The following is a 144179-nucleotide window of genomic DNA, read 5'->3' as shown; positions in this document are numbered from 1 at the left end:
CCAGGCGTGGTAGTGGCTGCCTGTAATCCCAGTTACTGGAGAGGCTGAGGCAGGAGAATTGCCTGAGGCGGAGATTGCAGTGAGCCGAGATCATGCCACTGAACTTCAGCCTGGGTGACAGAGTGAGACACCATTTCAAAAAAAAAAAAAAAAGTGACCAAATTATAAAATAGGATCACCAGTCAGCAAAAAGCTGTAGCAATAGTTTTGTGGAAGGTGTTTGGATTCTAAATCCTCTGCAGGCTCTCTTGCTATGTCAGTGTTTTCACACACCTGGAAAACTTTCAAAGTTAGAACTCCAGTAGATACCATTGTTGGGAATTTGAGCATCTCTTTCCTTTCTGTAAAACAAGGGTTAATTAGGATAACTGTCAACAGAATTGTTATGAGAAGCAAATGTAAATAGCAACACACTCTATCAGCAGCTATAGTTCCTCAAAGCACAGGACTAACAGCTGGTCATAGCTAATTATAAAGGAATTAAAGTCTGTTTTCCTTTTTCTTCCCATCATTTCCACTTTAAAAAACCTCATATAAAATACATATAACATAAAATTTGCCTTCTTAACTTATAAATGTACAGTTTAGTGGCATTAAGTACATTCACATTGTTGTGCAACCGCTGCCACAAGCCATCTTCAAAACTTTGTTCATCTTGCAAAAATGAAACTCTGTACTCACTAAGCAATAACTTCCCATTTCCTCCTACCCACCGCACCTAACAACCACCATTCTACTTTCTTTCTCTATGAATTCGACTATTCTAGGCATGCTGTGTAAGTGGAATCAGACTGTATTTATTCTAGGGATGCTGTAAAAGTGGAATCATACTGTATTTGACTATTCTAGGCACTGTTTATAAGTGGAATCAGACCGTATTAGACTATTTAGGCATTCTGTATAAGTGGAATCAGACTGTATTAGACTATTTAGGCATTCTGTATAAGTGGAATCAGACTGTATTTGACTATGCTAGGCACTCTGTCTTTATAAGTGGAATCAGACTGTATTTGTCCTTCAATGACTGGCTTATTTCACTTAGCATAATGTCCTCAATGTTTCTTCATGTTATAGCATGTGTCAGAATTTCCTTCCTTTTTAAACCTGAAATATATTCCATTGTATGCATATGCCATGTTCTGTTTATCCATTCATCTGTCTCTGCACACTTGCGTTGTTGCGTTGTTTCTATCTTTTGGTTGTTGTAAATAATGCTGCTATGAAAATGAGTGAACCGGGCCGGGCGCGGTGGCTCAAGCCTGTAATCCCAGCACTTTGGGAGGCCGAGACGGGCGGATCACGAGGTCAGGAGATCGAGACCCTCCTGGCTAATACAGTGAAACCCCGTCTCTACTAAAAATACAAAAACTAGCCGGGCGAGGTGGCGGGCGCCTGTAGTCCCAGCTACTCGGAGGCTGAGGCAGGAGAATGGCGTAAACCCGGGAGGCGGAGCTTGCAGTGAGCTGAGATCCGGCCACTGCACTCCAGCCTGGGCGACAGAGCGAGACTCCGCCTCAAAAAAAAGAAAAAAAAAAAAAAAAAAAGAAAATGAGTGAACCAATATCTCTTTGAGACCCTGCTTTCAATTTTGAGGGATATATACCCAGAAGTGAAACTGTCAGATCCTATGGTGCTTGGATCATTCTATTATTAGTTTTTTGAGGAACTGCCATAATGTTTCTGTAGTGGCTGCACACATCTTACATTCTCACCAGCAATGCACAAAGGTTCATTTCTCCACATCTTCACCCACACTTGTTATTTTCTGTTTTTTTTTTTCTTTTATTGTAGCCTTTCTAATGGGTATGAGGTAGTATCTATTCCCACTTTTTAAAGAACAATTTCCTCCCTCTTCTGGTTTGCTCTGTTTTTTTTTGTTTTCCTCCTTTTTCTCAAAACCAAATTTAAGAAGAGATCTGTCTCTGATCACATTCTTCATATGAACATAAATCAGAAGTCTTGTCTAGATATAATGAAAACCAACCTCCACCCCACCACCCCCAAAAAGAGAATACAGAGAAAAAGAAACCGAAGGAATAGGGAAAAAAGAAAACACAAATGATAGTTGAAAGAAATAGAAACTTATCAGTAATTACGATAAATACATATGGACAAAATGCTTAGTTAGCTAAGAAATAGTCATATTGCATTTAAAAAATCTAAATATATGCTATTTATGAAAGACACATGTAAACAAAAAGATATGGGAAGGTTGAAAGCAAAAGTGTATAAAAATGTGTATCAGGCATGTAACAACCAAAATAAAATTAATCAACTATATTAATATTATGCAAAATACTTTAATGCAAGAAAAGCATCAGTAGTGGTAAAGAGAGTCACTAAATAATGCTAAAAATTTCATTCATCAGGTACTTGTAATAATTCTAAATGTATATGTTCCTAAGAACACAGCATCAAAATAGAAAAACAAAAATTGACAGAAGCAAAAATCTGTAAGGACAAATAGACAAATCCATAACTAAAGAGAGTATTTTAAACATATCTCTTGGTATTTGGTAGATCAACCAGACAAAAATTTGGTAAGAGAGCTGCTAAAAGTGCTGAAATGTAAATTTGGGTAAGTCACTGTGAAGAATAGAAATATGTAAATTACTTGGGATATGGCTATAAAAATTAACAGGATTATTTTTCCTCAATTACCCAAGGGTAATTTTGTCCATGAAATAATCAACCAGACAAAAGCTTAGAAATTGTACTCTATTGGTGGGAAGTGAATTAGATGAGTAATGCTTCCCCTTGTTTTAAATAAAAAGGCTAGGCCGGGCGCGGTGGCTCAAGCCTGTAATCCCAGCACTTTGGGAGGCCGAGGTGGGTGGATCACGAGGTCAGGAGATCGAGACCATCCTGGCTAACACGGTGAAACCTCGTCTCTACTAAAAATACAAAAAACTAGCCGGGCGAGGTGGCGGGTGCCTGTAGTCCCAGCTACTCGGAGGCTGAGGCGGGAGAATGGCGGGAACCCGGGAGGCGAAGCTTGCAGTGAGCCGAGATCACGCCACTGCACTCCAGCCTGGGCGACAGAGCGAGACTCCTCCTCAAAAAAAAAATAAATAAAAATAAATAAATAAATAAATAAATAAAAAGGCTTTATACTGTTAAAAATAATGACTATCTAATTATGAGCAAACATTAGACAAACCCACCTTGAAGGACATTCTACAATATGTTGACCAGGACTCTTCAAAACTGTCAAGGTAAGGATTTGGGGAGACTAAGGAAAAATGAAAACTAAATGGATTCTGGACTAGAAAAAAGGACATTAGTGAAAAAACAAACTGATTATATTGGAATAAGGTCTATTCCTTAGTTAATAGTATTGTAACAATGTCAATTTCTTGGTTTTAATAGATTTACCTCAGTTGTATAAGTCGTTACTATTAGAGGAAGTTGGTTAGAGGGCATATAGAAACTCTGTTTTGTTTTGTAACTTTTTTGGAATTCTAAAATTATTTCAGAATAAAAAAGTCTCAAAAAATAAACGATAACCAGTTAATCCGTTTATACATATCCAACTTCATTTTGACTTTAACATTTAGTTTCTCTTGGTATTGTCTACTCTTTGACCACCTGGCTTTAGAGATGAGATAAAATCTTCAAAGAACAGGTAGGAGAGAGCTTTTTGAATGCCAGAGTCACTTTTTCTTTGCATATTTTAAAGAGACTGCCTGTGTATTTACTTACTGTTACCAGATATAATGTGTAGTGTATTTCAAACAATAGTGAATACTCCTTGGTTTGTACTTGAATTAAGTTGACTAATAATTATAAAGACTTTTTTCCATGTTCAAGGACAACTTGATTTTTTTTTTAATTGAAAAAGGGAGTAACATTTGCTGAGCCAGGAATTATTTATGCTATGCTCTTTTACCCAAGGTTTCCTTATTTCTTTGTTTTGCTTCCAACTTTCTTTCCTTTGAAATTGGTGCTTTGGTGGCTTTGATCTAAGGCAGAGAAGTTCAAAGGCATTGCTGAGGCAGACCAGTAGCACCTCATTCTTTCTCTTATTGATACCAGCACAGCTATTGCTGATAGCTTATATATCTACATGTTCAGATATTGCTTATAAAAATAACTGTCTAAACCAGGCATGGTGGCCCATACCTGTAATCCCAGCAACTCAAGATATTGAGGCTGGAGGATCGCTTGAGCCCAAGAGTTTTGAGATTGCAGTGAGCCATGATCGCTCCACTGCACTCCAGGCTGTGTGCAGAGCAAGACTTTGACTCTAAAAATAATAATGACAATAATAATTAGTAAATAATAAATCAATAAATATCTGAGTTCCCTCATTAGTGCCATAAGGAGTGGGTCAATCTCATAAAAATAAATATCTGGGCCGGGCGCGGTGGCTCAAGCCTGTAATCCCAGCACTTTGGGAGGCCGAGACGGGCGGATCACGAGGTCAGGAGAGCGAGACCATCCTGGCTAACACGGTGAAACCCCTTCTCTACTAAAAAATACAAAAAACTAGCCGGGCGAGGTGGCGGGCGCCTGTAGTCCCAGCTACTTGGGAGGCTGAGGCAGGAGAATGGCGTGAACCCGGGAGGCAGAGCTTGCAGTGAGCTGAGATCCGGCCATTGCACTCCAGCCTGGGTGACAGAGCGAGACTCTGTCTCAAAAATAAAATAAAATAAAATAAAATAAATATCTGAATTATATTTCTGAGTAACTGAAATGACTTCCTTTTCATTGACTGAATTTCCCTTATGCTTTTCCTCTTGAATCTTCCTTATTAGTGTCATATAAAAAATGCATTTTTCAGCATATTAAGGCCATCGTAGTCTAACCTCAATGTCTGTGCAAGAAGGAACAATTTTAAGACATGACTATAATTGTCACATTTCCCTAAGTCTTTTCTACTTCAGACTAAAAGAAATGGATAGTTGAACACTGAAAAGGAACTCTTGTTGAAATCTTATGAATGTTTGGAGTAAGCAAACATGAAAACTCAGGAGGAAATGGGAACCATAAATATTCTGCTTAGTGAATCATACATTATATTAGTCACCCATTTGACAAACACTTGTTGAGTCTTAGGCACTCTGTTAGGCACTGAAGATAAAGAACTTTTTCCCTGATCAACAATAAAATAAGTCCCATTTTCAAGCGGATGCTCTTTTAGATACGGTACCCCTCTCATAAAAGTTATATCCGCAGCCGGATGCGGTGGCTCATGCCTGTCATCCCAGCACTTTGGGAGGCCAAGGTGGGAGAATCATGAGGTCAGGAGATGGAGACCATTCTGGCCAACATGCTGAAATTCGGTCTCTACTAAAAATACAAAGAATTAGCGGCCGGGCGCTGTGGCTCAAGCCTGTAATCCCAGCACTTTGGGAGGCCGAGACGGGCGGATCACGAGGTCAGGAGATCGAGACCATCCTGGCTAACACGGTGAAACTCCGTCTCTACTAAAAAATACAAAAAAACTAGCCGGGCGAGGTGGCGGGCGCCTATAGTCCCAGCGACTCAGGAGGCTGAGGCAGGAGAATGGCGTGAACCCGGGAGGCGGAGCTTGCAGTGAGCTGAGATCCGGCCACTGAACTCCAGCCTGGGCGACAGAGCAAGACTCTGTCTTAAAAAAAAAAAAAAAAAAAAGGATTAGCTGGACGTGGTGGTGCGCGCCTGTAGTCCCAGCTACTCGGAAAGCTGAGGCAGGAGAATCGCTGGAACCCGGGAGGCGGAGGTTGCAGTGAGCTGAGATCACGCCGCTGCACTCTGGCCTAGCGACAGGGCAAGACTCCATCTCAAAAAAAAAAAAAAAAAAAGTTATATCCTAGTGAAATAAATAGATTTTTTAAAAGTAAACAAATAGGCCGGGTGTGGAGGCTCATGCCTGTAATCCCAGCACTTTGGAAGGCCGAGGTAGGCGGATCACGAGGTCAGGAGATCGAGACATCCTGGCTAACACGGTGAAACCCCGTCTCTACTAAAAATACAAAAAAAATTAGCCAGGCGTGGTGGCGGGCGCCTGTAGTCCCAGCTACTCGGGAGGCTGAGGCAGGAGAATGGCGTGAACCCGGGATGCGGAGCTTGCAGTGAGCTGAGATCGCGCCACTGCACTCCAGCCTGGGAGACAGAGCCAGACTCTGTCTTAAAAAAAAAAAAAAAGTAAACAAATAGATAAACAAGGTAATTTTAGAGAGTGTTAAGTCTTTTGAAAAGAAACCAGAATAACAGAATGGAGATGGAATGAGGTGAAGGGTGAGGTCTAGTCTGGGTAGGGTGGGGAGGGTTGGCTCTCTAAGGAGATAACATGCTGAATTGGAATATTCTTAGAAACAGCAAGAGTGGTACCAGGCCCTTGGGTGGGAATGAGCTTGATGTGTTTATTTTATTTTTATTATTTTTTTATTTTATTTTATTTTACTTTTTTTTTTTTTTTGAGACGGAGTCTTGCTCTGTCCCTGGGGCTGGAGTGCAGTGGCCGGATCTCAGCTCACTGCAAGCTCCGCCTCCCGGGTTCACGCCATTCTCCTGCCTCAGCCTCCCGAGTAGCTGGGACTACAGGCGCCCGCCACCTCGCCCGGCTAGTTTTTTGTATTTTTTAGTAGAGACGGGGTTTCACCGTGTTAGCCAGGATGGTCTCGATCTCCTGACCTCGTGATCTGCCTGTCTCGGCCTCCCAAAGTGCTGGGATTACAGGCTTGAGCCACCGTGCCCGGCCTATTTTTATTATATTTTTGAGAGGGAGGCTTGCTCTTGTCACTCAAGCTGCTGTGCAGTGGTGCAATCTCAGCTCACTGCAACCTCCGCCTTCCACATTCAAGTGATTCTCCTGCCTCAGCCTCCCGAGTAGCTGGGGTTACAGGTGTGCACCACCACACCCAGCAAATTTTTGTATTGTTACTAGAAATGGGGTTTCACCATGTCGTCCAGGCTGGTCTTGAACTCCCGACCTCAGGTGATCCACCTGCGCAGTCTCCCAAAGTGCTGGGATTACAAGGGTGAGCCACTGCGCCCAGTGATGTGTTTAGAAAGAGAGCAGTTTGTGGAATGTTCCTCGATTTGGGTATATCTAATGTTTCCTCATGATTAGATTCAAGTTAATCATTTGGGGCATTTTTGGCAATTGGATAAGAGGTGTTGTGTTGTTCTCAGTGCATTGCAGATGGAACCTCATGCCAGAAGACAAAAAAAGGCTGCAAAACTCTTCCAGATTCAATAGACTAAAGATACTTGGCACATGTATCTTTACATGTGGCACATGCAATGCATTTATTGTTTCTCTAAGGAACATTATTGAGATAATTGGTGAATAATACAGTGTCATTGTTAAATTTCTTGAATTTGACAATTGTATGAAGAGGAATGTCCTTGTTCTTAGAAAATACAAGCGGAAGTGTTTAGAGGTAAAGGGCCATAGTGTCTGCAAATCACTCACAAATGATTCAGCAATCGTACTGTAATATACACATAGAGAAAGGAATAAATCATATGTAGCACAATGTTCTCATAATTGGTTAATCCAAGTGAAACATACTTGAGTTCATTGGATTATTCTTGCAACTTTTCTGTAGGATTGAAATAAAAATTTTTAAAAATTACGTGCCAGGCAACAAATGGAGTTACAAAGTAGAAGTCAATGTTCCCCTTTTTCTAACTGTGGAGCTTACAGTTGAGTCAGGTAAATAATAATTGGTAATAAATAAAAATTTTAAAAAGGAAGAAGGCAAGCATGGCTGGAGTAAATATATGGTCTTAGAGAAGGACCTAGAGGTAGAGACACAGTGAACAAACAATTACACAGGGTGCTCTAGTAGACCAGGGAGGGACGAGGGAAAGGAGGTTTTGCTGAGGTTACTGGGGCAACGGTGGTGGTGGTCAGGGGGTGATGCTGACCTTGACGTGCCATCAGGACATGTAAATGATGGTCACTAGATGGCTGGAAATGTCAATCTCTAGTTAGAGATGCAGATTTGGGAGCCATTAGATACTGGAAGTGGCTGAGATCGCAGAAGGGCATGAAGTAACCCAGTGAGAATGTCCCACTCTCATGAGGAGAGAGCGTCGAGGACAGAACACAGCAAATATCAAGTTGTGAGTGGGTGAAGGAAGTGAGCTACAGTAGTGACTGAGTGGAGGGCCAGAGAAGTGGGAAAAAGGAGAGACGCTTGGAAGAGAGTGGGGGCGTGAGAGTAAGGAGGATTCCCCAGCAGTAAGTGATTTGTGTGTCAAAGGCCAAAAAGGAGGTCAAGTCAGGTAGGGAGTTAAAAGTGTCACCTGGACTTGGAGGCCTGCGGAGCTGCCTTCTGGTCCCCTCGGCACTTCTCTTAGTCTTTGTCATTTATTCTACTCCCAGGAGCTGTACTGCCTGCAGACCTTCTCTGAGAGGCTCCCGTCTTAGTGGCCTGCATACTAGGAAGCCAGGAACCAGCTGGAGTGTTTATGCCCACCATGCATCCAGGTCCCAAGAGGGCAGCCAGCATCTCAGCACTGGTCCTGCCTCCCCTTTCCCCCTGTGTTGGTGGCACACATTCCCTTTCAGGTGGGAAAATGGGTCTCCGTATGGATTGTTCTCCACTCCAGGATTAAAAGCAAGGATTCTTGTGCTGTGACTCCTCAAGGCTTTGCTATTGATATGCAAAGTCATGCTTTTGAAAATTTAAATCATTCTTCTGTTCCAGAAAGTCCACTTCTTAAAAATCAAGAACTCTAGGCTGGTCATGGTGGCTCATGCTTTTAATCCTAGCAGTTTGGGAGGCCAAGGCAGGAGGCTCTCTTGAAGCCAGGAGTTTGAGACCAGCCTGAGCAACATAGTGAGACCCCATCTCTACAGAAAAATTAAACAAACAGCAGGCATGGTGGCATGTGCCTGTAGTTCCAGCTACTCAGGAGGGTGGGGCAGGAGGATACCTTGAGTGCAGGAGTTCAAGGCTGGGTGATGGAGTGAGATGTCTCTAAAAAATAAATAGAGAAATAAAAGAATTCTGTAGTTCTGAAAAACTTCTCCAGTGTTGGCCTAAGCTATATCCTCATGGACCCACCAGCAATATCTACCCACAAAATATACCTCCAAGTAATAGAATGAGTTGACTTATCACGTGGACTTATTTAGAATTGACAATTAGAATTTTAGAGAATAATTGCCAAAAAATGATTATCGTTTTGACTATATTGGCTGTTAAGTGTTTCTTTCTGATAGTAATTAACCAACTATTTAATGTCTGGTTCACGATTTTAAACCATGCCATTCGAATAGAGATCAATGCCTGTGCTTCTATTCATGAAGGCAAATGGGCAGACTGACATTTACCTAACAGTGAAATTAAAGGCTGGGCGCGGTGGCTCAAGCCTGTAATCCCAGCACTTTGGGAGGCCGAGACGGGCGGATCACAAGGTCAGGAGATCAAGACCACCCTGGCTAATACGGTGAAACCCCGTCTCTACTAAAGAATACAAAAAACTAGCCGGGTGAGGTGGCGGGCGCCTGTAGTCCCAGCTACTCGGGAGGCTGAGGCAGGAGAATGGCGTAAACCCGGGAGGCAGAGCTTATAGTGAGCTGAGATCCGGCCACCGCACTCCAGCCTGGGCGACAGAGCCAGACTCCGTCTCAAAAAAAAAAAAAAAAAAGAGAAATTAAAATATGCAGATTTATTCAAGCTTACAAAGATAGATTTATTCAAGATGCAGGTGATACAGATTCATTTCACATCATTTTGACCTGGAGACAGTTTATTCCTTCTCCAATCCTGGCAGGGATATTTGCATGAAGATTTTTGTAACCTTGTGTAATGGTCTGGTGTCAACCTTAAGACCACACTCTTTTGGAAACACAAGATGTGATGTCATTTTACGTATTGCTGGGAAGTGTTTTTGGTTTTGTTTGTTTGTTTTTAGATGAGATTAACATTTAAATCAATAGACTGAAACTAAAGTAGATGGTCCTCTGTAATGTGGGTGAGCCTCATCCAAGCTGTTGAAGGCCTGAAGAGAAAAGACTAAGATTTCCCAAGGAATAGGGAATTCTGCCTCCAGACTCCCTTTGGACTTGAGCTGCAACATCAGTTCTTTCCTGGGTCTCCAGGCTGCTGGCCTGTCCTTCAGATTTCCAACTTGCCATTGCCCACAATTTTTGTAAACTAGTTCCTTAAAATGAATCTTGCTCTATGTACATACACGTCCTACTGGTTCTGTTTCTCTGGAGAATCCTGACTAATATACAGGGGAACTTCACCGTGAGTCCTTTCTTGCTTGACGGGTTTGTTGAAATGAGGGGATTTGGAGCCCACACAGAGGGCAAGGTATAGCTAGGCCAACAGGTACTTGACACACAGACCCAAAGGTGAATAATGGACAGCAGGTTGCTGGGAAGAGCCTGTTGCAGCCCCTGCCCAATTTCCTACAGAGACAGGGCTAACCAGTCCAGCAGTGCTCACGGTAGCCTACCATTCTTTTAAGGATCCATGAGAATGTTCTATTTTTTTTTAATCAGTAGAGAAAAAAAAATGAGCTTTGAAGTTGAAAAAATTACATATGGTCCCCAACCTATGATGGTTCAACTTAGGATTTTTTCAACTTTACCGTGGGTTTATGAGGATGCAACCCCATTGTAAGTTCAGGAGGATCTGTGTTTTGATACATAGTATTTTGATATATTCATCTTTATACTAATGTAGTCACAAAAAATTATTTTTAATATCTTCTATGGAAGCAGGGACCCATGAAGGCAAAAGTGTACAGGGCCCACAAAAATTATAAGGCAGCCCTGTAGGGAGATGAAACTGTGTGTAGAAACATTGTATAGAAAACATTGATAAATACTGGCCGGGTGCAGTGGCTCATGCCTGTAATCCCAGCACTTTGGGAGGCCGAGGTGGATAGATCATGAGGTCAAGAGATCAAGACCATCCTGGCCAACATGGTGAAACCCCGTCTCTACTAAAAATACAAAAATTAGCTAGGTGTGGTGGTGCGTGCCTGTAATCCCAGCTACTCGGGAGGCTGAGGCAGGAGAATTGCTCGAACCAGGGAGGTGAAGGTTGCAGTGAGCTGAGATCACGTCACTGTGCTCCAGCCTGATGACAGAGCGAGACTCCATCTCAAAATTAAAAAAAAAAGAAAGAAAAAGAAAATAAAACATTGATAAATATTAATAATAGAAGAGTTACTACTAGGTGATAGATAATGGAAAATTCAGTCTTAAAAGTTGTTTGCTCCTTCTCCTATAGGTTGATATGAAACTGATGAGTATTGAAATGACATCCAACAGTCTTCAGTCTCCCTAGTTACACAATTTTGTGGCACTAGAGTATTGCTCTTTTGGAAGATGGGATTAACTATATTTCAAGTCTATTTAAGGGAAATATTCCTGAGGAGACAATTTAAATCAATAGCTTATTAACGTTTGAAGCACACCACTCAACATCTGAGATAAAACATTACATATGCCGGGCCCAGTGGCTCACGCCTATAATCCCAGCACTTTGGGAGGCTGAGGCAGATGGATCACCTGAGGTCAGGAGTTCGAGACTAGGCTGGCCAACATGGTGAAACCCTGCCTCTCCTAAAAATACAAAATTAGCCAGGCGTAGTGGGGGATGCCTGTCGTCCCAGCTACTGGGGAGGCTGAGGCAGGAGGATTGCTTGAACCCAGGAGGTGGAGGTTGCAGTGAGCAGAGATCATGCCATTGTGCTACAGCCTAGGTGACAAGAGTGAAACTCCATCTCAAAAAAACCAAAAACCGGCCGGGCGCGGTGGCTCAAGCCTATAATCCCAGCACTTTGGGAGGCCGAGACGGGCGGATCACGAGGTCAGGAGATCGAGACCATCCTGGCTAACACGGTGAAACCCCGTCTCTACTACAAAATACAAAAAACTAGCCGGGCGACGAGGCGGGCGCCTGTAGTCCCAGCTACTCGGGAGGCTGAGACAGGAGAATGGCGTGAACCCGGGAGGCGGAGCTTGCAGTGAGCTGAGAGCCGGCCACTGCACTCCAGCCTGGGCGGCAGAGCAAGACTCCGTCTCAAAAAAAAAAAAAAAAAAAAAAAAAAAACCAAAAAACAAAAAACAAAAATTAGGCGGGAGTGGTAGAATGCGCTTGTAATCCCAGCTACTCAGGAGGCTGAGGCATGAGAATTGCTTGAACCCAGGAGTTAGAGGTTGCAGTGAGCTGAGATCGCACCACTGCACTCCAGCCTGGGTGACAGAGTGAGACTCTGTCTCAAATAAATAAATAAGTAAATAAATAGGCTGGGCATGGTGGCTCATGCCTACAATCCCAGCAATTTGGAAGGGTGAAGCGAGTAGATCACCTGAGGTCAGGAGTTCGAGACCAGCCTGACCAACATGGAGAAATCCCATCTCTACTAAAAATACAAAATTAGCCGGGCGTGGTGGTGCATGCCTATAATCCCAGCTACTCGGGAGGCTGAGGCAAGAGAATCACTTGAACCCGGGAGGTGGAGGTTGTAGTGAGCCAGATCATGCCATTTCACTCCAGCCTGTGCAACAAGAGTGAAACTCCGTCTCAAAGAAAAAAAAAATTAATTAAAAAAAAAATTACATCTTAGAAAATTTTTCACTTTAAAATAAAAAGTATCAAGTATCTTATAATACGTGAAGTGAAAAAAATCCCATTTGGGAAGAGTTCTAAAATCTTTAACATGTGGGAAGATCTCTCTCTCCCTCTCCCCCTCTTTCTCTCTCTGTCTTTATCTATCTATCTATCTATCTATCTATCTATGAATGACAACGATGAATAAAGAGTGTCTCATCTGGTTGTCAACAGGGATTTTTGGTTCCACCATTCCTTTCTCAGGGGCTATTCCATATGTGACACTGTTCCCAAATTTGCATTCATTATTCTTGACAGTTATACCCAATACCTCCTATGGAGATAGATCCCATGTAAATGCTAAAAAACGGCTAGTTGCTTAAAATAGGACCTGAAGTTAATTAATTTGCCTGTGACTTTCTTTGAGTTCAGCCTAAGAAATTATCTTACTAACTTGAACAGATATTTTTAAGCTTCATAGAACTTTATATTAAACTAAATTATAAGCTCCGAAATCGACAAGACCCAATCTGTACATTTATGAATGTGTACAGTTATGAACATGGAAGAATGCATCTTCCAAAAAGTGGTTAGAAAGAGATTTATGAATTAATTAAAATTAAATTAATTTTTTTTTTTTTTTTTGAGAGGGAGTCTGGCTCTGTCGCCCAGGCTGGAGGTCAGTGGCCGGATCTCAGCTCACTGCAAGCTCCGCCTCCCGGTTTATGCCATTCTCCTGCCTCAGCCTCCCAAGTAGCTGGGACTACAGGCGCCAGCCACCTCGCCCGGCTAGCTTTTTGTATTTTTTAGTAGAGACGGGGTTTCACCGTGTTAGCCAGGATGGTCTCGAACTCCTGACCTTGTGATCCGCCCGTCTCGGCCTCCCAAAGTGCTGGGATTACAGGCTTGAGCCACCGCGCCCGGCCAAAATTAAATTAATTATTTGAGCTTAACGTGACTTATGGAAATGCAAGTCATCGTTACAACAGTCTTGGAGACAGCAATATCAAGTGTCAAAAAATCATTCAATTTAGGGAAAGGTGATCATTTCAACTTTTAGCCAGGCATATATGGGACAATAACATTGTGAGTAAGAAGCCGGGCATGGTGGTTCACGCCTGTAACCCCAGCACTTTGGGAGGCCGAGGCAGCCGGATCACGAGGTCAGGAGTTCGAGACCAGCCTGGCCAACATAGTGAAACCCCGTCTCTCCTAAAAATACAAAAATTAGCCAGGCATGGTGGTGCACACCTGTAATCTCAGCTACTTGGGAGGCTGAGGTAGGAGAATCGCTTGAACCTGTCAGGTGGAGGTTGTGGTAAGCAGAGATCGCACCACTGCACTCCAGCCTGGGCAACAGAACGAGATTCCATCTCAAAAACAAACAAACCAACCAACCCATAAAACAAACAACAACAACAAAAAACATTGTGAGTAAGAGCATGGGCTTTGGAGTCAGAAAGTCTTGGTTTGAATTCTCACTGCGTCATTTTGTTCATTCATGCTTCAAATATTTACTGATACTCAGTCAATGAGGCTACAGTGATGAACCAGATGAACCAGACAGCCATTCTTCTATCTCTGTGGTAGAAAAAGAGTTTCAGAGAAAAATTTCACATTTATGCTAATTCTAGAAATGAATTATTTATTACAGTAAAAACTGAAGAAAAGGGCCAAACAAAGCATTTTAGTGTTTTCTGACTAACAAGTAAATTTAAATGTCATATATCAGTGAGGTTACAGAATAAAGATACTGAAGTCAGAAGGGTGTGTTAATATAATTTCCCATAATGTGCATCTGGCATGCAAAAAAAAAAAAAAAACCTTGAGATTAAGATTAGATATTGCAAAGGAGGAGATAATGAGCTTTTTTTTTTTTTTTGAGACGGAGTCTCGCTCTGTGGCCCAGGCTGGAGTGCAGTGGCCGAATCTCAGCTCACTGCAAGCTCTGCCTCCCAGGTTTACACCATTCTCCTGCCTCAGCCTCCGGAGTATCTGGGACTACAGGCGCCCGCCACCTCGCCCGGCTAGTTTTTTGTATTTTTTAGTAGAGATGGGGTTTCACCGTGTTAGCCAGGATGGTCTCGATCTCCTGACCTCGTGATTCGCCCGTCTGGGCCTCCCAAAGTGCTGGGATTACAGGCTTGAGCCACCGCGCCCGGCCGATAATGAGCTTTTAAAGATAGAATGAGTTAAAGAAATAATTGCAAATAATTGCAAACTTATTAGTCAAATATTAAGGTTTATAATTTTATAAGTGTTTTTTTTTTTTTTTTTTTAATAGAGTCTTGCTTTGTCACCCAGGCTGGAGTGCAGTGGCACAACCTCAGCTCACTGCAACCTCCATCTCCTGGGTTTAAGCAATTCTCCTGCCTCAACCTCCTGAGTAGCTGGGATTACAGGTGCCTGCCACCATGCCTGGTTAATTTTTGCATTTTTAGTAGAGATGGGGTTTCACTATATTGGCCAGGCTGGACTTGAACTCCTGATCTCAGGTGATCCACCTGCCTTGGCCTCACAAAGTGCTGGCATTTCAGGCTTGAGCCACCGCACCCAGCCTCAAGGTAAGTATTATATAGATGTTTTATATTTTTGTCCTTAGCTAATAAGATGTGGATGAATAATTCATGGCTTTGCCTCTCCAGTGTATCTTGGTCAACTGTCTACTACAGTTTCCAGTTCTTCTAAAACTCACTATCTTTGCTTCTAAGGTTTTGTCTAGCCAGGGCTAATTTTTAAAATAGGGGGTTTATAATATCCTAGTTTTACAAGACATAGTGAAATTCCATCTATACTTGTTCTAGGGGGCTATTGTTTGCAATAGTAAGGTGTTATTATAATTAAGTTCAGCCAGGTATTTTTATTTTTGACATGCTAACCCTGGAAAGTGACCAGAAGGAAGAAGCCTTTCTATGTTTGTCTATTTATCTTCCTATCCATGTGCTCATTCATTTATCCATCCATTAATTTATTTAACAAGCATTAAATGTATATTCATTCACCAGACATTTATGGGGTGTTCATTATGTGCTAGGAAATGTGCTTGGTGCTAAGGATAAAAATATAATTGATTTCTAGGTTCTGCCTTCAAATATACAACGTTGTAGCTGAACCATTCATTCATTTATTAATGTCCAACATACATTTCATGAGTGCATACTATCTGCCAGGCACTGTTGCAGACACAGTACTGGAAAGCAGAGAGCCTGCTCTCATGGAGCTTACATTCTAGTAGGTAGACATAAAACACAAGATGATTTATGAGAGGTCCAAGAAAATAAGATTTGAATTTTTGTTTATCTTAATCTTAATTTACATTTTTGTGTATGGTAATGTGCATAATATGTACAGTAGTATATGTATATCTTTTTTATTTTTGAGACAGGTCTCAGTCTCTGTCACCCAGACTGTACTGTGGTGGCACAATTAGAGCCCATTGCAGCCTCGATTTCCTGGGCTTGAGCAATCTCCCACCTCAGCCTCCTGAGTAGCTGGGACCATAGGCACACTACCATGTGCTAATTTTTTAATTTTTGTAGAGACAGGGGTCTCACCATGTTGCTCAGGCTAGTCTCAGACTCCTGAGCATAAGCAGTCCTCTTATCTCAATCTTCCAATTACTGGGTAAGCCACTGTGCCTAGAGTATACCTTTTTTTTTTTTTTTTTTTTTTGAGACAGAGTCTAGCTCTGTTGCCCAGGCTGGAGTATAGCGGCATAATTTAGGCTCACTGCAGCCTCTGCCTCCTGGGTTCAAGTCATTCTTCTGCCTCAGTCTCCGAGTAGCTGGGACTATAGATGTGTGCCACCACACCTGGCTAATTTTAGTATTTTTGGTAGAGACGAGGTTTCGCCATGTTGGCCAGCCTAGTCTCGATCTCCTGACTTCTAGCGATCTATGGGCCTTGGCCTCCCAAACTGGTGGGATTACATACCTGAGCCACTGTGCCCGGTCCCAGTAGTATATCATTTTAAAACAAACAAATATTTAAATTTGTTCCATAAACTCATACCGATAGCTTGTAGACAAAAACATTTACAAACCCCAGGGTAAAAGCATGGGTGTTAAGATTAGAGACTTGTGGTTTGAATCCAGGTTCTGCTTTACTCATTGCCTGTGGGTCCTTGGGTAAGCCCGAGTTCCTCATCCTTTCTAAGAACTGTTGTAAGGGTTGAGTGCAATAATGTTAGTAAAGTGCTTATGTTGCATCTGTATATACCAAGTCCTTAAAAAAAGGATGAGTAATGTTACTACTATTATTATTCTTCGTGTGATAAACATGATAATATAGGCACCTCTTAAAAGGGATATAGAAATATTGAGAAGGAACTGATTAAGCAGTGACCCTTAAAGTCATGAACCTTATGTACATAATTGGTGGGAGTGTAAATAGGTGCTATTTTATATGCAATATTTATCAAAACAATTTTTATTCCCTTTGACTCAGTTGTTTCTTTTCCAGAGAAACAACTTTCCTCATCCTAAGGAAACAGAATTGTAACAGATTTATAATAGTGACAAATTAGAAAGAGAACAAAAAGTCCAATTGTGGGAGAGTAGTCAACTGAAAATACAGCTTTATAATAGAATATTGTGCAGCTGTTAACATTTTAAAAGAACACTTGGAGAAATATTAATATTAAATATAGAAAACAGGTTGTAAAATTGTACTTACAGTATAACCCCAATTATATTTTTAAAAAGCACATGATATATTTGTATTAGAAAAACACTATAAAGAAATGCATTGGCCAGGCATGGTGGCTCACGCCTGTAATCCCAGCACTTTGGGATGCCAAGGCGGGCAGATCACTTGAGGTCAGGAGTTCGAGACCAGCCTGGCCAACATGGTGAAACCCTGTCTCTAGTGAAAATATAAAAATTAGCTGGGCATGGTGGTACACACCTGTAGTTACAGCTACTGGGGAGGGGGAGGCAGGAAAATTGCTTGAGCCCGGGAGGCAGAGGTTGCCATGAGCTGAGATTCTGCCACTGCACTCCAGCCTGGACAATAGAGTGAGAGAGGCTCCATCTAAAAAAAAAAAAAAAAAAAAAGCGGGGCACCATGGCTCGTGCCTGTAATCCCAGCACTTTGGGAGGCTGAGGCAGGTGAATCATGTGAGGTCAGGAGTTCAAGACCAGCCTGGCCAAGATGGTGAAAACCCTGTCTCTACTAAAAATACAAAAATTAGTTGGGCAGTAGTGGTGTGCGCCTGTAATCCCACCTACTCCGGAGGCTGAGGTAGGAGAATCCCTTGAGCCTGGTGGGTGGAGATTGAGGTGAGCCAAAATCATGCCACTGCACTCCAGTCTGGGTGACAGAATGAGACCCTGTCTCAGAAAAAAAAAAAAAAAAAAAAAAAGAAATGAATCAAAATACAATAGAGTTATCTCTGACAGGACTGTGTGTGGCATTCATTTTTTTCATCGATTAGACAATCACAGAAATATTAACCAATATAAATAAAGCAAGATGAGCATGTGGGTAGTAGTGGTAACTAGGATAAAAAGAAATTTTGACCAGCCTGGACAATATGGTGAAACTCTGTCTCTAAAAAATTACAAAAATTAGCTGGGTGTGGTGGCACGTGCTTGTAGTCCCAGCTACCTGGGAGGCGGAGGTAAGACGATTGTTGAGACTGGGAGGTCAAGGTTGCAGTGAGCCATGATCATGCCACTGCACTCCAGCCTGGATGACAGAGTGAAATCCTGGAAGGAAGGAAGGAAGGGATGGAGGTAGGGAGGGAGGGAGGAAGGAAGGGAGGGAGCGAGGGAGGGAGGGAAATTATACCTGGGGATCCTAGGAAGCCTTCACAAACACACGTGTTCCAACTCTTGAATGGGGCCCAGACTTTTGCCCAGTGGAGAAGCAGCTTGTGAAGGAAGAGGAAGAACCCAGAAGGTGAAACAGCTATGAAAGCTCTGTGGCATGCCGAAACAAATTTAATTTTTCCATGTGACTGGAGGTCAGGCTAGATATTGGGCATTGAGGAAGAAACCCTGGGGATGTAGGTTTTGGCTGCTAGAGAAGAGACTCACATACCTTAAGGAGTTTATTCCTTACCTTGTCTATCGTGGGCAGCTTTGTAGGTGGGGAGAGATGGATCAGGTCTGCATTTCAGAGTGGCTACTTTGTGGCAGCATAAAGGTTAGGTCAGCACAAAGTGAGATGGAAAGGAGAACAGTGAGTAGCCTCTTGCTTCAGTCTCCATTCTTTTTGGATGAAACCTTGGCACAACCATTCATTTCCAGTCTAATATTGAAATGCCTTTGCATTATTACATCAGCTTAGGCTATGTGACCTTTGAAAGCTTAGTAGGCTGGTGTCAGATAAATGAGGCCTTTGCACTCATTCACCTGGTCTCTGCAAGAAACTGGATCAAGGTGATGAGGAATGCACTCTTAATACCTGAACAAGAGGTCTTGGAAATTGTGTTTCTTATATTAACTAAATAAATGTAGTAAAATGCTATTATAAAGGATTGGCTGAAGAATATGTATTTCATTCATTCTATGCTCTACTTCAAAATTATCCTTGAAATGCAAGAACCTGGGAGAGATTGTCTACTTGGACTGCATTGTTTGGACCCTGTTTTAGGGATTGGCATTATACGATTGGATTTGTAAATCAAAAAGTATCTGAAACAAGTCTCCATCAATTTATTTATTTATTTATTGAGATGGAGTCTCACTCTGCCACCCAGACTGGAGCGCAGTGGCGTGATCTCGGCTCGCTGCAACCTCTGCCTCCCAGGTTCAAGCCATTCTTCTGCCTCAGCTTCCCAAGTAGCTGGGACTACACGTGCACACCACCACACCCAGCTAATTTTTGTATTTTTAGTAGAGACAGGGTTTCACCATGTTGGCCAGTCTGGTCTGGAACTCCTAACCTTGGGTGATCTGCCTGCCTTGGCCTCCCAAAGTGCTGGGATTGCAGGCGTGAGCCACTGCGCCAGTAGGAAAGCCCAGGTTCTTGTTATGTAGATGATGCCTCTGGGTAGCAGGCTTCAGAGACAATAGATGGTAAATGTCTTCTTATCAGACCCTAAAAGGTGCTAGACTCTCCTGAAAAGACCTCATAAAGGAAAGAGATGCTTTACAGAATGTACATTTCCTCCGCAAGAGACAGCTTTGCAGGGCCATTTAAAAATATGACAAAGGCCGGGCGCGGTGGCTCAAGCCTGTAATCCCAGCACTTTGGGAGGCCGAGACGGGTGGATCACGAGGTCAGGAGATCGAGACCATCCTGGCTAACACAGTGAAACCCCGTCTCTACTAAAAATACAAAAAAAAAACTAGCCGGGCGAGGTGGCGGGCGCCTGTAGTCCCAGCTACTCGGGAGGCTGAGGCAGGAGAATGGCGTGAACCCGGGAGGCGGAGCTTGCAGTGAGCTGAGATCAGGCCACTGCACTCCAGTCCGGGCGACAGAGCGAGACTCCGCCTCAAAAAAAAAAAAAAAAAAAAAAAAAAAATATGACAAAGAAGGTGAGGCACAGTGGCTTACACCTGTAATCCCAACCCTTTGGGAGTCCGAGGCAGGAGGATCATGAGGTCAAGAGATGGAGACTATCCTGGCCAACATGGTGAAACCCTGTCTCTACTAAAAATAGAAAGATTAGCTGGGCATGGTGGCAATCGCCTGTAGTCCCGGCTACTCGGGAGGCTGAGGCAGGAGAATCACTTGAACCCAGGAGGTGGAGGTTGCAGTGAGCTGAGATGGCACCACTGCACTTCAGTCTGGTGACAGTGAGACTCTGTCTCAAAAAAAAAAAAAAAAAGACAAATGTATTTTCAGGTAAAATACTTTGATTTCTTTCAGGGCTGTTATCTGTCATGTAATGCTATACTAGAGTCAGGTTGGAGTTTGGTATCTTATTGCTACAGGAGTCTGTTCTGTCAGTCTTAAGATCTCCATTTTAATGTTAATGTTGGTGAGTTGTGTCTGAATTCCAAAGGGAGAAGGGTATAATGAGGTATGTCGGGCCTCCATTTTCCATCAAGGCCTGAACTAGTTTCAGGTTTACTTTGGAATGCCCTTGGCCAAGAAGAGGTCTCCATTCAGTCAGTTGGAAGGCTTGGAATGTTATCTTTAGTTTACAGATTGTTTTGTGGGTTTTGAAATTTGTCATGATTTCTCGTCATGAATGGGTGTGTTGTAACTGAGCAGGTTCTTTGCTTTACCATGAGGTCCTAGTAAATCATGTTGAGGTGGTGTTGTTGTCTGGGGTAAATACCTAGGATTTGTCATCTCACACCAAGAAGATTAAGGACACGGACACACATGACCAGTGAGTTTAGGAGCAGAGGTTTAATAGGCAAAAGAAAGAGAAAGAAGAACAGCTCTCTCCCTTGCAAGAGAGAGGGGCTCCCGAAAGGGAAAGACTGGCCAGCTGCAGACTGTACCAGATTTTATAGGCAGGCTTGAGGAGGCAGTGTCTGATTTAGGTAAGACCCAGAGATTGGTTCGACCAGGTGCGATGTTTACATAGTGCGTGGGGAAGGCTGGTGGTCCCACCCTAATCTTATTAGGCAAATAGGGTCTTTGCCTGTCTGGTGCCATATTGTCTTCTCCATACTGTGCACATGGTTTGGCAAAAAGAAGTGAAGATGAACATGCCTAATCCCAGGAAGCCTTTTCCTTTTGGCACAACTGCCGACATCCACCCGTGTAAACTTCCAGGTTGCTTGTCTTTGCCTGCAGCTTGATTTTACAGGCTGCTCTTTGTTAGAAAAGAAAATGATTTTGGGGCTGGGTACGGTGGCTCACGCCTATAATCCCAGCACTTTGGGAGGCCTAGGTAGTTGGATACCTGAGGTTGGGAGTTGGAGACCAGCCTGACCAACGTGGATAAACGCTCTACTAAAAATACAAAATTAGCCGAGCGTGGTGGCACATGCCTGTAATCCCATCTACTTGGAAGGCTGAGGCAGGAGAATTGCTTCAATCCGGGAGGTGGAGGTTGCAGTGAGCCGAGATTGCACCATTGCACTCCAGCCTGGGCAACAAGAGGGAAACTCCGTCTCAAAAAACAAAAAACAAAAGAAAATTATTTTGGGACTGCTTTTCATTAAAACGAAAACCTTACCGAGGACTCTCATACTCTCATACCCTTCTTCTTCTTTTTTTTTTTTTTGAGATGGAGTCTCGCACTGTCGCTCAGGCTGGAGTGCAGTGGCTCCATCTCTGCTCACTGCAACCTTTGCCTCCCGGGTTCAAGCAATTCTCCTGCCTCAGTCTCCTGAGTAGCTGAGATTACTGGCACCCACCACCACACCCGGTTACTTTTTTTTTTTTTTTGTCTTTTTAGAAGAGACGGGGTTTCACCATGTTGGTCAGGCTGGTCTCGAACTCCTGACCTTGTCATCCGCCTGCTTCGTCCTCCCAAACTGCTGGGATTACAGGCATGAGCCACCGCGCCCGGCCACTAATAATTTCTTCTTAACTCCTGTATCAATGTGACTCATGTCTGTCAGCTTGGAAGGGCCAAGTCAAGCTGTGGTCCACCTCTAGTAAGTGTACAATACTCACAGCATGTATATAATACTCTTGTGCTTCCTCTTATTTTTTCCCTCCTTCAATTTTTCTTTACTGCCATTTACTTCTTTTTTTTCTTTCTTTCTTGTTTTCACACTGGATAAGAAATTAGCCCTTAAGCTTTGGATGGAAATTAAAGCAATTCTCTAAAATCCAGGCCTTTTGCAAACAGTAAAGATTATATGAAACACTAGCTAGGTGGGGCCTTGCTTTCAGTTTGTGGTCCTGCCATGGTACAGGAGAAGCATGTCCCAGAACAGCCACAGAGTCCAGAAGAAGGCAACCTTTCTCCTTTGGACTTGTGGTTATGGAACACATCCATGTTTTTTAGTTTGTTAGTGCTTCTGGGTGGACCAGGCTGAGATGGAGTGTTGCAGGCTATCTTTCCTAGTGTGGGAAAATCTGTGCACTTTCTAAGCCAGCCCATCTCTAGGGGATGGGATCTTGGAGAAATCAGCCAGCTCCAGGGGCTGAGGGGATTTGGTTTAGCAGATGAGAATGGGATGAGACTGTCGAGTCAATCACATGGGAGTACTAGGATGTTAGTAAAAAAAGCACCCATTTGTTACCGGAAAGGAGTCCCAATCCAGACCCCAAGAGAGGGTTCTTGGATCTTGTGCAAGAAAGAATTTGGGTGAGTTCACAGAGTAAAGTGAAAGCAAGTTTATTAATAAAGTAAGGGAATAAAAGAGTGGCTACTCCATAGGCAGAGCAGCCTCGAGGGCTGCTGTCTGGCTATTTTTATAGTTATTTCTTGATTATATGCTAAACAAGGGGTGTATTATTCATGAGTTTTCTAAGAAAGGGATATGAAGAATTCCCAGACCAGAGGGTTTCTCTTCTTTTTAGACCATACAGTGTAATATCCTGATGTTGCCATGACGTTTGCAAATCCTTGTGTTGCTGGTGGGAGTGTCTTTTAGCATACCAATGCATTATAATTAGCATATAAGGAGCAGTGAGGATGACCAGAGGTTACTTTCCTTGCCATCTTGGTTTTGGTGGGTTTTGGCCAGCTTCTTTATTGCATCCTGTTTTATCAGCAGGGTCTTTGTGACTATACATTATGATCTCCTATCTCATCCTGTAATAAATAATGCCTAACCTCCGGAGATGCGAGTCTCAGCCTCATTTTACCCAGCCCGTATTCAAGATGGAACCACTCTGGTTCCAATGCCTCTGACACATTCATTTACTTAGTTCTACAAATAAGGATTGCGTGTTTACATTGTGAGGTCCTGAGTAGGGGAGAGAGGAAGACATTGATTACTTATTAAAAATTAAACACACAGCTTATTCCTTCCCCTTATGCTAAGTGCCAGGAGGGAGAAACAGGGGTTGCTGTGAGAGGAGAGCTGAAAGAGAGAAATATGGTCAGAGAAATATGGTCAGTGGGAGCTGTGATCGGCAAAGATGTACAGACACGGGGCCCTGGGCAGACAAATAATGAAACCGCCTTTGCAAAATTATGACTGAGACAGTGAAAGAGATCTAATCTAACCGATTCCATCTTGGTTGTAACCTTTAAGCTGTCCTTGTTCTTTCCTGGGCGTAGGCTGAACTAACTTTGGAAAGAACTTAGTTTATAGTTTAAAACAAAGACGATAACAGCTCTTTCCCAAAACAAACCTCCTTCTTGCCTGGGGACTAGATTGCCTTTGTAGTACTAAGACATTAGCCACAAGATTAGAAATTATGGTTAAGGAGTCATTGCAGCTGGAGGCTACAAGACTCTGACCCTCCCTAAACTGCTCCTAAGATCCATGCTTGAGATATTTTGCAGACCCTGCACTTGATGGATCAGCTGGCATGACCCAGATCAATAAACTGGTTCATCTGATCTTGTGGCCCCCAGTTAGGAACTGACTCAGCACAAGAGGACAACTTCAACTTCCCATGATTTCATCTCCTACTTCACCAGTCAGCACTCCTGGCTCACTGGCTTCCCCCTACCCACCAAGTTATCCTTAAAAACTCTGATCCCCGAAGCTCGAAGCTTGGGGAGACTGATTTGAGTCATAATAAAACTCTGATCTCCCGCACAGCCAGCTCTGCATGAATTAACTCTTTATTGCAGTTCCCCTGTCTGGATAAATCGGCTCTGTCTAGGCAGCAGGAAAGGTGAACCCATTGGGTGGTTACAAAAATGGCTTGAGAAGAGTTTTAAGTTGTAAATATTAGAAAAATGAGAAGATTACTATGAAGGTGTGTATGCTGTTCATTTGCTGATTTTGTTCATTGGCCTCTGATTCCTTCTGATCTTCCCCAGCTGCCTCCTGCTACTCTCTTTATTAAATTGAGGGTGAACTCTGGTTATAAAGGAGACAGTGGGTTCCATCTTTTGAAAGGATTGGATCCTAAACTGGAGTCTACCTATGCTCCAGTGTTGAGGACACTCTTGTCATCCTCATGATAAGTAATGAGGGTTGCTAGGCACTACAGTATAAGATTTGTAATCTATTTTTTGGAAAACAAAATTGTGAAAAAAATTATAAAAATCTAATTGTGGATCTTTGTCTCATTGCAAGTATCAGAGGCATTCAAATCAAAGTAACTCTGTCTTGGATAGGGGCCGGGTAAAATGAGGCTGAGACCTACTGGGCCATATTCCTAGGAGGTTAGGCATTCTTAGTTAACAGGATATTTACAGTTTTTTTTTTTTTTTTTTGAGACGGAGTCTTGCTCTGTCGCCCAGGCTGGAGTGCAGTGGCCGGATCTCAGCTCACTGCAAGCTCCACCTCCCGGGTTTACGCCATTCTCCTGCCTCAGCCTCCCGTGTAGCTGGGACTACAGGCGCCCGCCACCTCACCCAGGTACTTTTTGTATTTTTTAGTAGAGACGGGGTTTCAGCGTGTTCGCCAGGATGGTCTCGATCTCCTGACCTCGTGATCCGCCTGTCTCGGCCTCCCAAAGTGCTGGGATTACAGGCTTGAGCCACCGCGCCCGGCCAGAGGATATTTACAGTTAAGGGAACAAGTTAATAATCTTTTTTGAACAAACCCAGGACTTAACTGACCCAGGAAATAACAGACCAAGGAAATGTCCTGATGACCCACTATCTTAAGAACAAAAGCATTCTTAGTTTAAGAGTAAGTTTCAGGCCGGGTGTGGTGGCTCACACCTGTAATCCCAGAAGTTTGGGAGACTGAGGTGGATGGATCACCTGAGGTCAGGAGTTCGAGACCAGCCTGGCCAACGTGGTGAAACCCTGTCTCTAATAAAAATACAAAAAAAATTTGTTAGGCATGTTAGCATGTGCCTGTAATCCCAGATACTCGAGAGGCTGAGGCAGGAGAATTGCCTGAACCTGGGAGGTGGAGGTTGCAGTGAGCCAAGATTGTGCCATTGCACTCCAGCCTGGGTGAGAAGAGCAAAACTCCATGTCAAAAAAAAGAAGTTTCGCTTTAAAGATAATAATACAGATTCTTGCAGAATACAGTAGTTGCACAAAGATTAACAATCCTTTGTTGCAAGGCCTTGTAGACAACATTTTCCTCATGTTTTTTGCTTTGTTATCTTACATATAAACAAGCATTGTATCCTGTTAGACATGAGTTCTAAATTTCTTTTCAAAGAATTAATATGTCAGTATGTTCAATTCTTTGCCTTCTACTTTTAAACTTAACTTCCTTGTAAAGCAATCTTTTTTGATTACCTCCTCCACCCTGACTCATTCCGATCACCTGCTCAACCCTAACTCCTTTTGATCACCTGCTTCACCCTAACTCATTCCGATTACCTGCTACCTCCTCTGCCCTGACTCCCGCCAAAGCACTCACTCCGTCATTCTTTTTAAATTAGCCAATCTGAATTAGTTTACCCTTTGCGGTCTAACCCTAGCCAATAGGGGAACTACACAGCGGCAGGGGCCACGTGTGTCAGGGATAAGAACCCCTTCCCCTCCCTTGTCCAAGTGTGCGCTCACCATTGCTCCATCTGTAAGGGTGCACCTTTCTATAGAAGTACTTTGCCTTGCTGGGAATTAAAAAGAAAATTTTATATTTGAGTGCTATTCCTTTGCGGCACCGAAACTTTATATATAACAATCTTATATATAAACAAGCATCGTACCTAAGGTGTGCACGTTCCTCCTCTTGCTTTCAAGAGTGCCCTACTCTATCTGCTGTGTCTATAGGGTAGCCATTCTTTTGTTCCTTTACTTTCTTAATAAACTTGCTTTTACCTTACCCTGTGGACTTGCCCTGAATTCTTTCTTGCACAAGATCCAAGAACCCTCTCTTGGGGTCTGAAATGGGACCCCCCCTCCGGTAACAGTAGAATTGTTAAAGGAAGGTTGATTTCTGCTAATGTGAGACATGGGGAGATTACATACTGCTAAAATTTCCCACTTTCTTCTCATGTGTTTACAAAATGGGCCACTGTGGAGGCTCTGTTGCTCTTAGGGGTTTGTACCGTTGGATACTATGGATTCTGTCTAACAGAAGAAATGGGTCCTAGAAATGATGAAGCAGCATTATTTTTATGGAGCCTACTTCAGGCAGAGCTAAGGACACCTTGGAAAATAAAGCAAGGATTTAGTGCGACACAGAAGCTATTTAATTTTCTCTCTCTGGCTTGTCCTTTGCTAATTGGAGATGTTTTTCCAGTTAATAAAAGCATTAAAAAATCATTGAATTCTTGGCAGCCAGGCACGGTGACTCACACCTGTAATCCCTGCATTTGGGAGGCTGAGGTGGGTGGATCACTTGAGGGCAGGAGTTTGAGTCCAGCCTGGCCAATATGGTGAAACCCCATCTCTACTAAAAATACAAAAATTAGCCAGGCGTGGTGGCACATACCTGTAATCCCAGCTACTTGGGACGCTGAGGCAGGAAAATCTCTTGAACCCAGGAGGTGGAGGTTGCAGTGAGCCAAGATTGTGCCATCGCACTACAGCCTGGGTGACAGACTGAGACTCTGTCTAAAAAAAGAAAACAAAAACATCATTGAATTATTGTTTTAATCCTTGAAGACACTTAATATTTTGGCCAGAACACTATTTATATTCCATTTATTTTAACAATGAATTTCCTGTCCCAAATGTAGTCAAAATGTGTGCTTGCACAACAAAAGCATTGCAAACACTGCTGTGTTACAGTCTGGCCAACACACCACAATGCAACGAACTCTTTGTGTGAGTTATTATCTGGAGTACTTTGTCTCAGGACCAAGAGAATTAAAGGGTGAGGTTGGAGTGAAAGTTTAATGAGCGAAAGGAGAAAGCTCTCTGCTGGGGAGAGGGGACCCAGAAGAGGGTTGGTGGTTTTCACAGTTTAATGCAAAGGCTTTTATAAGAAACCGATGAGGGCTGGGCATCTCATTTGCATAAGGTGTAAATTTCTAGTAGCTCCACCCTGACCTCCTAGTACACATGCAGGCCCTTAGCTTAAGTTACTCGATATTGCTTTGTTCTCCTTACTGTGCATGTGTTAGGGGATGGAATTTTCCATTGTGGTCATGGCTGGGCAAGCCCTGCTGTGCAAGTTCCCTTATCTGTGCTTGCAGGCTGCTCTTCAGTTTGCAAGAATTCATCTGAAGACCCACCCGAACTGTCTGCCTGACTCATTTCTTCCTTTCTTCTCTCTCAGCTGGAATTCTGATTCTCCTTTTGACTTCTACTTTGACCATGCTGGGGTCCAAGTTCAGGATTTCCTGTGGCCTCTGTGGCCATTTATTGGCTGTATGTGAATTCTTTATGAATTCACAAGCAGCTTTCAGATTCTTGAAGCCTGCAGTATATGAATATTAGGATGTAAAACTGAAAACCTAATAAATTGGACTTTTAAAACATGCTTTCAGTTGTCTTTTACTTAATTAAGAAGTTGATTTTAATACTAAAATTATAGTCACTTTTTCTTTAAAAATTGGAACATTACAAATGAAGCTACACTTTCCTTTGATAACCACCTCTAATCTTGATCATCTTCTCCCATTGTTCAGAGGTCATTATGATATAAGTTTGGTGAGTGTCCTTCAGATCATTACAAATATTTTTTTTCATTTCATTTCATTGTGCCTATACAAATATTTTGTTTGGTATGTACTTTTAAGACATATATGGTATCAAACTGTTAGTTTTGTTCTCTAATTTACTTTATCTAAAAAACAGTATGTTTTTGTGATCTATTTATCTCCAAATAGATCCAAATGGATTTAGTCTGATTCTTTTAACTGCTTTGGAGTTTCCCATTTATGAATGTACTATGTCTGTCAGGCCTCTGAGCCCAAGCTAAGCCATCATATCCCCTGTGACCTGCACATACACATCCAGATGACCCGAAGCAACTGAAGAACCACAGAAGTGAAAATAGCCAGGTCCCGCCTTAACTGATGACATTCCACCATTGAGATTTGTGCCTGCCCTGCACTAACCAATCAATTGACCTTATGACAATACACCCTCCCCGCCCTTGGGATAATGTACTTTGTGATAATACCCCACCCTTAAGAAGGTCGTCTGTAATATTTCCCCGCCCTTGAGAATGTATTTTGTAAGATCCACCCCCTGCCTGCAAAAATTGCTCCTAACTCCATCGCCTATCCCAAACCTATAAGAACTAATGATAATCCCACCGCCCTTTGCTGACTCCCTTTTGGGACTCAGCCTGCCTGCACCCAGGTGATTAAAAAGCTTTATTGCTCACACAAAGCCTGTTTGGTGGTCTCTTCATATGGACATGTGTGACATTTTGGTCCCGAAGACCCAGGACAGGAAAACTCCTTCGGGAGGCTAGTCCCCTGTCCTCACCCTCACTCCATGAGGAGATCCACATACAACCTCGGGTCCTCAGACCATCAGCCCAAGGAACAACTCACCAATTTCAAATCAGGTAAGCAGTCTTTTCACTCTCTTCTCCAGCCTCTCTTGCTACCTTTCAGTCTCTCTGTCCTTCCAGTTCCAGTTCTTTTTCCTCTCTAGTAGAGACAAAGGAGACACATTTTATCTGTGGACCCAAAACTCTGGCGCCGGTCACGGACTCAGGAAGACAGTCTTCCCTTGGTTTTTAATCACTGCAGGGACACCTGCCTGATTAGTCACCCCCATTCCACTGGTGTCTGATCACCATGGGAAATCCTGACTGATTATTCACCCACATTCCATTGGTGTCTGATCACTGCGGGGACGCCTGCCTTGGTCATTCACCCACATTCCCTTGGTGGCAAGTCAATTGCGGGGACGCCTGCTTTGGATGCTCACCCACATTTACAGCTCAGGGTGGCTCACCACCCCCTTCTCTGTGTCTCCACCTTTCTCTTTAAACTTGCCTCCTTCACTACGGGAAAACTTCCACCCTCCATTCCCCCTTCTCCCTTAGCTTGTTTCTCAAGAACTTAAAATCTCTTCAACTCACACCTGACCTAAAACCTGAACGCCATATTTTCTTCTGCAATACTGCTTGGCCCCAATACAAACTCAACTATAGTTTCAAATAGCCAGAAAACGGCACTTTCGACTTCTCCATCCTACAAAATATAGATAATTTTTGTTGAAAAATGGGCAAATGGTCTGTGGTGCCTGACATCCAGGCATTCTTCACACATTGGTCCCTCCCTTGTCTCTGCTCCCAATGTGACTCTTCCCAAATCTTTCTTCTTTCTCTCTTGTCTGTTCTGTCAGTCTCCACCCGAAACTCTTGAGTCCTTTGAAACCTCCTTTTCTATGGACCCATCTAACTTCTCCCCTCCTCCCCAGGCTGCTCCTCGCCAGGCCAAGCCAGGTCCCAATTTTTCCTCGGCCTCCTCTCCCCAACCCTATAATCCACACCTGGTCCAGCTTACAGTTTTGTTCTGCAACTAGCCCTCCCCAACCTGCCCAACAATTTCTTTTTTAAAAGGTGGCTGGAGCTAAAGGCACAGTCAAGGTTAGTGCTCCTTTTTCTTTATCTGACCTCTCCCAAATCAGTTAGCATTTAGGCTCTTTTTCATCAAATATAAAACCCCAGCCCAGTTCATGGCCTGTTTGGCAACAACCCGTGGACACTTTACTGCCCTAGACCCAGAGGGGCCAGAAGGCGGTCTTATTCTCAATATGCATTTTATTACCCAGCCCATTCCCAACATTAGAAAAAGCTCCAAAAATTAGATTCCAGCCCTCAAACCCCACAACAGGACTTAATTAACCTCACCTTCAAGCTGTACATTAATAGAATAGAGGCAGCCAAGTGGCAACATATTTCTGAGTTGCAATTACTTGCCTCCACTGTGAGAGAAACCCCAGCCACATCTCCAGCACACAAGAACTTCAAAATACCTAAACCGCAGTGGCCAGGTATTTCTCCAGGACCTCCTTCCTCAGGATCTTGCTTCAAGTTCTGGAAATCTGGTCACTGGGGCAAGGAATGCCCACAGCCTTGGATTCCTCCTAAGTCATGTCCCATCTGTGTGGGACACCATTGGAAATTGGACTGTCCAACTCACTTGGCAGCCATTCCCAGAGCCCCTGGAACTCTGGCCCAAGGCTCTCAGACTGACTCCTTCCCAGATCTTCTCGGTTTTCCAGCTGAAGACTGACACTGCCCGATCACCTCAGAAGCCTCCTGGACCATCAAAGACACTTTGGGTAACTCTTACAGTGGAGGGTAAGTCCGTCCCATTCTTTTTTTTTTTTTTTTTTTTTTTCTGAGACAGAGTCTCGCTCTGTCACCCGGGCTGGAGTGCAGTGGCCGGATCTCAGCTCACTGCAAGCTCCGCCTCCCAGGCTTACGTCATTCTCCTGCCTCAGCGTCCTGAGTAGCTGGGACTACAGGCGCCCGCCACCTCGCCCGGCTAGTTTTTTTTGTATTTTTTAGTAGAGATGGGGTTTCACTGTGTTAGCTAGGATGGTCTTGATCTCCTGACCTCGTGATCCGCCCGTTTTGGCCTCCCAAAGTGCTGGGATTACAGGCTTGAGCCACCGCGCCTGGCCTCATTCTTAATCAATAAGGAGGCTACCCACTCCACATTACCTTCTTTTCAAGGGCCTGTTTCCCTTGTCCCCATAACTGCTGTGGGTGTTGACGGCCAGGCTTCTAAACCTCTTAAAACTCCTCAACTCTGGTGCCAACTTAGACGATATTCTTTTATATTCTCCTTTTTTAGTTATCCACATCTGCCCAGCTCCCTTATTAGGTTAAGACATTTTAACTAAATTATCTGCTTCCCTGACTATTCCTAGGCTGCAGCCACACCTCATTGCTGCCCTTTTCCCCAGTTGAAAGCCTCCTTCACATCCTCCCCTTGTGTCTCCCTACCTTAATCCACAGTATAAGATACCTCTACTCCCTCCTTGGTGACGCTCATGCACCCCTTACCATCCCATTAAAGTCTATTCACCCTTACCCGGCTCAATGCCAGTATCCCATCCCACAACAGACTTTAAGGGGACTGAAGCTTGTTATCACTCGCCTGTTACAGCACGGCCTTTTAAAGCCTACAAATTCTCCTTACAACTCCCCCATGCTACCTGTTCAGAAACTAGACAAATGTTACAGGTTGGTTCAGGATCTTCACCTTATCTGCAGCCCCTCTTATGTATCTTCCCAACAGGACACCCTCCTGCTCCTCCAACATCTATTCTCAAAGGGATATCACGTATCCCCCTCCAAAGCCCAAATTTCTTCCTCATCCGTTACCTATCTCAGCATAATTCTTTTTTTTTTTTTTTTTTTGAGACGGAGTCTCGCTGTGTCGCCCAGGCTGGAGTGCAGTGGCCGGATCTCGGCTCACTGCAAGCTCCTCCTCCCAGGTTCCCGCCATTCTCCCGCCTCAGCCTCCGAGTAGCTGGGACTACAGGCGCCTGCAACCGCCCCCGGCTAGTTTTTTGTATTTTTAGTAGAGACGGGGTTTCACCGTGTTAGCCAGGATGGTCTCGACCTCCTGACCTCGTGATCCGCCCGCCTCGGCCTCCCAAAGTGCTGGGATTACAGGCTTGAGCCACCGCGCCCGGCCTCTCAGCATAATTCTTCATAAAAACACATGTGCTCTCCCTGCTGATCATGTCCGGCTAATCTCCCAAACCCTAACCCCTTCTACAAAACAACAACTCCTTTCCTTCCTAGGCAAGGTTAGGTACTTTCTCCTTTGGATACCTGATTTTGCCATCCTGACTAAACCATTATATAAACTCACAAAAGGAAATGTAGCTGACCCCATAGATCCTAAATCCTTTTCCCACTCCTCTTTCCATTCCTTAAAAACAGCCCCAGAAGCTGCTCCCACACTAGCTCTCCCTGACTCATCCCAACCCTTTTCATTACACACAGCCAAAGTACAGGGCTGTGTGGTTGGAATTCTTACACAAAAGCCAGGACTGTGTCCTGTAGCCTTTCTGTCCAAACAACTTGACCTTACTGTTTTAAGCTGGCCTTCATGCCTCCATGCAGTGGCTACCACTGCTTTAAGACTTTTAGAGGCCCTCAAAATCACAAACTATGCTCAACTCAATCTCTACAGTTCTCATAACTTCCAAAATCTATTTTCTCCTTCACACCTGATGCATATACTTTCTACTTCCTGGCTCTTTCAGCTATATTCACCCTTTGTTGAGTCTCCCACAATTACCATTGTTCCTGGTCCAGAATTCAGTCTGGCCTCTCACATTATTCCGGATACCACAACTGACCTCCATGACTGTACCTCTCTGATCCACCTGACATTCACTCCATTTCCCCACATTTCCTTCTTTCCTGTTCCTCACCCTGATCACACTTTGTTTATCAATGGCAGTTCCACCATGCCTAATTGCCACTCACCAGCAAAGGCAGGCTGTGCTATAGTATCTTCCAAATCTATCATTGAGGCTGCCGCTCTGCCCCCCTCCACTACCTCTCAGCAAGCCAAACTCATTGCCTTAACACGGGCCGTCACTCTTGCAAAGGGACTACGTGTCAACATTTATACTGACTCTAAATATGCTTTCCATATCCTGCACCACCATGTTGTTATATGGGCTGGAAGAGATTTCCTCACTATGCAAATGTCTTCCATCATTAATGCCTCTTTAATAAAAACTCTTCTCAAGCCTGCTTTACTTCCAAAGGAAGCTGGAGTCATTCACTGCAAGGGCCATCAAAAGGCATCAGATCCCATTGCTCAGGGCAACGCTTATGCTGATAAGGTAGCTAAAGAAGCAGTTAGCAGTCCAACTTCTGTCCCTCATGGCCAGCTTTTCTCATTCTCATCCGTCATTCCCACCTACTCTCCCACTGAAACTTCCACCTATCAATCTCTTCCCACACAAGGCAAACGGTTCTTGGACCTAGGAAAATATCTCCTTCTAGCCTCACAGGCTCATTCTATTCTGTAGTCATTTCATAACCTCTTCCATGTAAGTTACAAGCTGCTAGCTCGCCTCTTAGAACCTCATTTCCTTTGCATCATGGAAATCTGTCCTCAAGGAAATCACTTCTCAGTGTTCCATCTCCTATTCACCATTCTCAGCTACTGGTAAATGTCCTGCCCTTGTTTACACTGCCAGTTTACACTTTTAGTCCAAACCATCATAACTGATATCTCCTGGTTTTACCTCAAACCACCACCCTTAAGTCTCTCTTGAAGTGGATAGAAGATCTTCAGTGGCAAGGTACACTCCAGTTCTTCCATCCTGATGAAGTCCTTTTTTTTACTTTTCTACTCACTCTTATCCTTGCCCCCATTCTCCAGTCACTCTGTACCTCTCCCTAGTTAACCTCCAGCATAATTTCAATCTCACCCACTCTCTCCTCACTGCCTCCAATCCTTCTCTAGCAAAGAATTGTTGGCTATGCATTTCTGTTTTTCCCTGCTCTTACACAGCCATCCCCTCTCTACAGGCCGACTGGGCTACCTCTCCCATTTCCTTGCACCACCGAACCTCCTTTAATAGCCCTCATCTTTACCCACCTGAGGAACTTCTTTACTTTCTAGACAGATTTGACGAGAACTCCCTAGACATTTCACACCAACAAGCTGCCATACTTCTCTGCATCTACTTATGGCACCTTTCTCCTTATGTCAATTCCACCACCCGCACCCCCATATTTGGACCCCTAACCACAGAAACAACTATCCCTGTTGCCGCTCCTTTATGCATCTCCCAACAACAGCCTACTGGAATCTCTTTAGGCAACCTTCCACCATCCAAATGATCCTTTACTCTTTATCTCCAGAACCCAGCCACACATGTTGCCGAACAGATGGGAGTATTCCAACTTCACATTAGTGATAAGCCCTCTATCATTATTGACAAACTAAAAAACATTAGCAGTCACTATTTTCTTTTGTTTTCCTTATTAATATAAGAAGACAGCAATAGGCCTCGATTTACTCACTGCTGAAAAAGGAGGACTCTGTATATTTTTAAATGAAGAGTGTTGTTTTTACCTAAATCAATCTGGCCTGGTATATGACAACATTAAAAAAACCTCAAGGATAGAGCCCACAGACTTGCCAACCAAGCAAATAATTACACTGAACCCCCTTGGACGCTCTGTAATTGGATGTCCTGGGTCCTCCCAATTCTTAGTCCTTTAATACCTGTTTTTTTCCTTCTTTTATTCGGACCTGTGTCTTCCATTTAGTTTCTCAATTTACACAAAACTGCATCCAGGCCATCACCAATCATTCTTTAGGACAAATGCACCTTCTAACAACGCCACAATATCACCCCTTACCCCAAAATCTTTCTTCAGTTTAATCTCTCCCACTCTAGGTTCCCACACAGCCCCTAATCCCGCTTGAAGCAGCCCTGAGAAACATCCCCCATTATCTCTCCATACCACCCCCAAAAATTTTTGCTGCCCCAATACTTCACCACTATTTTATTTTGTTTTTCTTGTTAATATAAGAAGACAGGAATGTCAGGCCTCTGAGCCCAAGCTAAGCCATCATATCCCAGTGACCTGCACGTGTACATCCAGATGGCCTGAAGCAACTGAAGATCCACAAAAGAAGTGAAAATAGCCAGGTCCTGCCTTAATTGATGACATTCCACCATTGTGATTTGTTCCTGCCCTGCCCTAACTGATCAATTGACCTTTTGACAAATACACCCCCCCACCCCCCACCCTTGGGATAATGTGCTTTGTGATATTCCCCCACCCTTGGGAATGTACTTTGTAAAATCCACCCCCTGCCTGCAAAAATTGCTCCTAACTCCACCGCCTATCCCAAACCTATAAGAACTAATGGTAATCCCACCACCCTTTGCTGACTCTCTTTTCAGACTCAGCCCGCCTGCACCCAGGTGATTAAAAAGCTTTACTGCTCACACAAAGTCTGTTTGGTGGTCCTTCATATGGACACACGTGACACTATAGTTAACTAATTTCTGTATTGATGGACACTTACAGAACATGCACATGCATATAAAATTAGAAGTAGAACTGTGGGTCACAGGGTATGTGCCAAAGTGTCTCCTGCAGTGGCTGGGACATTTTATGTATCTCTTCATTAAGAATACTTTACATTTGTTTCTATTTATTATACAGCAAAGAAAAGTGTCTCCTGCAGTAGCTGGGACATTTTACACATCCCTCCATTAAGCATAGTTTAAATTTTTTTTATTTATTATACAGCAAAGAAAACAATCATTGCTTCCACATCTGGTACTAGTCCTTCCTTCCTTCCTTCCTTCCTTCCTTCCCTGCCTCCTTCCTTCTCTTTCTTTCTCTCCCTCTCGCCCTTCATTCCTTCCTTCCTTCCTTCCCTCCCTCCCTCCCTCCTTCCTTCTCTCTCTTTCTCTCCCTCCCTTCCTCCCTCCCTCCCTCTCCTTCCTCCCTTCCTTCCTTCCTTCCTCCCTTCCTTCCTCCCTCCCTCCCTCCTTCCTTCCTTCCTTCCTTCCTTCCTTCCTTCCTTCCTTCCTTCCTTCCTTTCTTTCTTTCTTTCACCTGTCTTCTACTTGTTTTCTTTTTCTTTCTTTCTCTTTTTTTTGAGATGGAGTCTCTCTCTGTCACCCAGACTAGAGTGCAGTGGCATGATCTCAGCTCACTGCACTTCCACCTCCTAGGTTCAAGTGATTCTCCTGCCTCAGCCTCCCTAGTAGCTGGGACTACAGGCACGGGCCACCACACCCAGCTAACTTTTGTATTTTTTGTAGAGATGGGGTTTCACCGTGTTGGCCAGGAGGGTCTCAATCTCTTGACCTAGTGATCCGCTTGCCTCGGTCTCCCAAAGTACTGGGATTACAGTTGTGAGCCACCCTGCTTGGCCTTTTTTTTTTTTTTTTTTTTGAGATGGAGTTTCACTCTGTCGCCAGACTGGAGTGCAGTGGCAAGATCTTGGCTCACTGCAACTTCCACCTCTTGGGTCCAAGCGACTCTCCTGCCTCAGCCTCCTGAGTAGCTGGGATTACAGGTGTGAGTCACCGCCCCTGGCCTTCTACTTGTTTTCCACCCAGCAATATAATCCCCCTTTTAGGCCTTAATTGCCTGATTTTTAGGTGAGGGAATAACAGGACTGTTTTGTGAAGAGTGAACGTTTTTCTAAGTGCAGCCCCTGCCCACCCAATGAAAAGAAGACTCAGGGGAGCAAGAGTGTTAAGAATATTTTAGAGTACTGCATTCACTTCAACAAGGATGTTGAATTAGAAGAATTTTTTTTTTGAGACACGCTGTCGCACATGCTGGAGTTCGGTGGCGCCATCATTGTCACTACAACCTCCACCTCCCAGGCTCAAGCAATTCTTGTGCCTCAGCCTCCCAAGTAGCTGGGACTACAGGTGTGCACCACCATGCTTAGATAATTTTGTCTGCATTTTCAATAGGGTTTTGCCATGTTGGTCAGGCTGGCTATGAACTCCTGGCCTCAAGTGATCCGCCTGCCTCAGCATCCTAAAGTGTTGGAATTACAGGTGTGAGCTATCGAGCTTAGCCATATTTGAAGGATTTTTAATTGAATAAGAGTAACACCCAAGAGAAAAGAAATGGGAAAATAATGTAAAAACAATATCATCAGCTTTTTCACCATACTTGATTTTATGCAGAAATGTCTTCTTCCAAAACTTTTCCCACAACTGCTAAGTTATAGATGCTCAGATATATTTTCTGGGTCCCACAGCTGCCACACTCTCCCCTGTAGGCTCTAGTGGGTCCCAGAAACCAAGAGCAGATAGAAGAAGGAAGAAAACCAGGAGGGCAAGGAAAGTCCTCCCAAGTGGGGAGAATTTGCAAATAGTCAAAATTTGACAGGTTGAATGATGAGATTGGAGAAATGCAACTTGCAAGACTTAATGTATACACTGTAAATTAGGAAAGAAACTTTATGTAGTAAGAAGAACATGGAGAGTAGAGGAGAGCTTCTTAGAAGGAGTTGCTTACTGGGCACCACTGGAAGCTTGGTGGGGGCATGGGGAGAAAGAGAGGTAGAGAGAAATAGAAAGAGCGGGAGAGGGAGAGAGGAGACAGGCACAAGGAGGCATTCCATAATGGAAGAGCCTACGGTAATATGATTGTGCACTGCAGCATGGGATAATGCTGGGACAAAGAGGAGGCTGGTTATGGGATAGAATGATAAGAATGGAATGGATTTAGGAGCTTTTGTGTGTCAGGGGCAGGCAGTGATTTTCTTCTTATTTTTTCATCCATGGGATAATAAGACAACTAAATACCATAGTAGCAAGACTGGCCCAAGACATTGTCCTCAGGTCAGATAATTGGGCACATTGTGTACTAAATTATGAATAAGCTTATCTTTGCTTTATGCCATTGAGCTTTGAAACCATCCTTTATTCTGAAAAGGCTATGAGCCACCCTGTGAGACAATTTCAATCATTATCATAATAATATCAGTAGCAAAATCAAATCATATGTGGTTGGCTCTCTGAAACTAATCTAAAATTGCTGCATGGGTTAGCTGAGAGGTACCTAATAACTTAGATTGTCCTCAGGTGAGAACAAACGGATGAGTTTTTATTTCATCTTGCCATTTTAAATAGGGTAAAAAAATTTTTTAAGTGAAGATTGTTTGATACAGGAAAAGTTGAAGAATTTTCAGAAAATTTTATGAACTCCAGGAGGACTGAATCAAGAGAGAAAACCCCCAAATGTCAGCTTTCATATCTGTTCAAGTCTGTGTTACCTATGGTTGTTTCTTTGTCATCACCTTCTTCATAAAGACACAGCATAGCAGGGTTGGTGATTTTTGTCTGTCTTTGTCTCCTTTTTTTAAATTTAAGAGGGAATGTTTATTCGAATTGTAAAAGCAATACAGTTATTGTAAAGGATTTGTAAATATAGAAGCATAGGTGGGGTGTAGTGGCTCACGCTTGTAATCCCAGCACTCTGGAGGCTGAAGCGGGTAGATCAGTTGAGTTCCAGATCAGCCTGGACAACATGATGAAACTCTATCTCTACTAAAAATACAAAAATTAGCCAGATGTGGTGGTGCATGCCTGTAGTCCCAGCTACTTGGGAGGCTGAGGCAGGAGAATTGCTTGAATCCAGGAGGTGGAGGTTGCAGTGAGTCGAGATTGTGCCACTGCACTCCAGCCTGGACAACAGAGCGAGACTCTGCCTCAAAAATATATATATATATGTGTGTGTGTGTGTATACATATGTATATAATAAAGAAAATAATAAAGTCTATCCTACAACCAAAAGAAAACCGTAGTTAACACTTCTTCCTAGTGTTTTTCTTTTCTTTATATTATATTTAGTTGTACAATTAATGAGTAAATATATCCTTATAGAAAAAGTCAAATCACTGCCCCTGGCCCCACAACTTCAATTGTCGTGTCACCCTCAGGGATAAATACTGTTATCAGGTGATGGGTATTCTATAAAATTCTTTTTTTTTCTTGTCTCTAAATATATTTATAGACAAAACACAATACTTTTCCTTCTGCATGTGTTTTATGAAAAAAGTAACAAACAATGAATTTATACTTTCTTATTTTTGTTCAGTGATGTCTTAAGGATATTACCATACCCAAGCATAGAGATCTATCTCATATTACCTGTTGCATAGGATTCAATAGTATAGAAATACTTTTATTTGATAATTGCTTTGTCAACAGGAATTTACAATTTCAACATCCTCATCCTTCTTGCTGCCATTACAAATAATGGTATTCCTGGGCATGGTGGCTCACACCTGTAATCACAGCACTTTGGGAGGCTGAGGCAGGAGGATCACGGGGTCAAGAGATTGAGACCAGCCTGACCAACGTGGTGAAACCCAGTGTCTACTAAAAATACAAAAATCAGCTGGGCATGGTGGTGCATGCCTGCAGTCTCAGCTACTGGGGGGCTGAGGCAGGAGAATCACTTGAACCTGGGAGGCGGAGCTTGCAGTGACATCGAGCCACAGCACTCCAGCCTGGTGACAGAGTGAGACTCTGCCTCAAAAACAAAAACCCAAAACAAATAATGGTATAATGAACATCTGTATACATATCTCTATGCACATGGATGAGTATTTTTGTAAGGGAGATAATTGGAGAGTGGAGAGGCAGTGTCTTAGTCCATTTTCTGTTGCTATAACAGAATACCACAGACTGAGTAATTTATGAGGAAAATAAGTTTATTCTGTTCATAGTTCTAGAGACTGGGAAGTCCAAAAGCATGGTGTGGTGTCTTTTGAGGGTCATCCCATGGTGGAAGGGTAGAAGGGGCAGAAAGCATGAGTGAGAGAGAACTTGATTTTATAACAAAGCCACTCTGGTGATACCTAACCTAATCCCAGGATAACAGTATCAACCCATTTATGAGGATTAATATATCAGGACCTAATGACCTTTTTCTCCAAAAATATAATTTTTAATTACTGAATATAATTTCATTGTGTGAATGTATCATTATTGTTTTTTCTTTATGTTAACATTCTTTTATTTTTGAACTCTAGTTGTTGTAAATATTTGCTATTGCAGATTTTTTGAAAATGTTGCTAAAGAGTACCTTTCTGAATATTTTTGTGTTTAATTTTTGGGTATATTTCCATTTATTTTGATAAGATCATGAGAAAGAAATTCACTGGGACAAATCGTATCAACTTTTAAACTTTTAAGTGATACATATTGCCAAATACTTTTCTGGAAATTTTGTACCAGTTTATCTTTATTTGAGCAGTGCATTAGCATGTCTTTCTTATAGAACTATCTTTTAATATGCTTAATTATTATTATGATTATCATTATCATTATTATTACTTTTGAGACAGAGTCTCACTCTGTCACCCAGGCTGGAGTGCAGTGGCATGATCTCGGCTCACTGCAACCTCTGCTTCCTGGGTTCAAGTGATTCTCCTGCCTCAGCCTCCTGAGTAGCTAGGATTACAGGCATGCGCCACCATGCCCAGATAGTTTTTGTATTTTTAGTAGAGATGGGGTTTCACCATGTAGGTCAGGCTGGTCTTGAACTCTTGACCTCATGATCGGCCTGCCTCAGCCTCCCAAAGTGCTAGCATCACAGGTGTGAGCCACTGCACCTGGCCAATATGCTTAATTATTAAATATATTTAAAATGTTGCTAGTTTTAAAGATCAGAAATAATATCTCACTGGTATTATAATTTGTATTTAATTGATGATCAGTGAGGTGGGACATTTCTCATTTTATTAGCCATTTATGGCCCCTCTGATAATTGTTAGTTCTTCTATAGAAGTTTTCTCTTAGGTCATTGGTTTTCTTATTGGTGTGAGTAGGCTCTTTGCATATTAAAGTTTTGACTCTTTGTATTATTTCTGGAAACATTTTTCCAGTTTGCTCTTTCACTTTAAATTCTGCTTACACATTTAAAAATTTTGTTGTCATCTGTGCTCTTTTTCTTGAATGTTCTTGCATTGCTTTTATGCTCAGAAAGTCTGCTATGGCTTTCATGTTTGTGTTGCTCCCCTAATTCATATGCTGAAATCCTTACCTCCAAGAAGATGGTATTAGGAGGTGGGACCTTTGGGAGAAGATGATTATGTTATAAGGGTGGAGGCTTCATGGATGGGATTAGAAAAAGAAAGCTTAGAACTGTACTTACACATTATAAACCAAATAAATTTAAGATAGACTTAAAGCACTGAATATAAAAAATAAAACAAGGCCAGGCATGGTGGCTCACACCTGTAATTCCAGCACTTTGAGAGGCCATGGTGGGCAGATCACTTGAGGCCAGGAGTTCAAGATCAGCATGGCCAACATGGTGAAACCCTGTCTCTACCAAAAATACAAAAAATTAGCCAGATGTGGTGGCACATGCTGTAGTCCTAGCTACTCGAGGGACTGAGGCAGGAGGATCACCTGAACCCAGGATGTCAAGGCTTAAATCTACCATAATGCTTGGGGGAAAACCCAAATACACTCTTATGAAAGTTAGGAACAAGACAACATGTCCATTATTGCTATTAATGTTTAACAATGTGGTATTAGTTCTTATGCTGTTAATAAAATCATACCTGAGACTGGGTAGTTTATAAAGGAAAGAGGTTTATTTGACTCACAGTTCAGCATGGCTGGGGAGGCCCCAGGAAACTTACAATCATGGTAGAAGGGGAAGCAAACACATCCTTCTTCACGTGGCAGCAGCAAGAAGTGCTAAGCAAAAGGATAAGTTCCTTATAAAACCATCAGATCTTGTGGGAACTCACTATCATGAGTACAGGGGTAACTGCCCCCCTCATGATTCAGTTACCTCCTGCTGAATACCTCCCACGACATGTGTGATTATGGGAACAATTCAAGATGAGATTTGAGTGGGGACATGAGATTTGAGTGGGGACACATCCAGACCCCATCAAATGTTCTGGTGTTATTAACCAATGCAATTAGTCAAGAAAAGGAATAGAAGTATAAAAATTGGAAAGAAGGAGGTGAAATTTTCATTATTTACAAATGATTTGCATGTTTACAGTGCAAAACCCAGGAGAATCAATTGAAAACAATTCCAAACAATAAGAAACATAAAAAAGATTTAGGTACATATTTAATATATAGGAATAAGTAGACCCCATTTACAATATGACAAAAATATAATATTTTTAGAGATAAACTACAAAATATAGTAAATCTAAATTGCTAATAAGAATAAGACTTCTTGGCGGGGTGCAGTGGCTCAAGCCTGTAATCATAGCACTTTGGGAGGCCAAGGTGGGTGGATCACTTGAGGTCAGGAGTTCGAGACCAGCCTGGCTAACATGGTGAAACCCTGTCTCTACTAAAAATACAAAAATTAGCCAGATGTCATGGCATATGCCTGTAATCCCAGCTACTCGGGAGGCTGGAACCTGGGAGGCGAAAGTTGCAATGAAGCGAAAGTTGCAGTGAGCCGAGATTGCGTCACTGCACTCCAGCCTGGGTGAGAGGGAGACTTTGTCTCAAAAGAAAAACAAAAAAAGAAAAGAAAAGAAAAAAGAATAAGACTTCTTGAACAAATGAGAAAAATGATTTTAGTTGGAAGACTCAACATTTAAAACATATAAATTCTCCATAGTTTATTTATAAAATTAATGTGACCCCAATAACAATACCAACAGATTTTTTTGGAATTTTCCAAGAAGATTTTGAATTTCATATGGGAAAATGAATATATAAGACAGCCAGGGTTATTCTGAAAAATAAGCCCTACCAAATACAAAATATATTAATGGCCTCAGACATGCCTTTCAAACCCTGCTGCCACTAGTTTTTGTCTGTGTTTGTCTATAGGCATTGCTGCTATCTCTCAGATCCTTGCCTGCATGGGCCAGATCCCTGCCACAGGGCCCTTGCATGGACTTTTTGCTATTTGAATGATGTGGGCAGCTCCTGCCTCAATACCTCTTGACTATTTCAGTTTTTTTTTTTTTTTGAGATGGAGTCTCGTTCTGTCACCCAGGTTGGAGTGCAGTGGTGCGATCTTGGCTCACTGCAAGCTCTGCCTCCTGGGTTCACACCATTCTCCTGCCTCAGCCTCCTGAGTAGCTGGGACTACAGGTGCCCACCACCACACCCAGTTAATTTTTTTTTATTTTTAGTAGAGACAGGATTTCACCATGTTAGCCAGGCTAGTCTCGATCTCCTGACCTTATGATCTGCCTGCCTCGGCCTCCCAAAGTGCTGGGATTACAGGTGTGAGCCGCCGCACCTGGCCAGACTATTTCATTGACTAAATAGTTCTTATTTAATCATCACTTCTGGCAGGGCATGGTGGCTCATGCCTGTAATCCCAGCACTTTGGGAGGCTGAGACAGGCAGATCACCTGAGGTTGGGAGTTCGAGACCAGCCTGACCAACATGGAGAAACCCCATCTCTACTAAAAATACAAAATTAGTAGGGCATGGTGGTGCATGCCTGTAATCTCAGCTATTTGGGAGGCTGAGGCAGGAGAATCGCTTGAACCCGGGAGCTGCAGGTTGCAGTGAGCCGAGATCACGCAATTGCACTCTAGCCTGGGCAACAAGAGTGAAACTCCATCTCAAAAAAAAAAATTCATTACTTCTTTAGGGAACTCTTTCCTTCCACCTCCTTCATCTGAAGTCATTTTCCTTTGTTAGCTGCCTTTTTGCCTTCCTTGCATTTATTTCATTTTGTAATTATACAATTCTAAGTGTGGTTGTTTGATAAATTCTGTTTCCCTTTCTAGACTGTCAGCTCAGTGCCTTATCCAGAGTAGGCTATCAGTAAATATTACTTGGTGGATAATCTCCAGTCTGCTGGACTCTGAGGGTGATTTAGATCCAGTGACTATCTTATAAACTCAGTCATCAAAAGAGGTCTCCAAATGTAGTCCCTACTCCAGTGTCAAGGGAATGATATCTTAATATATAGCTTCTTTTCTTTTCCTTCCCTTTCCCTTTCCCTTTCCCCTTCTCTTCTCTTTTCTTTCTTTCTTTCTCTTCTTTTTCTTTTCTTTCTTTCTTTCTTTCTTTCTCTCTCTCTCTCTCTTTCTTTCTTTCTTTCTTTCTCTTTCTTTCTTTCTTTCTTTTCTTCCTTCCTTCCTTCCTTCCTTTCTTTCTTTGTCTGTCTCTCTCTCTCTCTCTTCCTTTCTTCCTTTCCTCTTTCTTTTTTTTGAGACAGCGTTTTGCTCTGCTGCTTAGGTTGGAGTGCAGTGGTGCGATCACAGCTCACTGCAGCCTGACCTCCTGGGGCTCAAGCACTCCTCCCACCTCAGCTGGGACAACAGGAACATGCCCAGCTAATGTTTTGTAGAGATGGGGTCTCACTGTTACACAGGCTGGTCTGGTACTCCTGGGCTCAAGTAATCCTTCTGCCTCATTCTCCCCAAATACTAGGAATACAGGCATGAGCCACTGCACCTGGCCTGGCTTCTTTTCTTAAAAAAAAAAAAAAAAAAAAAAAAAGTTAGTCATTGAAAGAAATAATCATAGCCATTGGGAAACCTATTTTCCTAATAAATTTTATAAAATGGTATGCCATACAAATCTCTTATAAGTGACCTGTGTCCTCATATGGCCTAGTTTAGAAAATATGGCGTGGTGGTCAGGGTGGAGAAGACCCTCTGACTATTGAATGAGTCTGAACAGGATGTGGTTCTCTAATAAGAGATTCAGTTAAACTTTTTATGCTTTTTCTCCAGAGTACATATCTACCATCTTCTTGGTTGTGCTATGATTGGCAAACACTAGCTGTTACTAAGAGCTCTGAAGGTTTTGTTTGGCATTTTGTGGATTGAATCACACTGGTCATGATGCTTGTTGTAAAGTTATGAGCTTTAAGATGACTTTTGCATTCATGACTATATCAAACAGTAGTTGCTGGCAGTGGAGTAGTCTCTGGCATTCTTAAAAAGATTTTATCACTGAGCCTCCTGAGGCCATTTAGATACTCCAGGAAATCCTCCTTTATGTGACCTCTTTTGTATTCCTTCAAAAACGAATGGCTGTCTTCTGGGTCTTTCACAAAGACCACAGGCCTTGGAAACTCCATAGCGGTGGTGTAGATATCCAACCTCAGTCATAATTCTTGAAGGAAGCAGGCATATGGCATGAGTCGGATGGAAACGGGACCAGAGGGTGCAGTCTGCAGCCCGCAGGCCAAACCCACCAAATCTGCTCTGCAGGTGTGTTTATTTGATTCATATGTGTTTCTTTTTTAAACATTTAAATCAGTTGCCAACCTGCAAAAACCAGGAATTTACACTTCAAAAAGTCTGGATATATGGCTTGTCTTGGAAAACTGGAATGATTTGGAATTGGAAATTCCAAAATTGGAGTGGTTTGGCCAGGCTGGAAATCCTTATTTCTGTATCTGCAACCATCAGTGAAGCTGAGAGCTGTTCCCTTCCAGATGGGCAGGGGCTGTCCATGTGGGACCCTGCCATCTCTCATTTCACATGTTCATTTCAGTTGCCTTCATGATTCATGGGTATGAGATTATGAGATTGAGAATATCATGGTTATGAGGTTATGAGACTGAGTATAAAAGGCATAGTAAATAGTTACAAAGGAGACAGCCTTTTACATTTAGATCACATGATCTCTTTGATCAATAAATGAGACACTTAAATCAACAGACAAGAAATGAGTTGATCATCTTTGTGATCTGGACAAAGAAAAACAACGAAAACTGTCGCTAGTTGCACAGGATGTAGCAATGTTCTCCTCTGATAGTTCTTTGTTGAGTCTATTGATTCTGGGCAGAGGTCAAATACCATTTGAGTTGGGTGGAAGGAAAATCTTTTTTTGTTTTCTCATTTTTAGAGGCAGTCTCTCTCTCTCTCTGTTTGCTGGGCTGGGGTGCAGTGGTGCAATTATAGCTCACTGAAACCTCAGATTCCTGGGCTCAAGTGACCCTCCTGCCTCAGCCTCTCAAGTAGATAGGACTACAGGTGCATGACACTATGCCTGACAAATTAAAAAAAAATTTCTTTTTGTAGAGATAAGGTCTTGTTGTGTTGCCCAGGCTGGTCTGGAACTTCTGGCCTCAAGCAATCCTCCTGCTTTGGCCTCCAAAAGTGCTAGGATTATAGGCGTGAGCCAACATACCCTGCCATAGGCCACTTCTTAAATGACAAATCTCATCACCATCCTGGAGGAGCACATCATTTGTTCCTGAACTTTCTCCTGCCTCCCTTTGAACTTTGAGAATGAGAACCAAATGGTCTGAATATAACATTTCTCTGGGTAGCATGTTTGACACATTTGGAATACAAAGAATGCTTCTGCCTTTAATCTTGCTTTATGCAGCTGCACAGAAAAGATCGTTTAACACTCTTCTTTATATTTTGTATTTTGGGGGAATTCTACCAGGAAACTTACGATCATCTTTTGGAAGTCCCGGTCACGCGGGAGCAGTTAAATCACTGTCGGAATGTGGCTCAAAATGCTCGAAGTGAACTTGCAGCAACTTTGGTCAAATTTGAATGTACTCAGTCTGAGGTAAGAAAATGCATCTCCATCACTCAGAAATGGGCCTTCTTAGTTTCTTATAAAGTGAAACAGATCACTCCTGTAACTCCAGTACTTTGGGGAGGACGAGGCAGGCGGATCACGAGGTCAAGAGATCCAGACCATCCTGGCCAACATAGTGAAACTCTGTCTCTGTTAAAAATATAAAAGTGAGCTGGGCATGACAGTGAGCATCTGTAGTCTCAGCTACTCGGGAGGCTGAGGCAGGAGAATCACTTGAATCTGGGAGGTGGAGGTTGCAGTGAGGCGAGATCATGCCACTGCACTCCAGTCTGGCGACAGAGTGAGACTCCGTCTCAAAAAAAAAAAAAGAAACAGAAAGTAGGAGTGATTAGAAATAGGACAGTGGATATAGATTTAAAGCTTTTGGCAAAGTTGAAACTTGCTCTCTTTGTGCCTATCACCTAGAATTCCTGAAAAGTTACGCATTTGCCAGACTGTAAAGTCAGGTGGCTTGGGCTGAATTCTGAATTCTGGATCTCAGAGGAGCTATACAGCCTTGAGAGATCTGAGGGCACCTGAAGATGTTAAGTAAAGCTCCATAGGTCTCAGAGAACTTTCAGCATCTCTCAGCATATCTTCCTTTAATGTGGGTTGCTTGCAATCTGGAGTTCTTAGGAGGGAATTCTGAATCCCTTTCCTGTGTTAGTTCCAACTGGCTGGGGAAATTCTAGGAAGAAGAGTGGGATCCGTCTACCCCGTAGGCTAGCTCAGATTTAGAGTGGAGTTTCTGAGAGTCTTCCTAAACTCATTCTGCTTATAGCCTGGTGGCCCCAAGGAGTTCTAGACTGGCCTGTGATTTCTCACTAAGGCTGCCAGGACCCCGTAGAAAGATGAGTTGATAATGTGTGTGTGTGAATAAATGTATGTATGCGCACTCACAGCTCCAAAGAAGTACATGCTTTTATAACATTTTCTCATAGGGTAGATCTGACATTTTAACTCAATAAGGCACCTATGTTGTTCAGCATTTTGATATCACAGAACTCATAAAAGTTAAAATGTTTTCTTCATATAAATCTTATAAGGATTTTTCTTTTCTCTTATGTTTTTTTTTTTCCAGAAATTGAAATTTTATTTTTCTTTGTCACTCATGGTTAGAGTCTAGGAGATAAGTGTGACAAATATAGTGACATACTGAGTAGTCTGTGTTTAAGTGGGGAACAGTTACGGCTGTGAAATCACCGATCGTGTGATTTGTAGGTTGCTTGTCTAACTGTTTATCAGCAGCAATAACAGCAATACAGATTTAGAAAATGTGGACCATTGCAAAATATTTTATTGCTTGTGCAATCAACATCATAAACTTCTCTTGAATGAGACTAAACAACATAAGACATTGCTCAATTGGTTTTGGAAAAGATAGATTATAAAGTCAATTATTTAGGCATAATTTCTCATTTGGTAATACAGATACAAATATTAGAAAAGAAAATAAAGTTAGATTAAGTCATGAATAAAAGAGTGAACATTTAAATGGTGGCTTTGGGTTTCTTAAAGATACTTCAAACATAGGTTGTTAAAGTGTTTTTTTTTAATTTCTTTTCCATGTTAGCTTCGAGACCTCCGATCCAAGATGCTTTCTAAAGAAGTCTCCTATCAAGAATTGAAAGCTGAAATGGAGAGCTACAAGGAAAACAATGCCAGAAAATCATCTCTCCTTACCTCTTTGAGAGACAGAGTTCAGGAGCTAGAAGAAGAATCAGCAGCACTTTCCACTTCTAAAATCAGAACAGAAATCACAGCTCACACTGCAATCAAGGAGAACCAGGAATTAAAGAAGAAAGTTGTAGAGTTAAATGAAAAATTACAGTAAGGATACTGCAACATATTTTTTGCTTTAGCTAGAGTTAAAATACTAGCTTCTGAAAGCAAAATATGTCTTTGAATGTACTGGCATTTTGCATTACTTGGCCCTGAAACTCAATTTGAAAAAAAGTTATTGACCTCAAATATCTTTGGAGTCTTGACAAATTTTTCCAAGGCTCATTTCTAAATGTCATCAAGAGTCTTAACAAATACAGCCTTGTCTTAAACATGTTTCTAGGCTATCAATTAGGGCTGCAAATGCTTATTTACACAATTTAGAAGATTCCTCTAAGTAGAGGTTAACCCTGAGGTGGTGGGGTAGTACACAGAGGTAGATGTTTATTTAGAACCCAGTTATAAAAATATCCTAGAAGCTAGACCACTCCAGATCACACTGAACACTCCTCATTAGATTTTATTACTAGTTTATGCAGAGAAGTCATGAAACCTAGGTTTTCCACACTTCATTTTGACAAGAGGTGATTATTGAGACAAAATTGGGAACAAGTTGTTCCTAAAATATATTTTAAAATTCTATGAATGACTTAAATGTCTTTAGTAACGAAATACATTATATTTATTTTACTTATTCCATTAAAAAAAAAAAAAACCCAATACTTCCAGCCCCTGTCCTCTTTCTCTACTTCCACTTACAGCACAAACTCCTTAAACATTGCATGTATGACCAGGCGTGGTGGCTCACACCTATAATCCCAGCACTTTTGGAGGCTGAGGTGGGCAGATCACTTGAGGTCAGGAGTTTGAGACCAGCCTGGCCAACATGGTGAAACCCTGCCTCTACTAAAAATACAAAAATTAGCCAGGTATGGTGCCAGGTGCGGTGCCAGGTGCCTTTAATCCCAGCTACTCGAGAGGCTGAGATATGAGAATTGCTTGAAACTGGGCAGGTGGAGGCTGAAGTGAGCTGAGATCACACCACTGCACTGCAGCCTGGGCAACAAAGTGAGACTCTGTCTCAAAAAAAAAAAAAATGTTGTGTGTATTCATGGTCTGCAATTTCTCTTCTCTCTCTGGAATCTGATCCACTGAAACCATTCATTAAGGTCACCAGTGAGTGCACAGTGCAAGTTAAATGGTCAGTCTTATCTTATTTGAACAATCAGTAGCATCAGTCACAGTTGATCTTTTTCTTTGAACCACCTTCTCCTTCTCTTGGCTTCCAGGACCTTACACATGCCTAGGTTTTTTCTTTTCTTTTTTTAATCTTACCTTTCTAGCTAGTGTCTTTCACTGTTTCTCCTCATCTCTTTTGCTTTCAAATACTGGAGTACCTCAGGGATCAGCCCTTGAATCTCTTCTCATTTGTATCTAAATTTACTACCTTGGTGACATCATTTAGTTTCATGGCTTTAAGTTTCTAAATGCTGGTGACTCCCACACTTCTGTGTCTAGCCTGGATCTCTTCCCAGAGCTCAAGAACCACATATCTTATTAGCTACTGTACATCTCCATGTGGATCTCCAACAGGCATCTCAAACTTAATGTGTCCAAAACAGAGCTCCCAGTGTTCCCACAAAATCCTTCTGCACTTCTCTTCATCTCATGTGATCATAATTCCATTCTTCTAGTTGATCATATCAAAATTCTTGCTATCAAACTTGGTTCTCTTTCTCTTTCACTCTCCATGTCTGATTGTTCAGCAAATCCCCTCATATCTCTTTTCAAAACAAATCTAAATTTTGTCAGCTTTCCATTATCACATTTATTGTCACTAACTTGGTCCAAGCCACCATTAACTCTCACCTGGAGTATTGTAATATGTATCTGTTACAGCAGCATCCCACTCCTGGTACTAATTTCTCTCTTAGTCGGTTTGGGCTAACTAACATATAAACATAAATTAATAACATATACTAGGTGGCTTAAAAGACAGAAATTTAGTCCTTTAGTTGGGGAAGCTGGGAAGTCCAAGGTCAAGATGTTGGCCTATTCAGTTCCTGGTGAGGGTCCTCTTTCTGGTTTGTAGATGAATGCCTTCTTGCTGTATCCTCACATGGCAGAGAGAGAGATCACCTCTCCATGCTCTTTCTCCTTCTCCTTCTCCTTCTTCTTCTTATTCCTCCTCCTCCTCCTCTTCTTCTTCCTCTTTTTTTTTTTTTTTTTTGACAGAGTCTTGCTCTGTTGCCCAGGCTGGAATGCAGTGGTTGCAATCTTAGTTCACTGCAACCTCTGCCTCCCGGGTTCAAGCAATTCATGTGACTCAGCCTCCCAAGTAGCTGGGATTATAGGTGTGCATCACCAGGCCCAGCTAATGTTTTGTATTTTTAGTACAGATTGGGTTTTACCATGTTGGCCAGGGTGGTCTCAAACTCCTGACTTCAAGTGATCTGTCTGCCTCAACCTCCTAAAGGGCTGGGATTACAGGGATAAGCCACCACGCCCAGCCAGTGTCCCTTCTTATAAGGGCACTAGTCTCATTCATGAGGGTGCCACTCTTGTGGCCTAATTACCTCCTAAAGGCCCAACCTCCAAATATTATACCGTCATATTGGGAATTAGGACTTCAACATATGAATTCTTGGAGGACATAAACATTCAGGTCATAGCAGTGGTTTCCCTACCTCTGACTGTGCCCCCTGCAGCCAGAGTGATCCTGTTAAAATGCAAATTAGATCATGTAAATTCCTAGCACAGAGTCCTCCAGTGACTCTCACTCAGGGTAAAGACAGCGTTTCCTATGAACCAAAAGGCTCATCCTGACCTGGTTTTGCTACCATTCTCTCCCTTATTGTTTCCTTTCCAGATCGCTGGCTTCTTTGCTGTCCCTTGAACCTGACAGACCTGATCGTACCTCAGGACCTTTGTAATTGTTAATTTCTCTTCCTGGAAGGCTCTTCCCCAGATATCACATGGCTGACCCCATTTCCTTTAGGTCTTCACTCAGATGGCACTTTCCAAGTGAGATGTTCCATGAATAACATATTTAAAAATGTACTCCTCTAATATCTCTTGCCCCTCTTTCCTTCTTGCTTAATTTTTTCTCTCTAGTCCTATTATACTGTACTATACCTTTTACATATACTTGTATTTTGATTATTGTCCATCTTTCCAAATAGAACATAAGCTCCATGAGGTCAATAATTTTTTTTTCAGAGATGGGAGTCTCACTGCCCAGGCTGGCCTAAAATTCCTGGGTTCAAGTGATTCTCCCACCTCAGCCTCCCTAGTAGCTGGGACTACAGGTGCACACCACTGCACCTGGCTGGATTTGTATCTCTTTTGTTTACTATTGTATCTTTAGCACCTTTAATGAGGCTTGGTGTATGGTAGGTACTCAATAAGTATTTATTAAATAAATGAGTAATAAAAACACTATATGCATATTGTAAAAAATATTTTTTAAATACAGAAAAGTGCCAAGAAGAAATTAATAATTACTTAAAAGCTTTTGATTATAGAAGAGCTATAATTAATATTAATATTTTGTTGTATAGATTTTTCAGAAGATCATATACAAATGACTTTAGGTAGTATACTATTTTTACTGAATCATATGTTGTAAATATATATATAATTTATATATTATATAATTTATATTTTATATAAATTATATATATATATATATATTTTAAAGACAGAGTCTTGCTCTGTCACCCAGGCTGGAGTGCAGAGACATGACCTCGGCTCACTGCAACCTCCACCTCTTAGGTTCAAGCAGTTTTCATGCCTCAGCCTCTTGAGTAGCTGGGATTACAGGCGTGTGCCACCACTCCCAGCTAATTTTTGTATTTTCAATAGAGATGGGGTTTCGCCATGTTGGCCAGACTGGTCTCGAGTTCCTGACCTAGAGTGATCTGCCTGCCTTGGCCTCCCAAAGTGTTAGGATTACAGGAGTGAGCCACTGTGCCTGGCCATATGTTGTAAATATTTAAAAAACTCATTTAGCATATAATTGTATTTATTTACTTCTTTGAGACAGGTTTTCACTCTGCCACGCAGGCTGGAGCGCAGTGGCGCAATCATAGCTCACTGCAGCCTTGACCTCCTAGGCTCAAGCGATCCTCCCACCTTAGCCTCTTTTGTAACTGGGACCACAGGTGCATGCCACTATACCCAACTGATTTTTAATTTTTTTTGTAGAGATGGCATTTTGCCATGTTGCCCAGGTTGGTCTTGAATCCCTGACCTCAAGCAATCCTCCCACTTTGGCCTACCAAAGTGCTGGGATTACAGGTGTGAGCCACTGTGCCAAGCCTGGTACATAATTTTAAATGACTCATTATATTCCATTGCTTGAAATACCATAATTTACTCAATCAATTACTTTTGCTATTTCTACAGGCTCTTAGGTTAGTTCCACTAAAAAAATTACTATAAACCAAGCTGCAATGAATACCTATGTGATTCATATTTTTACATTTCTGTGATTATTTTCTTAGGGTAGATTCTTGAAACTTTGTTGGGTCAAGTGAATTGCAAATAGAAATAGAAGTAATCCAGAGACCTTTGGAATGGAGAAGAAAGATTGAAATCTTGGGGTTAATGCATGGAATCATATATATAAATCGATCAGCACCATACAATTAATTATGCCTTTCCTGGGTCCAAAAGACTGAAGAGTTTTACCTTTCATATGCTAAAATAAGAACTCAGAGATACAGCGATGTTAGTCTTTTATCGTTACACATTTTTCTAAATAGAAATCTGATATGCTTTGAGTATCTGCAATTACATGCTTTGTTACTCTTTGAATAGGTTGAAGGAATTTGCAGTAAACATTCAACATGGTAAAAAGGAAAAGCAATAATCATGTTTATTATCTTGGATATTTAAAAAATGACACTAAATTACTGAAATGATTCTAATTTGCCTTTAAAGTGTGCCTATTTTTGATGATCTCTTAGTTGCTAACATTTAAAGCATTAGAAATAGACCATACTATTTCAACAAACCTATCTGAGATTTCAGATAATATATTCATAATAGACCACAAATTTCCTTTTTCCTTGACTGGCCAATTCTATTACTCTTCCAACGTTTTTTTTTTTTTTCTTTTATTTTTTGTTGACTTGTAATAATTGTACATATTTATGGGATATAGAGTAATATTTTGATACATGTATACAATGTATAATGATCAAACCAGGGAAGTTAGCACATCCATCATCTTGAACAGTTATCATTTTTTTGTGTTGTGAACATTCAAAATCCTCTCTTCTAGCTATTTGAAAACTAAATTCTTGTTAACTGTATTCACCATACTATACTACAGAACACTAGATCTTACTCCTGCCATCTAGCTTTATAACTTTATAACCATCTTTATAAGTTTATAGCCATTGACTAACCTCACTGTGTCCTCCTTCATCCGCTACCCTTTCCAGCCTCTAATAATCAAAATTCTACTCTGCTTCTACGAGTTCAGTATTTTTTGGCTCCCACATATGAGTGAGAACATGAGGTAATTATCTTTCTGTACTTGACTTATTTTGCTTAACATAGTATCCTCCAGGTTCTTCCATATTGCCACTCCTGACAGGATTTCATTCTTTTAAAAGGCTGAGTAGTATTCCAGTGTGTACATATATCATATTTTTTCCCCCTATTCACCCACTGATGGGCACCTGTGTTGATTCCCTGTCTTGGCTACTGTGAATAGAACTGCAGTAAACATGGGGGTTCAGACATCTCTTCAATATACTGATTTTCTTTCCTTTCTTGCAATATGCTTTAAAGACTAAGGGCATGTGAAAACTAATAATGAACTTTGCTGGTGATTGAACACATCTCTTTTCCAGAGGCGAGAACCTTCTCTGCTTTTGATGTATTTGTTATTATAGTTATGCCTGGCCATGAACTAGGACCCTTATAAATAAATCACTGTATTGTAAAGTTTGAAAATAAAATGAAGCTTGATCCTCTAGAGCCAATGTGGTAGCACTCTCCTTCCCCATGAGGCCACAGTGAAGACCCATGGCTATGTGGATTGTGAGCATTGTGCTCCAGACACGTGCCTCCATTTTTAGAGATCCTTTAGGATCCCTAAACCCTTTAGGGTTGAGGCTAGGGGAATCCATTTCCCCTCCTGTTACTAAGTCCACAATGCCTTGAAGATTTCCTTATATTTCTGCAAAGCATAGGTGTCCCAAAATTGCTGCCACTTTTCTCCTTCCTTTATAGGGCTTTATAGGGCTTCTGTGACAATAATTTGCTCTGTGTCTGGGAAACTGTGTTGCATTGAAAATGACAATTATTTCCCCCAGAGAGCTTATATTCTGACTTGGTTTGATGAATGTTATCTTCCATGGTGTTAAATTCTGACTTACTTGTTATTTGCCAAACAGAAAGTGTGCAAAAGAAAATGAGGAGAATAAGAAACAAGTTTCAAAGAATTGCAGGAAACACGAGGAATTTCTGATTCAACTGCGTGACTGCTTGGATCCAGACGAGAGGAATGACAAGGCATCAGATGAAGATTTAATTTTAAAGGTGTCTGTATGCAGATTAAAAAGTCTATAAATGTGGTGGTGATTCTGACATGTGGCATGAAAGGAAGTGCTGTGGTTGAGTTTGAGTGGGGGTGGCAGGAGAATGGCACAGTAGCCCAAGTATAGCATTAATAAACTGTGTAACTTGGGACAAGTCATATCACCTTCCTGAGCCTCAATTCCAAGATCTTTTCTAGCATTATTGGAATTAATTATTCTCCAAAAGAGATAATGGCTTTGTCTAAAATATATTTAGGTTGTCATATACAATTAATTACTCATTTTAACCATTTGCTTTAGGGAGATTTTTTCCTTTTAGTTACAGCCAGACATATACTCACACAAAACCAGCTGCATGTCATTTTTAGGATACTGATTGAGTGTGAGTTCTAAAGTACTGTAAAAATTTACATTAAAACCAAATAGTGGCTGGGTGTGGGGGCTCACGACTGTAATCCCAGCACTTTGGGAGGCCAAGGCGGGCAGATCACCTGGGGTCAGGGGTTCGAGACCAGCCTGGCCAACATGGTGAAACCCCATCTCTACTAAAATACAAGAATTAGCTGGGCATGGTGGGGGACACCTGTAGTCCCAGATAATTGGAAGGCTGAGGCAGGAGAATCACTTGAACCAGGAGGCAGAGGTTGCAGTGAGATCAAGCCACTGCACTCCAGCCTGGGCCACAGAGTAAGACTCTGTCTCAAAAAAACAAACAAAACAAAAAAAAAAACCAATAGCAAAAATTCTACTTTAATAGTAGATTACCATTAAGCCAGAAACAAATAATATTAACTGAATAATTCACTTGGCCCATAGTGCTTCATTAGGATGCCTGAAAGTATCTGAGTGCTCATGGTTCTCTTTGGCTATTTACAAACCTTTCATATCCTTGCTTCCTGACAGATTTCCACACAGTCTTTTTTTATGTTTGTTTTTGTTTGTTTGTTTGTTTATTTGGTTTAAATTTAGAGACAAGATCTTGCTCTGTCACCCAGGCTGGAGTACAGTGGTATGATCCTAGTTTACTGTGGCCTTGACTTCCTGGGCTCAAGTGATCCTCCTGCCTCAGCTTCCTAAGTAATTGGGACTACAGGCGTGCACCATGTCTGGCTAATTATTTTATTTACTTAGAGATGAAGTCTTGCTATGTTGTCCAGGCTGGTCTTGAACTCCTGGCCTCAGCAATTACCCCACCTCTGCCTCCCAAAGTGCTGTGATTGCAGTTGTGAGTCACCATGCCCAGCACCCATGCGTCTTTTTATTTTATTTTTTTAAATGGAGTTGAGGTCTCACTATATTGCCCAGGGTGATCTCTAACTCCTGGGCTCAAGCGGTTCTCCCACCTTGGCTTTCCAAAGTGCTGGGATTACAGGCATGAGCCATCATGTCTGGCCTATCATGCAGCCTTTTAAAAATGCAGCCATTTTTAAAAGTCATCTCTTAGGTGTCTACTAGTGAGCTTTCCAAACGTCCTCTCTGAAAGCCGCAAGATGACTTCATTTGACTTTGGGAAGTATTCCACTTCACGGATGGGTTTTGATAGCTGGGACCATGGGTCCACCTGATGCTCTTATGGATGCTGGATGCTTCTCCTCCTGCTCCCTATGGCTAACTTGTGACCAGGAGCTCGGCTGTAAAAGTCCACTTGTAGTTTGAGAATTATCTTTCAAACCAAATGATGGGGAAAAGAAAAGGGAATTCAGAAGCTCCTTCTTCCGTGACACCCTTTTCTCTATCAGACACAATCTCCCGGTGCTAATCTGGGTGTTTCTACTACATTCATCATGCCCTTGTCTTTTCTGTGTTTCTAATGCTTTGACTTCTGGGGTCTTGCTGAGCTGGAAGAGCCTGCCCTTCCCAGCAGAGCTTTCACACGTGAACTGACCAATCCGGAGCCCACTCCCCAGTCACCTCCTACAACTGGCTCTTACCTTCAGGCTACTGCCTCTTGACCTAAGTCCCCTAAATAGCTCAGATCAGCCTCTACACCCCAAGAGCCACTGAAATCATTCAATAGCCAACCCTAAGTCTGCTTACTCTGTTTTACTTATTCCTTCCTGTGGAGGTGACAGGGAAGTCTCTCGCCAGCTTTTCTCCCCTCTTCTTCTGCTTCCCAACTGGCCCTGGTGCTTCCCCATGGCCCTGCGTGGTGTGGTGGGTTTCTTCCATTTGGGGAAAAATGAGTAAGAAACCATCTTTTTGATGGCAATTTCTTCCTGGGATTTGTCGACTTCAGCTTACCTGAGCAGTAATGGAATCTATATTTCACGACAGAGGGTAGGAATCGGGAGCTTTGGTATCTCGGCCACGTGAGCAGGTGCCTGTCTTAAAAAGAAAAAAAAAAATCGCCCAGATCAGGAAGTCTGCTGTCTTGACTGAGACTGCAGCCTCATTAGGTGTTCCTCCAAGAACAAAATGGCTCTGGTTTCAAAACTGTTCCTTTGCTTTCACATGCCCTCATAAACACGTGTGCCCACGCATTTCCAAGGAACCATGCATTCCTAATAATTTGACATTCATTCCTTCATTTCGCAAATATTTAGTGAGTGCTTACTATATGCTAGACACTGTTCTGAGTGTTGGAGAGAGAGCAGTGAATGAGACAAGACTATGTCTATGCTCTCCTAGAGATTTCATTTTCAAGGGGTAACGATAGTGAAGAAATAACCAAATAAATATGTACGACTGCTCCACGTGGTGAAAGGTGCAATACAGAAAAGCAAATTAGGATGCAGGGATAGAGAGGGAAGCAAGTCACGGGTGTTGGAGACTGTCTGAGGAGCGCCCCCCTGAGGTCGGGAGTTTTGAGGGCTATTGAGGAATGATCATGGAAACGTGAGGAAGAGTGTTGGAGAGAGAGGGGACAGCGTGAGCTGAGGACTGTGGCTCCATGTGTTCAGAGCATTGAGGCTCAAAGATACATCACTTCCACGTAGAGTCTCAACACAAACGCTGGCCCTGTCCTGAGGGGTCTCAAGTCACCCTACAGGCCTTCCCCTGGCCCTTCAGAGTGAGTTTGTCTGTATGGCTCCTTCCCTGAGGTCAAGGAGCCTGCTGGCTTTTATTTTCCCCTTGTAAATCTTATAAATGCTCCCAATTAACCATTCCAGTGCACAGCATAATAAGCAAAAGCTCTGCTAATCTCAATTCCCTATGATAAACACTGAGCTGTTATTCAGAGTTTTCCTATGCTTATATTAAATAGAAATATATATATATATAAAAGCATGGCCCTGTGTTCTGTGTATTTCCTCCAGTGCCACATGGTGTCTTGACTGCAATAGATCTGAGTGGACATGGGCTGAACGCAGGTCCCTTGCTTCATCACCTACTGTAGCCTCTGTAGAGCTTCGCCTTACCTGGTGTATTTAGCAGCCAGAGGTTTGATGATGTGTGTTCCCTTGGGACGCTTTTGGCTTCATTATCCTTGCCTTGTGGCCACCTTTTGGATAATTTGAATTGGACTCCTAGGTCTAAAACAGAGTTTAGAGGCTGCCTTTGAAAATGTGACCTTTCCAGTCCATGCAGGGATAGTGCTCTTACATTTTTCATATGATAATGCTGTCTATAGATTGTGAGTTGCTTAGAGAAAATGTATGAAATTGTTAATTTTTATAGGACAGTTGTAATTGCTTTCTCTTCAGCTCAGAGAGCTGTGCAAGGAAAATGAATTCGTGAAAGGACAAATTGTTATTCTTGAAGAGACTATAAATGTCCATGAGATGGAGGCAAAAGCTAGCAGAGAAACGATCATGAGGCTGGCTTCAGAAGTCAACAGAGAGCAGAAAAAAGCTGCCTCCTGTACTGAAGAGAAAGACAAGCTGAACCAGGTACAATATGTGAAGTATATGTGTGCATCTGGGACCATGTTGAGGAAGTAGAAATGGAAGAGATGGATGTCAGATAAGCGCCCTAGAACTATTGATCACAATTTTTTTTTTATTGATCACAATTTTAAGAACCTGCACTCAGCAGAAGGATTGGGGGTGACTTGGGACAAAGTGACTCAAACAGGCCATTGGCTATATGTACATTAAAAAATTTTAATTGTAATTAATTAATTAATTAATTTTTGAGAAGGTGTCTCACTCTGTCATCCATATTGGAATGCAGTGGCGCTATCTTGACTTACTGCAACTTCCACCTCCCGGGTTCAAGCAATTCTCCTGCCTCAGTCTCCCAAGTAGCTGGGACTACAGGCGCCCACCACCATGCCCAGCAAGTTTTTTGTTTGTTTGTTTGTTTTTTGAGACAGAATCTTGCTCTGTCGACCATGCCGGAGTGTGGTGGTGCGATCTTGGCTTGCCGAAGCTCTGCTTCCTGGGTTCATGCCATTCTCCCGCCTCAGTTTCCCTAGTAGCTGGGACTACAGGCACCTGCCACCATGCCTGGCTAATTTTGTTTTTTTGTATTTTTAGTAGAGATGGGGGTTTCATCGTGTTAGCCAGCATGGTCTAGATCTCCTGACCTCGTGTTCCGCCAGTCTCGGCCTCCCAAAGTGCTGGAATTACAGGCATGAGCCACCGCGCCTAGCCTGATTTTTGTGTTTTTAATAGAGACAGGGTTTCACCGTGTTAGCCAGGCTAGTCTCAACTCCTGGCCTCAAGCGATCCATTTGCTTCGGCCTCCCAAAGTGCTGGAATTACAGGCGTGAGCCACTGTGCCTGGCCACACTTTTTTAATAAATGGAAAAAAGGAATAAAAAACACTTAAAAGTAAAGAATTTGTAGAGAAGATGTCTTACTTTAGTTAAATTATAGGATCTTAAAAAGTTTACATTTAATATATTTGAACAAATAGGTAATATATTTACAAGAAACAAAATTCTAAATGTACAAGAGTATATGGTGAAACATGTTCCCCATACCCCTCTCCCCAGCCATCCAGTTCTCTTCAGAGGCAACCTCTCTGTTAACAATTTCTTTCTTTTAAAACATTTTTTTGTAGAGACAGGGTCTGGCTATGTTGCCCAGGCTGGTCCTAAACTCCTGGCCTCAAGTGATCCTCCCACTTGGGCCTTCCAAAGTGCTGGGATTACAGGCATGAGCCACTGTGCCCTGCCCCAGTGATTTCTTATATACTCTTCTGGAAATATATTACACACATATATACGTGTTCTTTTAATTTCTTTTTAACACAAATGTTGACACACTCTGCACACTGTATTTTTCTCTTTTTATTTATATTTTAACACAAATGACAATATCCTATACATTATTATCAATGCAGGTATTATGAGTAATCTTTTATCATTCTTCATGTGGGAGGATATATCAGTAAGACAAAATCCAAGAAGTAGACTCACTGGGCCAAAGAACATGGACCTTGTAATTCTGACAGATATTGCCAAAGGGAAGTGACTGAATTATAAACTTTTATTTACACAGTGAATTGGCTGATCTTTTCAAATGATTTGCAACCTATCTGAGCATGGGACTTAATACCATATATATATTTTTAACACTATATAATCCCTTAATTATAATTTTGTGATAAAGAAATTTATCATGGGATTAATAATAATGATCCATTTCCAAAAGTAAAAAAAGAGCTTGTATAATCAGTTAATAAAAGTACATAGGAAAAAAGTGAATGGCAATGGTCTAGCAGATGGAATTTAAGATCAGCTGGGCCGGGCGCGGTGGCTCACGCCTGTAATCCCAGCACTTTGGGAGGCCGAGACGGGCGGATCACGAGGTCAGGAGATCGAGACCATCCTGGCTAATACGCTGAAACCCCGTCTCTACTAAAAATACAAAAACTAGCCGGGCGAGGTGGCGGGCGCCTGTAGTCCCAGCTACTCGGGAGGCTGAGGCAGGAGAATGGCGTGAACCCAGGAGGCAGAGCTTGCAGTGAGCTGAGATCCGGCCACTGCACTCCAGTCCGGGCGACAGAGCGAGACTCTGTCTCAAAAAAAAAAAAAAAAAAAAAAGATCAGCTAAAGACTGGTGCTGATAAAGGGAGCCTCCCTGGGGGTGAAGGGCTAGTGGTGGCCCACAGGCTGAGGAGGGGCCTGTGGAATTGGTGGGTGCAGGAGAAGGAGTTACCTTTTCGGGAATTTCTTTTGGGCTTTCTCTGTCTAGTGACAGCCACACTGAGGTGAGATGGGAAATTGGAAAGCACAGTCATGACAATAATTTCTATTTTCAGTTAATTTCCTGCATCAAAAAGCCCTTTGCACCACTGGCTTTATTCTCCTGACACATTAACTCTGTGGGAAGTGCAATGTTTATTATTGTCAATGCCCTCATCGTCAGCTTGGACTGCCATAACACAGTGCCATAGACTGGGTGGCTTAAACAACATAAATGTATTTCTCCAATTCTGGAGGCTGGGAAATCCAAGATCAGGGTGCCAGCATGGTCAGGTTCTGGTGAGGGCCCTCATCCTGCATGTAGATGGCTGCCTTCCCTCTATGTCCTCACATGTCACAGAGAGAGCAAGCAAGCTAAGTGCTATGATGTCTCTCCTTCTAAGGGCACTAATCCCATGGTGAGGTTCCTACCCTCAAAACTTCATCTGAACCTAATCACCTGCCAAAAGCCCCACCCACAAATACCATCACATTGGGGGTTAGGACTTCAAAATACTAATTTTGGGGAAGACACAAATCAGTCCATAGTATTAGCTTGGTGCAAAAGTAATTGTGGTTTTTGCAATGACTTTTAATGGCATCAACCTAATAACTTTCCATTATTTTTCACCAACATTTTCTTTTAAAAAATTTCGAATATATAGAAAGGGTTAAGGAATATGACAATGATCACCCACCCACCATCCACCCAGATGCAACAATGGTTAGCATTTTGTTTTATTTGCCTTATTATTTTACATAAACAATATATATGTTATTGTTTATTTATTGTTACATAAACATAGATATATTTGCAGAATCACTTGAAAATAAGTTGCAGACATCATATGTATTGCCTCTAACTATGTCAGCATATTTATCCTAAGAATAAGGACATTGCCCTATGTAACCACAATACCACTGCTGAATCTGAAAGTTAACTGTAATGCCGGATAACATCTGTGGTGGTTTTCAAGCATGCACAATTTTTTTATGTGTTTCCTCTTGAGCATGGTCTGGACTTACTGATTCCCTTCTAGAGAATAGAATATGTCAGAAATGATGGATATCACTTTTGATATTAGGTTATAAAAAGGCTGTGGCTTCTGTCTTAAATACACTCTGTTGATCTCTCTGGAATCACTTGCTCTTGAGGGAAGCCAGAGGCCATGTTGTGAGGTAGGTCTAGGGAGAGGGAAGTCAGCTACCATGTGGTGAAGACACTCAGCCACCTCTCGGGAGGCCCACGTGGCAGGGACCTGAGGCCTGTCAGCTACCCTGTGAGTGAGCCCAGCAGGGAATCCTCCTCTGGGCAATCCTGGGGAAGACTGCAGCCCTACTCAACAGCTTGGCCCTAACCTCAGGAGAGCCCCTGAGCCAGAACTACCAGCAGCAAAGTCATGCCGAGATTCCTGACCCATAGAAACTGTGAGATAATCAGTGTTTGTTGTTTTAAGCCACCAAGTTTGGCTTAGCTAATAATCATCTAGTATCACTCCACATTCAAATTTCACCACTTGCTACAAGAATGTCTTTTACAGCAGTTTTCTTCCCCAAATTGGGATCCCACCTAGGTTAATTCACTGCATTTGTTGATTAGTTTCAGTTTTTGTTGTTGTTGTTGTTCTTATTGTTTTCAAACAGCATTGACATTTTGGAGAGGTCAGAGCAGTGGCCTGATTGTTTCTTCACTGTGTGGTTTAACTTATTTCCTGTAAATTTAAAAGTTGGATCAGGCCGGGCGCGGTGGCTCAAGCCTGTAATCCCAGCACTTTGGGAGGCCGAGACGGGCGGATCACGAGGTCAGGAGATCGAGACCATCCTGGCTAACACGGTGAAACCCCGTCTCTACTAAAAATACAAAAACTAGCCGGGCGAGGTGGCGGGCGCCTGTAGTCCCAGCTGCTCGGAGGCTGAGGCAGGAGAATGGCGTGAACCCAGGAGGTGGAGCTTGCAGTGAGCTGAGATCCGGCCACTGCACTCAGTCCGGGCGACAGAGCGAGACTCTGCCTCAAAAAAAAAAAAAAAAAAAAAAAAAAAAGTTGGATCTAGAGGCTGGATTGGATTCAGGTTAAGGCTTTTGGCAAGAATATTACATATTATTTTTCATGTTGCATTCTATTAGAAGGCAAATAATGTTAGAGTGTTCCACTGCTGGTGACACTAAGTTTTACTACCAATCTCTTTGGTGTAAGTGTACATTTTTTCTCTTCTGCAGTTAAGTTTCTGTGTGGTGATAATCATCAGGTTATTCCTGTTCCCTATGACTTTACCTAGTGATGTCAGCATTCACCGCTTCTTGTCTGGATTAACTATTACATCATGGGTGGCAAAGTGGTGATATTCTAATTTCATCATTCCTCCCATCTATTAGGCGGTATTCTTCTCTAAAGAAAAGCTTTCTTTATTTTCTTTCCTTTTGTTTTCAATTCTATGGACACATGGATTTTTATTTATTTACTGTGTTATAATCAATTATTCTCTTTCAGTGCTCCAAATTCTCCAAATTTGTCCAGCAGAAGCTCCTTCAGGATGTCCCCTGTGACTTTGTAGCATGAGTCCTTCAGTCTCTCAAGTCTTCCTTGATCTGTGGCTGAAGAAGTCATCACAGGCTCTCTTGCAATATTCAGGCCACTGAACTAAAACCAGCCAATTCTTTCTTTTTTTTTTTTTTTTTTTTTTTTGAGGCGGAGTCTCGCTCTGTCGCCCGGACTGGAGTGCAGTGGCCAGATCTCAGCTCACTGCAAGCTCCGCCTCTCGGGTTCCCGCCATTCTCCTGCCTCAGCCTCCGAGTAGCTGGGACTACAGGCGCCCACCACCTCGCCCGGCTAGTTTTTTTTGTATTTTTAGTAGAGACGGGGTTTCACCGTGTTAGCCAGGATGGTCTCGATCTCCTGACCTCGTGATCCGCCCGTCTCGGCCTCCCAAAGTGCTGGGATTACAGGCTTGAGCCACCGCGCCCGGCCTCAATTCTTTCTTTTTTTGAGACAGGGTCTCATTCTGTCTCTCAGGCTGGAGTCCAGTGGCGCAACCTCAGCTCTCTGCAAACTCTGCCTCCCTGGTTCAAGTGATTCTCCTGCCTCAGCCTCCCCAGTAGCTGGGATTACAGGCACGTCCACTACGCTCGGCTAATTTTTTGTATTTTTAGTAGAGAGAGGTTTCACCATTTTGGCCAGGCTGGTCTCGAACTCCTGACTTCAAGTGATCCATCCACCTTGGCCTCCCAAAGTGCTGGGATTATAGGCATGAGCCACTGCACCCGGCCTACCAGCCAATTCTTTAAAGAGCTTTGGTTCCTAATACTGGGAAATGGTGCTTAGAAAGCAAAATCAATGATTTGGAAATGTTCGTTTATTGAATACTTACCATTAGCACAGTCATTGTGCTAAGTGATCAGAGAGGTTATTCACTTTGCTCAACTTCACGCAGCTATTAAATGGCAAAGCTAGGATTTGAACCCAGATCATTACATTATTGTGCCTTCAGCAATAATCTTCTTTCCATATATATTCACAGCTACATCCTACATACAAGTCTGATGCCAGAAACTATTTATTAGTCAGTGGAACAATGACAATAAATAGCCACACAAATGTCCTCAGTGAGTAACTTTTAGTTCAATTATAGCTAGTAGTTATTAAATTATCAAGATTTGAATATTGGGGGGAGAGGGCGGGTTAAAAAAGACTTGACTATTAGGAAGAATTTAATATATATTTATAAAAATGCATCTCTAGAGATCAGTAGTAGAAAATGAGTAAAAAAATGTGTCATAACAGCACATTCAAAAACCAGAACTTATTCCTCTTTTTATATAAGTGTCTTCACTTGTAAATGACTGATGCAATGTTGTTCAGACTTTGGAAACACATTCACTTTGGGATGAAATTCCTGCCAAAATCGTAAAAATTGAAAAAAAAGTTATATGGGCAATAAAAAAAACTTGAGGTCTTTAATAAAGTACTTTATTCATAGGATTGTGACTCCCAGAGATTTACTACTCAAAAATACCATCAAGTGGTTTTACTGACACATTAACAGCCTCAGGAAGAGTCTTCATAATGCTTTCTAAAGCTCTGTTTTTGAGGTAGGAAACTTACTTTATTAGTGAAGTACAGAAGCACTGCAGAAGTAGAAGTAGCCACAGGGCTAGGGTGTGGTTTCTACAGAACTCAGCTTTTCTGATTTGCTTGAAGACTCTACTTCAGTTCCTTCAAGAAAATTTCACAAATAAAAATCCAAGTGATTTGTCATATATATGGTAAATACATTACTTGAAAAGATTTTGGTAGTTCATATTGAAGTATGTCTTAAAAACTACCAAAGGTTGGTACTTTTTCCATTGGTTTTCTTGAAATAACCTACTGTTGGGGAAAGTAGTCATTTTGCCTGGGCAAGCCACACCCCCATTTCCTATGAATTATAGAAGTTAAAATCAGTGAGATCAGAAACTAAACTTCCATGTTGCATTTAATTCTACTAGCAAGAATTAAAGCTAGGAAATAAAGTGGTATTAGAGTCAGGCAGGCCTGGGTTTGCAATGATGTCAGTTCTGTCTTTTTTGTTAGCTTACAGTGGAATATGTAAGAGAGGCACTGCACAGGCCGGGTGCAGTGACTCATGCTTATAATCTCAGCACTTTGGGAGGCCAAGGTGAGCGGATAACTTGAGGTCAGGCATTTGAGACCAGCCTGACCAACATGGCGAAACCCGATCTTTACTAAAAATACAAAAATTAGCCAAGCATGTGGTGGGCGCCTGTAATCCCAGCTACTCGGGAGGCTGAGGCAGAAGAATTGCTTGAACCTGGGAGGCAGAGGTTGCAGTGAGCTGAGATGGCACCACTGCACTGGGCGACAAAGCTAGACTCCATCTCAGACAGAGAGAGAGAGAGAGAGAGGAGAGAGAGAGAGAGAGAGAGAGAGAAAGACTGCACAGAGTGGTTAAGAAGCTAGACTCTTTAATTAGGCTGCTTGGGTTTTCATCCTGGCTCCAGAATCATTTGGCTGTGTGATTGCACCATGTAGTTGATCTCTTTGGACCTGGTTTTTTTTTTTTTTTTGTGAGACAGAGTCTTGCTCTATTGCCCAGGCTAGAGTGCAGTGTCGTGACCTCAGCTCACTGCAACCTCTGTCTCCTGCGTTCAAACGATTCTCCTGCCTCAGCCTCCCGAGTAGCGGGGCTACAGGTACATACCACCACACCCAGCTAATTTTTGTATTTTTAGTAGAGACAGGGTTTCACTGTGTTGACCAGGCTGATCTCGAACTCCTGACCTCGTGATCTGCCTACCTCAGCCTCCCAAAGTGCTGGGATTACAGGTGTGAGCCACCATGCCCAGCCTGGACCTCAGTTTTTAAAATCTATAAAATGGGAAAATAAGGCTGTCTTACTATTACGTTAGAATTAAATGATAAAATATACATAAAATACTTAGGATGTGTCTGGCACGCAGTTGGTGTTCAGTGTTTTAATTTCCCTTTCCTAGTTATCTACTACCTAGGGATAAAATAAACATGAGATTAATTTAAAGTATAGTCATATGGAAATAGTTCCTGGAAGTAAGAAATGACTAGATGAGATAGATTACTAAAGAAATTACAGACCTCTTTACAATTCTAGAATCATAAAGTTGGAAGTGACCTTCGGGCCATTTAGAATCTAGATCGTCTAACTCTATGTGAAATAAGAATCATGTTTTAAAACAATTTCCCTGACTAGCTAATGTCCAGCCTTTCCTTTAACTCTTCTAGAAACAGGGAACTTACTACTGTATAAGGAGGTCCGTCTCATCTTTGTGAAGTTCTAATTGTTTGACAGTTCCATATTGTAGCAAGTCAGGATTAGAGTCTCTGTAATTCAGTTCCTATCCTGGTACTAACTCGTGAAACTTCGCTGAATAAATGAAAATCCGTTTTCTTATGGCCACACTTCGAGTGGTTAAGGACATTTATTATGGATTTCTAAGTCTCTTCTTCTGGCTAAACAGCCTTAAATCTTTCCAACTCTTCTTATTTGAACCCTCCTTCTTATTGTCTGTGAGGTTGGGGGAGTTCTAGTTTCTGGGTGAGGAATTAAAATGAAAAGAATAAACACAGAATAATATCTGCTCATATTATAAAAAATTAAAGCTGGGCTGGGGATGGTGGCATATACCTGTAATCTCAACATTTTGGGAGGCTGAGGCTGGAGGATCACTTGAGGCCAGGAGTTCAAGACCACCCTGGGCAACATAGTGAGATCCCCATCTCTATAATAAAATGAGAAGCTGTTTATAAGACTCCTACAAAATGACTTGTTTTAACTGTTTCTCTTTTTTAGTTCTTTTGAAAATTACCATTAAGACTTTAAAGTAGCCAGCCATAGTGGCTCATGCCTGTAATCCCAGCATTTTGGGAGGCTGAGACAGGCAGATCACTTGAGGCCAGAAGTTCAAGACCAGCCTGGTCAACATGGTGAAACCCTGTCTCTACCAAAAGCGCAAAAATTAGCTGGGCATGGTAGTGCACGCCTGTAATCCCAGCTATGGGAGGCTGAGGCACAAGAGTCACTTGAACCTGGGAGGTGGAGGTTGCAGTGAGCCGAGATTGAGCCACTGCACTCCAATCTGGGCGACAGAGCAAGACCCTGTCTCAAAACAAGAAACAAACAAACAAAACTAAAACTTTAAAGTAATACAATTTTATTCCTGATTCATCAATTTGAGGCAGTATTTGACAAAGACTTTCTGCTATGAAATATGAAGATTTCATGCCTCCTAATTTTTTATTATTGCTACATGATACTTGAATGTATTTAATGGGTACATGTACTATTTTGTTACACGCATAGAATGTGTGAGGATCAAGTCAAGGTATTTAAGGTCTTCATCACCTTAAGTATTTATAATTTCTATGTGTTGGAAACATTTCAAGTCCTCTCTTCTAGCTATTTCAAAATATGTAATACATTGTTAACTATAGTCACCCTACTCTGCTGATGAACGTTAAAGCTTATTTCTTCTATCTAACTGTATGCTCATATCCATTAACCAACCTCTCTTCATCCCTCCTCTTACCCACTCACCCTTCCCAGCCTCTGGAATCTATTTTTGTAGTCTCTAATTCTATGAATCAACTCTTTTAGTTCCTGCATATGAGTGAGAACATGTGATATTTGTCTTTCTGGGCCTGGCTTATTTCACTCAACATAATGACCTCTCATTCCATCCATGTTCCTGCAAATGACATGATTTCATTTTTTAATGGCTTAGTAGTAGTCCATTGTGTATGTATACCAAATTAAAAAAATCTATTCAGGCTGGGTGTGGTGGCTCACACCTGTAATCCCAGCACTTTGGGAGGCCGAGGAGGGCAGATCATGAGGTCAGGAAATCGAGACCATCCTGGCTAACATGGTGAAACGCCGTCTCTACTAAAAAATACAAAAAATTAGCCAAGTGTGGTGGCGGGCACCTGTAGTCCCAGCTACTCAGGAGGCTGAGACAGGAGAATGGTGTGAACCCAGGAGGCAGAGCTTGCAGTAAGCTGGGATTGCGCCACTGCACTCCAGCTTGGGTGACAGAGCAAGATTCCGTCTCAAAAAAAAAAAAAAAAAAAAATCCATTCATCCATTGGTGGACACTTGGGTTGATTCCATGTATTTGTGATTGTGACTAGTGCTGCAGTAAACATGAGTGTGCAGGAATCTCTTTGTTATGCTCATGTCCTTTCCTTTGGATAAATACTCAGTAGTGGGATTGCTGGATGTGTGGTATTTACATTTTTAGTTTTTTTGAGAAATCTCCATACTGTGTTCCATAGTGGCCATACTAATTTACATTCCCACCAACAGTGTTACAAAAGTTACCTCTTCTCTATATCCTTGACAGCATCTGTTATTTTTGTTTATTTGTTTTTGTCTTTTTTTTTTTTTTTTTTTTGAGACGGAGTCTCACTCTATCCCCCAGGCTGGAGTGCAGTGGCCCGATCTCAGCTCACTGCAAGCTCCGCCTCCCGGGTTTACGCCATTCTCCTGCCTCAGCCTCCCGAGTAGCTGGGACTACAGGCGCCCGCCACTTCGCCCGGCTAGTTTTTTGTATTTTTTAGTAGAGACGGGGTTTCACGGTGTTAGCCAGGATGGTCTCGATCTCCTGACCTCGTGATCCACCCGTCTCGGCCTCCCAAAGTGCTGGGATTACAGGCTTGAGCCACCACGCCCGGCCAGTTTTTGTCTTTTTAATAATAGTCATTCTAACTGGGGTTAGATGATATCTCATTGTGGTTTTGATTTGCATTTCCCTGATGATTAGTGATGTTGAGCATTTTAAAAACACATCTTTTGGGCCAAATCCCAGCACTTTGGGAGGCCAAGGTGGGTAGATCACCTGAGGTCAGGAGTTTGAGACCAGTCTGGCCAACATGGCCAAACTCCATCTCTGCTAAAATTACAAAAAATCAACTGGGTGTGGTGATGTACACTTGTAATCCCAGCTACTTGGGAGGCTGAGGCAGGAGAATCGCTTGAGCTTGGGAGTGGAGGTTGCACTGAGCCGAGATTGCACCACTGCACTCCAGCCTGGTGACAGAGTGAGACTCCATCTTAAATAAATAAATAAATAAATAAACCTTTGGCCATTTGTATGTCTTTTGTGAAATGTCTATTCATGTCCTTGCCCACTCTTTATTGAGATTAGTATTTTTTTTTTTTTTTTACTGTTGGGTTGCTTGAGTTCCTGTGTATTCTGGATATTAGTCCCTTGTTTGATAAATAGCTTGCAAATATTTTCTCCCATTCAGCAGGCTATTTCTTCACTCTGTTGATTGCTCCTTGTGCTGTGTAGACGCTTTTTATTTTATTTTATTTTATTTTATTTTTGAGACGGAGTCTTGCTCTGTCACCCAGGCTGGAGTGCAGTGGCCGGATCTCAGCTCACTGCAAGCTCCGCCTCCTGGGTTCACGCCATTCTTCTGCCTCAGCCTCCGGAGTAGCTGGGACTACAGGCGCCCGCCACCTCGCCCGGCTAGTTTTTTGTATTTTTAGTAGAGACGGGGTTTCAGCGTATTAGCCAGGATGGTCTCGATCTCCTGACCTCGTGATCCACCCGTCTCGGCCTCCCAAAGTGCTGGGATTACAGGCTTGAGCCACTGCGCCCGGCCGCTTTTTAGTTTAATATAGTCTCTTTTGCCTACTTTTGTTTTTGTTGCCTGTGCTTTTGAGATCTTAGCCATAAAATATTTGCCTAGCCAATGTCTTGAAATGTTTCCCCTGTATTTTATTCTAGTAGTTTTGTAGTTTTAGGTCTTATGTTTAAGTCACTAATCCATCTTGAGTTGATTTTTGTGTATGATGAGAAAGATAGTGACCTAGTTTCATTCTTCTGCATATGGATGTCTAGTTTTCCCAACACCATTTATTGAAGAGGCTCTCTTTTACCCCAGTGGATATGCTTGGCACATTGTTGAAAATCAGTTGGCTATAATTATGTGGATTTGTTTTTTCGTTCTTTATTCTGTTCCATTTAGTCTATTTGTCTATTTCATACCAATACCCTGCTGTTTTGTTTATTATAGCCTTGAAATATATTTTGAAGTCAGTAGTGTGATGCCTCCCGCTTTGTTCTTTTTGTTCAAGATTGCTTTGGCTGCTTAAGGTCTTTTATGGATCAATAGAAATTTTATGATTTTTTTGTATTTCTATGAAAAATAATATTAATGTTTTGATAGGGATTACAGTTAATCTATAGATTGCTTTGGGTAATATGGTGATATAACAACATTAATTTATCTTTTCTTTCTTTCTTTCTTTTTTTTTTGAGACAGAATCTTGCTCTGACTCCCAGTGCAATGGTGTGATCTCGGCTCACTGCAGCTTCCACCTCCCAGGTTAAAGCGATTCTCGTGCCCAGCTTCCTGAGTAGCTGGGACTATAGGCGTATGCCACCATGCAAGGCTAATTTTTGTATTTTTAGTAGAGACAGGGTTTTGCCATGTTGGCCAGGCTGGTCTTGAACTCCTGGCCTCAAGTGATCCACCTGCACTGACCTCCCAAAGTGCTGGGATTATAGGCATAAGCCACTATGCCCAGCCAACAACATTAATTATTCTGATCCATGAGCATGAGATGTCTTTTCATTTGTTTGTGTCCTCTTTAATTTCTTTCATCAGCGTTTTGTAGTTTTCCTTGTAGAAGTCTTTCACTTCTTTGGTTAAATTTATAAATTATTTTATGTTTTTGTAGCTATTGTAAATGGGATTACCTTCTTGATTTCTTTTTCAGGTAGTTCATTGTTAGTGTATAGAAACACTACTGATTTTTGGATGTTTATTTTGTATTCTGCTACTTTACTGAATTTACTTATAAGTTTTAAGAGGTTTTTTTGGAGTCTTTTGGTTTTCCTAAATATAAGATCATGTTGTCTGCAAAGAGGGACAATTTAACTTTCTCTTTTCCAATTTGGATGTCATTTATTTCTTTCTCTTGTCTGATTTCTCTGGCTAGGATTTTCAGACACATAGAGATGTTCATAGTCATCTCTGAGGATCTTTTGTGTTTCTGTGGTATCAGTTGTAATGTCACCTTTGTCATTTCTGATTGTGCTTCTCTGGTTCTTCTTTTTTTCTTGGTTAACTTGAGTAGTGGTCTGTCAATTTGGTTTATCCTTTCAAAAAAGAAACTTTTCATTTTGTCCATCCTTTTATATTTTTTTGGTTCTGAATTTTATTTAGTTCTGTTCTGATCTTAGTTATTTCTTCTATTAGCTTTGGGTTGAATTTGTTCTTGTTTTTGTAATTCCATTAGGTGTGATGTTAGGTTGTTAATTTAAAATCTTTCTGTGTTTTTGATGTATGCATTTAGCACTATAAACTTTCCTCTTAACACTGCTTTTGCTGTATCCCAGAGGTTTTGATATGTTGTATCTTTATTTTAATTTGATTCAATGAATTTTTAATTCATGCTTTAATCTCCTTGTTTACTCAAAAGTCATTAAGAAGCAGGTTGTTTAGTTTCCATGTGCTTGTGTGGTTTTGGGAGGTTTTCGTGGTGTTGATTTCTAATTTTATTCCACTGTGGTCAGAGAAGATACTTGATATGATTTAGTTTATTTTTAAATGTACTGAGACTTGCTTTATGACTGAGGTATGTGTTCAATATTAGAGAATGTTCTGTTTGCAGATGAGAAAAATGTACATTCTGTGGTTGTGGGGTGCAGTATTCTGTAGATGTCTGTGAGGTCCATTTTGTTGAAAGTCCAGTTTAAGTCCAGAGCTTCTTTGTTAGTTTTCTGACTTAATGATCTGCCTATTGCTGTCAATGTGGTGTTGAAGTTTCCATGATTATTGTATGGCTTTCTCTTTTCTTAGATCTATTAATCGTAGCATTTTGTAAATATGGGTGCTCTGATACTGTGTGTATATATATTTAGGATAGTTAAATCTTGTTGAATTGAGCCCTTTATCATCATGTAGTTCTTTTCTTTTTCTTCTTTTTTTTTTTTTTTTTTTTTTTTTGAGACGGAGTCTCGCTCTGCCGCCCAGGCTGGAGTGCAGTGGCCGGGTCTCAGCTCACTGCAAGCTCCGCCTCCTGGGTTTACGCCATTCTCCTGCCTCAGCCTCCCAAGCAGCTGGGACTACAGGCGCCCGCCATGTCGCCCGGCTAGTTTTTTGTATTTTTTAGTAGAGACGGGGTTTCACCATGTTAGCCAGGATGGTCTCGATCTCCTGACCTCGTGATCCACCCGTCTCGGCCTCCCAAAGTGCTGGGATTACAGGCTTGAGCCACCGCGCCCGGCTGGCTTCTTTTTCTTCTTACTGTTGTAGGTTTGAATTTTGTTTTATCTGATACAAGAGTAACAACTTTTGCTCTTTTCTGTTTTCCATTTGTGTGATAGATATTTCTCCATCCCTTTACTTTAAGCCTGTGTCTGTTATTACATGCAAGACAGGTCTCTAGAGGAAAGAGAATGTAGGGTCTTGTTTTTTAATCCAGTTTACCACTCTACATCTTTTAAGTGGAGCATTTAGGCCATTTATGCTCAAAATTACTGTTGATATGTGAGTTTTTGTTTCTGTCATAGTGTTGTTAACTAGTTGCTTTGTAGTCCTTTATTAAAGTAAAAAATATTTTAATTTTTATTTATTAAAATTAAAAAAAATTTCTGTGGGTGCATAGTGGGTGTGTGCATTTATGGTGTACATGAGATATTTTGATACAGCCATGCAATGTGTAATAATCATATCATGAAGAATAGGGATATCCATCCCCTCAAGCATTTTTTCTTTTTATTACAAACAATCCAATTATACTCTTTTAGTTATTTTAAAATGTACAGTTAAATTATTATTGACTATAGTGCTTTGTAGTCTTTTTTTAATTTTATAATTAGATTCAGGGGGTACATATGCAGATTTGTTTCATGGGTATATTGTGACCCTGGGGTTGGGTACGAGTGACTCCATCATCCAGGTACTCAGCAAAGACCCAACAGGCAGTTTTTCAGCCCTTGTCACTCTCCCTCTCCCCCTTCCCCATGAAGGAACTTTCTTTTTTTTTTCTTTTTTACTTTTTTTTATTATACTTTAAGTTCTAGGGTACATGTGCACAAGGTGCAGGTTTGTTACATATATATACATGTGCCATGTTGGTGTGCTGCACCCATCAACTCATCATTTACATTAGGTATATTTCCTAATGCTATCCCTCCCTCCTCCCCCCTCCGCACAATAGGACCCGGTGTGTGATGCTCCCCTTCCTATGTCCAAGTGATCTCATTGTTCAATTCCCACCTATGAGTGAGAACATGCGGTATTTGGTTTTCTGTTCTTGCGATAGTATGCTGAGAATGATGGTTTCCAGCTGCATCCATGTCCCTACAAAGGACACGAACTCATCCTTTTTTATGGCTGCATAGTATTCCACGGTGTATATGTGCCACATTTTCTTAATCCGGTCTGTCACTGATGGACATTTGGGTTGATTCCAAGTCTTTGCTATTGTGAATAGTACTGCAGTAAACATACGTGTGCATGTGTCTTTAGAGCAGCATGACTTTTAATCCTTTGGGTATATCCCCAGTAATGAGATGGCTGGATCAAATGGTATTTCTAGTTCTAGATCCTTGAGGAATCGCCACACTGTTTTCCACAATGGTTGAACTACTTTACAGTCCCACCAACAGTGTAAAAGTGTTCCTATTTCTCCACATCCTCTCCAGCACCTGTTGTTTCCTGACTTTTTAATGATTGCCCTTCTAACTGGTGTGAGAGGGTATCTCATTGTGGTTTTGATTTGCATTTCTCTGATGGTGAGTGATGATGAGCATTTTTTTATGTATCTGTTGGCTGTATGAATGTCTTCTTTTGAGAAGTGTCTGTTCATATCCTTTGCCCACTTTTTGATGGGGTTGTTTGTTTTTTTCTTGTAAATTTGATTGAGTTCTTTATAGGTTCTGGATATTAGCCCTTTGTCAGATGAGTAGATTGCAAAAATTTTCTCCCATTCTGTAGGTTGCCTGTTCACTCTGATGGTAGTTTCTTTTGCTGTGCAGAAGCTCTTCAGTTTAATTAGATCCCATTTGTCAATTTTGGCTTTTGTTGCCATTACGTTTGGTGTTTTAGACATGAAGTCCTTACCCATGCCTATGTCCTGAATGGTATTACCTAGTTTTCTTCTAGGGTTTTTATGGTTTATGGTTTTTATGGTTTTAATTTTCGTATAAGGAGTAAGGAAAGGATTCCAGTTTCAGCTTTCTACTTATGGCTAGCCAATTTTCCCAGCACCATTTATTAAATAGGGAATCCTTTCCCCATTTCTTGTTTTTGTCAGGTTTGTCAAAGATCAGATGGCTGTAGATGTGTGGTATTATTTCTGAGGACTCTGTTCTGTTCCGTTGGTCTATAGCTCTGTTTTGCTACCAGTACCATGCTGTTTTGGTTACTGTAGCCTTGTAGTATAGTTTGAAGTCAGGTAGTGTGATGCCTCCAGCTTTGTTCTTTTGGCTTAGGATTGTCTCAGCAATGCTGGGTCTTTTTTGGTTCCATATGAACTTTAAAGCAGTTTTTTTCAATTCTGTGAAGAAAGTCATTGATAGCTTAATGGGGATGGCATTGAATCTATAAATTACCTTGAGCAGTATGGCCATTTTCACAATATTGGTTCTTTCTATCCATGAGCATGGTATGTTCTTCCATTTGTTTGTGTCCTCTTTTATTTCACTGAGCAGTGGTTTGTAGTTCTCTTTGAAGAGGTCCTTTACATCCCTTGTAAGTTGGATTCCTAGGTATTTTATTCTCTTTGAAGCTATTGTGAATGGGAGTTCATTCATGATTTGGCTCTCTGTTTGTCTGTTACTGGGGTATAAGAATGCTTGTGATTTTTGCACATTGATTTTGTATCCTGAGACTTTGCTGAAGTTGCTTATCAGTTTAAGGAGATTTTGAGCTGAGACAATGGGATTTTCTAAATATACAATCATGTCATCTGCAAACAGGGACAATCTGACTTCTTCTTTTCCTTACTGAATACCCTTTATTTCTTTCTCTTGCCTGATTGGCCTAGCCAGAACTTCCAACACTATGTTGAATAGGAGTGATGAGAGAGGGCATCCCTGTCTTGCGCCATTTTTCATAGGGAATGCTTCCAGTTTTTGCCCATTCAGTATGATATTGGCTGTGGGTTTGTCATAAATAGCTCTTATTATTTTGAGATACATTCCATCAATACCAAATTTATTGAGAGTTTTTAGCATGAAGGGCTGTTGAACTTTGTCAAAGGCCTTTTCTGCATCTATTGAGATAATCATGTGGTTTTTGTCTTTGGTTCTGTTTATATGCTGGATTACATTTATTGATTTGTGTATGTTGAACCAGCCTTGCATCCCAGGGATGAAGCCCACTTGATCATGGTGGATGAGCTTTTTGATGTGCTGCTGGATTCGGTTTGCCAGTATTTTATTGAGGATTTTTGCATCAATGTTCATCAGGGATATTGGTCTAAAATTATCTTTTTTTGTTGTGTCTCTGTCAGGCTTTGGTATTAGGATGATGTTGGCCTCATAAAATGAGTTAGGGAGGATTCCCTCTTTTTCTACTGATTGGAATAGTTTTAGAAGGAATGGTACCAACTCCTCCTTGTACCTCTGGTAGAATTCGGCTGTGAATCTGTCTGGTACTGGACTTTTTTTGGTTGGTAGGCTATTAATTATTGCCTCAATTTCAGAGCCTGCTATTGGTCTATTCAGGAATTCAGCTTCCTCGTGGTTTAGTCTTGAGAGAGTGTAAGTGTCCAGGAAATTATCCATTTCTTCTAGGTTTTCTAGTTTATTTGTGTAGAGGTGTATATAGTATTCTCTGATGGTAGTTTGTATTTCTGTGGGGTCGGTGGTGATATCCCCTTTATCATTTTTTATTGCGTCTATTTGATTCTTCTCTCTTTTCTTCTTTATTAGTCTTGCTAGCCGTCTATTAATTTTGTTGATCTTTTCAAAAAACCAGCTCCTGGATTCATTGATTTTTTGGAGGGTTTTTTGTGTCTCTATCTCCTTCAGTTCTGCTCTGATCTTAGTTATTTCTTGCCTTCTGCTAGCTTTTGAATGTGTTTGCTCTTGCTTCTCTAGTTCTTTTAATTGTGATGTTAGGGTGTCAATTTTAGATCTTTCCAGCTTTCTCTTGTGGGCATTTAGTGCTATAAATTTCCCTCTACACACTGCTTTAAATGTGTCCCAGAGATTCTGGTATGTTGTATCTTTGTTCTCATTGGTTTCAAAGAACATTTTTATTTCTGCCTTCATTTCGTTATGTACCCAGTAGTCATTCAGGAGCAGGTTGTTCAGTTTCCATGTAGTTGAGTGGTTTTGTCTGAGTTTCTTAGCCCTGAGTTCTAGTTTAATTACACTGTGGTCTGAGAGACAGTTTGTTATAATTTCTGTTTTTCACATTTGCTGAGGAGTGCTTTACTTCCAATTATGTGGTCAATTTTGGAATAAGTGTGATGTGGACCTGAGAAGAATGTATATTCTGTTGATTTGGGGTGGAGAGTTCTGTAGATGTCCATTAAGTCCACTTGGTGCAGAGTTGAGTTCAATTCCTGAATATCCTTCTTAACTTTCTGTCTCATTGATCTGTCTAATGTTGACAGCGGGGTGTTAAAGTCTCCCATTATTATTGTATGGGAGTCTAAGTCTCTTTGTAAGTCTCTAAGGACTTGCTTTATGAATCTGGGTGCTCCTGTATTGGGTGCATATATATTTAGGATAGTTAGCTCTTCCTGATGAATTGATCCCTTTACCATTATGTAATGGCCTTCTTTGTCTCTTTCGATCTTTGATGGTTTAAAGTCTGCTTTATCAGAGACTAGGATTGCAACCCCTGCTTTTTTTCGTTTTCCATTTGCTTGGTAGATCTTCCTCCATCCCTTTATTTTGAGCCTGTGTGTGTCTCTGCATGTGAGATGCAAAGGGTCTCCTGAATACAGCAAACTGATGGGTCTTGACTCTTTATCCAATTTGCCAGTCTGTGTCTTTTAATTGGACCATTTAGTCCATTTACATTTAAGGTTAATATTGTTATTTGTGAACTTGATCCTGTCATTATGATATTAGCTGGTTATTTTGCTCGCTGGTTGATGCAGTTTCCTCCTAGCATTGATGGACTTTACATTTTGGCATGTTTTTGCAATGGCTGGTACCTGTTGTTCCTTTCCATGTTTAGTGTTTCCTTCAGGATCTCTTGTAGGGCAGGCCTGGTGGTGACAAAATGTCTAAGCATTTGCTTGTCTGTAAAGGATTTTATTTCTCCTTCACTTATGAATCTTAGTTTGGCTGGATATGAAATTCTGGGTTGAAAATTCTTTTCTTTAAGAATGTTGAGGCCGGCCGCGGTGGCTCAAGCCTGTAATCCCAGCACTTTGGGAGGCCGAGACGGGTGGATCACGAGGTCAGGAGATCGAGACCATCCTGGCTAACACGGTGAAACCCCGTCTCTACTAAAAAATACAAAAAACTAGCCAGGCGAGGTGGCGGGCGCCTGTAGTCCCAGCTACTCGGGAGGCTGAGGCAGGAGAATGGCATAAACCCGGGAGGTGGAGCTTGCAGTGAGCTGAGATCCGGCCACTGCACTCCAGCCTGGGCGACAGAGCGAGACTCCGTCTCAAAAAAAAAAAAAAAAAAAAAAACCAAAAGAATGTTGAATATTGGCCCCCACTCTCTTCTGGCTTGGAGAGTTTCTGCTGAGAGATCTGTTGTTAGTCTGATGGGCTTCCCTTTGTGTGTAACCTGACCTTTCTCTCTGGTTGCCCTTAACACTTTTTCCTTCATTTCAACTTTGGTGAATCTGACAATTGTGTGTCTTGGAGTTGCTCTTCTCGAGGAGTATCTTTGTGGTGTTCTCTGTATTTCCTGAATTTGAATCTTGGCCTGCCTTGTAGTCTTAATTGTATAATTGCTTCATAGAGTTTGTAAACTTTGTACTTATGTGTGCTTGTGTGGTCTCAAGTATTATTCTTTCATTTCCATGTTTAGAACTCCTTTGAGCATTTCTTGTAGGTCTGGTCTGGTGGTGATAAATTCTCTTAGTGTTTGCTTGTCTGGGAAAGACTGTATTTCTCCATTCATGAAGCTTAGTTTTGTATTAAATTCTTGGCTGGCAATTTTTTTCTTGTAAGGAGGCTGAAAATAGGACCTCAATCTCTTCTGGCTTGTGAAGTTTCTACTGAGAAGTCTACCATTAATTTAAAGGGTTTTCCTCTATAGGTAACTTTGCCCTTTTTCCTAGGGGCCTTTAAGATTTTTTCTTTCTAACTGACCTTGGATAGTCAGATGACTGTATGCCTTGGGAATGGTCTTCTTGTATACTAGCTCATAGGAGTTCTCTAAATTTCTTGAATCTGGATGTCAATCTCTCTAGCAAGATTAGGGAAAAATTTCTGAATTATTCCCTCAAATCAGTTTTCCAAGTTGTATACTACTTTTTCATCTTCTCTTTCAGGAATGCCAATAAGTTGAAGATCTGTGAAGATTTGGTCAAAGCCATATTTCTCAAAAACTCTGTTCGTTTTTAAAATTATTTAAAAAATTTTGTTTTTGTGTGGCTGGGTTAATCAGAAAGACTGGTTGTCAAGATCTAAAATTCTTTCTTCTGTTTAGTGTAGACTATTGTTAAAGCTCTAACATTATTTTCATTATTTTGAAATTACTTTAGTGATTTTTTTCAATTTGAGCAGTTCTATTTGTTTTTTTTTTCTTAATATGGGATCTAATCTTTCATATCCTGAATAATTTTTCTGTTTTTTTGTTTGATAATGGATTTCAAATGTCTCTTAGATGTTACTGACTTTCCTTGCAATCCATATTTTGAATTCTTTATCTGTCATTTCAGATATTTTACTCTGATTAAGATCCATTGTGAGAGAGCTAGTGCAATGCTTTGGAGGTGTCAGAACACTCTGGCTTTTTGTACTGCTGGATTTCTTGCAATAAGTCCTTCTCCTCTCAGGGAGATGTTGCTTTTTATTTTTGAATTTGCTATTGTTTGAATGGGACTTTCTTTTTTAAATTCTTTTTTTCTCTTAGGGATATGGCTGTGATATATGTTATGTGTGATCATTTGGCTTCATTTCTGGATGTTTTCAGGGGGCTGTATTTTGGTTGTAAGAACTAATTAGAAGGACTGGTTATCAAGATCTGAAATTCTTTCTCCTGTTTAGATATTCTATCTTCTGTAGGACTGGTGGTGCAGAGGTCCTGGGGGGCTTATTTTTTGGACTAGCACTAAGCCCTTCTGGTAGTAGATTTTGTATTTGGTAGTGCAGTTGAAACTGCAGTCCAATAAATGTTGCTTAAGAGTAAGAGCTGGCAGGTAGGCTGATGTCTAGTGAAAGCAGGTACCTTGACGCGTTTTTGAGGAGGGGTGGGTGGGAAGAGATGGTGTTGGGGTGTAGGTGTGCTAAGGCCTTAGGGGAGGGACTGGGGAATGTCCTTGCTCTTCGACCTGAGCCAGCAGAAATGTGATTTGCTTCCCTATCAAATCCCTGTTGCAGGGCTTGTGACTTTGATTTCATAAAGGCTTGGTCCTTTGATTTTTGGCCAGAATGTGGCTGCAGGCCACCAGTATGCCCCTCTGATGACTACCACCAAAGTGGGCTCAGGGGAGAGTCTCTTCCCCCAGACCAGAGCAGGTACTTTCATGGAGTGAAAATGGAGGTTTGTCTGTCCTCCATTTCCGGGATGGTTCCATTCTGTGTAGGGAAGGGGAGGTGGTCTCTGCCCTCCGTAAAAGCCTGAGCAGCATAGGGCTCACTTTTAGCATGGTAGAGCCACTGTGAAGAGCACAAAAAGTGCTGTGTCCAAGTATGTGCTCACTGGCCCCTGGTGGGAAGAACCACTCTTGTGTCCATAACTGCATAAGTGGGGTGGAGATGACCCTTCTCTACGTATCTTCCATGGCTATGGGACTGCCTCCTTTAGTACTTGGTACCTTACCTGTGTTTCCTTTGTCCCAACAGGGACTTGGTGGGCTGTGCTCCCCTCTCCCTTAGAGGTATCCCATGTTGAGGTTTAAATCTCCAGGGATCCAGCAGCTCCTTGGGGCCTACCAGTCCCCTGCACCTGCCAAAGTCCGAATGGGTTGTGGGGAATGTTTGCAAGAGATCTAGTGGTGCAGTGACTCAGGGGTGAAGAGTCCCTTGGCAGGACCGTTTCCCACTATGGGTGCATGACCAGTATGGCGCCCACGGTCTCAGCTCAGGTGTGAGGGGAGTATGAGCATGCGTACATGAGCTGGCCACTAAGTTCTCTGTACTTGGGAAGTTCTCAGATTGCCCCCAGTAGTGTTGCCCTGGATCACAAGGGCAGAGGGGCTCACCAGCAGTTTAAGAGTCAAGGGATTGTCAGAGAGGTGAGTGGAGCAGAGAAGTCCTCCCACCTACCATTTCTGTAGGGCTCTGAGCTTCACAGGGGTCAATCTCTGCCAGGCTCTTGCGGCTTTCTTTTTCTGCAACCCAGCTTCTTCTTGTGGGCACTCTGACAGGTCCTGATTCATTTCCTTCAGTTTTCCATTCAGAATTTGTCCATTCACTAGTAACTTTGATCTTTTTTCTGAGGAGAACTGGCTTTCTTTTTTTTTTTTTTTTTTTTTTATTATACTTTAAGTTCTAGGGTACATGTGCATGACTTTTATATCATGTATAACTCTCCAATGCAATCCCTCCCTCCTCCCCCCTCCCCATGATAGGCCCCAGTGTGTGATGTTCCCCTTCCCGAGTCCAAGTGATCTCATTGTTCAGTTCCCACCTATGAGTGAGAACATGCGGTGTTTGGTTTCTCTTCTTGTGATAGTTTGCTAAGAATGATGGTTTCCAGCTGCATCCATGTCCCTACAAAGGATGCAAACTCATCCTTTTTTATGGCTGCATAGTATTCCATGGTGTATATGTGCCACATTTTCTTAATCCAGTCTGTCACAGATGGACATTTGGGTTGATTCCAAGTCTTTGCTATTGTGAATAGTGCCGCAATAAACATACGTGTGCATGTGTCTTTGTAGTAGAGTAATTTATAATCCTTTGGGTATATACCCAGTAGTGGGAGGGCTGGGTCATATGGTACATCTAGTTCTAGATCCTTGAGGAATCGCCATACTGTTTTCCATAATGGTTGAACTAGTTTACAATCCCACCAACAGTGTAAAAGTGTTCCTATTTCTCCACATCCTCTCCAACACCTGTTGTTTCCTGACTTCTTAATGATTGCCATTCTAACTGGTGTGAGATGGTATCTCATTGTAGTTTTGATTTGCATTTCTCTGATGGCGAGTGATGATGAGCATTTTTTCATGTGTCTGTTGGCTGTATGGATGTCTTCTTTTGAGAAATGTCTGTTCATATCCTTTCCCCACTTTTTGATGGGGTTGTTTGTTTTTTTCTTGTATATTTGTTTGAGTTCTTTGTAGATTCTGGATATTAGCCCTTTGTCAGATGAGTAGGTTGCAAAAATTTTTTCCCATTCTGTAGGTTGCCTGTTCACTCTGATGGTAGTTTCTTTAGCTGTGCAAAAGCTCTTTAGTTTAATTAGATCCCATGTGTCATTTTTGCTTTTGCTGCCGTTGCTTTTGGTGTTTTAGACATGAAGTCCTTGCCCATGCCTATGTCCTGAATGGTACTACCTAGATTTTCTTCTAGGGTTTTTATGGTATTAGGTCTAACATTTAAGTCTCTAATCCATCTTGAATTATTTTCGTATAAGGGGTAAGGAAAGGATCCAGTTTCAGCTTTCTACTTATGGCTAGCCAATTTTCCCAGCACCATTTATTAAATAGGGAATCCTTTCCCCATTTCTTGTTTCTCTCAGGTTTGTCAAAGATCAGATGGCTGTAGATGTGTGGTATTATTTCTGAGGACTCTGTTCTGTTCCATTGGTCTATATCTCTGTTGTGGTACCAGTACCATGCTGTTTTGGTTACTGTAGCCTTGTAGTATAGTTTGAAGTCAGGTAGCGTGACGCCTCCAGCTTTGTCCTTTTGACTTAGGATTGTCTTGGCAATGCGGGCTCTTTTTTGGTTCCATATGAACTTTAAAGCAGTTTTTTCCAATTCTTTGAAGAAAGTCATTGGTAGCTTGATGGGGATGGCATTGAATCTATAAATCACCTTGGGCAGTATGGCCATTTTCACGATATTGATTCTTCCTATCCATGAGCATGGTATGTTCTTCCATTTGTTTGTGTCCTCTTTGATTTCACTGAGCAGTGGTTTGTAGTTCTCCTTGAAGAGGTCCTTTACATCCCTTGTAAGCTGGATTCCTAGGTATTTTATTCTCTTTGAAGCAATTGTGAATGGAAGTTCATCCTGATTGGCTCTCTGCTTGTCTGTTACTGGTGTATAAGAATGCTTGTGATTTTTGCACATTAATTTTGTATCCTGAGACTTTGCTGAAGTTGCTTATCAGCTTAAGGAGATTTTGGGCTGAGACGATGGGGTTTTCTAAATATACAATCATGTCATCTGCAAACAGGGACAATTTGACTTCTTCTTTTCCTAACTGGATACCCTTGATTTCTTTCTCTTGCCTGATTGCCCTAGCTAGAACTTCCAACACTATGTTGAATAGGAGTGGTGAGAGAGGGCATCCCTGTCTTGTGCCAGTTTTCAAAGGGAATTTTTCCAGTTTTTGCCCATTCAGTATGATATTAGCTGTGGGTTTGTCATAAATAGCTCTTATTATTTTGAGGTACGTTCCATTAATACCAATTTATTGAGCGTTTTTAGCATAAAGGGCTGTTGAATTTTGTCAAAAGCCTTTTCTGCATCTATTGAGATAATTATGTGGTTCTTGTCTTTGGTTCTGTTTATATGCTGGATTACGTTTATTGATTGCGAATGTTGAACCAGCCTTGCATCCCAGGGATGAAGCCCACTTGATCATGGTGGATAAGCTTTTTGATGTGCTGCTGAATCCGGTTTGCCAGTATTTTATTGAGGATTTTTGCATCAGTGTTCATCAGGGATATTGGTCTAAAATTCTCTTTTTTTGTTGTGTCTCTGCCAGGCTTTGGTATCAGGATGATGTTGGCCTCATAAAAAGAGTTAGGGAGGATTCCCTCTTTTTCTATTGATTGAAATAGTTTCAGAAGGAATGGTACCAGCTCCTCCTTGTACCTCTGGTAGAATTCAGCTGTGAATCCATCTGGTCCTGGACTTTTTTTGGTGGGTAGGCTATTAATTGTTGCCTCAATTTCAGAGCCTGCTATTGGTCTATTCAGGGATTCAACTTCTTCCTGGTTTAGTCTTGGGAGAGTGTAAGTGTCCAGGAAATTATCCATTTCTTCTAGATTTTCTAGTTGATTTGCGTAGAGGCATTTATAGTATTCTCTGATGGTTGTTTGTATTTCTGTGGGGTCAGTGGTGATATCCCCTTTATCATTTTTTATTGCGTCTATTTGATTCTTCTCTCTTTTCTTCTTTATTAGTCTAGCTAGCGGTCTGTCAATTTTGTTTATCTTTTCAAAAAACCAACTCCTGGATTCATTGATTTTTTGGAGGGTTTTTTGTGTCTCTATCTCCTTCAGTTCTGCTCTGATCTTAGTTATTTCTTGCCTTCTGCTAGCTTTTGAATGTGTTTGCTCTTGCCTCTCTAGTTCTTTTAATTGTGATGTTAGAGTGTCAATTTTAGATCTCTCCTGCTTTCTCTTGTGGGCATTTAGTGCTATAAATTTCCCTCTACACACTGCTTTAAATGTGTCCCAGAGATTCTGGTATGTTGTATCTTTGTTCTCATTGGTTTCAAAGAACATCTTTATTTCTGCTTTCATTTCGTTATGTACCCAGTAGTCATTCAGGAGCAGGTTGTTCAGTTTCCATGTAGTTGAGCAGTTTGATTGAGTTTCTTAGTCCTGAGTTCTAGTTTGATTGCACTGTGGTCTGAGAGACAGTTTGTTATAATTTCAGTTCTTGTACATTTGCTGAGGAGTGCTTTACTTCCAATTATGTGGTCAATTTTGGAATAAGTGCGATGTGGTGCTGAGAAGAATGTATATTCTGTTGATTTGGGGTGGAGAGTTCTATAGATGTCTATTAGGTCCGCTTGGTGCAGAGATGAGTTCAATTCCTGGATATCCTTGTTAACTTTCTGTCTCGTTGATCTGTCTAATGTTGACAGTGGAGTGTTGAAGTCTCCATTATTATTGTATGGGAGTCTAAGTCTCTTTGTAGGTCTCTAAGGACTTGCTTTATGAATCTGGGTGCTCCTGTATTGGGTGCATATATATTTAGGAGAGTTAGCTCTTCCTGTTGATTGATCCCTTTACCATTATGTAATGGCCTTCTTTGTCTCTTTTGATCTTTGATGGTTTAAAGTCTGTTTTATCAGAGACTAGGATTGCAACCCCTGCTTTTTTTTGTTCTCCATTTGCTTGGTAGATCTTCCTCCATCCCTTTATTTTGAGCCTATGTATGTCTCTGCATGTGAGATGGGTCTCCTGAATACAGCAGACTGATGGGTCTTGACTCTTGATCCAGTTTGCCAGTCTGTGTCTTTTAATTGGAGCATTTAGTCCATTGACATTTAAGGTTAATATTGTTATGTGTGAACTTGATCCTGTCATTATGATATTAACTGGTTATTTTGCTCGTTAGTTGATGCAGTTTCTTCCTAGCCTCGATGGTCTTTACATTTTGGCATGTTTTTGCAATGGCTGGTACCGGTTGTTCCTTTCCATGTTTAGGGCTTCCTTCAGGGTCTCTTGTAAGGCAGGCCTGGTGGTGACAAAATCTCTAAGCATTTGCTTATCTGTAAAGGATTTTATTTCTCCTTCACTGATGAAGCTTAGTTTGGCTGGATATGAAATTCTCGGTTGAAAATTCTTTTCTTTAAGAACGTTGAATATTGGCCCCCACTCTCTCTGGCTTGTAGAGTTTCTGCCGAGAGGTCTGCTGTTATTCTAATGGCTTCCCTTTGTGGGTAACCCGACCTTTCTCTCTGGCTGCCCTTAAGATTTTTTCCTTCATTTCAACTTTAGTGAATCTGGCAATTATGTGTCTTGGAGTTGCTCTTCTGGAGGAGTATCTTTGTGGCGTTCTCTGTATTTCCTGAATTTGAATGTTGGCCTGCCCTACTAGGTTGGGGAAGTTCTCCTGGATGATATCCTGAAGAGTGTTTTCCAACTTGGTTCCATTTTCCCCCTCACTTTCAGGCACCCCAATCAGACGTAGATTTGGTCTTTTTACATAATCCCATACTTCTTGCAGGCTTTGTTCATTTCTTTTTCTTCTTTTTTCTTTTGGTTTCTCTTCTCGCTTCATTTCATTCATTGATCCTCAATCGCTTATACTCTTTCCTCCAGTTGATCGAGTCGGTTACCGAAGCTTGTGCATTTGTCACGTATTTCTCGTGTCATGGTTTTCATCTCTGTCATTTCGTTTATGATCTTCTCTGCATTAATTAGTCTAGCTGTCAATTCTTCCACTTTTTTTTCAAGATTTTTAGTTTCTTTGCGCTGGGTACGTAATTCCTCCTTTAGCTCTGAGAGGTTGATGGACTGAAGCCTTCTTCTCTCATCTCGTCAAAGTCATTCTCTGACCAGCTTTGATCCGTTGCTGGCGATGGGCTGCGCTCCTTTGCAGGGGGAGATGCGCTCTTATTTTTTGAATTTCCAGCTTTTCTGCCCTGCTTCTTCCCCATCTTTGTGGTTTTATCTGTCTCTGGACTTTGATGATGGTGACGTACTGATGGGGTTTTGGTATAGGGTCCTTCCTGTTTGATAGTTTTCCGTCTGACAGTCAGAAGGACTGTCTGTTGGTCTGTTAGAGATTGCTTGAGGTCCACTCCAGACCCTGTTTGCCTGGGTATCAGCAGCAGAGGTTGCTGAAGATAGAATATTGCTGAACAGCGAGTGTACCTGTCTGATTCTTTCTTTGGAAGTTTCCTCTCAGGGGTGACGCCACCCTGTGAGGTGTGGGGTATCAGACTGCCCCTAGTGGGGGATGTCTCCCAGCTAGGCTACTCAGGGGTCAGGGACCCACCTGAGCAGGCAGTCTGTCCGTTCTCAGATCTCAACCTCCGCGTTAGGAGATCCACGGCTCTCCCCAAAGCCGTCAGACAGAGTCGTTCGGGTCTGCAGCGGCCCGCTCTTTCCCCTAATGGACTGCAGCTGTGCGCTGTCCGCAGCGGTAGAGTCTACAGAGACAGGCAGGCTTCCTTGAGCTGCTGTGAGCTCCACCCAGTTCGAGCTTCCCAGCGGCTTTGTTTACCTACTTAAGCCTCAGCAATGGCGGGCGCCCCTCCCCCAGCCTCGCTGCTGCCTTGCGGATAGATCGCCGCAGACGGCTGTGTTAGCAGTGAGGGAGGCTCCGTGGGCGTGGGACCCTCCCGGCCAGGTGTGGGATATATTCTCCTGGTGTGCCTGTTTCCTTAAAGCGCAGTATTGGGGTGGGAGTTACCCGATTTTCCAGGTGGTGTGTGTCTCAGTTCCCCTGGCTAGGAAAAGGGATTTCCTTCCCCCTGCGCTTCCAGGTGAGGCGATGCCTCGCCCTGCTTCAGCTCACGCTGGTCAGGCTGCAGCAGCTGACCCGCACCGATTGTCCGGCACTCCCTAGAGAGATGACCCCAGTACCTCAGTTGAAAATGCAGAAATCACCGGTCTTCTGTGTCGCTTGTGCTGGGAGTTGGAGACTGGAGCTGTTCCTATTCGGCCATCTTGCTCCGCCCCCCCGAGAACTGGCTTTCAATGTCCCTAGTCTGCCATCTTGGAGAATCCTATTGCGCTCCTTTGGAGGCATCATATTTCCTTGCTTTTTCACGTTTCTTGTTTCTTTATGTTGGCATCTGTGCATCTGGTGTGGCAGTCACTTCTTCCAATATTTTGGGTTTGCTTTTGTAGGGGAGGATGTTTTCCTGGAGATGCGTCTATGATGTTGGTTGGGTAGGGCACTTTGGCTCTGATTGTGGGTGTGTGCAGTAGTGTAGTTTCCTAATTTGTTCAGCTGTAAATAGTGTCATCGGTGTCCGTTATTTCCTCAGGAGCTTAGGGTGTGGTTGTTGGTGGAGTTGTGGGAAGTTTTGCTGGGGACAGGGGTACCAGGTGGGCCAGTCCTTAGGTCCTGGTGGGAACAGCAGTGGGCCAAGAGTGCCTGTCCTTAGGCCCCAGGGTGGCATTTGCTTGCACTGGTCTTAGCAGGTCTCGGCAGGTCTATACTGGCAGTGGCAGTAGCAGGTAGGTCTTTTGGTCCCTGGGCAGCAGTGTGGCATAGGCTATCATAATAACAGTAGTGGGACAATGCGTTGACTCTTAAGCTGTCTGTGCTGGTGTTGGCAGTGGCTGTGATGGTTGGGCAGGTCAGGCCCTGCCCCTGCAGGTTTTGTGTGCAGATGGTGCCATCTGTGGTGGTAGCAACAGGGTGAGTGGGTCCATCTTCAGGTCCCTGGTAGAAGTGCTCGGGTGCTAATGATGGTGGATGTGGCAGAGTACTTCCGAAGTCCCCGGATGGTGTTTTCATGCTCTGGGGTAGGGGTAGGGGCAGAGCAAATCCAGGTGAGCCTGTCCTCAGACTCCCTGGTGGTGCCTATCAGCACCAGCTGTGATGTGCAAGGGTCGGGTGATTCCTGGACTCCTGGTGGAGTGCTTTGATGGAGGAGGTGGTAGCTGCAGTGGGGCCCTGCTGCCGGAGAAGGTGGGATTGCTTTTAGTGGCTGCAGCTGTAGGCGGGCAGCTTCGGAGCACATGCTTTGGCCCCAGTTGGCACCTATGCGTTGGGGAGCCTGTCCTTGGGACACTTGTAAATGTGTGATGGTGGCCTGCTGTTAGTGGGCTGGGATTGCTGCAGTGGCTTGGCTTTGGCCCTGACAGCAACAGCCAGCTGAAGCAGTAGCTGCAGGTGGGGTATGGCAGTGGGGCTCCTGGGATGTGGAGATGCGGGGGCTGTTGGGCCCCAAGGCAGGGTGATGTCTGGTGGAGGCTGGCTCTCAAAATGGCATCTTGCTGTAGCTGCCTAGGACTCAGGGGGATGTTTAGGATTCAGTCTGAGCTCCCCCTCTGGAGCAATGCCATTGTGCAGTCTGCAGACAGCTCCCTATGTTGGTCTCTGGGCCTGTGAAGGGCTCTCTGGTGGCTGGGACTGGAGGAATCCATGATGGGAATATGGACGCTGCAGGTCTCTCACTCCCCTTTCCCTGCACTGGGGAGCTTCTCTGCACTCCCAGCCAGCCCTGGCCAACCAAGCAGGCTGCTTCTCTTCCCTCCCTTCCTTGCCCTAGGAGTTCCTGTCAGTTCTCTGTTGAATTCCAATGTTCTGTCTTTGATGATCTATTCAAACTGTGATTATCTACTCACTGTTTTCTTCTTCTTTGTGGAGGGGCAGCTGATAGATGCCTCTAGTCTGTCATCTTGAAGCCCCACCCCTTGAGAACTTCTAATGCCTCTTATTTTTTAGCCTTTTCTTTCTATAATACTTCCTGGTTTTTATCATATTATTGTATTTGCCTTGTCCAAGTTTACATTCTGTTCTGTAGCTGTAACTAAGTCTTCAGTAGTTTGTCTTTAGGTTCATTCTAAAAATTTAAAATCAGTTAAATCCATATGTTAAATAACATGATTCTATAACTATTTTTATTAGGGGTCTAATCTCAGCATGTGATGCTGAGCACATTCCATTTTGCCGTGTCCCTTTTGCAATTTCCAGATGGGAACTGTCGATGGTCCTCCAAGCACCGTCTGATCAGTTTAGGGCGAGTGTCTGCAGGGCTGTCGTGAAGCCCAGGAACACACTGGCCTCTTGGGCAGCTAAATCTGTTGTCAGCTAGTACTGATTTGGTCAATGTTGAGAATTTCAAACTTAAGCTGAATTCTAATTTTCCACAGTTGATGATGCCATGGGGAAAGCTCAGATTTGGAGAGGGTCTTCTTCAATTTGAAGTAAAATGTTTCTCTGAAGGTTCCATTCTATTGGCTCATGGGCCTGAGAAGGAGAAACCTAATACTCTTTCTACACGAGTCTTCCAAGCATTTGAATACATCTACAGGATAAATATTCCAGTTCTTTTAACGTTTCCTCTTAGAACATGATTTCAAGACTTTTGCCATTCTCCTTCCTAAACTCTGAATGTGCATTTTTTTTCAAACTATCTTTGGGGAAGAATAGTTTTGTCTTTATTTCCAGTCCATTGCTGACAAATACTTCTACAAAATACAATAAAATGAATTAATAGGAAAAAATCATTTAAATTCTATAAAATGAATTAATGGAAAAAATTATTTAATAAGATACACCAAGCACAAGTCCAAATTTTTAAGTATTAGAAGCCACAGACATAAAATTAAATTTCAGTAATGGAAATCAGAATAAACATGGGAGAAATAATAGAATTACCCAAGTTGTACACATTCTTCTTTGTATGTAGGAGATTAGTGTAATGAATTACTAGTATCACTAGTATACTCATAGCCTTCCTTTTGTTATTCTTTAGTCATAAGTTTTATTATGACTAAAATTCCCTGCGTTAAAGTTCTGCGTACACACTTTAAATGAGTACTGCTTATGTTAATATTTAAAGTTTGTGACAGTGAGCTAGCTTCTTGCTGGTTCACTTAGGTAATCTTGGTTGGACTGGTGACAATGTCGCTTTCAATGCCTGTTGTACAGGAATTCTTTTTTTTTTTTTTTTTTTTTGAGACTGAGTTTTGCTCTTGTTACCCAGGCTGGAGTGCAATGGTGCAATCTCAGCTCACCACAACTTCTGCCTCCCGGGTTCAAGTGATTCTCCTGCCTCAGCTTCCCCAGTAGCTGGGATTACAGGCATGTGCCACTACACCTGGCTAATTTGTATTTTCAGTAGAAATGGGGTTTCTCCATGTTGGTCAGGCTGGTCTTGAACTCCGGACCTCAGGTGGTCAGCCTGCCTCGGCCTCCCAAAGTGCTGGGATTACAGGCATGAGTCACTGCACCTGGCTCCTAGGAAACTGTTTTTATATTTTATTTTTCAGATACTTATAGTAGAAAACAAATCTAACAGAGGTTTGTTGAGAATAGGTTTTATTTATTTTTTTATTTTATTTTATTTTATTTTTTTGAGGCGGAGTCTTGCTCTGTTGCCCAGGCTGGAGTGCAGTGGCCGGATCTCAGCTCACTGCAAGCTCCGCCTCCCGGGTTCCCGCCATTCTCCTGCCTCAGCCTCCCAAGTAGCTGGGACTACAGGTGCCCGCCACCTCACCCGGCTGCTTTTTTGTATTTTTTTTTTTTTTTAGTAGAGACGGGGTTTCACTGTGTTCGCCAGGATGGTCTCGATCTCCTGACCTTGTGATCCGCCCGTCTTGGCCTCCCAAAGTGCTGGGATTACAGGCTTGAGCCACCGCGCCCGGCCCGAGAATAGGTTTTAAAGCAATTTCAACAAGCTCAATATATTTGTAGGTACCTTGAATTCAAATTAAACAATTGTAATTTCAGCTTTCCTTCTTTTCCTGTTTATTTTTTCTTAAAAATATCTGATAGAGACGGGTTTCACCATGTTGCCCAGGTTGGTCTCAAAAGTTCTATTAGTTTATTTTGTAAAGGTATAGTTATGTTTAAATGTGATGAAATTCTTTTGAGGAAAGAAATGGGTTCTGGATTTTATATACTTATTTAGATTACATTTGGCAAATCAGCCTTAAAATATCACATTTGTAGCATGTTCCTTCAGTGTATAACAGATAGGCAACTCTCATCACTAGCCACTTACCACACGAGTCTAACAATACTTCGTTCAAAATGGTCCATACTTCATTCAAAAATGAAGTACAGGCTGGGCGCGGTGGCTCCCACCTGTAATCCCAGCACTTTGGGAGGCCGAGGCAGGTGGGTCACAAGGTCAGGAATTTAAGACCAGCCTGACCAACATGATGAAACCCTATCTCTACTAAAAATACAAAAATTAGCTGGGCATGGTGGCACGCGCCTATAACCCCAGCTACTTGGGAGGCTGAGGCAGGAGAATCGCTTGAATCTGGGAGGCAGAGGTTGCAGTGAGCTGAAATCATGCCACTGCACTCCAGCCTAGACGACAGAGTGAGACTGTCTCAAAAAAAAAAAAAAAAAAAAAAAAAAAAAGACGTCTATGGTATTTGGATGTTGCATCAGTGTCAACTTGCTGTAGAAATTGCTAATCTCTTCCCCTCAATTTCTGAAATGATCTTGTTGGGACTGGGAACAGCAGGTGCAGGAGTGGTACCAGATTGTAAATTTGAATAGTGCTGTCCAAGGAGGGTTTTATCTGTATTAAAGTTTGAATCCCAGAACTGAAGGCCAAACTTCAGGCTTGGTGTAATTCAAAGGAAATAGAGCAGGATATCACCTCTCTGATTCTGAATACTTAACTTTTGTGAATGCAGCCCAAGTTTGGGAGGGGGGAATGTGTGTGTGCATGTGCATGTATATATTTGTGCTCATATCACTGTTGACTGAACACTTAAAATGGACTAAAATTCCCTGGTGTTTTCATAGTTGCCAGTGTTCTATCACATCTTCCTTTCATTTCTGACCCCTGGCTACAATTCCCTTCTCTAGAGGTGATGAGAATTGGTGGTTGCTTGTGCATGTTTCTAGAGATATTCTTTTCATAAAGGTACAAATGGTACTGTACTATGTACCATTGTTATTTGTATAGATGCACTATTAGACACCTTACTTTCTTCACTAACTGTATCTTGGAGAATCGTTCATATTGGTATATAAAAAACTGCCCCATTTATTTTCACTACATCATTTTCTATAGTATGGATGTCTCATATTTAAGAAGTTACATATTAATGAATATTCATGTAGTAGCTTGTCTTTTGCTATATTATAATTGGATAACTGCATATTCCTCATTTTCTATATTTAGTGACCTTTCTTATAGATACATTCTTAGGATCTGGAATTGCAGGGCCAAAAGATACATGCATATTAAATTTTGTTATGTATTTATGCCAACAATTTATACCAAAATTATACCTGTTCACACTTCCACCAGCAATGTATAAGACTGCCTGTTTAGGGGAATTTCTGAGTTTTTTTGTTAATCATAACTGCAGTAGGTAGAATTAACCAACTGATTTTTTTATTTTATAAAATTGATCTAGGATTGAAGGAATTCAGCTCAAGCCAGGGGTTCTCCGTCCTGATGATAATCATTGTATTTTTGAGTGGCAATTTGATCTCATGTGTGTCTAAATCCATAAAATAGCAACACAACAGGAATCAATTGTTTTTTTAAAAACACAAACCTTTGAATGGTTTCATTACTTGATGCAGACTCACATATTTAAATGGGAAGGTAAATTGAGTGCCATAATCATACTATTTATAAAAGTTTTTGTTAAAAGTAATTTTGAAAGGATCATTTTACATTTGTTGCACGAGTCAGACTGAACCTAAAGATTTAATTATAAAAATATTTTAAGTGATCCCCAGCACAGTCTATAGGGCCTGCTCTCTTGTGACCCCACAAGACTATGGAGGTCAGTCTTGCTTTTGCTCACAGAAAGCCACTTGTTTCTTGTCCTGTATGTCAGTGTGGTCTGACAGCAATCCCCAGGTCCTGGCCAGTGATACTGATGTCACATGATTTCATGCCGCTTGCTTTGGCGTATCCTTGAGGTAGCCATGGAACCAGACTCCACTCTGGTGGCTTTCTCCTGATAGCTGCACAAGTAATTGCATTTGCAGTCTGAGGACATTTATTTCCAGAAGATCAGCCCTGTGCCCCTCAATCCTGCAGCACTTAATCAGAGCACTAAAGGAGCGGCCATCCGCAAGGCCTTGTCACTCCGGCTCTCGAGTCCTGCATTTTATACAAGAAACAGCTTAGTGTTCACTGAGCTGAATGTGCCTGGAAAACAGAAACCCAACCTGCTCACAGGCACCACTGTATTCTATGAGCACAAACTAATTTTGGGATTTTCACTAGACATAAATGTTGATGCCTAGGTTTAAAAAGAAAATATTATTTGGATTTGTTAAGAGGAGATTGTTTTGGCCCTTTTCTCGAAGTCGGTGAAACAATAATGATATTGGGGTGAAAAATGCCTCATAGTTGCAATGTTTTAATTGTGTTTATTGGTCTTGTGGTGTTAGCTGCCAGTTGAGTCATCTACTCCAAACTGACAGTAACTCAAAGGTCACAAGCATCTGAGATATTTTTTGTGTATTTTGAGGGTCTTTAGTGAATACATAATATTCCATATGGTTTAAGAATTCTAAAGTGATTAGGATTAATTTCCATCCCAGCGTCACTGAATTTAGGACCTCAGTTTTCTAACCACACAGCAGACTATGCAGTCAACCCTCTGTATCCACAAGTTCCACATCTGTGGATTCAACCAACTGTGGATAAAAAAAATTTGGAAAATAAAACAATACAAATAACAAAACAACAATAAAACTAATACAAATAAAAATAACACATGATAACAGTTATTTACCTAGCATTTACAGTGTATTTGGTATTACAAGTAATCTAGAGATGATTTAAAGTATACAGAAGAATGTGTGCAGCTTATATGAGAATATTATTCCATTTTATATGGGAGACTTGAGCATCCTCAGTTTTGATACCCTCCGGGGTCCTAGAACCAATTCCCCAGGGATACCAAGGAACGACTGTAGTTTCCGAGTAAAATATGCACCCAATTTATTATCACCATTACTGATACTAGTTACTCTAATTGAGCAAGTGAGAAGCTATTGTATTATGATCTGAAGAGAAATCTGTAAACTGTTAAAATACTGAATTTGTGATAAAGTGTCCTTGACTCTACTTTAAGTACCGTCATTTAATTAGCAGCAACAGTGGGGCTTCTCTACAGAGATAACTAGTTTAGCAAAGGAAAGGGGAAACCAAGACCTTGAAAAGCAAAGGCTTTTTACAAAATAGATTCCATAATTAGTTGAGTTATTACATCTCTGAAAAGGGCAGGCTTCTCTAACTACATATCTACTCTGTGACTTTTCTTTCAAATTGATGCCTGAGACTCCCTTGATTTTAAAAAAGTCACCATAATGAAAAAAAATAAGATGTTACGTTTCCTATAAAAAATAGGAACTAGTGTTTCAAGCTATCCTTTTCCTGTTTCCAAGCTGTTAATGGAGAGAAATTTCTTTTAAAGCCCAGTTCTAACGCAAAAGAGATGATTGCATTTTAACTGGCAGCCTGAAATGTTATCAGCTCATTTAGATGTAGAGTCTGTTATTTAAAGATACTGTGTTTCTTTTTAGTGCTTTTTACCTCTAACTTACGATTTTTAATAATTTTTTAAAACCAGTTAACTAGGCAGCGATACTATAGCAATGCTAGTTAACACGCTGCTTAATATTTCTTAATGTGAATTCATGTATTTTGGAACTTGATGTTAACAAATAATTTTAAAAAATCAATTTGAAAGATGCTCATGCCTATAATCCCAGCACTTTGGGAGGCTGAGGTGGGCAGATCACCTGAGGTCGGGAGTTCAAGACCAGCCTGACCAACATGGAGAAACCCCGTCTCTACTAAAAATACAAAATTAGCTGGGCATGGTGGCACATGCCTGTAATCCCAGCTACTTGGGAGGCTGAGGCAGGAAAATCGCTTGAACCCAGTAAGCGGAGGTTGTGGTGAGCCGAGATCACGCCATTGTACTCCAGACCGGGCAACAAGAGTGAAACCCCATCTTGGAAAAAAAAACAAAAGGATGCTCCGTTGGTGCCTCTGTGGGCCATTCTAGATTGTAGTAAATAGAATTAAGTGCACAGGTAACCTTCTTTATGTCCTTCATTATTTTTCTGAACCTAATTTCACATGTTATGTTCTTTTGTTGTTGTTATTTTGAGACAAGGTCATGCTGTGTCACCAAGGCTGGAGTGCACTGATGCAATTACTGCTCATTGTAGCCTCGAATTCCCAGGCTCAAGCAATCCTCCTATCTCAGCCTCTCAAGGAGCTGGGACTATAGAAACATACTACCATGCATGGCTAATTATTTTATTTTATGTAAGATGGGGGTTTACCAAGTTGCCCAGGCTGGTCTCCAACTCTTGGGCTCAAGTGATCTTTTGTCTTGACCTCCCAAAGAGCTGGGATTACAGGTGTGAGCCACTGTGCCCAGCCCATATTATATTCTTTAAGATTATTCTTCTAAGTATGATACTTTCCCTCTACTTTTAATCCTCCCACCTACCAAATGGCTAGTTGTTTCTGTTTCCTTTCTTCAGGTTCTTTCTGCATTAATTTTGTCTTTATGAGACTAGGGGATATGCAATGAATATTGGATATTGAAAGTCAATGAATATTTTTATGCAATGATGTTTTTATGAGAATATTCCTCTATTATTTAAAATAGTATTAAGGGAGCATCTTTATTCAAATAATTGTTAGTGCCTAGCTAGGACTCTGAGAGCTTACTGTTTATTAAAAATCAATTTCCATATACACCAAGCTTGAGAAAGATAGTTCTATAAACATATTCTATATATGGACTGAATCTACTAATATGTTATCCAATGATCTGTTTTTATTAACTCTTTCCAGTGTTCCACACAGAAAAGGCTTATGTGTCAAAGTTTCCTTCTTTTTTCTAACCCAGATTTTATATTTTATATCCCTTCTCTGTTTTTCTTTTTTCTTTTTTTTGATGGAGTCTCACTCTGTTGCCCAGGCTGGAGTACAGTGGAGTGATCTCAGTTCACTGCAACCTCCGCCTCCCAAGTTCAAGCGATTCTCCTGCCTCAGGCTCCCGAGTAGCTGGGATTACAGGTGTGTGCCACCACACCTGGCTAGTTTTTGTATTTTTGTTTACTAGAGGTGGGGTTTCACCATGTTGGCCAGGCCAGATCCTGACCTCAGCGATCTGCCCACCTCGGCCTCCCAAATGCTGGGATTACAGGTGTGAGCCATCGCCCTGGGCCCCCTTTTCTGTTTTTAAGACACCTAAATTTTCCTGACATACCATTGGGATTTAATAACTTTATGAGGAGACTATAGGGAACTTGGAGTTAAAAATGGAAGAAGTAATTAACCCAACCCCTGTAGTCATTAGCAGGCAAAGTCAATGAATTTGCTATAGCAAATGCAGGTGTACCCTGTTGACTACTAATGTTATTGTCTTCACTTTCTGTAATCATTTTAGGACCTGCTCAGTGCTGTAGAAGCAAAACAAGCTCTTGAAAGGGAAGTTAAGACCTTCCAAGAAAGGCTGCTTGCTGGCCAGCGGGTCTGGGATGCCTCAAAGCAGGAGCTGAGCCTCCTGAAGAAAAGCTCTTCTGAGTTGGAGAAGAGTTTGAAGGCAAGTCGGGATGCAGTCACAGCCTCACAAAGCCAGTACTCCTCATTTAGGGAGAAAATTGCAGCCCTCCTTAGGGGCAGATTGGGCACGACTGGGTCTACTGGGGACACCATTTTGGAGAAGATTCGAGAAATGGGCAGCCAGGAAGAAAGCAGGGACCAGGTGAGTGGGTCATGGCTATTTACAGACATCTTAAGAACGGTGAGCTCATTCATTTAGCATGCTCAGTGACTGTATTAGTCTATTCTCACACTGCTATAAGAAATACCTGAGACTGGGTAACTTATAAAGAAAAAGAGGTTTAATGGATTCACAGTTCCACATGGCTGAGGAGGCCTCACAATCATGGCAGAAGGCAAAGGAGGAGCAAAGGCACATCTTACATGGTGGCAGGCAAGAGAGAGTGTGCAGGGGAACTGCCCTTTATAAAACTATCAGATCTCCTGAGAGTTATTCTTTATCACAAGAACAGCATGGGAAAAACCCACCCCCATAATTCAATTACCTCCCACCAGGTCCCTCCCACGACGTGGGAATTATGGGAGCTACAATTCAAGAGGAGATTTGGGTGGGGACACAGCCAAACCGTATCAGTGACTTATCTCAATTAGCTAAAAGCATCACTTAAGGCCAGGCATGGTGGCCTAGGACTGTAACCCCAGTTCATTTGGAGGTCAATGTAGTCACTTGAGGCCAGGAGTTCGAGACCAGCCTGAGCAATATAGTGAGACCCCTCTCTTTACTAAAAATAAAAATTAAGTCCCAGCTACTTGGGAGGCTGAAGTGGGAGAATTTCTTGAACCCACGAGTTTGAAGCTGCAGTGAGCTATGATTGTGTCTCTACACTCCAGCCTGGGCTACAGAGCAAATCTTGTCTCTAAAAAAAAAGTATCATTTAAATGTGGTTGTATTACTTTCCATTTTAATAGAAAGGCATGGGAGTCCCACAAGCCACATCTAACTACGATGCAGGTTCTGGAATTGGACCTGCCTGGTGCTGAATCCCGTCTCTGCTGTACATTCACTCACTGGCCATGTGAGCTTGGGCAGCTTCTCTGAGATACGGCCTCGGAGATTTTGTTTCCTTATCTGCAGAAAGGGGTTAGCACAGGTTCCATGACCTCTTATCTGAAATTCTTGGGGCCCAGTGTGTTTTTGAGCTCAGAATTTTTCAGAACTTAGAAAGGTAATGCAGAGGGCAGCCTTACACGGCCCTCCACTGTGGTGTCTGGGACAGTTCCCTACCATCAGTCACATTCACAGGTCTGCAGCAAAGGCGCCAGCAGCACTAAGTGGGATAAATGAAGACCGTAAATAGCCTCTTGTCATTTTGGGTCAGGATTTGCTGCCCAGCTGGGTCAGGTCAGGCCAAGCTTTGTCAGTAAATGACTTATGAAAAAACCTGGATCTTGGAATTACAGATAAAGGTTCCCAGACCTGTAACAGTATCTGGCTGATCAGGTTATTGTTTCATGTATGTATTGAATGAAAAAAATTGTTATAAAGATCTTAACTCATTGCCTGGCAAGTCACAACAATAAATATTAACTGTTGCTGCTGTTGCCTCTCCTTCTTCCTCCTTCTCTCCTCTTTTTCATAATGTATTGGTGCCTAGAACAGTCTTTTAGGGGCCCTATCTAACCAATGGAGAAAAATGGTTTAATTCACATATATGATTGAGGCTTGTTTAACTCTGTCATCTTGTTTCTACTATCAAGGATTCTCTTTTTCTATAAAGCTTTACCTAGCAGAGTCCGCTTCAGCCCAGGCTTTGGTTAAATTATCATCAAACCCAAATGATAGAAGTCCTAGTTAATGAGGCTTTAAAGTCAATGATCTCCAAAGTCCTCGTATAATTCCATTATGAACTATTTCTTCTATTGCTGTTGTGCTTGCTTAAAAGGAGAAAATGCATTTTTCCATCTTTTAATGTTACTAAAAAACTCAGAAGAATCACTAACTCAAAGTTCAGGGTTGCATTTGTCAATTTCCTTTAGTAATAGTAAATTCCCTTTAAAAATTCCCTGAAATTCAAGCTTGCAGTGAGCCAAGATCATGCCACTGCACTCCAGCCTGGGCGACAGAGTGAGACTCCATCTTAAAAAAATATATATATATGTTCTCAGAAATTCGCGCATACTCTAGGAGCAACCTTAGTGGACCCTTTAGCCAAGCGCATTTTCTTTTCTTTTCTTTTCCTTTTCTTCTTCTTCTTTTATTTTTTTGAGATGGAGTCTCACTCTGTCGCCTAGGCCAGAGTGCAGTGGTGCAAACTCAGTTCACTGCAACCTCCGCCTCCCAGGATCAAGTGATTCTCCTGCCTCAGCCTCCCGAGTAGCTGGGACTACAGGCATGTGCCAACACACCCAGCTAATTTTTGTATTTTTAGTAGAGATGGCATTTTACCATGTTGGCCAGGATGGTCTCGATCTCTTGACCTTGTGGTCTGCCCGCCTCAGCCTCCCAAAGTCCTGGGATTACAGGTGTGAGCCACCGTGCCTGGCTGCCAAGTGCATTTTCTATCTCTTTGTGGAGATAAAATGTCACGTGCTCCTTGGCTGTCCTCCACGCTAATGTGTAGAGGTCTCCGCGAGTAACTTAGTTTTTCTTGTGACTCAGTTTACATGGAGGTACTTGATTGGGAAAGAAAATGATTTATAGGTTTGGAAATAAGCTTCATTAAGTCATTTCTCTTAAATGGTAATAGATATACAGACAATTTCCAGCTCATGAAAATGCAATTAAAAAATTTTTCAACTTGACAATGGTGTGAAAGTGATACACACTCAGTGGAGACCATATTTTGAGTGTGCATGCAGCCGTCCTGTTTTTCACTTTCAGTATTCAACAAATTACGTGAGACTTTCAATACTTCATTATAGAATAGGCTTTGTGTTAGATGATTTTGCCCAAATATGGGCTAATGTAAGTGTTCTGAGCACTTGTAAGGTAGGGAAGGTGAAGCTGTGATGTTCGGTAGGTTAGGTGTATTAAATGCATTTCCGACTAAAGAAACTTTCAACTTACGACGTCTTTATCGGGACACAACCTCACCATTAGTCGAGGAGCATCTGTACCTCAATAGCTATTTTTTTTTTTTTTGGCCATTTCATTTTATTGCTTTCCACTTCTATATTTCCAAGTATTTTCCTAAAACTGCTTTAATCCCTGCATGTGAAACAAGGCACACAATTATCAGCATGATGTATATGTTTATTTTCTAAAGCCAAATGATGTAAATTGGTTAAGCTGGGTGTGCTTTCTCCCACTCCCCGTAAAAATTAGAATGATTCAGAGTCTTTTTAGTGCTTTTGTCTGCCATTCCTACCCTGTAATTTTTTTCAATAGCTGCTCTCCCTATTTAAAAGCCTGAAATCAAGCATATAGCTGGTGTCTTGTGTGACTCATCTTCAAGTAAAATCAGGAGAAAATGGATTTCATATATTGTCTTAGAAATGTTTCTAAAGAATGGGAGCTTTATGAATTGATGAAGCTGTTTGTTGAGGAGGCTGCATGTCCCTGCCAGCTGCCATGGCTACGCAAACAAGTCAGTGGCTGAGTAATACTGATGTGAAGGCTCAATGGCGGGTTCAGGCTCAGCTTGGCAGATTCTCCGCTTCAGGCCAGCTCCTGCTTCCCGAACGTTGCTTGCCTTGTTTACCCCCGTGCTACCCATTTTTCCCCTCCTGTGTTTGCAGTTCTCAGTAGAATTCAGGACACCACCCACACTTTTACAGCACGTCATTTCTACTTGTTCCTTGCATTTCTGCTGCTGGCAAGATTTAATCTTTTTAGAAGCTTTACGGTATCTTAGAGAAAGGTTTTTCGTCCTCAGAACTATTGGCATTTTGGACTGGATAATTTTTTTGCTGTGGGGACCTGTCCTGTGCATTGCAGGATTTTCAGCGGCGTCCTTGGCCTCTACCCGCTAGTAGCACTCCCCCTCCCAGTTTGTGACAACCACAGATGTCTTTAGACACAGCCTGATGTCCCCCGGGGGTCAAAATTGCCCCTAGTTGAAAACCACTGTCTTAGAGGAATGTTTTACTGTCAGGTTCCCACGAATTCTAAATGAGTATTTAGATGTTATTTAGCCCTGGAATTTCAGGACACCATAGCAGTTGTTTATGAAATAATGACTTCTTGCACAATGATAGAAAGTTATGACATTTTCAGATTTTACTTTAGAATTTTGAGGCAATTTTGTTTTCCTTCCTCCTTTTCCTCCTCCTTCTCCTCCTCTTCCTCCTCCTCTCCTCCTCCTCCTCATCCTCATCCTCCTCCTCCTCCTTCTTCTTCTTCTTTTTTTTTCCTTTCAGATGTTTCCTAACTGGGTAATCATCTGGATGATAATCGATTATGCATAGAAAGGACATGACCATGCCAATTTCTACGTCTTTTTCCAAATTAAAGACAAATTAATACAAGCTCACAAACCTCTGTCTGGACATTTTTCCTGTTCTGCTTTAGGTACACCTAAGGCTTATTTCCTCCCTTGAGGTGTTTGCTGGTCCAGGGGCTCTGTGGGAGCTGTGGGGACTCCGCCTGATGCTATAAAGCAAGGGTCTCCAACCCTCGGGCTGCGCACCTGCACCAGTGCATGGCCTAGTAGGAACTGGGCTGCACAGGAGGAGGTGAGCTGTGGGCGAGGGAGCATTACTGCCTGAGTTAACCTTGTGTCAGATCAGCAGTGGCATTAGATTCTCGTAGGAACGTGAACCCTGTTGTGAACTGGGCATGCGAGGGATCTAGGTTGCATGCACCTTATGAGAATCTAATGTCTGATGATCTGAGGTGGAGCAGTTTCATTCTGACACAAAAATTGTCTTCCACGAAACCAGTCTCTGGTGCCAAAAAGGCTAGTGACCTCTGCTCCACAGCCCCCTCCTCCCCATTCTGATCTCAGAGCCCGATTATCATTCTCCTGCTCTGTTCTTAACCCTGCCACCTACTAAAGTGAACATCTCCTCAGAAGCACCAGCACACTTCCATTTGGGACATTTCATTGTCCAAAATTATGCTGCATGGTCGCTCCGGGCTACAGGAGCATCTGAGAGAGTGAACAGATGGAAGTTTCAGCTTTTCCGGCCTCTCCAGTTATATGAGTTTCCTGGGGCTGCCATGACAAAGTACCACAACTGGGTGGCTTTAACAACAGAAAGTTCTTGCCTCACAGTTCTGGAGATGAGACGTCTGGGATCAAGGTGTCCGTAGGGCTGGTTCCTTCTGAGGGCTGTGAGGGAGAATCTGTCCCATGCCTCACTCCTAGCTTCTGCTGGCCTCAGGCATTGCATTATTTGTTGTAGGGATAGTGTTCTTCCTGTGTCTTCTATGCATGTCGGTCTTTGTGTCCAAATTTCCCCTCTTATAAGGACCCCAGTCATCTTGGATTAGGGTCAACCTTAGGGACCTCGTTTTAACTTCATCACCACTGTAAAGACCTGATTTCCAAAGAAGGTCACATTCTGAGGTACTGGGGGGCTTCAACATATCTTTTTTGGGGGGACCTAATTTAACTCAAAACAAAAGTTGAGGTGAACAGAGGGGGAGGGGTAGGGTTAGCCAGTCACAATGCTGGCCACACATGCCGACAGGAGGGAAGGAGAATTTGGTCGACACTTTCTAGTACCTGATAACTTACATATTCCCCAAGTGAAAATTATAACTTGAATAATTGGAAAAGAGTTTACGTCTAAAAGGCACTGGACTTTAAATGACCTAAGTGGCTCTTTCTTCAGTGTAGAACTTTCTGGCTTCTATTTGGTTTAATTTTAGCACAAAAATGTCTCTCTGGTGAAATCAACACATAGTTGTCCCTGGGGAGTGAATTAACTCTTTTAGAGCATTATGACTTTACTTTTAAAAACCATGCAGCTTATTCTTTAACTATATTGTGCTTTAGTGCCTTTTTTGTTTAAAGGTATGTATTCTTCACCCCTCACCCCCCGACTGCCCACCTCTAGTGTTGAAATATCTGGTGCATTTTGTCCCATAGAAGATCAGGTATATGTTAAGGAATGATCCTAAGAAAAAGAAAATAAGGGAAAGAAAGGCTTATTTATTGTTTAGACTTTTTGGTGTGAAAAACAGCACAAGTTTATAGTTTTGGTGTAGTACATATGTTCACTCAGGCACTGGCGTTTGATGTTCCCAAGAATGAGTCAGATTGGAATGTTAATTTATTTGAATTAATTTATCTAAATTTAGTTAGAAAAAAGATTGGTGATGTCGTATGCACTGACACCTAAATAAGCTTCTGAAGCTAAGTTCTGTGATCTGATAGAGTGCAGGAGGGCTCTCAGCTGCTTTCTTCTCTCTGGACACCAGAATCTTGGCATGGCAGGTATCCCCTGCAAATTTCAGCAATCTATGTATTAGTGGTTTTAAAGTCGCACTTTGCTGAGTCTCAAGGCTCTGGAGCGCACCCTTGGGTCCAGATGGGGTGAAGATGCAAAAGGACCTTCTTGCCTTTGATTCAAACACATTTGTTCCTTATTTGTTCTACCCAGAAAGACTTCTAGTTGAGAGAAAGACTATGCTGAAAATAGTTTGAGAAACATGACATAGGACAATTCCTAGAGGGTTCTTTAGTGCCTCATGGCGACAGCATAGGATTGATGGAACCCATACACTGGAGCAGTAACCCTGATGATGGAAATGGACACGATGCGTTGAACTTCAATACGGTGTGAAATGCTGTGAGGGTCAAATTATCTAAATCAGCTCATTGAGTCATCATAGCAAAGTCTACAAATTTCGGAGAGATTAGTTACTCACTTCAGTTAACCTGCTGGTAAGTGGTACAGGGGAACTTGAAACCAGGGCTATCTGACTCCAAAACCCCTGTCCTGCACTCTGGTCTACGTCAGATGCTCACATCTTCCTTCAGGGTCAGTATCACTCCCTTAGTCTAACTTACTTCAGTTACTCAGGGTGTCAGCTTCAGAATGGAGACCACACTGATTGATTTCTATAGAAGGCTTGCTTTCTTCCAGTAAAGTCGGTGGTGTGCTGACCACGGCTAAGTGATCACACAGTTCTCCCTCTCTCTGCTTAAGGTTTATTGAATCAGTTTTCTCTTTGATTTCGTTCTCTCTGCTATGTCATTTGTAGTATAGGAGATGTCGAAGGGTCTTCAGGTAGAAATACTCACTTTCTGTTTTCAGTCCAACATGAAACCACATCTCCTGATGTGCTATACTTCTAATAATGCGAACCAGTCCCTTGGGAGGCAGCATCTTGTGGACATTTTTCTGTAGATTACATTGTTTGTCGTACCAAGATAAACACTGTTTCTCTTGCATTAAGATCAGATTTATCTGCTATATTAGTAAGATATACTTACTAATATAACTATGAATGTATCAGTAGATATTTTTATTATTGGTAAGCAGGAAAGGTAGGAAATATGAAATGAAATGAAGTTTCTCAGAGTTTCATGTTCTGGGATGACACTAAAAATTTCATTGGTAAATATAATTCCTTAGATGTGGCTCTGAATAGCTTACCATCAAATATCTAATTTCAAGCACACACACAGAAGTGTAGAATTAATTGAATTATAGGTCTGGAAGCTTGAAAGCCATGGAAGCACAGGACTGAAGAGTTTACAGCTCAGGTAGTCTAAACTTCCTCATGTAGCACTTCAATCTGCATGGCAACATTCTTAATTGATATAAGCATACCTCAGAGACCACTGTAACAAAGCAAATGTCACAATAAAGTGAGTCACACAATTTTTTTTGGTTTCTCAGTGCATATAAAAGTTATGTTTATACTATGCATAGACTATGTAGTCTAATAAGTATGCAATAACCCTATATCTAAAAAACAACATAGATACCTTAATTAAAAATACTTTATTGCTAAGAAGTGCAAACAATCATCTCAGCCTTCCGCAAGTCATGATCATTTTGCTGGTGGAGGGTTTTGCTGCAATGTTGACGGCTACTGCTGATCACAATCCTGAAGGTTGGGGTGGCTGTGGCAATTTCTTAAAATAAGACAACAATGTGGTTGAAAACATCAACTGACTCTTTTTTTTCTCAAAAGATTTCTCTGTAACATGTGAGCTATTTGATAGAATTTTACCAACAGCAGAACTTCTTTCTAAATTGGGGTCAATCCTCTCAAACCATGCTTCTGCTTTGTCATCTAAGTTTATGTAATATTCTAAATGCTTCTTGTCATTTCAACAATGTTCACAGCATCTTCACTAGGAGTAAATTCCATCTCAATCATCATTTTCTTTGCTCATTCATGAGGAGCAACTCTTCATCCATTCAAATTTGATCATGAGATTACAGCAATTCAGCACATCTTTAGGCTCCACTTCTAATCTTCGTTCTCTTGCTATTTCCACAACATCTGCAGTTACTTCCTTCACTGAAGTCCTGAACCCCTCAGAGTCATCTCATAGATGATTCCTATGATGTTGATATTTTGACCTCTTCTCATGACTTATGAATGTCTTTAATGGTATCAAGAGTAGTGAATCCTTTCCAGAAGGTTTTGAATTTACTTTGCCCAGATCCATCAGAGGAATCGCTCTCTGTGGCAGCTATAGCCTTATGAAGTATATTTCTTAGATAATAAGACTTTAGAGTCAATATTACTCCTTGATCCATGGGCTGCAGAAAGAATACTGTGTTAGTAGGTGTGAAGACAACGTTCATCTCCTGTACATCTCTGTCAGAGTTCTTGGGTGACCAGGTACATTGTCAATGAGCAGTAATATTTTAAAAGGAATCTTTTATTGAGCCATAGGTCTCAACTGTGGGCTTGAAATATTCAGTAAAACATGATGTGAACAGATATGCTGTCATCCAGCTTTGCTGTTCCATTTCTAGAGCACAGTCAGAATAGATTTAGCATATTTCTTAAGGGGCCTAGGATCTTCAGAATGCTAAATGAGCATTGGCCTCAACTTCAAGTCACCAGCTGCATTAGCCTCTGAGAGAGTCAGCCTGTTCTTTGAAGCTTTGAAGGCAGGTATTGACTTCTCCTCTTTAGCTATGAAAGCCCTTCTTCCCATAGAAGGCTATTTTGCCTACATTGAAAGTCTGTTGTTTGGTGTCATCACCTTCATCAATGATCTTAGCTAGATCTTGTGGATAACTTGCCTCAGCTTCTGCATCAGCTCTTACTGCTTTGTCTTGTACTTTTATGTTGTGGAGATGGCTTCTTTCCTTAAATCTCATGAATCAATCTCTACTAGTTTCAAATTTTTCTTCTGCAGCCTCCTTAGGCTTCATAGATTTAAGGAGAGTTAGGGCCTTGCTCTGGATTAGGCTTTGGCTTAAGCGAATGTTATAGCTAGTTTGATGTCTATTCAGACCACTCAAACTTTCTCCATATCAGCAATAAGGCTGTTTTTTGTTATCATTTGTATGTGTCTTAGTCCATTTGTGTTGCCATAAAAGAATACCTGAGGCTGAGTAATTTCTAAAGAAAAGAGGTTTATTTGGCTCACAGTTCTGCAGGCTATACAAGAAGCACAGTGCCATCTACTTCTGGCAATGAACCTCAAGAAACTTTCACTCATGGCAGAAGATGAAGGGGAACAGGCATCACATGGCCAGAGAGAAAGAAAGGGAGAGAGAGGAGGAGGTGCCAGGCTCTTTTCAACAACCAGATCTCATGGGAACTAAGACTGAGCAGTCACTCAATTCTGTGAGAATGATACCAAATCGTTCATGAAGGATCTGCTCCCATGAACCAAACATCTCCTACTAGGCCCACCTCCAACCGTGAGGATCAAATTTTAACATGCGATTTAGAGGGGACAAATATCCACACTATATCAGTGTTTTTACTGGGGTAGCACTTTTTTTTTTTTTTTTTTTTTTGAGATGGGACCTTGCTCTGTCACCCAGGCTGGACTGCAATGGCGTGATCTCAGCTCACTGCAACCTGTGCCTCCTGGGTTCAAGTGATTCTCCTGTCTCAGCTTCCTGAGTAGCTGGGACTATAGGTGCCTGGCACCATGCCCGGCTAATTTTTGTATTTTTAGTAGAGATGGGGTTTCACCATATTGGTCAGCCTGGTCTTGAACTCCTGATCTAAGGTAATCCACCCACCTCAGCCTCCCAAAGTGCTGGGATTACAGGCGTGAGCCACCATGCCTGTCCTGGAGTTGCACTTTTAATTTCCTTCAAGAACGCTTCCTTTCTATTCCCAACTTGGCTAATTGTTTGGAGTAAGAGGCCCAATTTTTGGCCTGTCTCAGATTTCAACATGCCTTTCTTACTAAGCTTAGTCATTTCTAGCTTTTGAGTTAAAATGAGAGAAGTAAGACTCTTCCTTTTTTTTGAGATGGAGTCTCATTCTGTCACCCAGGCTGGAGTGCAGTGGCACGATCTTGGCTCACTGCAACCTCTGCCTCCCAGGTTCAAGTGATTTTCCTGCCTCAGCCTTCCGAGTAGCTGGGACTACAGGCATGCACCACCACGTCCAGCTAATTTTTGTATTTTTAGTAAAGATGGGTTTTCGCCATGTTGGCCAGGCTGCTCTTGAACTCCTGACCTCAGGTGATCCACCCACTTTGGCCTCCCAAAGTGCTGGGATTACAGGCATCAGTCACTATGCCTAGCCTGACTCTTCCTTTCATTTGAAAACTCAGAGGCCATTGTAAGGTTATTAACTGCCTTAATGTGAATATTGTTGTGTCTCAGGAAATAGGGAGGTCCAAGGAGAGTAAGAGAGATGTGGGGTCAGCCAGTTAGTGGAAAAGTCAGAAAGTACACATGTATCATTTAAGTTCACTGACTTATATGGGAGTGGTTTGTGGCACCCCAAACACTGCAATAGTAACATCAAAGATCTCTGATCATAGATCCCCATAACAGATATCAGAGTAATGAAAAACGTTTGAAATATTGCTAGTATTGCTGAAATGTGACACAGGGACACAAAGTGAGCATGTGCTGTCCGAAAAATGATGCTGATAGACTTGCTCAATGCAGGGTTGCCGCAAACCTTCAATTTGTAAAAAACCAAATATCTGTGAAGAGCAATAAAGTAAGTGCAATAAAGTGAGATATGCCCATAGTTAGCCAATTTCCGGCCATCTTCGGTGACTGGGAATCCACTCCCTACTAGACAGTGTCTTTAGACAGCTGTAATCATTATAACGTTTTCCCTTTCTTCTGTATTTTGATTATTTATTATTTTTAATTTTTTTGCTTAGATCTCACAGGGAAGAGTTTTTCCCTTCCTATAAAGGAATGCTTAAGTGAATGATGACACATTCTCATGATGAGTTCTTAATGCAGCCATTAAAATATTAAGAATTTAAAATGGCATGAGAATAATTAGGTAAAAACAAAGACACAAAATTGCATGCATAATATTCCAACTATATTTTAATGATACACGAAAACAAATTATTTAAAAATATTAATACTTTTTGCCTCTGGGTGGTGGGATCACAGGGGATTTTTTTTTGCTTGTTTATACGTTTTGTTTTTAAGGAAATTTTATGGGGATATCTTACTTTATAATTATAGGAACTGGGGAAAACATTTTCCTTTCAGAAATATGGAATTTATTCTCTGATTTATACCTACTGGTTCTCAATGTAGGCTCTGAGGGTAACTCAGAACAAATTCTTTTGTTCTCCTGTACAACAGCCTTTCAAAAAGTTTAAAGGCAGATTACGTGGTTAAGCATGGCTGTTTATAGATAGGCAGACAGAAATTGTTTTCTTTTTAAAAATTGAGACAGTAAAAATCTGAAACAGTCAGGATGTTTCCATTTCTGTGAGAGTGGTACTGTACTGTTATGTAAATACTATGTTTTTCCTCTTCTCTTCCAAAATAAACCATCAAAAGACAACAAATGTATCACCCTAGACTTGGTGGTTTTATTGAATCCAACATTTTATGAAACTGGATTGAGTAAAATCAGTTGGAGTTTTCTGAGAGTGTCCCTGAGGTCCTTGGTAAACTTGCACTCTTGGTTTGAAGGAATGATCACAACAAAAAGAGGAACTCCTCGGAAGGATGGGAGCATTGGGCAAATCAGGTGGGTTGTGGAGAGGCTGGAGGGACTTTAACATGGGACAGTACTCAGATCCCCCTGCCCTCTTGTACATTGACCTTGACCCTATTTAGAGTCACCATATTAAAGAGATTTTGACCTTTCCAATGCAAAAATGATATTACTCTATGACTATGTAGTGTAGAGTCAGTATCCCTGGAGTTTAGGGCGTAGGTAACCAATCTTCAATAGAAAGTTAAAAAAAGTTTGAAAAAGCATGTCTGTACATGAATTCCCTGTAATGCCCCAACGTTACCTACCAAGATTAATTAGCTGTCTAATCTTAAGTCAACTCAAAATGGTGAAAGCATTTTTCTGGGGAATGACTCTTCGTAGATTTTTACAGTACTTTTTGTCTTAATTCTTTTTCTTATTAAACTTTGAAACTCTTAGCAATAGTTTTGGGGTAAGTAAATGTTATCCATAAATTTTTATCGATTAACCTGTTAAAAGAATTATATAAAAATTAAAAATACCAATGGAAAAATTTTATTCAATAATGAATGTAGATTATTTTAAACAGAGGCAAATACAGCTATCAATTACATATTTTACATGGGATTTTTACAAATAATCTGGAAGTTGGTATCATAAACAGTTATGCTGCTTAGGCAGAGCAGTAGATGTGAACACTTCCTTCCATCTAAAACAAGGCTTATTCTTGACCTGTTTCTTTGTTTCCAGATGGTCTCCCAGCTTGAAGCCCAAATATCTGAGCTTGTTGAACAGTTGGGAAAGGAGTCTGAGTTTCACCAGAAAGCTCTCCAGAGGGCCCAGAAAGCAGAGAATATGTTGGAGACTCTTCAGGGTCAGCTGACACACCTGGAGGCAGAGCTGATTTCTGGAGATGTTTTGCGAGACAACTTGAATTTTGAGAAACAAAAAGTAATAACCTGAGGGCATATCCATGAGTGGAAGCATCTGTTGTAGTCTAAAATTTTACCTGAAAATATTCTGAATTTTACACTATTTAGTTTGGTTAAGTCCTGGACTTAATTAGTTAAGTCAATTTCAAGGAACAATGGGTTTGGAGCTTCCTTGATTCAAATTAATTTAATTAAACTCAACAAATATTTATTGAATGCATATCATATGAGGTCCTAAAGGTATGGCAAGCTAAAATATGAATAATACACAGTTTCTGATCTTAAAGGGCTCATAATTCGATAGGGGAGACAGATACTCAGATAATTTGCTGTACTATAAGTTTATATGTGTTGTATGTATTGAATCAGAAAGTTCTGTAGGAACTTCTAGATAAAGGGAAGATTTTATAGGAGAGGTGATAATTAAGTTCATTTTTGAAAGATAAGTCGGATTATAGTGGAGAGAGAAGACAGATACTGTAGGGGAAACAGTTTGAACAAAGGAATGAAATCTGGCAAGTGCATAGTGTATTCAGAGAATGCAAATTGGTGAATCCTGTATGGCTGGAACATGTTATTCTTGGTGGATCTGTGGCAAGAGAGAAGACTGGAATGGCTTAGACTAAAAAGATGGAGTGCTCTTTACTCTGTAGAATATGAAGCGTGGTAAGTGTGAGCATTATGGTATTTTATTTTATTTTTATTATTTTTATGTTTTTGAGATGGAGTCTCGCTCTGTTGCCCAGGCTGGAGTGCAGTGGCGCCATCTCGGGCTCACTGCAAGCTCCACCTCCCGGGTTCACGCCATTCTCCTGCCTCAGCCTCCCGAGTAGCTGGGACTACAGGCACCAGCCACCTCGCCCGGCTAATTTTTGGTATTTTTAGTAGGGATGCAGTTTCACCGTGTTAGCCAGGATGGTCTCGATCTCCTGACCTCGTGATGTGCCCGCCTCGGCCTCCCAAAGTGCTGGGATTACAGGTTTGAGCCACCGCGCCCGGCCACATTGCAGTATTTTAGAAAGATAGAGAGATGTCCCTGTGGAGCTGAGATTGTGGCATGGAGAGTCTCGGAAACAATGGCGCTGATAACCCAGCGGGAGAGGAGAGTTAAATGGGAAGAGAAGGGGCCCACACGGAGGATTTGAGTGTGGGGACATTGTCAGTGATCTTTGACAGGCAGTTTTGGTAGAGTGGTGGAGAGCAGAAGCCAGTTGGCTTTGCGCTGAGGGGAGACTTGAGAGGAAGGGGAGCGACCTCCAGTAAACCAGTGTGAAATCTGGTGACCAAAGAGAAGACGGACATGAGGCAGTGGCTGTGAAAACCAAGATCAAAGAAAGGTTTTGCTGGACAGGATGGGGAGGAAAGTGTGGACTGAAAGAGTCCGTAGGAGGGAGTGTGGGAAGGGAAAGGGAGGCACAGGGGCTCAAGAGCCTCGATGCAGAATTTGGCATGAAAAATACTCTTAAGTTGAAACGTCTACACTCAAGTAACATATTCCTTTTCATTCTTCTGTACTTAAAACATTGAGGAATCGTCTTGCCTGCACTGAGGTTGGATATACAAAGATGTGCCAAAGGTGTCTGTGGAAAATCAAGTCCAGCGGATGAGACAGGGAGATCGGGGCGTAATAGTATAATAGCGCAATTAGTGCACAGTAGTGCAATTAGTGCCATGATGGAGACAGGTATAAAATCTGACAGAAACCTGGAAAAAGGAGCAATGACTTTTTTTCTGTGCGGTAAGTAAGCCATCTTCACAGAAAAGGGGAGTATTAAAGGATGAGTAGGAATTTGTCAGGCAGAAGGGGGGGAAGGAATTTGAGGCAGAAAAAATAGCTGGAACAAAGAAGAAATGGAGGTGTGAGAAGATGGCTCGGGAAATGAATGAGGTGCAGGGAGCATGGGACAGGATACTTGGTGAAACCAAAGGCGTGAGACGGCACTGGAGGCAGGTGTAGGAATCATTGAAATAGGTCAGTCTAATGGCTCAGGCTTCATTGCATAGGTAATGGGAAGCCAGAGAAGGTTTTTGAGTAAAAGAAAGATTTCCCTCAAGTCAGACTGGCTTAGAGGGTAGCAGCGGTGTCCAACCTTTTGGCTACCCTGGGCCACATTGGAAGAAGAATAATTGTCTTGGGCCACACATAAAATACACTAACAGTAGTGATAGCCTATAAGCTAAAACAAACAAACAACACACACACACACACACACACAAACAAAAAACAACTATGCACAATTTTTGAGATATCTGCCACAACAGATAAACAAAAAAGTCCTTGCATTCAAAGGGCTGGACACAGCTGAAGGAAGGTAGGGAGCCCAGTCGGTGGCTCCCCGACTGGTCCAGTTTAGAAGATAGTCCAGTTCAGACTAGTCCAGTTCAGAAGATAATAAAGATCTGAACCATGTAGTGGTTTTGTGAATGGAAACAGGGGCTAGATTTGAGAAGTCTGGGAGAGTGGAGATAGCTTTTTCTATTAGATATCTGTAAAGGTGTGATGGTGGAAAATTTGATTTTGTAAAGAAATATTGGCTCGGCTTGGTAGCTCACACCTATAATCCCAGCACTTTGGGAGGTTGATGCAGGCGGATCGCTTGAGCTCTGGAGTTCAAGACCAGCCTGGGCAATATGGCGAAATCCCATCTTTACAAAAGACACAAAAATTAGCTGGGCATGGTGACACGCACTTGTGGTCCCAGCTACCTGGGAGGCTGAGATGGGAGGATAGCTTGAGCCTGGGAGGTGGAGGTTGCAGTGAGCTGGGATCACACCACTTCAGCCTGGGTGACAGAGTGAGACCCTGTCTCAACAAACAAACAAAAAAACAAACAAACAAAAAACAAAAACAGGCCAGACGTGATGGCTCATGCCTGTAATCCCAGCACTTTAGGAGGCTGAGGCAGGTGGATCACTTGAGGTCAGGAGTTGAAGAACAGTCCGACCAACATGGTGAAACCCCATCTCTACTAAAAAATACAAAACATTAGCCAGGTGTGTTGGTGTGTGCCTGTAACCCCAGCTACCCAGGAAGCTGAGGCAGGAGAATTGCTTGAATTTGAGAGGCGGAGGTTGCAGTGAGCAGAGATCGTGCCATTGTACTCCAGCCTAGGGTGACAGAGACTCCCTCTCAAAACAAATAAGCAAAATAAAACAAAAAACCACAACCAAACAAAATGAAATATTGCACCTGAGTATGGTAATGTAAATTGAAAGCCACATTACTGCCTGCGGGACAGCTTCACCTGCATGGTCCGTGAACACCAAAATATATTCAAAACTGAAAGGACATCTGTTCAAATTTGTCCCTCTCCTGCTTCAGTCATGGTGGTAATCTACCTCCATTTGCTCAAGCCTTCTTCAACACTTCCCTTTTTGAAATCAATTCCTAAGCCCTATAAATCCTGTCTCCTTACTAGATCTCCAATGCCTCCCCCATCTCTATATCCAGCAGCTGTGCTTTGGCTCTGAGCATTGTGCTCGTTAACACCGACTAGGGAAACAACCTAGTAACTGAGCTCCCGGCACTGTTCTTCATGCCTCAGATGTATTCTCTTCATTGCTGCCAGGGAGGTCTTAATGAAACGTGTGCCTAATCTTCTCTTTCTTTATCTCCAAACTGGCCAGTGGCTCTCTGGGGGCCCTAGGCTCAGGTACAGATTCCTTCTTTTTCCATGGCTTCACATTCTGTGAGCTGGCCAGGTGGTCTCTCCATCTTCCCTTTCCCCTGTAATTTCTCCTGCCAGCGGGGGGCAAACTCAGAAGCCTTCTGGGAGCGGCGGGACCCTGGTGGGGTCTGCGGTGATTGCGGAGCCTAAAGACATCCATGCAAATTTGTAGCAGCACTCACTCCTCCGGTCTCCTCCAGCTGCCTCCCGCACTGCCCACAGCTATTCTCACTGAGAGAATGTTCTCCTCACCTCCTTTACCTGATAACAGCAGTCTCTTCAAGATTCAGCTCAAATACTGCTTCGCCTGGCAGTCTTCCCTAGGAGACTTACCTATCTTTCCTTATGCTCTCTAAGCATAATGTATCTGCCTCTCTCATGGTACTTTTTTACCCTTATTGGATTGTTTTTAAATTTTTTTCGTCTCCAAATATTCCAAGCTTCTTGAGGCTGGAAGAAATGATCTTTTTCCTGTGTTTCTCCAGGGCCTAGAGAAAGAGTCAATAAATATTATATGAATTATAGAAGAAATATGTCAAAGGCAGGAATTTCAGGTGGATTGGTATTCCCTTCCCTTACTATAAAGGAATCATTAATTTTAATTGGGATTGTGTCCAAATAACTCTCAGTTGTGAAAGCAAGTTATGTAAGCTAATTCTGTCCATGGTGAATCTTCTGTCGTTAACTGCATATGAAATGCGTGTTCTGGTAAGGATGGATAGTATCATGTAAGTTGAAAAGTAAAGTTGCACAGTTGAAATGCTAAATGCAGGTAATCTAGGCAGACTCAAAGACAGTAGAATGCACAGTTTCTTATTTATGCTGAACTGTCATTCAAGTGAACAATATATACAGTAATCCTTCATTTCTATGTAGTTAAAAGTTTCTAGTAACCTTAATCTTCTGAAGTATAGCCCAAATCCTTGAAATAGAAACTTTCTCTATGGGATCTTCCTCTGCTTGGTCTTGTCTTAATCCCTTTTTGCCTGTTGTAGTCCTGGCCCACTAAATGGATGGGTCATACATAGAAATAGAAAAAAAGAGGGTTTCGTACCATCATGTAAAAGGTATTTATCTATTTTAGGTAAGATACAAGCAATAGCACTTAGGTGACTTTCACAGACAAAGATTAAAAATTAAAAATTCCATATAGAGAGCTGATACAGCATTATAAAGTGATAACCAGAGGATGTAGAGACAAAAGCAGTTTATGGGATTGTAGCACAATGCAATAAGTGGTATTTGCAATGACTGTGACTTATAAAGAAGAGATAAAATTGTATTCATATGTATGTTATTTGCCAAAACTGGAAAATAAACACTCATAAATAATTTCATCCTGATAATTAAAACATGGCTAGTTCTGGGCTTTAAGCTGGTGTGCTTCAGTTGGCAGGAAATTGTACCTATTTAAACATTTAATTGCCTGAAAATGCCAGATGGATAAATTATTGCAATCAGAAGAAAATATCAAAGATAAAACCCAAATCATGAAATTATGATATAGAAAGCTCATTGATTGATTTATTCATCCAGTAAGCACTTAGTAAGCATTATCTTATGTGTGGACTTGCCAGATAAACCACAGAAATCAAGTAGAGGAAAACCTTTAAATAGCTTTCTAACTGTAGACTGCTAAAATATGAACCCTGACTTCCTTCATACAGCTCTGTTTTAGGGAGGAGTGTTCATTTAACTTAATTTTACTTAATTTAACTTAATTTTAAAGACATTTTCTAAAACATCTTAATTAATAAAAAAAGACCCGAAAATCTTGTTCAAAATGTTTTTGGATGGTGCGCTTTGAGTTTGGAATGCTCTGTAGAGCCTAAGAAGAGTAAAGTGGCAACTGGCTAAGTTGTCAGGGTCCACCTTTGAGGCCAGAGACCAGTTAGGTGGGAAAAATTCCCAAGGAAGGTGCGTGGGTGGGTGTATTAGTCCATTTTCACACTGCTGATAAAGACATAGGCTGGGCATGGTGGCTCACATCTGTAATCCTAGCACTTTGGGACGCCAAGACGAGTGGATCACCTGAGGTCAGGAGTTTGAGACCAGCCTGCCCAATGTGGTGAAATCCTATCTCTACTAAAAATACAAAAAAATTAGCCAGGCATGGTGGCACGTGCCTGTAATCCCAGCTACCTGGGGGGCTGAGGCAGGAGAATTGCTGGAACCTGGGAGGCAGAGGCTGCAGTGAGCTGAGATCAAGCCACTGCACTCCAGCCTGGGCAACAGAGGAAGACTCTGTCTCAAAATAAATAAATAAATAAAATAAATAAAAATAAAAAAATAAAAAAAAAATAAAAAAAGACATACCTGAGGCTGGGTAATTTATAAAGAAAAAGAGGTTTAATGGACTCACAGTTCCACGTGGCTCAGGCGTCCTCACAATCATGGTGGAAGAGTAAGGGATGTCTTACATGGTGGCATGCAGAGAGAGAGAGAGAGAGAGAATGAGACCCAAGCAAAAGGGGTTTTCCCTGATAAAACCATCAGATGTCATGTGACTTATTCTCTACCATGAGAACAGTATGGGGGAAACTGCCCCCATGATTCAATTATCTTCCACCAGGTCCCTCCCTCAACATGTGGGAATTATGGGAGCTACAATTCAGGATGAGATTTGAGTAGTGACACAGCCAAACCCTATCAATGGGTGGATCCCAGGGACTGGATTAGCCTGGGAGGGGCATGGTCGCAGCAGCAAGTTGTCAAAGCAGAGAGATGAAGATGTAATCAAACATAGCCAAATGTGTTGTTTGGCAGGGTTAAGAAAAGTATATAATATTCGACTGAACATCAACATCAAGGGCTAGGAGAGTCAAGAGCATTCAAACAAGGGGTAGGCAGGGAACTGGCAGAATGGTTCAGGAATTTATTACCACATATTGGATCAGAGTCCATGCTCCACTCTATGCTCTCTGCAAAGGAGAATTACCTGTAAGCTTGGGAGAAAGAGGAAAAGATTCTGTGAGATCACCCATTAACTTTGACTTTTGTGTCCTATTTTTGTTTTTGTTCTTGGGTTTAGTATCTTAAATTTCTGGATCAGCTTTCACAGAAAATGAAGTTGGACCAGATGGCTGCCGAACTTGGTTTTGACATGCGGCTGGATGTGGTTTTAGCTCGAACAGAGCAGCTGGTTCGTCTTGAGAGCAATGCAGTCATTGAGAATAAGACCATTGCCCACAATTTGCAGAGAAAGGTAGGGGATATTGAAACTTGCTAGTATTGAGAGAAGAAATTTCTGAAAAACCCAAACATTGAAAAATAATGTACTGCCACCATATTTACCGGTGTAACTCGGAAGAATCTTATAAAAATATGTATTTAGAATTGGAGGCTCAATTTCTTTTTTTTTTTTTTTTGAGACGGAGTCTCGCTCTGTCGCCCAGGCTGGAGTGCAGTGGCCGGATCTCAGCTCACTGCAAGCTCCGCCTCCTGGGTTTACGCCATTCTCCTGCCTCAGCCTCCCGAGTAGCTGGGACTACAGGCGCCCGCCACCTCGCCCGGCTAGTTTTTTGTATTTTTTTAGTAGAGACAGGGTTTCACCGTGTTAGCCAGGATGGTCTCGATCTCCTGACCTCGTGATCCACCCGTCTTGGCCTCCCAAAGTGCTGGGATTACAGGCTTGAGCCACCACACCCGGCCTGGAGGCTCAATTTCAAGTCTGAAGAGTTGGTAAGTGTATCTGTCACCTAAGGTCGTGTTTCACTGTGTGTAATGGGTACCCACAATGACAGTGACTTAAGCAAGTAGAAGTTTTTTGTTTTTTGTTTTTTTGTTTTGTTTTGTTTTGTTTTTCTCACACGAATTCCTGGAGACAGGAGGTTTGGAGCTGGTGTGGCAACTCTCCTCTGTAAAGTCTTCAAGGAACCAGGCTCATTTCAGCTGATTCATTTCTCATCCCTAGGGCGATCCTTATTCTCATGGTTCCAAATGGTGCCTGAAAACATTATATCTGTGTTCAAGATAGAATAGAAGAAAAGAGTGAGGAAGAAGGCTGTAAAAGAACAAGCAGAGCCATCTTTTGAAAAAGGCACTCAGAATTTGCTACATAAACTTTTGTTTATATCCCATGGCCAGAATATGTTTTGGTGGTCAAACCTAGCTGCAAGGGAGGTTTGCAAATGCAGGCTTTATTCTGGGTAGCCATTGACCTGGCTAGAAAAAATTCACAGTTTCTATTACTTTGGGAGAGGAGGAGAACTGGGAGGCCATTTAGCAGCCTCTACATTTATAAGCTCAGTTGCACTAGAAATTCTAGTAGAGAGAGAAGGGCTTACTTTTCTTCACTCAAAGGAAGAGTTAGAAACAGTTTAGACTAAATCAATGAATGAATGGATGAAAGGGATAAAATATAATTATTAGTTACATAATTATTGATATTGGGGAAAGAAATAGGAAAACACAGATGTATTCTTATGATAGTTCTTAGGAGGAAAATGCTATGATACAATTCCAGTGTAGATGCTATATAATGAGTCACATCTGGGCTCCCAATTTGGTTCCATCAAGCTGTGTGACCTTGAACAAATTATATACCTCTCTGTCTCTGTTTCCTCATATTAAAGATGGGGATGCTACATACCCCAAGGAGTTGCTAGTTTTTAATAAATAACATTTTCAAACCCTTGGATCACAGAAGTTGCTGTGTTCATGTTTGGCTTCTCCACTATCATATCTTGAGAAATATTTTATAAAAGATAGCATACAAACTCTATTACCATTAGAGACATTAAATTAGCTACCATTCTTTCCAAAGTTCTGCTCAGATCATTGATGCTTTTTCTCAATATCCAACACTATTACTTCTTAATAATTATATAATTATTAAACTTACCAGTTTATAGAATTTACCAGTGTAAAATTGCAATGGAGTGGAACATTTTTTTCTTTTCTTTTCTTTTCTTTTTTTTGTTTTGAGACAGAGTTTCACTCTTGTCACCCAGGCTGGAGTGCAATGGCACGATCTTGGCCCACTGCAACCTCTGCCTCCCAGGTTCAGGTGATTCTGCTTCCTCAGCCTCCTGAGTAGCTGGGTTTACAAGCATCTGCAACCATGCCTGGCTAATTTTTGTATTTTTAATAGGGACGAGGTTTCACTATGTTGGCCAGGCTGGTCTCAAACTCCTGACCTCAGGTCACTCGCCTTCCTTGGCCTCCCAGATTGCTGGGATTACAGGCATGAGGCACCATGTCCGACCTGGAGTGGAATTTGACATGAAGAAGCTTAAGAAAGGGAATTTGATGAGAGAAATGTTAAAAAGGCCTTGTTCAAAAGTGATCTAGATATGGACACAGCTGTCACTGTTAGGCAGGATACTCAAAGCAGCATTTCAGTAAGTCTTTCTACCTTTTATCACTTTACAAGTGCAGAGTAGATAATGAGGGGAGATTTGATGGTCTTCAGCTTGAACACTTGATAATACGTGATTCTGATTCTGTTTGTAGCAGATGACAGAAGTTTCTGTACTTAATATTCCATCCACTAATTTTGACATGTGGAGCCCAGGAAGATTCTTCCCCTCTAGAGTCCATAGTCATTTTCTTAAATATCACTCTAATTTCCTTTTTTGAGTTTGATTACCAATGATAAATGATGTTTGAGAACCTGTCCTCTGCTTAGTTTGTGGACCTTATAGTCTGGGCATATAACAAAGACCAAGAAGCCTTCTTACAGTCCCTTTTATTTCTAAGATTTTATATGTATAAGCAAAGCTTTAAAGCAAAGCTTCAAAGCAAAGCTTACTTAAAAATCTCCTTGGTATATCTCACTTTAAAAATATATCAACTCTCAGCCAGGTGTGGTGGTTTACACCTGTAATCCCAGCACTTTTGGAGACTGAGGCAGGTGGACCTCTTGAACCCAGGAGTTCAAGACCAGCCTGGGCAACATGGTGAAACCCTGTCTTTACAAAAAATACAAAAATCAGCTGAGTGTGGTGGCATACACCTGTAGTCCCAGCTACTTGGGAGGCTGAGAGGTGGAAGGATTGCTTGAGCCTGGGAGGGAGAGGCTGCAGTGAACCGTGATCATGCCACTACACCCCAGCCTGCACAATAGAATGAGACCCTGTCTCAAAAAAAAAAAAAGTTGGCATTTCAGAAAATGCCAGTGCGGGTATTGTGGCCATTAGATGTTGGACAGGATTTTGTCTCTCTGTCTTATTATATTCTGCTCTTGATAAACTCATCTGAGGAGTTTTTTAAAAGTAATTTTACACTTTTATGATGATGCACATAATGTTAGAGAGCATCAGATGTGGAAAGCTGACTCCTCTGCACATTTTCTAGGGCTCCTTTGTCTCAGATTTTAGGTATGCAATTAATTCTTGGAAAGGGTATGAATAAAAAATGCAATCAGGAAAAGGAATCCAATAACTTTTTTGATGGTTTACAAATTAGTCTTATAGAGGTGTAGATAAAGATCAACACCTCTGGGTATTATTATTACTGGGTAACTCATTTATATTTACTATTGTTCAATTATTTAAAAAAAAAATCCCTGTTTGCATCAAACCAGCTAAAGACACAGAAAGAGAGACTGGAGAGCAAAGAACTACACATGAGCTTCCTCCGGCAGAAAATAGCCCAGCTGGAGGAGGAGAAGCAGGTACGCACGGCCTTGGTGGTTGAGAGGGACAACATGCATCTTATCATCAGGAACCTGCAGAAGAAGGTGGAGAGGCTGCAGAAGGAGCTGAACACATGTCGAGACTTGAACACTGAGCTCAAAGCCAAACTGGTTGACACCAATGAACTGAAGGCAAGTGCTCGGCTCCATTTTGTTGTTGCTTTTTGCTAGTTACTGTCAATGTTTATGCAAAAGAATAACAGCTTTATCAGGACACACCAGAAAAAGAAAGATGAAGCTTCCTCTGACTTTCTAGAGTTGTGGGAAAAATGCAAACAAGACACAAATCAGAGTACATATCCATTTAGTGTCTCTTCAACATCTGAAGTGAAGCCATCATCGCTAGGTGAAAAGTCAGTCAAAAAGTGGTGATGTTTTCTTTTCTTTTTCTTTTTTTTGAGGAGAAGTTTTGCTCTTGTTGCCCAGGCTGGAGTGCAATGGCATGATCTTGGCTAACCACAACTTCCTCCTCCTTTGTTCAAGCGATTATCCTGCCTCAGCCTCCCGAGTAGCCAGGATTACAAGTATGTGCCACCACGCCTGGCTAATTTTGTATTTTCAGTAGAGATTTGGTTTCTCCATGTTGGTCAGGTTGGTCTCGAACTCCTGATCTCAGGTGATCCACCCACCTTGGCCTCCCAAAGTGCTGGGATTACATGCGTGAGCCACTGCGCCTGGCCTTTTAAAAAATTTTTTCGAGACGGAGTCTCACTCTTTTACCCAGGCTAGAGTGCAGTGGCGTGATCTCGACTCACTGCAAACTCTGCCTGGGTTCAAGTGATTCTCCTGCTTCAGCCTCCTGAGTAGTTGGGATTACAGGTGTGCACCACCACGCCCAGCTAATTTTTTTGTATTTTTAGTAGAGACGCTGTTTCACCATGTTGGCCAGACTGGTCCCCAACTTCTGACCTCAAGTGATCCACCTGCCTCAGCCTTCTGAAGTGCTGGGATTACAAGTGTGAGCCACTGCACCTGGCCAAAAAGTGGTGATGTTTGAAGTCCAGAAAAGAAATACATTTCTCCAAAGTGCTGGTGACTGCTATTAGTGATGATACAGGGATTAATCACACTGGAATTTGCTTAGGAAGAAATGAGAAAATGGGCACAACTGTTTACTGAAAAGAGTCAGGCAGGCAAGGGTATTTATGTTGTGCTCTGTAGGATACATCATTACCAAGTCCAGTGGAGAAGGTCACCAGACTGGGGAGACATAATTCCTATATTCAAGGTGTTTAGCTTCTAACGAAGGCAGAGCAAAAAGAAATAGAAACTTACAAGAAATTTAATCAAAAGATTCATATGTCATGCATGTGTGCCACTGGCAATAATATGTAACTTAATATGCACACATCATCCTCAGCAGGTGTGCAAATTGCAAGTACAGTGGACAATGCTCTTTGCAGACAATGCTCTGAAACTACTTTTTGGAAGGTTTCCGAATCTGGAAACAGACAGGCAGGGAAAAAGAATCTGGAATTAAGCCAGCTCTTGAACATGTCTAGTGGGGACCATGTTTTAGAAAATATTTTCCACTGTAGTTACCCTTCTGAGTAGTTTTCTTTTCCCTGCTGAAGCCCTTCTGCTATGGGGACTAGACTGCCAAGTTGAAGCGTACTTCCTTGGAGAAGGGGAGAATGCCCCCCCCTCCAGAGAAGGGCACATATCTGAATACAAGGAAGGGGGAAAGAAAGGGAAAGCATCTGAGGTGGTGCCATGGGTAGGGAGAAACTATCAGAGGTAAGTCCCCTCAACAGTCCCTTTACAACTTGAGACTGACCTTTAGCGGGGATTTGGGGTAGGGTGGGATGGCATCAGCTGTTCTAACCCTGGCTGGAAGGTGCTGTAAAAGGTGATGAATCTTGGGGGCCTAGATTGTACCCCGATTCCCTGGAGCCTGGAGTTCCATTTTCACTAGTGAGGGAGATGGATGACAGCTGAAATGCAAGCTGGAGAGCTCATTACAGGAGCAGATGGGGGTGTTCCCTTCAACTGAGAGACAAAGTGACCCTCCCTCAGAGGCCCTGGGGTAATCACCTAGGCCGTGGCCCAATAGCAGCTACAGCCAAGCCTTGAACTAACCAAGACCAATGATGGGGCGTCGACTCTGGTGAGAGACCCTCACACATTTCACAAGTCAAATAATAGATACAGAAGAGATTCAGGGCAGCATGAGGGCCAGAATCACTTTTCCTAATGTCACAAGGACTTTCCTCCATCCAGTCATCATCTCAGAAAGAAGGAGGGGAGAGAAGAATCCCCTAAAGATGGCATTGCATGAACAAAAACAAATCTTAAACCCAAAGAAATGCGGTCAGCTGCAACTACCATCTGCTCTAACCATTTGGGGTGACGGTAGTGGGGAGTTTGTTTCCTGTATCCAAAGGACTATGCAGATTATCCTGAAGTTAATGTGGCTGGGACATTGCACCAGCTGCTCCTGATTGTAGGATGTGCGGGTGTTCATCCCTAGGCCAGAGGCACTCATCCCCTCTGACGTCCTTGCTTATGAGGATACAGGAGTACTACTTTGTTAGAGAGAATAAAGGGCCTTTGGACACTTCCAAAGGAGGTAGAAAGGAGAAGTTAAAGAAATGGAAACCAGTGGTATGACAGTTAATAGTTGGAGAATGTCGTTGAACAAAATAGGAAAAGGAACCTCACCATTATAGCCAATGTGTGATGCAGACCTTTGAAAAGGAAACAAAATTTTGGGCTTTAGAGAACAATAAGGAGAATTTGCAGACCTGATCTAACACTTTTGAAGAATTTCTCTCACCCATAGGGAGGCAGTTGCATATAGACAAGGATATGGCTAATTCAGAGCTGTACAGTGTTTCACAAACTCAGACTGAAAAATCAAACAGTCTCCGGTCTTTGCCAAGATTTTATAAACGCAGATTACTTCCTAGTGCTGTCATGGTATTTGGTACAACATTGCCTCTGATCAAACAACAGTTGTTGGAGTAGAGGATGAGGATGAGTGACAGTCAATGCAATAATAGGTGAATAGGAGGTCTGGTCGGCTGCTGATGACACCTTGACCATGTCTGGGAGTTAGGGAGTGGAAGAAGCTGAGCAGTGGACAGGGGCCGGATCACATGGAGCCTTATGTATCACGCTAAGATGTTTGCACTTATCCTCTGGGTCCTGGGGGGCCATTGGAGGATCAAATTGTCAGGAAAGAGACTGAGAAGAAACAGAGAGAGATAGGGAGAGAGCAGAATGAGGCTGTGGTCAACAGTACCAAGTGCAGCAGTGAGATAATGACGGAAGGAGTAACCACTACACTTGGTTTTGGAAAATCTGTAACTCAAGCATGTACAGATCATGGTGGTAGCGGGTGAGGGTTTTGAGAATAAGTCAAATTTCAGGGATGAAAGACAAATGAAAACAAAGATAGTGCAATACCTTTCTGGGATAGTTGGATGAAAAGGAGAAGAGAGGTGGGAAATAAAGTTGGCTTGCGTATTTACTTGGTTGCTTTATTTTGCATAGACAGATCCACACACTTTTACAGATAAGATATAGGAAATGTGTAGGAGAGACTTGGTTTGACTGACTCAAGAATTACTCAGGCCCTTACACGTTTCAAAGGAATGTTAAGTCTGCCTTCCAGTGGAAAATAGAGCTCTCTCTAATGTGCTAACACAGTAAACGCCAACTTCATGCATTTATGAGATATCAAATACAGAATAGATTTTTATTTTGTATTTGATACGAATCCAAAATATCAGACTTCTGATATCAATGTCCAAGACAGACTACTGATATCAACTCTCCCCACTTATACATTGCCTAAGCTAGTCCCTGTATTAATTTCACTATTCATAAAGTAATATTTCTGAACATTAGCAAAAATAGCTTTACTGTATTAATTTCTTAGGGCTACCCAATTACCACAAACTGAGTGGCTCAATACTCAATTCCGCTAACAGTCCTTGGTTTATAGCTGCATAATTCCAATCTCTGCCTCCCTTTCACATGGCCTCCCCATGTGTGTCTCTCCTTTTCTGTCTCTTATAAGGACATCCATTGTTGGTGTTAGGGCCCATCCTAATTCAAAACGATCTAATCATGAGACTGTTACCTTACTCATTACCTGCAAAGGCCCTTGTCTAAATAAGGTCACATTCTGAAGTTCTAGGTGGACACAGCTTTTGGGAAGGCACTACTCAAACCACTACACTTATTAAATTAACAATTTTATGACTCTTAGAGGGACAATATAAAATAATAATTTGAATTACATTTCTATGGTTTTTTAACAATGAGAAATGTTTACATCCCATAAAGTTTATTTTTTAAAGTGTATAATTGAATGGTTTTTAGTATATTGACAAGGTTGTGCAAACATCACCACTATCTAATTCCAGGACTTTCCATCACTCCTGCCACATCCTTCCCCAAAATCCCACACCCATCCGCAATCATTCTTCATTTACCCTTTCTTCCACTTCTGGTAACCAGTAATCTTTCTGTCTTTATAAATTTGTCCATTCTGTAAATTGTATATAAATGGAATCATGTAATACATGGCCTTTGTCTCTGGCTTTTTGTATTAGTCTGTTTTCCTGCTGCTGATAAAGACATACCTGAGACTGGACAATTTCCATTGGACTTACAGTTCCACATGGCTGGGGAGGCCTCATAATCATGGCAGAAGGTGAAAGGCACTTCTTATATGGTGGTGGCAAGAGAGAATGAGAGCCAAGTGACAGGGGTTTTCCCTTATAAAACCATCAGATCTTGTGAGACTTATTCACTATCATGAGAAAAGCATGGGGGAAACCACCCCCACGATTCAGTTGTTTCCAATTGGTCCCTTCACAACATATGGGAATTATGGGAGCTACAATTCAAGATGGGATTTGGGTGGTGACACAGCCAAACCATATCACTTCTTTTACTTAGTATGAGTATACTTAGTATTTTCAAGGTTCATCCCATGTTGTACCATGGATCAGTACTTCATTCCTGTATTGGTCAGGGTTCTCCAGAAAAACAGAAGCAATAGGAGGTGTGTGTGTGTGTGTGCGCGCGGGCGCGCGTGTGTGTATGTGTGTTTGTGCGTGCGCGCGTGTGTGTATGTGTGTTTGTGTGTATGCAGACAGATATATGTAGATATAAATATCTAATATAAATATCTACATCTATCAATCAATCATCTATCTACATGGATTTATTTATTTTAAAGAATTGGCTCACACAATTATGGAGACTAGCAGGATGGGCTGACAGACTGGAGACCCAGGTAGAGCTGATGTGGTAGTAAAAATATGAAGGCTGGCAGATTTTCCGTGTGTTCAGGGAAGCTCATTGTCTTGTTCTGCTTATGCCTTCAACTGATTGAATGAAGCTTACCCACATTATGGAGGGCACTCTGCTTTATGCAAAGTCTATCCATTTAAATATTTGACCAAATATCTGGGTATGATTGCCCAGCCAAATTGATACATAAAATTAACCATCATAATTCCTTTTTATGGATGAAGAATATTTCATCGTATGGATATACCACATTTTGGTTGTCCATTCAGCATTTGATGAGCATTTAGATTGTTTCCACTTTTGGCTATTCTGAACAAGGCTGCTATGAACATTTGGGTGAAAGCTTTTGTACTTGTTTCTTTCTTTCTTTCTTTTTTTTTTTTTTTTGAGACAGAGTCTCACTCTTTTGCTCAGGCTGGAGCGCAGTGGCGCTATCTCAGCTCACTGCAAGCTCCGCCTCTTGGATTCACGCCATTCTCCTGCCTCAGCCTCCTGAGTAGCTGGGACTACAGGCACCTGCAACCACGCCCGGCTAATTTTTTGTATTTTTTGTATTTTTAGTAGAGACGGGGTTTCATCACGTTAGCCAGGATGGTCTTGATCTCCTGACCTCGTGATCCGCCTGCCTTGGCCTCCCGAAGTGCTGGGATTACAAGGGTGACACCGCACCTGGCCTGTAGTCATTTCTATGTCTGTTTCAAAACCATGATTGAAGACCTTGATGCCTAGGTTATACAAATCTTCTGTTTTAAGACCCATGCTGTAAATTTACTCCTGAATTCTAGACCAAGAAAAGGTAGACCTTTCCAGATACTATTACATTTTAATTTGGCAGTCAAACATAAGTATTATAGAAATCCTTTTTGCAAGAAAAATGTTTTTTTCATGAATTTCTCCACCTGTGTTGAGTTAAAATAATTTTATTATAATATTATTTACATGTGTACAAACTTAAAACTATATAGAAATTTCTTAATCTTATTATATTTCTTAATATTATGAAATCCATATCAGTTTAGAAATCAAAACAAAGGATAAAATAGAATTTAAAAAATTAGGGATATTAATTCTATGTGATAGATTATTTTACTAAAATCACCATTGATATGGTTTGGCTCTGTGTCCCTACCCAAATGTCATCTTGCGTTGTAATGCCCATGTGTTGAGGGAGGGAGGTGATTGGATCACGGGAGCGGTTTTCCCCATGTTGTTCTCATGATAGTGAGTGAGTTCTCATGAGATTTGATGTTTTATAAGTGTTTGACAGTTTCTTCTTCACATGCTGTCACTCTTGCCTGCCACTATGTAAGACATTCCTGCTTCCCCTTCCACCATGATTGTAAGTTTCCTGAGGTCTCCTCAGCGATGCAGAACTGTGAGTCAATTAAATTTATTTCCGTTATAAATTACCCAGTTTCGGTTATTTCTTTTTTCTTTCTCTTTTTTTTAAGGTGGAGTTTTGCTCTGTCACTCAGGCTGGAGTACAATGGTGTGATCTCGGCTCACTGCAACCTCTGCCTCCCAGGTTCAAGAGATTCTCCTGTCTCAGCCTCCTGAGTAGCTGGGATTACAGGTGTGCACCATCATGCCTGGCTAATTTTTTGTATTTTTAGTAGAGATGGCGTTTCACCATGTTGGCCAGGCTGGTTGTGAACTCCTGACTTCAGGTGATCCACCCGCCTTGGCCTCCCAAAGTGCTGGGATTACAGGCATGAGCCACCGTGCCCAGCCAAGTATTTCTTTATAGCATGTGAAAATGAGCAAATACATCCATTAATAAGAATGTGTGGTACCAACTGCTCATGATACAAGTTCTTTTGAGTTTAGCATGTCTAAAGTTTATTTTCCCTAAGGGTATAGGAGTCATTGTACCATGTGTTTTATTTTAATACTGCAGATACTTGATTTGTGCCTATGCCATGACATAGTTTGGCCTTCACTTTGCATGAACACATTTATATGTTAACTCTGCCTTTACCATTTTCTCTTTAGCCCAGGATAACTACTCATTGGCACAGACATAGCTTTATACACAAATGCAAATGCCAAGTACTGAAATCATGTGGCAGAATGGCAGAGGAGGAATTATGCTTTGCATAATTCATATTATGCTAGGTGCTTTATGGCCTGTATCAGTTATCATTAGTTTCAGCTCAATATGTCGAAACACCCCATAATATCAGTGGTTTAGAGAGGAGAGGCGTTTACTACCTTCTCACTGGAAAGAAGCACCTGGCAACCTCAGTTTTCAACCTTTTGCTTCAGTATCCTAGCAATAGCTTTAGTCCTCAATGCCATCTTCTAGGCCAAGCTAGCTGCTGGGGCTCCAGCTTCACTCTAGTCATCAGGAAGGAGGAACAGTGGAAGGACACTTTGTGTGCTGCTTTCCAGGAATGATACAGCACTTCTTATGTCTCCATTGGCCAGAACTTAGTAACTTAGTCCCTGGACCTCATTTAAGTGAAGTCAGTCTGAGAAATGGGTCTTTATTCTGTACAGTAAGAAAGAAAGTAAGAATAGCTATTTAGTGGAGAGTCATCAGCTATCAGCCTATATCATGTGGCCCAAACTTAGTAAGGAGCTGTGGCCAAAGATCAGCAGTCAGACAACCAAAAACTAATGGAAAGCTCATTCTCTTCATTGCCGTCTTTCAAGGAAACACCAAAAGGGATTAACGTTCTTCAGCCACCTGTGAAGTTCTCTCCAACTTTCTAACTCTCTTTATATCTCCCAGACAAGACAGCCTCCCCACATTCCTTCCCTACTCCAGAACTTTCTCCAACCCAATGAGTATAGCCTTCCTTAATTTTTTCCCCCTAAGCTCCCATTTCATACTCAGCTCTGATGATGTAGATCCACTGGATTTCTGGGACTGCTTTGAGCTCTTCCCACTTCTGAACGTGTACAGCAAGCAGATCTCCAGCAAGAGGCATGCTCCTAGGGGTCAGATGGTGAAGGAACAGAAGGGTGTGTTCTTATTAGGAACTGAGAAAGGTCCTTGGTTAACGGCTACAAAATTACAGCTGTTCTATAACAGTATAGGATGGCTATAGTTAACAATACTTTATTGTGTATCTTCAAATAGCTAGAAAAGAGGATTTTGAATGTTTCCAACACAAAGAAATGGTAAATGTTTGAGGCGATGAATACAGCTAATTACCCTGATTTTGACACACGCTCCTGTGGTAGGGAAGGAGATGGAGTGAGCCCAGACTGCGAAGCTGAACATCCATCTTTGATTTCTGCTACATTCTTGCTTAGTTACACCTTTTTCTTTCATTTTTAGTTGGCACATAACAATTGTACATATTTTTGGGATACAGAGTGATATTTTGATGCATGTATACAATGTATAATGAAGAAATCAAGGTAATTAGTGTATCCGTCACCTCAAATATTTATCATTTATTTTTGTTGGAAACATTCAAAATCTTCTAGCTATTTGAAAATGTACAATAAATTGTTAACTAGAATCACCCTATAGTGCTTTAGAACGCTAAAACGTATTCCTTTTATCCAGCTGTAATTCTGTATCCATTAATCAACCTTTTCCTAAACCCTGCCCCACCCTTCCCAGCCTCTGGTAACCACAATTCTACTCTCTGCATCTATGCACTCAACTTTTTTAGCTTTTACATATGAGTGAGAATATGTGGTATTTCTCTTTCTGTGCCTGGCTTATTTCACTTTACATAAAGTCCTCTAGACTCATCCATGTTGCTGTGAATGACAGGACTTCGCGCTTTATTATGGTAGAATAGTATTGATACATAGATTGATGATGCCTCAAGCCTGTGTTTGCCTCAGCTTCAGTAAATGATTGGAGCATTGCCTGTCCCAAATGGGAAATGTCCCAAAGGGGATATTCTGGCAGTGTGGGAGGCTAGCTAGAGTTCGTGCCCAGGAGATGTATGGAACATACGTCCTACAATGTGGTCCTGCTGAACAAGATGCCACTCTGTTTTGGCATTTCCTTTGGTCAAGTTAAAGAGCTATCTCCCCTGTTTGTCTCTGGCTGTCCTCAGATATATTTTTCTCTTCAGGTACTCAAAGTAGATGCTTTCTGTGGGTTGAGGCAGAAACTGGCCTTTTACTAGGGAACTTAAGATGTTGGGGAAGTTGGTTGTTCACCTCGATCTTACTTTTTCCATTGTAGAAACCATGAGTCTGGGAAGGTTTTCTGTCCTTGTGGTGCTGGGAAGACTGTGGGGAGAGGCATTGTGGCTACGGAAGTCTGATTTTCTTACTCTCTGCTTAGAGATTTTTCACTTCTCTCTGGCTCCAGGAACTGTCTCATCCTTATATTTGAGTTCTGGGCTATTGCTGGTGATAATCTTGGTGCTGTATATTTGTTTTTGTTTTTGTGTATCTTGGGGTTTGGGGGAGCAGTGCCACCAGCTTGCTTCTATGCTGCAGTTTTTTTTTTTTTGTTTGTTTGTTTTTTTGAGACAGAGTCTCACTCTGTTGCCCAGGTGGGAGTGCAATGGCGTGATCTCGGCTCACTGCAACCTCTGCCTCCTGGGTTCAAGTGATTCTCCTGCCTTAGCCTCCCAAGTAGCTGGGATTACAGGCATGTGCCATCACCCCCGGCTAACTTCTGTATTTTTAGTAGAGATGGGGTTTCAGCATTTTGGCCAGCATGGTCTCAAACTCCTGGCCTCAGGTGATCCACTCACCTGTGCTGCCCAAGTTGTTGGGATTACAGGCGTAAGTCACTGGGTCTGGCCTATGCCACCATTTTAAAACAAAAAACCTTTTTATCTTTTTGATGTTGGCATTTATTGCTATAAACTTTTCTCTTAGTATTGCTTTTGCTGTATTTCACCGTTTTTTAATATGTTGTGCTTCTATTTTCATTTATTTCAAGAATTTTTTGGATTTTCTTCTTAATTTCTTCCTTGAACACATTTGTCATTCAGGTGCATGTTGTTTAATTTTCATGTATCTGTATAATTTCCAAAGTTTCTCTTGTGATTGATTTCTCGTTTTAGTCCACTGTGGTCTTAAAAGATACTTGATATGATTTCTATTTTAAAAAAATTTGTTGAGACTTGTTTTGTGGTCTAACGTATGGTTTATTCTGGAGAATGTTCCATGTGCTGATGAAAAGAGCATGTATTCTGCAGTAGTTGAATGAAATATTCTGTAAATGTTTGTTAGGTAAAATTGTTCCATAGTATAGTTTATGTCCAAGGCTACTTTGTTGATTTTCTGTCTACAGGATCTGTCCAATACCAAGTGTGAGGTGTTGAAGACCTCAACTATTTTTATAATGGAATTTATCTCTCGTTATCTCTAACAATATTTGCTTTATGTATCTGGATGTGTTGTATACATATATATTTACAAGTGTTACATCCTCTTGTTGAATTGTTCTTTTTATCATTATATAATCACCGTTTTCATCTTTTGCTTACTTAAAATCTAGCTTGTTTTCTGTTAAGTATAGCTAGTTCTGCTTGATTTTGGCTTTTGTTTGCTTAAATTATCTTTTTCCATCTCTTCACATTTCGTCTATGTGTGTCTTTACAGGTGAAGTGAATTTCTTATAGGCAGCATATAGTTGAGTTTTTAACAAAATCCATTTAGCCACTAATTGGAGAGCTTAGACCATTTACATTCAATGTTATTACTGATAAGTAAGAACTTGTTATTACCATTTTGTTGTTTGTTTGCGATGGCATCAGTAGAGCAGGTACTTGAGACAGAAAAATGCCCCCTACTAAGTGGGTCTACAGGGGTTGACCTTGAACATAAATGTATTTTCAGTCTATATTTTTTAATTGAGGAATTTAAACCATTTACATTCAAGGTTGCTATTTATAAGTGAAGACTTAGGCCTTTCATTTTGGTAATTGTTTTCTGTTTTTTTAATATATTGTTTATTCCTTTTTTCCTCTCATTGTTTATCTTTGCAGTTTGCAGTTTGGTGATTTTTGTAGTGATAACATTTGATGACTTTCTCTTTCCCATCTGTGTATCTGCTTTAATAGTGAGTTTTAACTTTCATGTGTTTTCATTCTGGTAAATATAATCTTTTTGCTTCTAGGTGTAGGACTCTTAAACATTTCTTCTTGGACTTGTCTAATGGTGATGAGTTCCCTCAGTTTGCGCTTGTCTAGGAAAAACTTGTTTCTCTTTCTTGTTTGAAGCATAGTGGCTGTGTATTGTTGATAGGCATTTTTTTCCTTTTAGCACTTGACTCCCATTTTCTCCTAACCTGTAACATTTCTCTTGAGAAATCCACTGTTAATCTGATGGAAATTTCACTTATATGTGACTTTATGCTTTTCTTTTGCTGTTTTTAGAATTCTCTTTTAGTCTTTGACTTTTGACTTTTAGACTTTAATATTCCTGAAAGAGGACCTTTTTAGGCTGAATCTATTTGGGGATCTTTGAGCTTCCTGTCTCTGTCTGTCCATATCTCTCACAAGATTCGGGACATTTTCAACTAGTATTTCATTAAACAGGATTTTAATGCATTTTCCATCTCTTTTTCTTCTGTAACTTCCAATAATGCAAATATTTGTTCACTTAATGGTGCTCCTATGCCACATAGAGTTTCTTCATTATTTTTTCTTTTTTTGGCTGGGTTATTTCAAGAGACCTGTTTTCAGGTTTAGAAATTATTTCTTCAGCATGATCTAGTCTATTGTTGAAGCTCTCAATAATGTTTTTAATTTTATTAATTGAATTCTTCAGTTCCAAGATTTAACCTTGGTTCTTTTTTTTTTATATTTATCTCTTTGCTGACTTTCTTATTCAGATCATTGAATTATCTGTGTTCTCTTTTATTTCATTGAGTTTCCTTAAGATCATTATTTGAATTCTTTGTCAAGCATTTCATAGAGGCCCTTTTCTTTGGGATTTGTTACTGAAGTTTTATTGTGTTCCTGTGGAGGTGTACTTGCTTTTTTCATGTGTCTTGTGTCCCTATGTTTATATCTGTACATCTGTTGAAACAAGCAGTTCTTCCAATTTTATGAAGCAGCTTTGGTAGGGAAAGACTTTTTCCTGTAGATATGGACTGTATTGTTGATTGGGTAGAGTGTTTTGGCTTTGGTTCTGGGAGGGTACAGTTGTGTAGTCTCTGTATGATTTCTTTAGCTGTAATCAGTGTTAGCAGTATCTGTGACTACTTCAGGGTGTGGTGTTTTGTGGAGGCTGTGGTGTGGCTTTGCTGGGGATGGAGATGCTTGGCAGGCTGGTCCTTGGGCCTCTGGTGATACATGCAGGGATGAGGTGGTCCTACCACTGAAAGTGGGGGCGGATTGCCAGTGGTCATGGCAGAAGGCCATGGGTAGGTGGCTGTTGGGCTCTGGGGAGCATGCACTTTCAGTCTCAGAAAGTGAGTTTGCCTCAGCATAAATTTCCTCTCTAGAATAATGAGGTCACATAGACTCCGGGCAGCTGCCTATACTGGGCTTGTGTCCTGTAAGGGCTGAAGTCTCCAGTAGCTAAGTTTATAGGTGTCCATGGTGTGCATGTGGACTGCTGGGGATCTCCCACTTACCTTTTTCCTGCAGTGGGAAGTCTCTCTTTGCTCCAAGCTGATCCTGGCTGACTGCTTTGTTTTCCTTTCTATGCTGCCCTCCTGAGTTTTTGCATCTCAGAAGGTCTTTGTCACTTCCTTGCGGAATTCCAGTGTTCCTCCCTAGATACTGTTTGTTGTGTGGTTATTTGTTGTTTTGGTCCGTCTTTGTGGTAGAGATCAGTGTTGGTTGCCTTTAGTTAGCCATCTTGATAATGTTTTCTACTTAGTTAAATTTTTGTGTCCTTTTCAAAGAGGGACACAGTATCTATTTGGGCCATCAAAAGACTCTCCCACTTTGCTGTCCTATCCCATTCAGAGAGCCTGTGCTCACTTCCTGGCTCCTACTGGGTGGTGTTTTCAATGCAGCTTCTTGAAATCTTCCAGCTGGAGAATTCAGATCCTCTCAGGAAGCCAACACATCAAAAATTAAATTTAGTCATCTTCCCTTTCTGGGCCTTTGACCCTTATAACATGAGATAATTGTTCACCGGATTTTAAAATTCTTTTCTTTAAGGAAGCAGACAATAGATACAGTGTTTATCACAGAGAAGCACACTTGGAACCTTCTCTGCCTTTGCTAGAGTCGGAACGGCACATCAATCTTGTTTATGACCAGTTGTGTCCCACTGGAAGAAAATTAGGGGCACAGTCTCTTGCTGAACTCTGAGCTGGGTCTGAGGAGTTCCCTTAGGAAGATTAAGAAACCAACTTAGTCCCACTCCACTCTCAGGAATCTGCTGTTGGGTTTGAGGCTTTCTTCACCACCGTTGGCTCCCTGTTCTGCCCTGGTGGCTTGGCTCAGAGTGACATTACTTGTTCTTGCTTCCTGGGAATAAAGATTCAGGCAGCCCTGAGGATTCTGATAAAGTCTCATATTTTTTAGAGATTCTTGGCAACAACTTCTTCTCATTAGGACTTGATTCATGAGTTTCTAGACCTCCAAGCTGTGTTCCATCATCTTTGGTAGATAGCCCATTGTAAATGTTTTCCCAATCTGAACAGATAGGCTGAATGTATCTGTTCTTTTATAGATACAAGGTTTAAAATTCAACATACCAATCCCAGCAATTTACCGTTTGCCACATATTTTCTTTGTAGCAGTGAGATAGTTTGTATGTGAAAGGAATTTCTTTGTTTTAAAGGGAGATCACTTTGTTTTAAAAATTGATATTTACTTAATCAATGTAATGTCCCCATTTTGTAAAATGTTTAGTGGTCTACAGAATATATTATTTTGAGCAATATGCTTATGTTGCTTATAAATATGTATATATATATTTAAAAAATTCTACTAGTAGGATCCATGATCAATACTTTCCCTTTCCCAACTTCTTGTTTTGAAAATATTCAAGTGTTTTGAAAACTTTCTAATCTGTAGAAAATGGCAGGAATAGTATAATAGATACTCTTTTACCCTTCACATAGATTGTTAATATTTTACTGATTACTATATTTTGCCCGGAGAGAGAGAGATAGATGTTTTACTTTTGCCAAAGCATGTGAGAGTAAGTAGCAAACATCATGACACTTCACCCCCCAAATATCTTCCCACGTATCACTTAAGAACAAGGGCATTCTTTTACATGACCACAATACAATCAGCACATGTAGGCATTAACACTGAGACAATGCTCTGATGTATTGGTATCTACTATGCAGTTCATAATCAAATAAGCATTTTGATAACTTGGGATCCATAAACGGTCTGCAAGGTTGGCCCCTGTAGACCTGCACTTAGTGGGTGCTATTTCCCTGTCTCAGGTGTCTGCTCTACTGGCGATATGTTTCATTGGCTCTGTTGCTCACTTAGAATTTTTTCTCCCAGCTGTTGACATTTTATTTTCTGCATAGTTCTGAAGCTGCAGCAGTTGTTCTTATGCCTTCTTGATTGTAAGTTTCATAGAAGCTGCCAATTTCCAAGGGATTTAATCTCCTTTGGATGGAGCCAGGTCAATAGCTACAAACCTGTCTGAGAATGTCTGCCATCGACCTCCTCTCTGTCTAGAAAGGTGTCTTAGTCTCTCAGCACTAAGGGAGGTTGAGGCGGGCAGATCACAAGGTCAGGAGATTGAGAACATCTTGGCCAACATGGTGAAACCCCGTCTCTACTAAAAATACAAAAATTAGCCGGGAGTGGTGGCATGCGCCTGTAGTCCCAGCTACTCTGGAGGCTGAGGCAGGAGGATCGCTTGAACCCGGGAGGCGGAGGTTGCAGTGAGCTGAGACTGTGCCACTGCACTCCAGTCTGGGCGACAAGAGTGAATCCCCATCTGAAAAAAAAAAAAAGAAAGAAAGTTATCTTAGTCTATTAAGGCTGCTATCACAAAATACCATAAACGGGGTGGCTTATACACAACAGAAATTTCTTACAGTTCTAGAGGCTGGGAAGCTAAAAATCAAGGTGCCAGCAGATTTGATGTCTGGGGAGAGCATGCTTCCTTGTTCATAGATGATGCCTTCTTGATGTGTCTTCACATGATGGAAGGGCTGAGGCAGCTCTCTGGACCCTCTTCTGTAAGAGCACTAATCTCATTCGTGATGGCTCTGCCTTCATAACCTGATCACCTTCCCATGTTATTACACTGTGGTGGTTAGAATTTCAACATATGAATTTAGGAGGACGCAAACATTCAGACTATAGCAAAAGAAGTGTTGTGCCTTAAGAAGTTCTATGGGTTATAGTAGGTCAAAACTGTTTTTTTTTTTTTTTTTTTTTTGAGATGGAGTGTCACTCTGTCACCCAGGCTGGAGTGCAATGGTGTGGTCTCTCCTCACTGCAACCTCCGCCTCCTGGGTTCAAGTGATTCTCCTGCCTCAGCCTCCACAGTAGCTGGGATTACAGGTGCCCACCACCACGCCTGGCTAATTTTTGCATTTTTAGTAGAGACGGGGTTTCACCGTGTTAGCCAGGAGGGTCTCGACCTCCTGACCTCGTGATCCACCCGCCTCGGCCTCCCAAAGTGCTGGGATTACAGGTGTGAGCCACTGCGCCTGGCCAAAACTGGTTTCTGGTTTATGAGTTCAGCAGGTATTTGACTCAAGATTCCTCAGTTTAGTGATGTCACACAAAATGGTATAAATAAATTTGATTTTTTTTTTCCATCTGGACATCTATATCCCAAGCAGTCACATCTCCTCTAGATCATGTCCTCGTCTTAGAACAGTTGCTCCCCATTCCTCAGACTTTCTAGTGGGATAGTGAGAACCTTCAGAATGTAGAACAGGCTGACTTGTGCCATGATTCAGATACTCAGCCACAGTGAAGATGCACTCTAAGCCCAACCCTAGGGAGAGATTTCAATCTGTGACAGTAGTCTCCAAATGTCACCAACATAAGTCACAGTCATCACAAAGCCCTTTAGCAATACATAATCAGGAGTTGAGCAACTAAATGACAGTTGTTAGTTTTATTATCATCAGTAAAAAAACACAAAGAGATTTCATTCATCAGGGGCAGCAACATTCTCATTCCCCTTTCTCTCTCATTACATTGCTGCACAACACCAATGCCTTCTCACAGTTCCCTCTTGCATGATTCTAGATTTCTTCAAGAAGGCTTCCCCGCAGCCTAGTTAGCACAGAATTCTTCATCTTTCTCCCTACTTCTCTCTCAGCTCTTTACCATATAGGTCATTTAGCCTCCCTGGCTTGCTTCCTTCCTATCTCCCCCTTTACCCAAATTCTACGCTAGAAGCAATTAGATAAAAGTAGATGCGCTGGGCGCAGTGGCTCACGCCTGTAATCCCAGCACTTTGGGAGGCCGAGGCAGGTGGATCACAAGGTCAGGAGATCGAGACCATCCTGGCGAACATGGTGAAACCTCGTCTCTACTGAAAATACAAAACTTAGCTGGGCGTGGTGGTGGGCGCCTGTAGTCCTAGCTTCTAGGGAGGCTGAGGCAGGAGAATGGCGTTAACCCAGGAGGTGGAGGAGCTTGCAGTGAGCGGAGATCGAGCCACTGCACTCCAGCCTGGGCAACAGAGGGAGACTCCGTCTCAAAAAAAAAAAAAAAAAAAGTAGATGCATCAATAAAACATCTTTTCTTCTTAGGAAAGAAAGGTCAGGAGGGAAGGAAGAAGACAGCAAATACTTATTATTTGGTATCTTTTATTCTGTTACTTTCTTACATTTTTTTTTTTTTAAATGATTTAACCACAAAACGAAAACACCAAATAATGCTTTTTCTTTGAGAATATACCTGAACACTTTATCTCAATTGCCAGGAAGCGCAGAACTAAATTCAGAGCTGTACTGGTCTTTGTTTGCTCTTTGTCTATTCATTCCTTACTGATATGTTTATTTATTTATTTCAAGTTAATTTATTTTGATCCTTTTAAAGAGCTTCCTTGTAAATGCACTTTCAAATAACAGCTTTATCAAGATACAATTGATATATCATAAAATTCCCTTTTTAAAAGTGTACAATTTAGGCCTGGTGCAGTGGCTGACACCTGTATTCCCAACAGTTTGGGAGGCTAAGGTGAGAGGATCACTTGAGGCCAGGGGTTCAAGACCAGCCTGGCCAGCATGGCAAAATCATGTCTCTACTAAAAATACAAAAATTAGCTGGGCATGGTAGCGCACACCTGTAATCCCAGCTACGGGGGAAGCTGTGGCACAAGAATTGCTCAAAACCAGAAAGCAGAGGCTGCGGTGAGCTGAGATTGTGCCACTGCACTCCAGCCTGGGTGACAGAGCAAGACCCTGTCTCAAAAAAGTGTACAATTTAGTGATTTTTAGTATATGTACATACAGCAAATGGCACCACTATCATGTTTCAGAACATTTTCATCACCTCCAAGAGAAACCCTGTACCCATAAATGGTTGCTCCCCCATTCTGCCCTCCCAGTAACCCCTGGCCTTTTCTGGATCTTTCATATAAATGGGATAATAGAATATGTGTTCTTTTTTGCAATTGGCTTCTTTCCCTTAGCATGATGTTTTCAAGGTTTACCCATGTGGTAGCATGTCACAGTACTCTATTCTTTTTTACTGCTGAATGATAGTCCATTGTATGGCTATACTACATTTTGTTTTTCCATTCACCAGCTGATGGCATTTGGGTTGTTTCTACTTTTTGGTGATTATGAATAATGCTTCTATGAACATTTGTGTACAGTTTGTGTGTGGGCATAAGTTTTCAGTTCTGTTGCCCATACACCTAGGAATGGAATTGCTGGGTCATGTGGTAATTCTATGTTTAATATTTTAAAAACTGGCAAACTATTTTCCACAGTAGCCACACCATTTTACATTCCCACCAGTAGTGTATGACAGTTCTAGTTTCCTCACATCCTTGCTGACACTTGTGATTGTCTGTCTTTTTTATTTTAGCCAACCTAGTGGATACTAAATTGTAGCTCATTTGTATTGTTTTTAATGATTAGTCAAAACATTTGTGTCTGTGTGAAGTTGCTTCAAATTCTTTTTTTATTGTGCTAAAATAAAAATAACATAATATATATCACTTTAACATTACTAAGTATACAATTCAGTGTACAATGTTGTACAACCATTATCACTATCAACTTCCAGAATTTTTTCCATAGTCTCAAACTGAAACTTTGTGCCCATCAGATAATAGCTCTCATTTCTCCTCTTCCCCAGCTCCTGGTGACTTCTATCTTCTATACAATTTCTATGAATTAGCCTATTCTCTGTACTTCATCTAAGTGGAGTTATACAACATTAACCCTTTCGCGTCTGGCTTATTTCACTTAGCGTGTTTTCAAGGCTCATCCATGTTGTAGTATGTGTCAGAATTTCATTCTTTTTTTTTTGAGACTGAGTCTCACTCTGTTGCCCAGACTGGAGTGCAATTGCACAATCTTGACTCACTGCAACCTCCGTCTCCTGGGTTCAAGCAATCCTCCTGCCTCAACCTCCTGAGTAGCTGGGATTACAGGTGCTGCCACCATGCCTGGCTAATTTTTGTATTTTATTTATTTATTTATTTATTTATTTTAGTAGAGATGGGGTTTCACCACGTTGGCCAGGCTGATCTTGAACTCCTGACCTCAGGTAACCTGGCCGCCTTGGCCTCCCAAAGTGCTGGTATAACAGACATGAGGCCACCACGCCTGGCCTTAAATTCTTTTTGTAAGCAACTCTGGCCTAATCTTAAATAATAAACTAATACAGAGAATGTGCCTCACCCTCCAGCATACTGTGTGTTTTGGCTTTAAGATCTTAGGACAGCTTCTCAGAGGAAGACACCACTCCTCCCCACAGTTGCAGCTGTTCACCTCCCAGACTCACTGGTAAAGTTAGAAACGCTTCTGAAAAACTGCCCATCTATATTTTCCTCACAGCAGTTGTGAAGACTTGCTGAGGTGGATTTGAGGTGGAGCTCTCATGGGATAGAGCATTAGAAGAGGGGACATTTCGCTCTCCCTAATGTTTATATACCAGCAATGTCCCATTGGTCGGGGCAGAAAGTTGAAGCTGCTTTTGCTTATGGAGCTCATAGAGTGTGTGTGCATATACCAGCAGGCTTAATTTTAAAATCTGACCCCAGAATTATGCTGTCTACAGTTTTATCTCATTGATTTTTCAAATAAGTGTACTCTAATATGTTCTTTTTAGCTGTAACTGTCTTAAGACATGTTTGTCCAGCACATATGCTTAGCAAAATCTGTAACTGTTTGAGATGAACTCAATTCTTTATTTATAAAAACGGTATGAAGCGAATTCCATTGACTTCTGATATGTCATGTTTATACAGTTTTCCTAAATAAATACGAAAGGAGTTATCAGCATTCTCTTGACTTCCTAGATTAAAACTTTGGAACAGACTAAAGCCATTGAAGATCTAAACAAATCCAGAGACCAGCTGGAGAAGATGAAGGAGAAAGCTGAGAAAAAGCTCATGTCTGTCAAGTCAGAACTGGATACCACAGAACATGAGGCTGAGGAGAATAAAGAAAGGGCCAGAAACATAATAGAAGTGGTAACCAGTGAAATGAAGACACTAAAAAAATCTTTGGAAGAAGCAGAAAAGAGAGAAAAGCAGGTGGGTCTAAATCTGGTGATGAAACCTTGTTTAGGAAATGACAGGACAATTCAAGAGCTGGATATTAATAATTATTCATGCATTTCTTTTTTAAAAACTATGGACTGTTTCATGACTTTGTATGTCATCATTTCATGAGGGCTGTGCTAATCTTCTCTGTATTGTTCCAATGTTAACACATGTGCTCCTGAAGCGAGAGCTAGTCACATACTTATTCAAAAGCAATTTACAAAGCTTTCTATATCTTTTCAACATATCCACCTGCCCCTCCAGCATCTTTTGGCATTTAAGTAACCATTATGATTCACCCTGCTAAGAAAAATTGTTCACATTTTCATGGCACAAATTGTAGGAAAGGAAAATACATTCTTATTCAAGCAGTGGAAGAGTTTTGGTGAAAAAACAGGTTCTGGTTCTGGGGAGGTTTCTGTTATGTTAGGTGATCACCTCCGAAGTTTGCATCATCACAGAGCTCTTAACGTTAACCAGGGCTTCGGCCTCAGGAGGCAAGCCTTATCTGTAGCAGAGATCAGTCGCAGAAAACAGCTCCAAATCTCAAACAGTGGCACCCAGACTTGATGGCCGACCAGGCACAGATGTAAGCCATAAAAAAGTACTCATTTGCTTGTTGGCTACAAGGAGGAGCATTTTATCTAGTGAGTCCATCAGGAGGTCAGGCATCAAGAAGTACCGGGCAGCTTGACCTCCATTGCTTTTGGCTTTTGTCTGTTTCTCCTTTTGAAGCTCAAAAGGGCATAGAGTGGACTCTGATCCTAGGTTTTTTTCCCCCTGCTTTGGCTGCCTCTGTTTTGGTTCATGTGTCAGGCAGAGATGGGGAAAGCCAGACGACACCATGAGTGTTCTCAGAAAGGAAACTTCTTCAGAATGAAGAGCTTTGGCCACATTGGAAAGGGTGGAAGTCTGAGAGAAACTTTTTCATCAGGGAGACTAGGTTGGTATCTTAGTCCTTCCAGGCTGCTGTAACAAAGTACTATCTACTGGGTAGGTTATAAATAACAGAAATCTCTTTCTCACAGTTCTGGAGGCTGAGAAGTCCAAGATCAAGGTGTCTGGTGAGCACAGCTTCCTGGTTCAGAGTCAGCCCCTTCTTGCTGTGTCCTCACGTGGTGGAAGGAGCAAGGCAGCTCCCCGGGGCCTCTTTTATAAGGGCACTAATCTTATTCATGAGGGCTCCACCCTCATGATCTAATCACCCGCCAAAGGCCCCACCTCCTAATATCTTCACATTGGTCATTAGATTTCAACATAAGAATCTTGAGGTGTCATAAAATTCAAACTGTAACAACTAAAACCATTCCCAAATTGGACTCTGCAAGGGAAGGAGGTTGCAGAGCAAATGAACCTGGGGTGGGACTGTTTGGGTGGCATTCTCTTGGATGTAACTGTACTCAGGTTGGATCATCCCTTTTCTAACATGGAGGGTGCCTTTAATGAGGTGTTGGCCAGATGCCCTGATTTATCTGCTTTTGCATTAACCTAGAACCACAGAAACCAGCCTATGAGAATTTGAAGGGGTATGAGGCATATTTCAACCATTGTCCCCAGCCCCCCACTTTTCTTTCAGTGGAGAAATAGAAGTCCCAGAGTAGTCCCATGGAATATGGCTTGTGAAATGGCAATCTGTGTGATGTGACTTGATAGTAATTTAGAAATCTTCCTGTTTTCATTAGCTTATACTTTCTTGCTATTTGTTATTATTATTATTATTTTTTAGTGTAAGAGGTTATCAGCCAGCTAAAATCCGAAAGCATGTTTACCATCCATTGACACAACCCCACCAACATTTGTTTAGTCCTTCCTAGTACGCAGAGCACACACACAATCACCATTTCATGTGATCTGAATTTCAGAACAGCTCTCCGAGGTAGGTGTATGGTTAATCCCAACCTGAAGATGAGAAAATGAAGACTTAGTGAGGTCTAGGTCTCATTCATGGTTACTTAACTTGGATTCTTGACTTAGTAGCCAATACCACATCAGTTGGCTCATCAGAAAAGTGATTGTGAAATCTCTGAAGGTTGGCAGCTGTGGGACTTATCTGGAATCTGGTATTTTATAAGTGAGAGAACTAGGAAGAGGGTAGGTAATTTCCCTCCCTCATGCAAACCTGGGTTTTCTGCAGGTGTTTTGTTTGTTGCATTTGGTTCAGCAGTAGTTGATACATTTTGTTCTCCCAGTTAATGAGTTTCTGTTTGATATTGCAGCTGGCAGACTTCAGAGAGGTGGTGTCCCAGATGCTAGGCTTGAACCTGACCAGCCTTGCTCTTCCTGATTATGAAATCGTCAAGTGTCTTGAAAGACTGATCCATTCACATCAGCATCACTTGGTTACCTGTGCCTGCCTCAAAGATGTGACTACCGGACAAGATAGGCACCCACAAGGCCATTTACCACTTCTTCATTGAACACTGTGTCTCTTGAGAGAGGTGGCCATAAGATATGGGACACAATTCCCAATTTTACAGATTCCTCATGTCTTTGAGATTTGATCAGTTTGTGAATATTTTATGCTTTTGATGATATAGTGAGAATGCATCACTTGCAAGAATGATCTCAAAAGTGTCAGCTTTAGATAAACACTCAGCGTTAAAAACGCCTATGATTTCATTTACTAGCATTTTGGGATCCAGAAGAATTCCATCAGATTGCATGAGTTAGACTGGGAAATGGGAGTGGGAGATTAACATTGGGGGTATCGATTTTAAGTCAGGGGCTTTACTAGCCAATGTAGTTCTCATAATAACCATGTAGAGAAGCTGTGACATTTTTATTTTACAACCTTTCTGGGGCTCAGACATGGAGTTACCTATCCAAGGTTGAGGTTGGGTAGTGGTGGAACCAGGATGGACAACTTATTGGCCCTGCCTCAAAGGCCATGCCTCTTCTGCTACACAGACTCGGCTTTTCCTGAATTTCTATGATGCTGGTGGGAACTGCTTGCATATAGGGAGAAAAATACCCCTGCCATCAAGAGTTAATATCTAGGCTGGGCACGGTGGTTCACGCCTGTAATCCCAGCACTTTAGGAGGCCGAGGAGGGCATATCATTTGAGGTCAGAAGTTTGAAACCAGCCTGGCCAACATGGTGAGACCCTGTTTCTCCTAAAAATACAAAAAATTAGTCAGATGTGGTGATGCGTGCCTCTAATCCCAGCTACTCAGCAGGAAAAGCACTTGAACCCAGGAGATGGAGGCTGCAGTGAGCCAAGATTGTGCCATTGCACTCCAGCCTGGGCAACAGAGTGAGACTATGTCTCAAAAAAAAAAAAAAAAAAAGAGTTAATGTCCATAAATGACAGATTTACAAGTGTAAGCTATATGATTTCTTCAAAAAAGCAAAAGCAATATACTTAATTCATTTGGATCAAACTTACATAGGTTTCAGGTCCTGTAAGAAACTTGCCTGTTCTGTGGCCGGGCGCGGTGGCTCAAGCCTGTAATCCCAGCACTTTGGGAGGCCGAGGCGGGCGGATCACGAGGTCAGGAGATCGAGACCATCCTGGCTAACACTGAAACCCCGTCTCTACTAAAAAATACAAAAAACTAGCCGGGCGAGGTGGCGGGCGCCTGTAGTCCCAGCTACTCCGGAGGCTGAGGCAGGAGAATGGCGTAAACCCGGAGGCGGAGCTTGCATGAGCTGAGATCCGGCCACTGCACTCCAGCCCGGGCGACAGAGCGAGACTCCGTCTCAAAAAAAAAAAAAAAAAAAAAAAAAAAAAAAAAAAAAGAAACTTGCCTGTTCTGACTGTTGCTTCCAGACTACATCTGGTGGTAATTGTTAATGTTTCAGCAGGGCTGATCTCAGTCCTTTAAAGTGGAAAGCTTTATTGTGAGCCCAACCTTATAAGATGAAGAAATCCTATACAGTCTTATTCACCAATATATCCAAAACACCCACAGCAATGGTACCTTTTTAAGATCAGGATTTTATTATGAATTCCTGTCACTTTCTGTTTTCCATTTAAATTTCTATTTTACAGATTTTTCAGGGAATCATATTCTTCACTGAGAAAAATGTGTTACTCTTTTGGACAATTTATCTTATTTCTAACATATAAAATGTATTTTTTTATTGTCCTTAAAAGAAGCTCTAGCATGAAATTAAAGGAGAGGGGAAAAAATAGATCTAGTGCACCCAAACATTAGGAGAAAATGAAAAATATACAGCCAACCGTTTGTGAGTCATCAAAAAGTCAAAGTCAGCCTGGTCAACATGGCAAAACCCCATCTCTACAAAAAATACAAAAATAAGCTCGGTGTGGTGGCATGTGCCTGTAATCCCAGCTACTCAAGAGGCTGAGACATGAGAATTGCTTGAACCCAGGAGGCGGAGGTTGCAATGAGCCGAGATCGCGCCACTGCACTTCAGCCTGGGCAAGAGAGAGAGACCTTGTCTCAAAAAACAAAACAGAAAAGGTCAAAGTCATAATAAGCAAATTATTGGCTTCTTTCTTCTAGACTAAAAGAAATTAAAGAGATGAAACAATCAATTGCAAGGGCTGAAACTAGATTGGATCTTGGTTTGAATTTAAAAAAGCATAAAATATTCTTGCAATAGTTGTAAAAATTTGAATGTGGACTAAGTCCTAGATTATATTAAAATATTTTTAATTTTTTAAGCTTGACAAATGCACTGATTGTTATACTTCAAATAACTAAAAACCCGAGAATCCACAGTGCTACAGAAAATAAGTGATAAAATGGGAAAAAATAGCGAAGAACTTCTTTT

General features: G+C 41.7%; 1 protein-coding gene, 1 long non-coding RNA gene and 1 other non-coding gene across 3 annotated transcripts in view; 1 reads left to right on the top strand and 2 right to left on the bottom strand.

Annotated features, from left to right (window-relative positions):
* LOC117097267 overlaps nt 1-1177 on the bottom strand; it is a 6196-nt gene extending 5019 nt beyond the window's left edge. The window contains exon 1 of the long non-coding RNA XR_004442889.1: nt 1168-1177. This is a non-coding gene — a long non-coding RNA (uncharacterized LOC117097267). The remainder of the gene's footprint in view (nt 1-1167) is intronic.
* A 44794-nt stretch (nt 1178-45971) lies between these two features.
* CCDC170 (coiled-coil domain containing 170) lies at nt 45972-142043 on the top strand. The gene is made up of 10 exons (XM_033235049.1): nt 45972-46306; nt 47892-48148; nt 54451-54595; nt 58239-58424; nt 96249-96566; nt 109128-109328; nt 116009-116182; nt 119504-119746; nt 139193-139429; nt 141655-142043. The coding sequence occupies exons 1-10, from the start codon at nt 46109-46111 to the stop codon at nt 141853-141855; spliced, it is 2160 nt and encodes a 719-aa protein (XP_033090940.1). The 5' UTR covers nt 45972-46108; the 3' UTR covers nt 141856-142043.
* LOC117098132 lies at nt 139523-139629 on the bottom strand. The gene has a single exon (XR_004443192.1). It is a non-coding gene; the product is annotated as a U6 spliceosomal RNA (small nuclear RNA).
* Nucleotides 142044-144179: the final 2136 nt, after the last annotated feature.

Source organism: Trachypithecus francoisi, unplaced genomic scaffold (genome assembly GCF_009764315.1).
Source record: "Trachypithecus francoisi isolate TF-2019V2 unplaced genomic scaffold, Tfra_2.0 Lachesis_group15, whole genome shotgun sequence".
NCBI lineage: Eukaryota > Metazoa > Chordata > Mammalia > Primates > Cercopithecidae > Trachypithecus > Trachypithecus francoisi.
This window is presented reverse-complemented; position numbering and strand designations above follow the sequence as displayed.

Coding starts and splice junctions, on each gene's coding strand:
- CCDC170 (XM_033235049.1), top strand. CDS start 46,109: ATGCAGCTGCACAGAAAAGATCGTTTAACACTCTTCTTTATATTTTGT. Junction 54,596..58,238: donor ATGAAGATTTAATTTTAAAG/GTGTCTGTATGC, acceptor CTTTCTCTTCAG/CTCAGAGAGCTGTGCAAGGA. Junction 116,183..119,503: donor CCCACAATTTGCAGAGAAAG/GTAGGGGATATT, acceptor GCATCAAACCAG/CTAAAGACACAGAAAGAGAG.